Raw genomic sequence first — 144179 nt, 5'->3', positions numbered from 1 at the left:
ACTCAACCAGCTGAGGTTAGCTCAATTTGGACTGAATTGAGCTTAAATGAGCTAAATTGAAGGTTCGAGTATGTGAAAAGTGACTTTGAACTAGAACCAGACCATTCAAACTCTTGATGAACTCAGATTAGACTCCTGAGAATAGGATCTACTGGATTCAGGTGACTCGGGGATGGTATGGCTAAAATTCAAGCTAAAAATAAGCTTATTTCGTGAGAAATGAGCTAATTTTAGCTGAGATGGACTGACACTGCTCATCGTGAGCTCAGGGAAGCTAGAAATGACTGACATTCTAACTCTTCTGAACTTAGCATGAGCTTGGTTAAGTTTGATAGGCGAAGGGCTAAGGGTGACTCAGGGGTAAAATGATAATTTTATTATCAGCAATGGGGTAAACTGGTCTCTAGACTGGGATAAACCTATGGGTGAGACTCGACACTACCCTGCAAAGAATTTGGCACCTATGAAATGAGATGTCCGGAACAGTTTGAAAATTTTGAGGTGTTTACAAGCCCATATTAGTGTTGTGATATTAGTAGTTTTGTTGTTTTTCGATCATTTTCTTTGTTCATGAGCATGAAGGATAGATCATGTATGCATTATATTTTATGCATTTTTTATGAGTTATAAGCATGGAGACAGGTGAAATCTTTGTAGAGCTAGTACAATGCAACATCAGGTAAGATTTCACAGAGTAGATTAGGTGACTTTTACTTTCCTCCTATTTATGTTGTTCTCATGTGCATTCATATAGTTTCATGCAAGCATGGGGGAGTGCCACTAAGGACAGTGTTATTCAAGCATGGCGGAGGGTGTAGTTTGCACACCTAATTTTTTTTTGAGTTTGTACTTGCACATTGATCAAAACTCATAAAAAATGAGCTTTTAAGGAATGAGTTTGACCTTATATGAATGTTTTACGTAATCTAATATTGTTAAAGATTTTTTCAGCTCCACAATTTATGTGGATTTCATAGAAATGACGATAAATGCATGTTAGAGTTTATTTTGAATCATAAGTATGAATATGCATAGTTTTAGTTTTAAAAACTATGCAAATGAACAACATTGAAAATAAGAGCTCAAAAAGTGAAAAAGAGCATACATTTAGTTTTTTTATCTCTTTGTATCCCCTAGTAGTTGGGCTCAGACAGAAGTTGAAGTGTTTGATTTTCATGTCGAAAAGGATAACGAAGGAAGTCACTTTTTTTTCTAAGTTAATATTTGTGGCCTATTGTGTTCAAGCAAGTAGAGCCTGAGGGGTGTTTACACCTTTTGCCCTAAAGCCATTTGGTTTGGGAGCCATCGGCTCCAAATCCCGTTACATGAACTTTGTAGAGATCCTAATAAATGTTGACATTGTACATGACAAGAAGCAATCTATACGTAAAACTATAAAAATTGAAGGTCTAGTGACTCAAGCAATTAAGTCTAAGGGATACTTTGTATCTTGTGCCCTAAGGTCATCTGGCCTGGGAGTCACTTACCCAAAGCTTGTTACATGAGTCACGAAAACTAAAAATTTGATATAATGCTCAACAAAAAGAAAGAAAAAGTGTGAAATTTTGAAAATCTAAGAAAAGAAAGAGTATAAAAAAAAAGTTCATCACTTAAGAATAAGTATTGAGAAAATCTGTGCAGAAAATATATATGTGAAGATAAGTAAATAATGACATGCATATATTTGATTTGCAAGAGTAAAGTATAAATGATTATGGTTTTCTCAGAAAAGTACAAGAAACAATTTTACTCTGTGGTGGTATGTAAAAGACTCTAATTTTGTTTTGAAAGTATAATGTCATGAAATATTTGCGAAAACAAACTCTTTAGTTGCCTAATGCTTTTTAGAATTTAAATCTTTATGCATACATGACAGAGATGTTTGTGGGTAGTATCACTGCAAACCCTCACGAGACCTTACTCGTCCACTAGGGTAACCCAGGGGTTTAAAGGGTCCACTAGGGTAACCCAGGGGTTTAAAGGGCTTGTTGCATATGCTAAATGCAACCGAGATTCCTATGAAAGTGAGTTAGATTTTTGTTTTCTTTAGTTTATTTTTATTTTGTTAGGCCAATTTGCTTGAAGACTAGCAAATAATAAGCATGGAAAAATTTGATCATGCATAATTTTATAAGTAAATTCATACATTTTCATACATGATCATGTATGATAATTTATTAAAAATGCTTGTTTACCAAGGTTTTTACATTTTTATCAAAATTGGAATTTGAGCAAATTTAAGCCTTGTTGGAATAATTAGGAAAAAATAATTATGTTTTTAGAAATTACTTTTTAAAAGAGAGACCTTTTGAAAATATTGAAAAATTATTGGACTCTTTTTGAAATAATTTCTCAAAACCTAATTAGAAGACTATAAATAGTCTGGTTTGAGGAAGAGAAAATGTTTTTCCCTTTCTGTATCCTGCGCCCCTCTCTCTCTCCTCTCTAGCTCTCATTCTTCCTTTCTCCCCCTTGTTTGATCGACTAGTTGCCTACCTCTTTCTTCTTTCTCCTTATGCTTTTCACTCCTTCTAAACCTCATCGTCGTCGGTTCCTCACATCCCCTCTGTCGAAGAGAGAGTGGAGTTCGTTCAATTGCAAAGGTAAAGACCAAATTCTTCTTCGCCACATTTCTCCATAATTTAGTCTCATAGCATGCATTGTAATTATCTTTTCATCATTTCCATGACATATTGCATGATTTAATTTCAGCATATCATATCATTCATTGTTTCTTGTTTTTGAAAAAGAAAAAAAATAGAAAATAATAAAATAATTATTTTTCTTGGATTGCGTACAAGTATATAATCATAGGTTTACTCTATTTTTTTATTCACATTTATTGTTGTGCTTCTAGTTAATTAGTTTAATTTAGGAATTAGTTTAATTAGAAATAACTTAATAGAATCACTTTTATTAAATAACGTTTTTCATAGTCTGCATTTTTTCTTTATATTGTTTTGTTTTTTGGATTAATTAAAGTTGATATTTTCTAGTTGATATTAACAAATTAATTAATTGTTTATCTCTTAATTAGTTGTTTTAACATGTTAATTTAGTTTCATTGATTGATGCTTTGTAGTTTTCTTGACTGTAGAATAGATAGATTTCTTGTTCGATAAAGTAGAGTAGATAGTTAATCATTTTCTTTATTATTTATTTTTTCTTCTTTTAGAAAATTAGAATAGAATTATTTTTTGTGTTTAACAATTAGTCTACTTCATTTAAATTTCTAGAATTCATATTCCCAGCATTTAGATTTTAATTTAGTTATTATTTGTGGATTATCATTTTTTTTATAGAAATTACATTAGCCGATTTAGGTAGATTTAAATTTCGGCAATTAGTTAGTTTTACTTCCATGTTAAATCTGATTTTTTTGCATCAATTAAATTTAATTAAGTTTAGTTTATGTCAGCAAATTAATTATTTAAATTAAATTATTTGAATTATACTAGCCAATTTTCATTATTGTATTAAATTATCGATTTTGGTTAATTAGTTAATTTATTGATTGCATTGTTAATTAGTTGATTAAATTCTTTTTTAGAATTTGGTTAGTATAGCATTTAAGTTAAATTAATTTAGTTTATTTTATAGTTCACATTTTCTTTTATTAGTTAATTAGTTTAGTTTATTTCTTGTTATTTGCATTAGTTAATTCCATAACCTGTTTCTTGTTTCTTGTTTCTTGTTTCTTGTTTCTTGTTTCTTGTTTCTTGTTTCTTGTTATTTGCATTAGTTAATTCCATAACCTGTTTCTTGTCTCTTGTTAGTTAGTTAATTAGTTATGCTAATTTATCTTTTAGTTAGTTGATTCATGTTAGTTCTTAGTTAGTTATAGAATGAGTTATGTTATTTTGTCTTTTAATGTAGTATTATTCTATAGTTTATTTAATGTTTTTGTGATTTTTTGTAAAACTAACCCTTAATATTTTTGTAGTTTTTCATCGTATCTTTGTGTTTCATTTGTTTATTTTTACAGGAGAGTGGTTGATCGTATGATAGACCTTTAAAAGTGTCTCCAAAGAGCCCTTTGAGGTCCCCAAAAGGTCTTCTCAAAGGCCCCTTTGAGCCCCTCAGGGTCCCCTTTCATTTCAGTATATAGCCCTTATCACCTGAGGGAAAAATACAAGAGCTTAAAGATCACATAACAATAACTCTGAGGTTCACAGAGGGAAGCAGTGAAGACAAAAAGGGACTAGAAGTTCAAAGCACTGAAGACCTTTCCTTTTCTTTTTAGCTTAGGCTTTTATTTTATTTTATTGAATTAAATTTGGGTTTGTAATAAGGCACTTTATTTTTATTTGTTTAAGCCCTCCGCAGGGGGCTGCACTCTCATTTATTTAGTTAATTAATTTTCTTTTTAAGGCAATAAAGAATAGCTTAGTTATTTGTGGAATACAAAGTATTTTTCCCGTTCCCTAAGATCAACCTAAACTCAACCACTCATGCGAGCCGGTTTTTCTTTTTGAAATAATTATAATTGAGTTTTATTACTTTTATAAATCATTACAATAATTGTAATTAAGTCATTCTACTTTTATAATTGATGTTTATAATTGAATTTTTGTTTGTATGAATGTTATAACTTCAATGTATATTTCTAAATTTGAATATTTTTGTATTTGCATACCTGTAACTTTCGTAATTGAATACTTTTATAAATTTGAATGGATATATAATTTGAGTGAAGTTATAATGTTTGAATTTAAATCTCATTTCTAAATATATATGATTTGTGTGAATGTTTGAATTTAATGTATATATAATAGGTGAATTTTTGGTTCTATGAATTTATGACTGTATATGATTTGAATATATAACATGTGATTTTCTAAATGTTCTATATATAGTGACTTCTGAACGATATTCATACATCATAGCGTGCAAATTGGAGGACATTCACACACTGTGATGTGATGATAAGGATGTCTACACAGTGATGCAAATGTATTACATTATTTGTGAAATAGAGGACATTTTCACACTGTGATGTGAGGATATGGAGGTTTGCATGATGTTTATGCGAATATACTCCACTATTTGCAAATTGGAGGATATTTACACACAATGATGTGAATGTACTCCATTATTTATGAAATGGAGGACATTCACACATTATGATGCGAGGACAACGAGGGTTACATGATTTTTATAAGAATGTACTCCATTATTTGTGAACTTCAAGACATTCGCATGACGTTTATATGAATATATTCCATTATTTACAAACTTGAGAGAATTCACATCATGTATATGAAAATATACTCTATTATTTGCAGATGTCATTATTTTACTTAAGTTCTTACATGATACGCATGTGAACTGTAACATGTATTTATGAATTTTTTATGTTTGCGGAATACAACCTTATTACTATAGACAATTTATAAAATATCCAAAATTTACAGAACCTCTAACTTGAACTAAAATTAAATAATTAAAGTTTACAAAACATCCAAAATTTATAAAACATCAAAGATTTAAGGAACATTCAACCTGAACTAAAGTTAAACATTTCAAAATTTATAAAATATTGAACATTTAAAGAATATACACCTAAGCTTAAGTTAAACATCTGAAATTTTGTCAAATTTATATCCAATGTGTCAAATTACATCCCAAAAAAAAACAAATTATTTATTAATAAATCATTCAGTTTTATAATTCTATCAAATTCACAATAGTAATCCACAGTGACGACTCATAATTGTCCATGACTCAGCTTCCAAAACAAAGTTATTCGACACCTCATCATCCGATGTCTCTTCCTCTTCTTCTTTCTACTGCAATCTTTTTTTGTTTTTTTGCCACCTCCTCAACCTTCTTTTGGTCAACTTCCTCTTCTTATTTTTGTTTTCTCATGCATTTATAAAATTTGACCATATGCTCTGTTGCATTATCCTGAAGAAAAGTGATTAGCAAACAACTAACTATAGCTTAGATCCTAAAAACATAACAAAATAGGACATATAAACATGTACTTGTGTGAAATTAATTTTCATATTTTTGCCCAAGTATTGCATGTATAATAGGACAAATATAACACAATCAAACTTGTAATATTCATATACCAAGTCAAGAACACGTACATGTACGAATTGAGTTAACAAACACATGTTTTCTTGTAGAGGAATATCATCCACGGGACATGATACCTAATTAGTGTAAGCATCGTAGTCAAACCACTCTACAAAAAAATTAACCTGTAAACCAACATTAGACCTACTTAGATTGCATTAGAAAAAAATAAAGATATTATTGAGTAAGTAATGATATCATACTAGATGTTTGATGTTCTTATATGCATGAGTAGTGGAGCCCATGGATGAAACACACCAAAATTTTTATACTGAAAATCGTGTAAAAAATAATATTTTTTATAAATTATAGCGAAATTCCAAACAGGATAAAAGCTTTAGCGTATTACATATTGATTACATCATTTTCAAATATACTTCGAATTTAAATTGAACATCATAAAATAATTAAGTGTCCCTTACACTTTGAATTAAATAATAACAGTCCTTTAAAATTAAATGAATATCAGAATCTTGACAACTTGCAAATGCCCGCAATAAAAAACAAAGTCTAAAAATGGGAAAGGCATAGCTCAATCCCCATCACAACCTTCCACCATTGCATGGTCATCTATTCACTACCTGAAAACATTAAATAATAATAGGGACAAACAATTAAGTCCTCAATAGGGCAGAGCTATTCAATATACATAAATTAAAACATGCATGCAAAAGAATAATTTGATACTCACACTAAGGATATATAGGTATAACGCTTTATGAGATTTTTCAAACATTCATTTACATAACTCTTTCAATCAAAAGCAAACAGTTAACCATAAGTTTTAAAATATGCATAAGCAGTTAAAAATGCAAGTACTTACCATTGCGGAATTCGAATTGTATGCATGAGTGGATTTAACATCTTTAATTAAGTTTCTTTTTAAATGATGCATGCTATGCCTAACTAAATGCATATTTACTTTATGTTTTAGTTATTATCCTTGTGGGTACAAACACAGGCAGTAACCTAGACCAGGGTCATGGCACAACCAGTGCTTTCAAACAATTATGGCTTTGGACTAGCCGGGCACCATTCACCAATGTCGGGTGAGGGACGCCAAGAGCAAGAGAAGCTCTCAACACCACCATCCCGATGCATCAGACTTTACTCATGAGATTTTGTTCATCCACACTGCAGTCTAATGTGGAGGGTTTCCTTATCTTCGTGACTAGTGAGGAGCAACCTTCCGTGCACAAATATGGTATTCATGAAGCTAGAATAGTACCGCTTACCCTCTCCTTGTAAGCATTAGTGTTTAGTGTTACATGTTTAAACTCATTCAGTTCATTGATTCCATGCAACTCTCAATTGAATCATATTTATACAATTCGACCCCCTTCAGGGCTCATGGATGCACATGCTTCAAATGCAAGACAATACTTATATGTCATTACATTTCTTTTACTTTGCATTCATTTATGAGCATGCAGTGGTCATACAAAATTTAGCATATACATTCATTTACAACACAAGTTCATTTTACATAGTTCAAAAGTAAGTGGCAATAAAGCTCATTTCGTGCATAACTATTTTATTCAATTGTGCACAATCATTTTGTTCAACTGTGCACAATAATTTCATTTAATTTGTGCCCCATGTTGAGCGCTCAATCCCTTTATAGCAATTATTTTATAAGTAGATATGCAGCATAATACGGTTTGCAAAACATACTCTAAAGCCGTAGAAATATCACATATGTTTGCTAATTGGGCCTTTAGTCGGTTCAGAACCCATCGGACCTCAATTTTGTCTGACTATTTTCAAATATCATAGAAAAGCATACATTTATCAGACACAGCTAAAACTTTATAGTTTGCAGTTAATTCTGTTCACTTTCTGATGCCATAAACCGTTCATAAAAAATTCTCTGGATGAGGGAGATATGATCGATTTAGTGCATGCCTATACTTTCCTATTTTGACTGTCACAGTTCTGTGCTCAATCTCATAACAAAGCTCAAAATTTCATACATTCTGTAAAATTACGTTAGCTTTCCAACACAATAAATCGTTCATAAAAAGTCCTCTGGATGATAGAGATTCAAATGATTTATCGGTCGGTTCTCAGGCTAGAAATACGTAATAATGGGTAATATGCATTCGGGTGAGCAGAAATAGGCCACTCGAATTCATATTTCCATTTTTTTTCACATGAACTCATTAAATAAAATCTCAAAAATATTAGCATATAATTTTTACATAATCTATCATAGACAAAACTTATTTTCATAGTTGTTAGGCTAAAAAATTGATTCGTCTTCCCAAACCCTATTTTCTCATAAATAATTTTAGTATTTTCACAATTTCAAGCATAGAGATGTATATTTTTCCATGACAAAAATAATAAAACATGATAAACAGCATACCACATGCATAAGAATACTATATCACAAATTCTAACTAAGATTTACGCAAAAACTCAAATAATTTTTAACCTACATTAATTCAAATATGGTTTTGTTTCTGAAAAATTATAATACACGACATATATAAATTTATTCGTTTCTTTTTCAAGTAGATCCTTCTTTATAGGGGATAAACTTATTTTTAGCTAGAAAATTCAGATTAAATTTCTCCTCACTAATCCAAAATAGATTTTACAAAATTTTTTTCTTTTAAAACAACTTGATAATTTGAATCTAAGAAAAACTAATTTTTAATAAAAATGATTTTTGAGAGGGGTTTTCTTTCAAAAACACTCTCTATTTTAATTTTCACAAATCCAACACCAATCCCACGCATTGGGGGTTTGGTACAGGGTTTGTTATATTAGAAATCATAATAAACTTGTATCTACGAGTTTCAATTTACAAGTAGAGAATAGAGCCCCCTACTTTTTGTGTGAAAACACTCCTGTCGATCAGAAAAAGCAATCCTCCCAAGCGAACCAATTGTCTGCATCATATGGTGGCTGCGTCTAGATGATCAGTCTGCTCTACCAAAGTACATAGGTTCACCTCTTGGTTTGCACAAGACGAAAACCACAAGAAAGATAGAGAAAAAGGAAGAAGTGGAAAGAAGAAGCAAGAGGGAGAAGGAGAGAATAGAGAGAGCAAACTCAAAACAATGAGAAAGGGGCAAATAGCAGGGGTGTGAGCCCCTCCTCCCTTTTGATCACTCATATGGATTAGTTCAAGGGTTGGGCTAATTTGAGCCCTTGATATAATCTATATTTTCTTTCCTATATTTTAAATTTTCAAGTTTGCTTTTCTCTTCTATTATTTTTTTTATATCAAATAGACTTAGATCGATATGTATTATGTAATATATATATATATAATGTATAGTATATATTGTATACTAGATATAACATATATTAATTTGGGTTGGTCAAGCTTTCAACCTTTTATATTGCTTATGGTCAAGCTTGCTTGCTTGGCAAGCAAGTTTGATCTTGTCAAACCCTTTTTTTATTATTATTTTCTTTCTTTTCTTTTTCCACTTTTCCTTTCTCATACCCTCTTCTTCCTTCTAAATTTCTAGCCCCCATCCTTGAAATATCTATGATGGGACGTCCTCCCCACCCCCACCCCCCTTCGGAGGCTTTCCCTTAGGTTTTTAGTAAGTTTTGACTTGGCTTCACATGGTTAGATTTTTAGTAACTTTTAAGACCTCTGAATTTAAAGCTTTGACTTAGTTTTTTTTTTAATTCAACAAGGAGGTGTCCCATGGGATGGGATGGCTCACCTATGGACCTTTTCCATTTAATTCAATTTAGTTATATTAGATTTTTCTATTCCATTTTAATTCTTTTTCTAATTAACTTTATTTATTATTTTGGATTTCAATTCTTTCAAAACTATAATTTAATTTTAAATAAAATGACTCTAAATACAAACTAAATTATTTTCAACTGCATATGAAATCCTTTTAAACCATGTTTTGTCTAGCTTGTTTAAATTTTTTTCTAAGAATGCTATTTTCTCATAAATGTATTTAAAAAACAAGTTCCACTAGGATCGACAGGACCCATTGGCATTTTAAATATATTTTATTTTATTTTTTTCTCAGTCCTAATCTAAGACCTAGTCTATTGTATATTGTATAACACATATCATCATTATCAAATTAGCACATATAGAGATAATCACGAAAATTTCTCAAAAAATCACGGGCATTACATCCAAGTCCCCTTAAAAAAAATCATCCTCGAAATTTGTCTAGGGTTACATACCGAATAGGCTTGGATATTTCGCTTTCATATCTGCTTCCAGCTCCCATGTACATTCTTCGACTTTATGGTGTTGTCATTGTACCTTCAATAAAGAAATCATCTTATTTTGTAATACTTGTTCTAGATGGTCCAAAATATCTATTGGATGCTCCTCGATCGTGAGATCCTTCTGCAATTCTACCTCATCATACTGGAAAATATGTGTCGAGTCTGGCACATATTTCCTCAACATCAACACATGGAAAATATCATGGATGTTCGAGAACTGTAGCAGGAGTGCCAATCTGAAAGTTGTGCCTCTAATCTTCTCGAAGATGAGGAAAGGCCCTACATACCTTGAACTTAGCTTACCCTTCTTGCCAAACTGAAACATACTCTTGGTTGGCGATACCTTAACAAACACATGATCCCTGACTCTAAATGTGACTTCATGTTGCTTTGGATATGCATAACCTTTCTAACAGCTCTGAGTGATTCAAAGTCTCTTTTGTATCAACTGCACTTAATCAGTGTAGTGCTGCAAAACTATTAGTGGCTCAATAGCTCGATCACAAACCTCGCTCCAACATACAGAAGACCTACAGGGTCGCTGGGAATACCCCAAATTTTTCAAAATTTTGTAAAAATTCTTTTTTTTTGCCTCTGACCCTCATTTTTTGAATAAATTGAGTCAGTTCCAATCTAAATTCCAGTTATTTCTCAGATTCACTAGAATCATAATCTATTTTCTATATCTGACTCGATTTTGGATCCGGATCCAATGTCAAAACCTGGATCTAAAACCCGTTTTCTGAAGAAATTTCTAAATGATAACCCCGAATTCTCAGAAAACCCATCTTTTGTAAATATTTTTAAAGTTTTTCAAAAATAGTTTAAAATCCTTCATTTTCTCATAGTTTTGAAGTTTTATTTCAAAAACACAAAAAAATGTAGAAAATGCAAAGAAAAGAGCAAAAAAATCGAAATAGAAAAGAAAAAATACAAAAAATGGTTTAAACGCCCTTTTGTAAAAGTGTAAAAACCCTTTTAGAAAAACCTTTTGAAAACAATCATCGTTTTGAAAAAATTCTAAAAAAAATAGGACCTCTGTTGCAAAATGTGCAACGGCTTCTTCTTGAAAAACCATCGCAGGGGATCGAAGGGCAAATGACCCTTCAATCAGCTGCTCTCGCCTCACTCGTCGATCCCTAACCACCTCTCGAGCCTTCTCCCCCTTCTCGATCATTCTTCCCCCTCTATATAAACAGGCATCAAGAGAAGGGGGGGGATCCATTATTTGCCAAAGGACATCCAGAAGGCGCATCCATCGTCCCTCCCATCTCCATCCTTCTCTCTTGATTAGGAATTCCCCATGAAGGAGAAAAGAGAGTGCCCTCCTATAGAGCCCCTGCAGTGCTTCGAAGCTTCGAGCCATCCGAAAAGGATCGACCATTCCCTGTGGCTGAGAGGTAAGTGATCACCTTCTTCTTCCTTTGATCTCCTTGGAACATCTCATTCCCATTTCATCATATCCCTTTTTACTTTATTCCAGTTTTCTTTGCTTATTTTTCTTTAAGTCACAATGCGTTGGTGGTGGGGACGACCTGCATATAGCAGGATTGGCTCACCCCTTGCAAACAGCAAATGGAATTTCTTAATTCCAACATTTCTTCTAGTTTCTGTTTTATTTCTTTTATTGGTTCTGCGATTTATTTTTACTCACGCTCAATAATTCCTTATGGTTTATTTAAATATCAATCCAATTTCCTGTTTCTGTTGCTATTTATTTTTGTTGGCTTCTACAGTTTGATTTCTATCATCAAGGTGCGCTTTGATCGTTCTAAGAACTGTTGTTTTCTTGTTCTCTTTTTTTTTTAATCGAATTTTCTATAAACCACCATGGTCGTATCTTGTTGTTGGCAATCAGATGAGGCGAATCGGGGTACTGGATACCCATTTGCTAGTGAATCATATGATGCCCAGCATTGTCGATCTTTGGTTTTCATCGATCGATTCTGACTACCATTTCTTCGTTTAGTATCATCGTTTATGTTTCCCGTTATATTCATGTTTAGAGTATCATTCCTATTTTCGATTTCCGCATTTTGTCTTCTAAAGTTTCATCATCATATGCATTTGAGTCAGTTGTTCTGTTTTACCTACAGCCATGGCTGAAGATGGGGGTCTCAAAACCAGACCGATTGCAGAATCACGTAATGAAGTCATTACCCTGTATCCACACATATTTCTACATAGATTCAATATTGTTAGTGTGTTTTGCCTTGGCTCTCGTTATAGTAGGGGTCCATATTTTATAGTGATGAAAACTTATGTCTCTGCGATACGGGCCCTATGTTATGCTCAAACTGAATAATGTATATATTCTCTCATTGCCAAAATCATTATTACATTACGTTGTCTCATCATCTTATCTGCTAATTTCGTTTTGCTTCCATGGTTTATTGTTAATACCATTGTCTGCATGTTATTTCTAAGCCTTAAAATTAGAGTTTAAAATTTTACCTCCTGGGATTATACGAATGTCTCCTTTTCAGTTCCTTTTACTGCATTATATTTTACCTTTCGTTTATGTTCATTTGTGTTCATTGCGTCATTTGCATAGCCCTCTTCTGTATAGTTGCATTTTAGCTCATACTCACACCTGGTTCAGCATATTCTGTGGCCAAGAAACATCTGCAATACATCCAAGTGTTTGAGCATGCTTTTGCAAAATCATTGCCATCTTTACTCTTCAAAGCTGCATCTGAATTATGCCTCACATCCATGTCAGCAAATACGTTTCTGTGCATTGTGTTTCATTATCATTGTTCCATCTGTTCATTTGGCGTTGTTTTACTTTGTCAAAACTACCCTGTGTCATCACCCTCTCTTGCATGCTATCAAACCCACCTGCTTGTATAACCTCATCTCTCATTATCCTGAATCTCGGTGATGGAATGAACCAAGGAAGATGGTTCAATTAGAACATCATTATAACCTTTTGATGAATGACTACTTATATTGCTTCTTTTGTATTTTCTGGGGATCTAAATATGGTCTGAAGGTTGATATGTGACCAACATTATAGTTCTTTTCTACCCTAAAAGTTTCTTGTTGTTGCCAAAAAAAAAAATCATTCACACCGACAGTTGAAAAGTGACAGATATGAAGTCTCTCTCTGCGCTAGATAAGGTGTTTTCTGAGGACATCAGCAGCTTCACTATCATTATTAAATCATTTAGATTCTGATTAGGAATGACAATCCAAAAGGGGAATAGCAGAAGTGAACATCTGAGCCTAATCTGAAATCTGGATCAAATCTTCAAGTCAAATCTAGGTTATGGAGTGTGTTTGATTCCTGTTAAATATCTGAAAGTAACCTGCTGAATTGTTGAGGGAGGGGGGGGGTAATGAATTTCAGTGAAAAAATCTAAATTTTGGAATGCCTGTGAGATTACTTTCTCCATCTCTGGATGTTTGAAAGTTTCAATAATTGAAAATCTAATGAGCAGAGTGTCTAATGATGGTTGAATAATAAGACTCATTGTTTTGTTATTATTAAATGTTATTGCAAAGTTCAGCAGTTACTAAGTACGTATTGAAATTGGTCATCTGGATCGATGAATTGATATCTGGTAACTTTTCAAAGTTTTAACATGTGATTACATTCCAACATCAATCAGAGGCCAAAATCATTTCAATTATAGGAATTTTCAGTGATCGCTCTGTTTAAATCATTTTTGAATCTCAAAAATGTTTATTACTTTCCAGAAGTGAATCTGATAATTGGTGTTACCACTCTTTAGAAAGGTATATTTTACAGCCACTGTTGAATACTTTTTGTGCTAGGCATTGCAGCAACTGTCGTCTGGATTCTGCATCTAAGCTTGGTATGTGAGTTCCTTGAAACAAACCTTGTTATGTTTCTTTCACTGAATTTCATTTACTGTGGTTTGTTTTCGTCTTTTTGAAAACTGTTGAGAGTTTTACAGAATGACAGCTGAGTGTTATTGATCAATAGGGACCTTCATCACTAATAACTAATTCCCAGCAGATAGCTAACCTCCAGCTGGATGCCATTGATCAACTAAAATATTTTTCCATTTGATGCTCATGACTATAAATTGTGAAATTAACACAGTTTTACAGTGGAATTTTATTGCAATTCACTATTCATCTCCAAGAGCTGTGTGAGAGTCCATCGGATGTATGTCTAGAATTAGCAGGAATCGAGTCATAGCACTGAGATTCTGTTAGTAGTGTGAGTGTGTTAGCATTAGATGAACTAGCTTTGGTGTACGAGTTGATACACATTGTTGCGGGCATCAGGTAGTTTGTATAATGAGTTAGTCAATTTGTGAGTTAGCATAGGCGGTGTTAGTATATGGGTAGTTAGTGTGTGCATTGATGATCAGTGTATGGTAGCCTCTCAAACAGAAAGCATGAGTCATTAGATCTAAGTTAACAGTACATGGGTTAGCAGTATGTGAGTCGACGTTATATGAATAGGGTGGTATGTTAAACAGCAAAATAGTGGGTCAATAGTGTGAATCAATATGTATGCATCATATGGGTCAGCAGTCTGAATGTATATTAGCAGTAGTCAAGTGAGCCATATTTATGGTAGGGTAATGACAATATTAGATATGTTGGCAGTCTGTGTGATTAGTATACATTGTCTATTCGGATCAGAGTATCATACGGTTAGTAGTGTATGAGTGTATATAATTCATATTGTGTTGTCATAGTGTGTGAGGTAGTATACTATAGTTACTATTTTACATTTAATTTTTATATCCAAACCTTATAATTGAGCTTAATTGTTGGGTACATCTGAGCTTTTATTGCGTTCTTGCTTATTATCGAGTAATGATCCTCAATGCCCTGTACACACATGAGCACGGCAGCCCAAGGGCTGCTGTAGCTCACAACACTTCTTTTCCCACCTTATCACAGCCAACACACTCTCCTTCCCAATACACCAATAGCACTATCCCCTGTTGTGTCACCTTCACATCCCTGTTGTAACATACAGCATATCCATGGCATCTTCATAACCTCACAACACCCTCCAAGCCACTTTCATCATCAATGCATAACCCTGTACCATTTCCTACTCTATCTTCACAACATAACTGTTGTGAGTTACTACGCCTTCATAAGTACACCATGTGCTGTGACTCTTATCTTTTCACAGCAACTCAATGAGTTTCTGGGATTCCTTAGAGTACACAGCAGTTCAAAGAACTGTTGTGTTTTGTATTTTCACAGCAACTTCAAGAGTTGTTGTCATTTCAGGTTTCACAACAGGGCCAAGAACTACTGCAACTCTCGAGTTGCTGTAATTTCCTTGGTTGCACTGTAGTTGAAAGAATTGCAGCAACTTGTACCTTTTTTATAGCAACTCAATGAGTGGTTGTGATTTCCTTGTTTCTATAATAAATCTCGCATCAGTAGGCATAATAGCCTTCCCTCCTTCTTCACCTCACATAATCACCACACCTTCTTAGGAAGGATTCTCATTAGATCTTCATTGGCTTAAACATGTATATACCTTCAATAGCAATGAGTTTAGTGTGTTATATATACATTATCACACCCAATTTTCCATTAACTTAGGATGCTATCCACACATTCCAGATATGTATACCCTCACTCAGATCCTAGATATGTATATACGCATGTCAATTCTTTAGCATGATATATATCTTTTCTATATTGCCTGTGCTAACTTGAATTTTGCAGGGATTTTCCTTCATAATTTAGTAGTTGTAATTTCATTTTCAATCTCAGAAATGTAATAGCTAGATTATAATAAGACTTTACATTCCTTGCACTAGATTAGAATGAATGAGCATACATTTTTTATGTGTTTCATATCATTTTGCTCTTTTTTTTCAAAATTCATGAATGGGAACACGAATGGCACGTGCACTAGTCTAATAAAACGTGATTAAATCCTAAGTTAATGATTTGCATTTATGGCCATAGTCTAAATGTGAACAAAACTTAGGATTTTCATCTTTTATAGAATAACATTGGATCCACACTAGATCACTTTTCAAAAATCATCATATTTTCTAAATAATTTTTTTATTTATCAGAGTTTAACCTGAAATTAACTCAAAACATATATATCAATGGCCATAGTCAGGATATATTGAGAGTTAATTTCATTTCAAACTCTATAAAGGCACAAAAATGTATTTTATTCTTCATTTGAACTTAAATATGATTATTATAAAATACATTTTATGACCATAGTTAGAAATGTATTATATCTTCAATCTTATTTCAATTCATTTAAAGAATGAAATACGCTTTTCAAAAACCCAATTTCAAATCATTTTAATTCATTCATCATTTAGCATAGAATTACATCATATTTTCAAAATTCTTTTCATATTATTTCAAAATCCAAGTGATTTTGAGATACGTTTTCAAATATCTTCTTCATTTCTCAAATTAATCTCCAAATTTTATTCAAATTCATTCTATCTCATTTCAAAATTCAAGCTTCAATTTCAAAGTCCAATTTGACTTTGAAATTTTGAATTCATTTCTATATTCAAAATTCAAATTCCAATTCAAATCCAATTTCAATGTTCAATTCAACTTTGAAAATTCAAATTCATTTCCATTTTTAGGATTCGATTTTTCAATATCTCAGATCGTATTTCAAAGTTCAAATTAAATTTTGGAATTTCCAGATTCATCTTCTGGTTTTAAAATTCAAGTTTAAAATCAAATTTATTCTTTATTTTTTTCAAAATCTCCAAAGTTCTATCTAAAGATTGAGTCTTGATTCTCAATTCAATTCATTTATCCAAGATCAAGGTTTTAAGATTGATTCTGAATCTTAAAATTTGATTTTTCCTAAATTTAAATCCCACTTTCAAATTTAATCTGGATTTTTAAAATCCAGATCCATCTTCAAAATCCTATTTGGATTTTCAAAATCCTATTTGGATTTTCAAAATCCAATTCCATCTTGGATTCTAGATTTAGAACCCAATTCCACCTTGGATTCAGATTTTCAAAATCCAAGCTCATATTAGATTCTAGATTGCAAAATCCAATTTCATCTTGGATTCCAGATTTCGGATCCAATTCCATCTTGGATTCCAGATTTCAAAACCAAACTCCATCTAGGATTCCAGATTTCAAATCCAATTCCATTTAAGATTCCAGATTTCAAATCTGATTCCATCTTGGATTCAGATTTTCAAATCCAATCCCATTTTCCAATTTGATTTCCAAATTTCAAACTCAATTACACTTCTAGATCTCATATTGATTTTCAAATCCGGATTCCAATTCCAACTCTATTTTTGAAATTCACTTTTCCCAAGTCTAAATTTAACTTTCAAATTCAGTTCATGTTTCAGGTTCTGAATTTAAAACTCAAGATCAAAGATCTCTTTTTAAAATCGATTTTTTAATAATCAAATTCAAAATCAAAGTTCCTTTTAAAATCTTGTCCTTACTTCAAATTCTACTTCAGTTCCAATTTTCCCTTTCTCTTCATCCAAGATTTATTTTCCCAAACTATATTATTTCAAGACTTAGAAATTCAAGTCTTTTCTTCATATCCATTTCCAAGTTCTGAGTTAGATTCAAAATCTAACTTTTTCAAACCAATTTCAACTCTTTGAATCATTTCTTCAAGTATCTTCAAACGTATTTCAAAATCACTTGGAAAAATCAAAATTCTAAAAATCTTCTTTTCAAAAGCATACATTTTTGCATTTGCATTGCATAAGCATGATTCTTTGTGCATCTAGACTTAGAATAAATTCTTAGATAATATTTAGGAAAAGCAAAAGGCATAAAATTCGATCATTGGTTTGATTACCTATGGTAAAGGTGCCAGGAACAGTCGAACCTTGTACCGACGAGCGAATCACGTCTCTCTATTTTCCCACAAATTTTCAAAAATAGAGGCGAGTAATTTCAAAATATTTTCAAAATTAAGGTCAAGTGAGACCTTTGCAAAAGAGTTCCTCTCTCTTCTTTCTTTTCTTTTCTCTCTTATTTTTTATCTTTTATTCTCCTTCAAAAAGGGAATAGAGGTTAGAAGGGGAAAGATAAAGAAAAAAAGGAACAAGAAAAAAAAATTGCAATGATCATAGATTTGGCGACTGTGATGGGACCTTATCTTCGTCCGGTCGAATTTGTGTTGTTTGCTTTGCTTTGATATTGTCTAAGTTATTATTCTACAAATGTTAGTTTCATTTTCGTGCAAACCTTAGGAGCCTAGACTTTGTCCCAGCTGACATAATGTATATAGGATTTAAGTATGGTTTGGTAGGACCATATTGAGGAGAATTTCTTCATGCTCACTTAGACTTAGGTCTGAAATACAACTCTCCTCAATTCTAGGGATTGAATGCAAACAATGTATGCAAGTGTATGCTTCTCTTCATTTAAATTCTATCTCTTTTAGGACTTGCATTAGAGCCATCTGATTTATTGCATGTTGAACATGTTTTCAAAAACATTCATACCTATATCGTCCTGGCCTTCACGTTGCTGAGTTGTCTCACTGAACCGTAGTTTGGGAGAGAACCTCACAACTGGACCACTTATTTGAGTTAACTCCCCCCTACCACGTACTTAAGGGCCATAGTCCGATGTATATCGGTAGGTGCTCAAGGATATTGGCAAGTCATTACCTTAGAACCGAAGAAAAATTTCTATGCCACGTACTTCGAGCTTCGGCTCGAGTATATCAACGTACCTTGATTGGAATCAGATGATCTAAACCATAGAGTTAGGATTAAGGTCCTACAAGCCATTTTAAATATTGCATTTAGAGTAAGCTTTTAAGGAGTGCTGTGTGCGCATCCTTGTTTGTGCAGCCGTGATTATGTGATGTTTTCTTGTATTCTCCTATATATTAACTTTTTCAAAACCCTTGGTACATTATTCAAAATTTTCCTTTATTTTCACCACCCAAGTGTATATTTTCTCTATTTGTATTCTTTTTCTTCTTTTAGATCAATTTTTCTTCAAAAACCCTAGAAATCCTTTTTCTAAATTCCCTCGATCTTTCAAAAAAAAATACAAGTATGTATCTATTCTCTTTTCTTCAAGAGTCTATCCGTAAGTCTTGCATTCTATTTGATCTTCCTTATTCTTCTTTTGCCCCAGTATTATTCTGATGGTGTCCAATTCCCTCGATGTTGTCTTTCCCAGAGATCATGTCTTCTATCAGATAAGGGATGGATCCCCAGATCATCGGGCTATCCAGACTCATTCCTTCTTCCCTCAGTGGTATTATTCTTGGTTCACCACCTTCTCGCGTATGTTCCCAGACCACTTGGATGATTGCAGATTAGAGATGACATTGGCAGTAGGTAAGCGGACCATCAATGGAATTCTGATTCAGGCCATGGCAAAGCGGTGGAATCCACGTACCTGCACATTTTGGTTTCTATAGGGAGAGATGACTCTACTGATGGATGAATTCAATGACATTATTGGATTGCCAGAGCCAGCTGGTCAGCCAGATGATCTTGTCGAGCAGCAGTTCCTGATCAACATCAAAGTGGTAGATGTTTAAGAAGCTTTGACCAGAGCAACAGGGAGCAGATCTTGTCCTCTCACTGAGATCAATGGAAATTAATTCATTGACCTAGTTTGGACTCTATCGCAAGTATGGAGCTTACGAAGAAGTTGACACCTTGTCCCAAGCAGCGAAAGACAAAAATCAACATGCCATGGTTCTGTGCATAGTGGGATTAACATTCTTTCAGGACGGTCAGAATTCTGTTGATGTCAAAACTATCCAACTCTTTCGAAGATGGGGAAACAAGCAGACCCATAATCTTTCAGTTTCTATGTCTGCCCTAGCCTTTCTCTACCGAGGCTTGGCTTGCTTTGCACTTGGAGAGACCATCTTGGTAGAAGGATACACCTATGCCTTGCAGTCGTGGTTCTTGCGACATGTGTCATCAAAGGCCAGTTCATTCAGACTCAGCAGTAAGAAGCTGAAGTCCGCCCTTCAGTGTCGAGCCTTGATCGAGAGTCTGCATCAAGAAGAGATTGTTTGGGATTACTTCAACCAGCAGAAATCAGTTCCTCGCTACACTTATGCACATGACAAGCGTTATAAATTGTTGGGGCCCTTCTTTTGTGTCGATTATCAGCCCAAGAGGTGTCTCAGACAGTTTTCACAGCGGCAGGTTTGTGTCAACACTCATTTTCTGGTGGGTAACATGCTAGAATTCAAGGGAGATGATGTTGATCCCATCATCTACGCTTTATTTTAGAAAATGATGGCCAAGATGGTGTTCGAGCAAGCTGAGGCCACTTTGAAAAAGGCAGTTCCTAAGAACAAACTAAGGAAGAAGCCTGTGAAAAAACAGATCAGGATCGTTAGAAAGAAGGTCCAGACAGATATCACTTCTGAGGGTACTGAGTCAGTAAAGGAAGAAGAATCAGAGGAAGAACAGTTCGTGTTCAGTCAGAATCCTCCACGACAGTTTGTGAAGATAACTAAAGAACCTGAATCAATGAACAAGCCTAAGTATGAGATCCCAATTGAGGATCTGATGCGCGAGCAATTAAGAGAAGTGACTCGAGCAGTCAAAGACATTCAGGCCAAGAGTAAGGGCAAGCAGACCTATACTGGTGAGGATTTCTATGATGCCTAGATGGGGATGATAATCTGGAGAATCTTCCTCGCAAGTTCCTCAAGTTTGACGGAACAAGCAACCCCAAGGCTCACTTAGCCACATTCTATGTAGAATGCAGCCGCTTCAGGAGAGACAACAGGGCTTTGTTCATCTACTTCCCGCGCAGCTTGGAGGGAATAGCGGCAAGGTGGTATACAGACCACATCAATCCTATTGAACTACGAGAGTTCGATAAGGTAGTAAACCTATTCATCGAGCGCTTTATGTTGAATGTCCAGGCCTCGCCCACTCTCAATCATTTATACAATCTGAAGCAAAATGAGAATGAGAAAGCAGGAGAGTTCATTCACAGGTGGAGAAGCACCTCTAACAAAATAAAAATCCCCATTTCAGAGGAGCATGCACTACAGATAATCTTCAATAATTTCTCTCAGCCTCTGAGGAGTCTCATCTCTACTTCTCCCGCAAAATCATTTATCAAGTTGATTGAGTGAGCAGAATAGCTCAAGACGGGATTAGAAAATGGCCTTTACGAAGGTTATCCTCTTGTCTGAGGTAACTTGAAGCAAAAGAAAAAGGCACATTTTACCTATTCTACAGACATCTCAGGTAACAACAGTGGTATAAACAACAAAAAGGGCAGGAAAAACCGCAACAAGAGCTCAGGAAGCTCTAAAACTGAGAGAGCAAACTCTGCAGCCCAAAAGGAGAAGTTCATTAAGTCGCAGCCTATTCAGCTAGTGCCACAGCCCGAGGTGAAACCGCAGATGAAACCTAAGCATGATGGTTAGAGTTATGACAGAGAGTTCACAAATTTGGAGCAATCCCGTGAAGATATTTTGGAATATATGTTTTTCAAAGAGATGGCCAAACTCCCTAAAGTGGCTGATCCTCCAGTTATTATGGGCAAGTGGAAGGAGAAATTATGCAAATTTCATCGTACAGTAGGACATGATATGAAAAATTGTTTTGTCCTCAAAAACATAATCCAGGACTGTAATGACAAGAATTTGTTGATCGAGGATGACGAGGAAGAACAACCTGAAATCCTGTCAAAGCCTTTCCCAAAATATTCAGCTTCTGTCATTTCAGAGCAAGTATATTTTTCTTAGAGCAGTATTTGGTCGTGCTCCAGCCGAGACATTCGGGATCAGCATCAGGTCCTAGTGTTGCACCAAGCTCAGTCCTCCACCAAGAGGGTGGACATCATTTCAGTTCTTAGCAAAATGAAATCAGCTAATGAACTAGTAAAAGCAACAACACAGGTTGCCAGGCGGATTTTCGGGTTCCCAAAATACTTCATTAAGTCAGCTTCAAAGAAGGGTGAAGCATCTGAGTCAGTTCAGAGACCAATTACAGTTTTGTCAAACATTTCCATCCTGGAGTTAACACATGCTTCCCCAGAACATCAGTAGGTTCTAGATGACTTGCTAAGAAAAATCAAAGTCAAGCCTAGCACGACTCCACAGGACATGGCTCAGATTATTAATCAAGTCATGATGAATGCACCAATAACATTTTCAGATGAGGATTTGCCAAAGCCTCAAATATTTCATAACAATGCTCTTTACATAGTGGTGCAGACTATGGGGCATGATTGTCCCGCATGTGCTCATGGATGGAGGCAGCAACCTAAATATTTGCCCGAAAATGACAGCCAAGGCCCTAGGTCTGAAAGAAGAGGAATATGTCTCAGATCCGATTACAATCTACGGTTTTGACAACCACAGACAGACAGCCAAGGGGAAGATATTCCTTGAAATTTTCATCAATTATTCAGTGCATACTGTATTGTTCCATGTGGTCAATGTACCGCCCACATACAATCTTCTGTTAGGGCGCACATGGATTCACAATGCCAACGTTGTCCCCTCTATCCTTCATCAGTGTATCAAATGGTCGAAGGGAGGCATGATTATCACAGTTCTAGGAAAAGATCCGGAGGAGCGACTCCCGCAGCCCATGATTCCTCATCCTACTTTCACCGCCAACATCCCGAGCATCCGAGAAGTTGGTGAAATTAATTTGAGTGATAGTTTGGATATGCTGAAGCTGAAAGAAGTCCAGCCTACAGAGAATGTTACAGCGGTAGTTCAGTGGCAAGGACCTCACTTCTTTAAGTTGGGAGGATGCCTCAATTGCGCATCTCTCAAGGATCATCCTCTGTTCCTTTAGTTTTCAAAAACAAAAAAGGGATTTGATCTTCTGATGAAACATGGCTACCATCCCTTCACGAGCCTTGGGAAGAATGAGGATGGCATTCTAGAGCCTATCGTTCTCGTTCGACACATCACTGGTACAGGATTGGGTTTCACTGGGCAGGCCTCAGGCAAACGAACTACCTTCATCAAAGGGGCAGAATGAAGATAATGCCTTTGTTTTCTGTTTTCCTCTTTTTGCCTTTTCTAGTCATATTGTAGGGACAACATAGTCCCAGTTTTTCATCTTTTGTCAGAAACATCTGTAAATATCAAGTTGTTGTCTTCAGCTTTAGCCTATCAATGAAATTTTTTCTTTATATCTTGGTGTCTAATCATTCTTTTGCTTATATTTTGTCTATATCATTATTCTTTGCTTCTGTACAAAAGGCTATTCTGAATTTTCTCATTTTTCTCAAACAAACCACTCTTTGCATTTTTCAGGATCACCAAAATCATGGCTCCTCAAAAGGCTCGTTATCAATACCAAATTTTCTCAAAATAACTCCAAACCGGCCAGGATCTGCAAGATAAAGGCAGAGGCAGGGGTCAGTAAGGTAACTGGGTAGGTTGAAGAGTTAGCAGAGTTTGACTCAGCGATTTAAGAATTGTCAAAATTTGCCAGTATTCAGAAATAGAATGAACCATCGCCTTTGGTTCAGGATCCGACAGAGGATGTCAACATTGGTTCAGAAGATGATCCAAAAGTTCTCAAAATTGGTTCCATCTTAAGTTCAGACGAGAAGGAAAGGCTCATCCAATTTCTCAAGTGACATCAAGAAGTTTTTGCTTGGACTTATGAGAATATGCCAGGCTTGGATTCCAAACTGGTTAAGCATCGTCTTATTTTGAAGCCAGACTTCAAGTCAATCAAGTAGAAACTAAGGAAAATGGATCCTCGAGTGGCACCACAACTTAAAGAAGGACTTGAGGATTTGTTAAAGGCAGGATTTATTCGGACCATTGATTATCCAGACTGGTTGGCAAACATCATAGGAGTTCCCAAAAAGAATGGCAAAGTCCGGATCTGCATTGATTTCAGGGATCTAAACAAGGCCACTCCAAAGGATGATTAACCACTCCTCAACATCGATCTTTTGATCGATAGCACAGCGGGCCACGCCATGTTTTCCTTCATGGATGGATATTCAGGCTACAATCAGATCAAACTGGCTGCTCATGACCAGTCAAAAACTTCTTTTACCATGCCTTGGGGTACATTTTGCTACACAGTCATGCCGTTTGGGATCAAGAATGCTGAGGCAACCTATCAGAGAGCGATGACAGTTATTTTTCATGACCAGATGCATAAGAACATGGATGCTTATGTGGATGACATCTTGGTCAAATCAAAAGAAAGAGAGGATCATCTTGACCCTCTCGGCCAAGTTTTTGAAAGACTTATTCTCTACAAGCTGAGACTCAACCCGCAGAAGTGTGTCTTTGGATTAGAGTTAGGCAAACTGCTGGGCTTTATGATCAGCGAGAAAGGAATAGAGGTGGATCTAGCTAAAGCAAGCGTGATCATTGATATGACGCCTTCAATCAATCTCAGAGAGTTGAGAAGCCTTCAAGAGCGCATTCAGTCTATTCGGCGCTTCATCTCTAATTTGGCCATAAGATACGAGCCCTTCAATCATTTGTTGAGAAAAGAAGTAAAATTTGAATGGGGATCAGAATGTCAGCTTTCGTTTGATCGCATCAAACAGTATCTCCTCAATCCACCCATTCTGAAGCCATCAGAACTGGGAAAGTCACTTCTCTTGTATGTTTTCATCAATCAAAATGCTTGTGGCGGATTTCTTGCACAGTATGAGGAAGGCAGTCGGATAGAACATGCCATCTACTACGTAAGCAAGACTTTCATCGACTACGAGAAGAGATATTCTTAGATGGAAAAGACATGTTTGGCCTTGGTATGGATGTGTCAGAAGTTGAGACACTATCTGATGGCATCATAAATAAAAAATCTGTTGAGGCTCAATCCTCTCAAGTACATCCTTAAGCAGCCTTTCCTTACTGGACGGATTGCGAAATGGCAAGTCCCCCTGATGCAGTACAATTTAGAGTATGTATCTCAGAAGTTGATCAAGGGTCAGTCTATCGCAGATCAGTTGACAGATTTTTTGTTGACAGAAGAGATCAAGGCGGAAGACGATTTTCCCGATGATCGTATCTGTAACGTTCAAGAATCTCCAGTTTGGAGCCTATTCTTCGATGGAGCTAAGAATATGTCTGGTATAGGGATCGGGATCTTGTTGATCACTCCCGAAAAAGAGATGATCCCTTATTCGATCAAGCTCAACTTTCAATATACTCACAACATGGCAGAATATGAAGCTCTGATACAAGGCCTCAAGATTCTGAAAGACTTCAACGTCAAGAGAGTACATGCCTTCGATGATTCATTGTTTGTGGTCAGCCAAGTTAATGTTGAATGGCAAGTCAAAGATTCAAAATTAATCTCCTATTAGAAGATTGCCTTAGCTCTCATAGGCAACTTTGAAGAATTTCAGCTCAATCACGTCAGGAGGGAATACAATCATATAGCAGATGGTCTAGCTTGTTTGGGGTCCATTTTGTCATTCAGAGACAATGAATCCTATCGTTCCGTTGAAATTGACAAACTTGATCAACCTACCTTCATTTCAGTTGGACAAGTAAATCAAGCCACTCAGAAAGAGAAGCCATGGTACCAAGACATCAAAGATTTTATTGAAATCGGTGAATTTCCACCGAAGATGCCAAGAAAGGAGCAATGTGCGATCCAGTGCATGTCAGCCCGCTATTTTATTCTTGCCAATACTCTTTGTTACGACAATGAAGCCATACATGATACTTCAAGTACAAGGTTTTGATGATGAGCAAGTGGAATCAACTGCATTTCAGCTAAGGCTATGAAGAAATTGAAGAATTCGATGAAGAATCTTTGAAGACTAGTGTGCAAATGTTTAATTCATTAAAAGACTTATATTCTTGTAAGAGCTTTACTTAGAGTGCATATTTAGGTTGCATTTTACCTAAAAGTCTTTAGAAAAACTTTTCTAAAAAGAACCCTCTTGAAAATCATTTTATAAAACTCTTTTCTTAAGTTTTTGTGTTTATTAGTCGACCAATAGACTTACCAGTCGACTAATCCTTTCGCGCCATATTTTTTAAAAAGTCATTTTTTTCAAATTAGTCGACCGAAGGTTATATCAGTCGACTGGACAGAATGTCTGTTTTCTGAAAAATTAGCAGCAGTCGACTAATGGTTTTATCAGTCGACTGAACAGAACATGTGTTTTTTAAAAATTTAGCAGCAGTCGACTAATGCTTTTATCAGTCGACCGGACAGAATGTTTGTTTTTCAAAAGATTTTAGCAGTAGTCGACTGAAAGGTTTTTCAGTCTACTGATGATATTATCAGTCGACTAATTTTTCTCTAGTCGACTAAGTTTCAAAAGTTCAGATTTTCAAACTGCTCGATTAACAGATCAGTCGACCGACGATAACTGTCAGTCTACTCATAACTAACTATTAGTCGACTAACTGATGTTTCAGTTGACTAATTTTGTCGCTTTTCTTGAAACTTCAAAAAGGTGTGTCTTTTCATTTTTCAAACGTTTTGATCGTTCAAAATGGACGGTTTTGACACCCTTTCATACTCTCAACGTATGGAATCTTTCAACTATAAATATGAGTGCATTTTACACTCAAAACAACTTGAATTCAATCGATTTGAATCATTTACTTCTTGTTTTTCACTCTTATTCATTCAAGTATTTGTTTTCTCACTCACTTGATATTTTCACTTCAGTTTTTCACTCAAATCACTTTGAGAGATAGTGAATTCGTAAGTAGAGTATTTCAACAACCTCAAAAGCCAATTGCATCTCATTTTCATTCAAAAGGAAGGCTCATAGGTTGTATTGTAAGTTGTTACTTATTTTCTGTAAAAAGAAGGACTCCTTGGTTTAAAGGAGTTGTTTGCTTTCAGTAGGGTTGTTACTGAAAGTGAGACCGGTTTTGGTCTGTGTGATCTTGTAGTTAACAAGGTTGATAGTGGAAATCTCAAGCGGGTTTTGCTTGGGGACTGGATGTAGGTCAGGATAGACCGAACCAGGATAAAATCTTGTGTTTTTTGTGTGTTTGTTTTTCAAATTGCAAAATCCTTCAATATTTTGCAGATTATTTTTAAAAGCACTATTCACCCCCCGTCTAGTGCTCGTTGCCTCGATCCTAGTACACTTTCATTTGGTATCAGAGCAGGCTTGTTGTTATTCTGATTTGATCATCATCTAGCATGGCAACTACAACATCTCAGCACAAAGAAGGATGCTCCTTTGTTCGTCCTCCTCTCTTTGACGGAACAAACTATGGATACTAGAAAGTGAGAATGACAATATTCTTGCAATCCATGGATCTCGATATTTGGAGAGTTGTTTCAGATAAGTACCAAACTCCATCAACTGATTTCAGCCGATGGACTGATGAAGAAAAGAAAACCGCTTCACTGAATGCCAAGGCAATGAATGCATTATATTTTGTTGTTGACAAGGTAGAGTTCAATCGCATCTCTCAATGCTCTACAGCAAATGAAATCTGGTATACTCTTCTCATGACTCACGAAGGTACGTCAAAGGTAAAGGAATCTAAAATTGCTTCTTTAGTTCATAAATTTGAATTATTCAAAATGAAGCAAAATGAATCTATATCGGACATGGTAACTAGAATGACTGATATAACTAACACTTTGAAATCCCTTGGAAAAGAATATTCACAAGTGGATTTAGTCAAAAAGATCCTAAGGTGTTTAACTCTTGAATGGGAGAGAAAAACCACTGCTATTGAAGAAGCAAATGATCTTAATACTCTCACTCTTGAAGATTTGGTTGGTAACCTTATGGCATATGAAGTCCAACTTCAAGACAGACAAGAAGAAGAGACCAAGAAGAAATCTCTTGCTTTTAAGGCTACTTATGACTCAGAAAATTCAGAAGAAGATGAAGATGAAGATATTACCCTCATCACAAGGCAATTCAGAAGATTCATCAAAAAGGGAAGATTTCAAAGAAAGGTAAAGAAAGCAGATTCTTCCAATCACAATGAAGTCAAGTGCTTTAACTGCAAAAAGGCAGGACATATCAAGAAAGATTATCCTCTTCTCAAAATCAAGCCCAAGGAACAATTCAAGAAGAAAAAGGCATTTCAAGCATGTTGGGATGATAGTGACTCCTCTTTCGATGAAGAATCAAATGAAGAAGTCACCAACATGTGCTTTGTAGCACAAAAAGATTCGGTAAGTCAATTTGACTATGATGATTTGTTAGAAGCATTCAATGATTTATATGCTAAATTTAAGAGTCTAAGTTCTAAAAATAAAGAGTTAAAAACTGAAAATTTAACTCTTGACTCTCAAAATAAAGTGTTACTTCAAGAGATAGGAGATCTCAAGAAGGAAAACTCTTGCCAAGCATGTGACACAAAAGAAATTGGAGTTAGAACCAATCTCTTACAAAAAGAAATATCTAGTCTAAAAGAAAAATCAAATGATCTTCTTTCCATAGTGACCAAATTCACAAATGGTCAAGAGAATCTAGAAAAACTTCTTGGTTCTCAAAGATGCTCGGTTAATAAAACTGGATTGGGATATAGCTTCTTTGATACTCAAAATAAACCAAACTATGTGGTGAAAAATCAAAGACATTATTTTCAACCATTTGTTCATAGAACTAAACTTTCTAGTTCTAATAGAAATGCATCTAATCATGGAAACTATAATGCTTATAAGTCTAAACATGATTATTCTAGACATGATAAATTCTTTTATAGAAAAAATATTTATTATCAAAGGAAACCAAAATCCAAATGGATATGGGTTCCTAAGACTAACTCTCATGGACCCAAAAATAAAAAGGGATCAAATGCTCTGTTTTCTAATTTTGTTGTAGGTACACAACATAAGGAGCAAATGGATATTGGACAGAGGTTGTTCCAAACATATGACTGGAAGGCCGGAGTTATTTTTCACCCTCCAAAATAAGGATGGAGGAACCGTCACTTTTGGTGACAATAACAAGGGAAAAGTAATAGGTATTGGTAATATTGGTAATCCAAAATTTCCCTTGATAGAAAATATTCTTTTAGTAGATGGTTTAATGCATAATTTATTATCTATTAGTCAATTATGTGATAAAGGTTTTCATGTTTCTTTTGAAAATGATTTATGCTTAATTTCTGGTTTTCAATCTAAAAATATCATTTTTAAAGGTAAAAGAAGGAACAATGTGTATGAACTATATCTAGATGAATTACCCACTTTTAATGAAAAATGTCTTATTGTTTCAAATGATATTCAATGGTTATGGCACAAGAGACTTGGACATGTTAACTTTAAAATTATTTCAAAGTTATCCAAGAATGATCTTGTAAGAGGCCTACCTAGAATACCATATAAGAAAGATCACTTATGTGATGCTTGCCAAAGGGGTAAACAAATCAAGAGTTCTTTTAAAGCAAAAGATATAGTTTCAACAAAACGTCCTCTTGAACTTTTACATTTAGATCTATTTGGACCATCTAGAATTCAAAGTTTGAATGGTAGCAAGTATGCTTTTGTTATAGTAGATGATTATTCTCGGTTTACATGAGTGATTTTTCTAAAAAGCAAAAATGATGCTTTTTCGGAATTTTCTAAACTTTGTAAAAGAATTACAAATGAAAAATCTACATTTATAATTAAAATTCGTAGTGATCATGGTGGTGAATTTGAAAATGAATCTTTTCTAAAGTTTTGTGATTTACATGGTATATCTCACAACTTTGCTTTTCCTAGAGCGGCTCCACAAAATGGAGTTGTTGAAAGAAAGAATAGAACTTTGCAAGAATGTGCTAGAACCATGCTTCAAGATAAAAATTTATCAAAATACTTTTGGGCTGAAGCAATAAATACAGCATGTTCTGTTTTGAACCGTGTTCTTATTAGACCAATTTTACATAAAACATGTTTTGAATTATATTATGATCGTATACGAAAGATCTCATATTTCAAAAATTTTGGTAGTAAATGTTTCTTGTTAAATATCAAAGATAATCTTGATAAGTTTAATTCAAAATCAGATGAATCAATATTTCTTGGATATTCTTCTAGAAGTAAAGCTTATCGTATTTTCAATAAAAGAACATCTTGTATTGAAGAATCTTTACATGTTGCATTTGATGAGAATTGTGAGCAGGTTATACCTCTAAGCGAAGGAGAAGAAGTAATACTTCAAGAAGAACCCTTGATAGAGAGTACTTCTCAAGAAAATATTCTTCTTCAACCGGTTTGGAAAGAAGTTCTTAATCATCCACATGAACAAGTTATTGGTGAAATAAAGAGTGGTGTCCAAACTAGAAGGCAATTAGAAAAATATATTGCAAATGTTGCTTTCATATCTAAAATAGAACCAAAGAATATCAATGAGGCTTGTGATGATGAATTTTGGCTTTTGGCCATGTCTGAAGAACTTAACCAATTTACTAGGAATGATGTTTGGGATCTAGTTGATAGACCAAAGAATCATCCAGTAATTGGAACAAGATGGGTATTCCGAAATAAGCTGTACGAAAATGGTGAAGTCATTCGTAACAAAGCAAGGCTAGTAGCACAAGACTATAATCAAGAAGAAGGCATAAATTTTGATGAAACCTATGCACCAGTGGCTCGATTAGAGTCAATTCGAATGATGCTTGCTTTTGCTAGTTACATGAACTTCAAGTTATATCAAATTGATGTTAAGAGTGCATTCTTAAATGGACACATCAATGAAGAAGTTTATGTAGAGCAACCTCCAGGCTTTGAAAATGAGAAATATCTAGAAAAAAGTCTACAAATTGAAAAGAGCTTTGTATGGACTCAAACAAGCACCAAGAGCGTGGTATGAAAGACTACGAAATTTTCTAGAACAATCTGGTTTTTCCATTGGTCGGGTAGACTCCACTTTATTTATTAAAAATCTTAATTCAGATATTCTTATTATGCAAATTTATGTTGATGACATAATATTTGGTTCTACTAATGATTCTCTTTGTAAAGAATTTGCTAAAGCTATGCAGGAAGAGTTTGAAATGAGCTTGATGGGTGAATTAAACTACTTCCTTGGACTTCAAATAAAGCAAATTGAAGAAGGAATCTTCATCAATCAGGCTAAGTATACAAAAGAACTTCTCAAGAGATTTGGGATGGACTCATCGAAATCAAGAAGGAATCCTATGAGTACAACTACTTGTCTTGATAAAGATGAAATGGGTAAAAGTGTAGATACTAAGCTCTACAAAGGTATGATTGGATCTCTATTATACTTAACTGCTAGTCGATCTGATATTATGTTTAGTGTTTGTATGTGTGCAAGATTTCAAGCTAATCCAAAGGAATCTCATTTAACTGTTGTAAAACAAATTCTTCGTTATTTGAAAGATACATCAGATTTCGGTTTGTTTTACCCAAAATCATCTTCCTTTGATTTAGTTTCATATAGTGATGCAGATTTTGCAGGAAGTAAATCTGATCGCAAGAGTACTAGTGGAACTTGTCATTTCTTAGGAAATTCTTTAGTCTCTTGATTTAGTAAAAAGAAAAATTCAGTGTCACTCTCAACAACTGAAGCAGAATATATAGCGGCTAGTTTAGCATGTTCACAAGTACTATGGATGAAACATACCTTAAAATATTTTGGTTTGAATTACTCCACAACAACTATTTATTGTGATAACACTAGTGATATAAATCTTTCAAAAAATCCTGTTCAACACTCAAGAACTAAGCATATTGAAGTTAGACATTATTTTTTAAGAGATCATGTGTTAAAAGGAGATATTTCGTTAAACTTTATTTCCACTAAATAATAACATGCCAATATCTTCACTAAACCTCTTAAAAATGAAGATTTTATGAGAATTAGGAGAGAACTAGGTATTTGCTCATTTTTGGATTTATAAAAATGCTAATTTTTGAACAATATCTCAAAATCGCACTATATTAGTCGACCAATAAAAATTTAGTCGACTGATGCTTTAAAATTTTTAGAATGTATCGCACCATATTAGTCGACCGATATATTTCTAGTCGACTGATGTTTTTAGAATGAGTCGCACATTCTTAGTCGACCGATAAAGTTTTAGTCGACTAAAATTTTTTAAAAATTTTAAATAAAGGGACCCGGTACCCCTTGGATTTTTTTTAACACCCGTTTTTTTTTTTTAAATAGGCATCGTTTCATTTTCACACCTTTTCGTTTTTATTTTAAAGGAACGAAACCCTTAAAACGAAAACCATTTTTGGTCTCTTTCTTCTCTCTCTTCCGAAAAACCCTCGGAGTGTCGTTCGATCTTTGCCGAGATTTTCTTGCCATGACAGGGAGACGTCGGAATCTTTTGGCTGTGATCTTAAAACGCCAGAATCCTCTTGCAGTAATTGGCGCATCTTTAAAACGCGTCGGAACACTCTTGCCGTGACGGTGTATCTTCAGCCATTGCCGGAATCCCCTTGTGGCAGCCTTCACACTCGTCGTCAGCCACCGTATCTTCCTTCGTTTCTGAATGCCGGACAACATTTTTCCCTTGCCGGACGTCATTTGGAAGTCGACATTTTTTTGGTAAATCTGTTTTTAATCATGCCTCATACGAAGTCTGCATCTGCAAAAGGTTTAGGTTCTCCTCCTCCTACACCTTCTTCAAGACATGGTTTTTCACTCAGATTACTTCGAAATCCTCTCTTATATGATACTTTTGGATCAATTTCTGCACTACCTATTTTACCATGCCAAAATGTACTGTTTCACCTATTTTCTCGTTACAAAATAAGAGAATTATTTCCTAGAATTTCACATCTTTTTTATGCCTGTGCAAATACCCTTCACTATCCTTTTCTGATTCACTTGTTTTACACGAATTTACAAATTAATCATGAAACTGGAGTTCTTTCTTCTCTTGTTCGTGATGTTGAAATCGAGTTTGATTCTAAACTGCTTGGAGAAATTCTAGAAATTCCACCTTCAGACACTCTTTTCAACACTGTTGAACTAAATGATGAAAGAATTTTTGAACAAATTCTTCTTTCAGGTGCACCTCACTGACCTCCTTTCAAAAATACTAATCTTCAAACTCGTGCACGCATTGCTGGACGAATCCTTGCCCACAATGTTCTTCCTAAAACTGGTTCTTTTGATTACTATTCCACAGATCTATCTACGACTCTTTATGTTTTATTTAGAAATATTTCTGTAAATTGGGCCAATGTGTATTTTACAAATTTGTGGAAACAAAAACCATTTCTTCCTTATGGTTGTCTTCTAACTCGTATTTTCAGACATTTCAAAGTTCCATTAACTAATGAAAAATATATTGAGCAAAAGGAGTTCTTTGATCAAACAATTTTTAAAAGAATAAAAATTAAATATCTGCCTCCTTTAAACGTTGATCAAACTGAACCATCTGATCCTACTGAACCATCTATTTCTGAACCTTCACCTTTTGGGACACCTTTATCTCATGCAAAAAGAAAGAAATTTCCTACAAGTCAAGACAATGATGAAGTTATGCAGAGACTGGAAGCTTTGGAGCTGCATCAACACACTTTTCGTGAGGATGTGACTCAACAACTATCTTCGATTCAGAAAGAGATTACTTCAATCAAGGATTTGCTCAACTCACTTTTTTTATCTTTGTTGTCTAAACTTTCATACTTTATGGGTTGTAATATTTTAAACTTGTATCTCTATTTTGCTTATGCTATTTTTGCCCTTACTCTTTTTTATTCTGACAAAGGAGGAGAAAAAGATAAAAGATAGCATTAAATTGAAATTGCAAGAGAAATGCAAAATTAAGAGAAAAAGTAAGCTTTGAATGAATACATGTATGAAGTAATGATGAATGAAAATGCGAACCAATCAATATGTGATATATGTGCTTTGAAAGTACTAACTTTTAATGTTTTGCAGCATATTGATAGAGGGAGTAAAATCTCAATCTATGCATCTATATGTTTCATCTTTGATTAAGTTTGCAATCATCAAAAAAGGAGAGATTGTTACGACAATAAAGCCATACATGATACTTCAAGTACAAGGTTTTGATGATGAGCAAGTGGAATCAACTGCATTTCAGCTAAGGCTATGAAGAAATTGAAGAATTCGATGAAGAATCTTTGAAGACTAGTGTGCAAATGTTTAATTCATTAAAAGTCTTAGATTCTTGTAAGAGCCTTACTTAGAGTGCATATTTAGGTTGCATTTTACCTAAAAGTCTTTAGAAAAACTTTTCTAAAAAGAACCCTCTTGAAAATCTTTTTATAAAACTCTTTTCTTAAATTTTCGTGTTTATTAGTCGACCAATAGACTTATCAGTCGACTAATCCTTTCGCGCCATATTTTCTAAAAAGTCATTTTTGTCAAATTAGTCGACCGAAGGTTATATCAGTCGAATGAACAGAATGTCTGTTTTCTGAAAAATTAGCAGCAGTCGACTAATGGTTTTATCAGTCAACTGAACAGAACATGTGTTTTTTGAAAATTTAGCAGCAGTCGACTAATGCTTTTATCAGTTGATCGGACAGAATGTTTGTTTTTCAGAAGATTTTAGCAGTAGTCGACTGAAAGGTTTTTCAGTCTACTGATGATATTATCAGTCGACTAATTTTTCTCTAGTCGACTAAGTTTCAAAAGTTTAGATTTTCAAACGGCTCGATTAACAGATCAGTCGACCGACGATAACTGTCAGTCTACTAATAACTAACTATTAGTCGACTAACTGATGTTTCAGTGGACTAATTTTGTCGTTTTTCCTGAAACTTCAAAAAGGTGTGTCTTTTCATTTTTCAAACGTTTTGATCGTTCAAAATGGACGGTTTTGACACCCTTTCATACTCTCAACGTATGGAATCTTTCAACTATAAATATGAGTGCATTTTACACTCAAAACAACTTGAATTTAATCGATTTGAATCATTTACTTCTTGCTTTTCACTCCTATTCATTCAAGTATTTGTTTTCTCACTCACTTGATATTTTCACTTCAGTTTTTCACTCAAATCACTTTGAGAGATAGTGAATTCGTGAGTAGAGTATTTCAACATCCTCAAAAGCCAATTGTATCTCATTTTCATTCAAAAGGAAGGCTCATAGGTTGTATTGTAAGTTGTTACTTATTTTCTGTAAAAAGAAGGACTCCTTGGTTTAAAGGAGTTGTTTGCTTTCAGTAGGGTTGTTACTGAAAGTGGGACCGGTTTTGGTCTGTGTGATCTTGTAGTTAACAAGGTTGATAGTAGAAATCTTAAGAGGGTTTTGCTTGGGGACTGGATGTAGGTCGGGATAGACCGAACCAGGATAAAATCTTGTGTTCAATATTTCGCAAATTATTTTTAAAAGCACTATTCACCCCCCCCCCCCCCCTCTAGTGCTCGTTGCCTCGATCCTAGTACACTTTCACTCTCTACCGCCATGGGTTCAGTTCTGAGTACGCTAGATGCCTAGACAAGGATGAGGCCATGAAAGTTGTCCAAGAGGCACACGAGGGAATTTATGGTGGCCATGTCGACTACCAAACACTCGTCAAGCAGATCATCCGAGCAGGATATTACTAAAAAACCACGCAGCAAGACTGACATCGTTTCGTGAGGAAGTGTGTCAAATGTCAAATGCATGCACCTTTCATTCATGCACCAGCCACATATTTGCAGTTTGTGGTTTCTCCTTGGCCTTTTTCGATGTGGGCCTTCAATGTGGTGGGTCTGATTACTCCTTCTGCCTCTAATGGCCATAGATATTTTCTCACAGCTACAGAATACTTCACCAAATGGGTCGAGGTTGTAACTCTGCGAATGGTAGAAGACCGACATGTGGTTTCTTTTATTCATAAGAACCTCCTTTGCCATTTTGGCATACCACATAATATTGTGTCTGACAATGGAAGTCATTTCAAGAATGAGAGAATGAAGACCTTTTGTTTGAAGTTTAGGATTCATCATCACTTCTAGGCTCCTTATTATCCTCAAGAGAATGGTCAAGCAGAGGACACCAACAAGATTTTGATCCGCATTCTGGAAAGAACTGTGGAAACAGACCGTGATTGGCATAAAAAGATGCATGATGCACTTTGGGCGTAGCAAACCACCATTCAGACTCCGACCAATGCTACTCCTTCAGAACTTGTTTATGGGACCGAGGTAGTATTACCTCTACACGTTCAGAAGCCGGCATTCAAATTTGCATCGCTCATAGAACTCTCGCTGGATCAGTATCAGTAGCAGAGGTTGGTACAACTTGACTTGTTGGAGGAGAAAAGACTCAAGGTTGCAGAGCATGCTCAAGCTTATTGTCAAAGGATAGCTCGACATTACGCCAAGTCTGTTATCAAGAGGAGATTTCGAGTTAATGATTTGGTACTTAGATCGACAACTCATCTCAAACATCGCCCATGGGGCAAGTGGTCACCCAATTGGAAAGGCCCTTATGTGGTTAAGAAAGCGCTGCCTCGCAATTCGTATTGTCTGATCAACACAAATGGGGTAGAACTACCAGATCCTATCAATGCTCTGCACTTGAAGAAATTTTATACTTAAAGTGCTCATTCTAGCGTTTGTACTCTTCAAAGAGCCTTTTTCAATAAACAATGATCTTCTTCTCCATAATACTGGGGCATTTTTATTTTGTACATGTATTTGTCTTCTCTTCAACACATGCGGGCAGGATCAGACAAACTCTTTTTCCTCAATTTTATCGATTTTCATTAATCTTTTTGTCAATCTTTATTAGTTTTATCAATTTTTTCAATTTTTCATCAATTTTATCAATTTTTAGCAAATTTTATTAATTTTTCATCAATTTTATCAATTTTTGAATTTTATCAGTCCCCCTTCAGGTTAAGGGTTAAACCTGAACCTCATTCTCTGAGGTATGTCCCTTTCAGGTTAAGGGATAAACCTGAATTATTTCCCATAAATTCCTCAATTCTTATCAATCTTTATTCTATTCTTCTTCAGGATAAGGGATAATCTTGAAAACATCATAAATAATTCAAATCTTAGACCATCTTGGGTCAAGAATCTTGAATAAATCCCCCATCTTTGTCGTGATCATCGGAGTCAATTCGTAACTTTTGTCAATCCCTCCAGAATCTGACTTCTGGGTTGGAATTATTTCCTTCCTGTTTGAGTTCCGACTCAGGTTTTTGTTTGTCTTTTTCTTTTCTTTTTAAAAGATTTGGGTTCTGACTCGGGTCTCATTTTCTATTTTTTGGAGTTTCGAGTTCTGATTCGGACTTCCTTTTGGATCTAACACTCGCGTTGGACCGATCGTTCCTTTGAAAATCTGAATGTTAAGAATCGGGTTTTCCCTTTATTTCCTTTTTAAAAGTTTCAGGTTCTGACTTGGGTCTCATTTTTATATTATAGTTTTGGAGTTTCGAGTTTCGACTCAGACTTCCTTTCGAATCTAACGCTCGTGTTAGACCAATCGTTGCTTTGAAAATCCGAGTGATAAAACTCAGGTTTTCCCTTTATTTTTTTTTTAAAAGATCCGGGTTCCGACTCGGGTCTCATTTTTTATATTCTATTTTTGAAGTTTTGAGTTTCGACTCGGGCTTCCTTTTGGATCCAATACTTGTATTGGACCAATTATTACGTCGAAAACTCGAGTTCTCAATCTCAATTTTCCTTTTTATATTTTATTTTGAAGATCTGGGTTCTGACTCGGGTTTTCCCTTTTACCTTACATTTTCAAAGTTTCGAGTTTCGACCCGGGCTTCCTTTTGGATCCAATGCTCGTATTAGACCAATTGTTATGTCAAAAATTTGAGTTTTCAAACTCAAATTTCCCCTTTTATCTTTTATTTTAAAGATCTGAGTTTCGACTCTGGTTTTCTCTCTTTTATCTTCTATTTTTAAAGTTTTGAGTTTCAACTCTGGCTTTCCCTTTTGATCCAATGCTCGTATTGGACCAATTGTTATATCGAAAATTGGAGTTTTCAAACTCGAATTTCCCCTTTTATCTTTTATTTTGAAGATCCGGGTTCCGACTCGGGTTTTCCCTCTTTTATCTTTTATTTTTGAAGTTTCGAGTTCTGATTTGGGCTTCTCCTTTTGATCTGATGCTTGTGTTGGAACCAATCGTTTTTTCAAAAATTTGAGTTCTAAACTCGGGTTTTTCTTCTTTTATTTTGAAGTTCTGGGTTCCGACTCGGACTTCCTTTTTTATATAATGCTCGTATTGGACCAAGGTTTTCCTTTGAAAAATCGAGTTCTGGACTCGGGTTTTCACTCCCTCTCAGGTTAAGGGATAAACCTGAACCTCATCCTGTGAGGTCTTTCCCCTTCAGGATAAGGGATAATCTTAAAACCCCGACAATCATTCTCGCTTCAATTTCTAAATGTCTTTAGAATGTCGGTCTCATTTTCAACTCTTAGTTAAAAAAATTCAGTGCTCGTACTGGTGCATTTTTAAAATCCAGTGCTCGTACTGGTACATTTTCAAAAACTCAGTGCTCGTACTGACACATCTTTCAAAATCCAGTGATCGTACTGGTGCTTTTTCAAAAACCCAATGCTCGTACTGGTATACTTTCAAAATCCAGTGCTCGTATTAGTATATTTCAAAATCCAGTGCTCGTACTGGTGCATTTCAAAATCCAGTGCTCGTACTGGTGCATCTTCAAAAATCCAATACTCGTACTGGTGCATTTTCAAAATCTAGTGCTTGTGCTGGTACATCTAGTACTTGTGCTAGTGTCTGGCTGACTGATCAGTTAGCCCCCTAGGTTCAGTCTTTGCACTAACCATTCATCAACATTCAAAGCTCTATATCTCAATTTCAACCTTCGGGTTACCATTCTATCAAAAATCAATCATTTTCTCTTGCGAAGGACCCTCTTTTAGGGAGAGTTCAAGGGAGCTCGTTACTTTCGCATGCAACCATTTTTATTGTTCGCAGAAACCCTTTCTACAGGGAGAGTTTAAAGGGACTCATTTCTTTGCGAACTGTTTGCAAAACAACAACCCAGTTTTCATACAAAGGAACCCTTTTCTAGGGAGAGCTTCGACGAAAGCCTGTTTTCTTTTGTGGGCCCCAATTTTCTCATTTTGGCCACCCCCTTCACAAAGGACCCTCTTCTAGGGAGAGTGTGATGGACTCGTTCTTCTGTGATACTTTTTCAACCTCATTTTCAGCCGCCTTTCCATAAGAGAAGCATAGAGATAGGGAGTTTTGATAAAAACTTAATTTCTCTTCGAAAGATCTGTTTTGCAAACACCTCCTCTTTAGGGAAGAGAGGAGTATTTCATATTTCTCATTCAGGTAAGGGTCAAGCCTGAGTCTCTCTTTTTGGGGAAAAAGAGAGAAGAATTTTGTCATGGATATGTCAATTCGATGTCAAGCAATTCCTTTCATTAAAGATTTCTAGAACATTTTGCCAATTTGCTACCAAGAACAGTTGTTGATCTCAAAGCTTTTATGGCACAAAGAATTACCTTGAACTACATTCAGTATTGTTTCCAAAAGGACAAGACTTTTGCAAAGAAAGAAGAGAATTCAAGCTTTTTTTGTTGATCAACCAAGAGGATGAAGGAAAATCTTTGATATGACCAGTAAAGGAAAATTCAATGACGTTGAAAAGCCATAAGTGTATTGATATTGATCATAGCTATGGCACATTCTTAAAGATCATTCTTCTGGCAGCAAGGCAGTGGAAATATCCTGAGCGATAAAAAGAATTCACTCAATCCATATCTCCTCAGTCATTTAAGCTACAATCAAATATCTGTAAAAGGGATCTCTCAATTGTCATCAAGTTGAAGACGAATATGTGAGCTAGACCCTCGGGGCCAAAGAAGATTTGGATCATCTCCGAGATGAAGGAGTTTGTGATGGATCCTTCCAAGGAAAGTTCAGATCACCGTCAAGATGAAGGCGAATGAGATGAACCTCCCGACAAACCCTAAAAGATATTTGATTTCTGCTATCATCAAGAGATTTTTGACCAATGAGCCAATATCATCAGTATAATTCCTAAGAAAAAGAAGGATCGAAGCATCTCCAAGATGAAGGAGTTTGTGGCATACCCTTCTTACAAAAAAAAGTCAGGACATCTCCAAAATGAAGGATGATGTAATAAACTTCTCTCTAAAACCCAAGAAAGCTTAGTATCTCAAAAAGAGTGTCAAAAAGATCATCGTGAGTAAAACTCAGATATCAAACTGCCAAGAATCTTCTTTATTTATGTGAAATTCTTCTATCAACATCTTTTCATTCAATTGCTTTTATGAAACTAAAAATATTTCCTCTCTTTTCATATCAAGGAAATGGATAGCTTCCTTGAAGAAACTCAACAGCAACAAATTTGAATTTGATTCTTGATTCTACAGAATTAATCCAAATTGGAGTTAATACTCTAGGTAGAAAGAGGTGATGTTTTCACACATATGGGCACAGTTCAATCATTCTAAATCAACTATAATTTTTTGCATCTTATTAGCAATATTTTCTAGTTATCCCAACATGAAGCAAGAACTTGATGTTCATTTTGACATATCCTGGCGTTGTCCCTCATTAGGACTGGAAAGTCATTCCCTTCTATTTTGATCTAAGAGTTTAGGATCTCGGATTTGCACACTTCCCTGTGTTCCCCACTGTCCCTCCATAGACAGTTCTCGCTCAGGATAAGGGTTAAACCTGAACTTTCTGTAAGAGGTCATCTATTTTAAAAGCTATTTTAGTCTCAATAATGAAACGCCAAGATCAATCAATTTTCAAGCTTTAGGGACCCCCATTTTCATCCTTTTGCAAACCCCTCTTGGATTTGTTGTGCAAAATCCAGAGATCCCATCACAGTTTCCTCGCTCCTCGAGGATTCTGTATCCATTCAGGCTAAGGATTAAATACATTTCCTCGCTCCTCGAGGTACCACCCGCTCAGGTTAAGGGTTAAACCTGAACTTTCTGCGAAAGGTCATCTGTTTTAAAAGTTGATTTAGGCTCAGCAATGAGGCACCCAAGATCATCCATTTTCTAAGCTTTAGGGAACCCCCATTTTTGTCCTTTTGCAAACCCCTCTCGGATTTGTTTGTCCAAACTCTGAAGGTCCCATCATAGTTTCTTCATTCGAAGATTCTGTATGGTCGTCCCTCTCAGGATAAGGGTTAAGCCTGAATCTCGCTCCTCGAGGTATCATCCCTTTCAGGATAAGGGTTAAGTCAGAACCTCGCTCCTCGAGGTATCGTCCCTTTCAGGATAAGGGTTAAGCCTGATCCTCGCTCCTCGAGATATCGTTCCTTTCAGGTTAAGGGTTAAGCCTGAACCTCACTTTACGAGGTATCTTCCATTCAGGTTTGGGTTAAACCTGAGCCTCGTTTTGACGAGATTCCTCATTTCAATGAGGTAGTTCTCCTAGTCCCATCATGGTTTTCCCCATCGTAGAATTCATGCCCTTCATATCTATCCGAGAATGGATCATACTTGAGCTTCAAATCGCATGACATTTTTCTCAAAAATATCCCATCAAGGTCTTCGTGTATTCCTTTCCCATTCAAGTAAGGGTAGAACCTAAAATTCATCTTGATATATCATCGTCCCATCCAGGTTAAGGGATAAACCTCATTTATTCCAAAAAGCTTATCTTGTCTCACCCATGAGACATGATCAAAATTCTTATCTTCACCATTCTGAGATCTTCACTTAAAGTCTCATCACAATTTCCTCATTTTTTGTTATCCAGTTACATTATTTTTGAGGATTTCATCTCCCCAAAGCCATTCAGGATAAGGTATTAAGCCTGAGAATGATGGTTTCAAAATAAATTCTTTCATACCCTGTTCAGATCTTCTAACAGGGGCATTTTTCAAAATTTGAAGTGTTTTCATTGCCACTAAGCTCGGCTTTCAACCGGTTTAGTAGCAAAGAGGGGCATCTGTGAACACCTCAAATTTTTCAAAATTTTGTAAAAATTCCTTTTTTTGCCCCTGACCCCCATTTTCTGAATAAATTGAGTCAGTTCTAATCTAAATTCTAGTTATTTCTCGAATTCACTAGAATCATAATCCATTTTCTATATCTGACTCGATTTTGGATCTGGATCCAATGTCAAAACCCGGATCTAAAACCTGTTTTCTGAAGAAATTTCTAAATGATAACCCTGAATTCTCAAAAAACCCATCTTTTGTAAATATTTTTAAAGTTTTGCAAAAATAGTTTAAAATCCTTCATTTTCTCATAGTTTTGAAGTTTTTATTTTAAAAACACAAAAATGTAGAAAATGCAAAGAAAAGAGCAAAAAAATTGAAATAGAAAAGAAAAAATACAAAAAATTGTTCAAAAGCCCTTTTGTAAAAGTGTAAAAACCCTTTTAAAAAAACCTTTTGAAAACAATCATGGTTTTGAAAACATTCTAAAAAAATAGGACCCATGTTGCAAAATGTGCAACGGCTTCTTCTTGAAAAAACATCGCAGGGGATCGAAGGGTGAACGACCCTTCGATCAGTTGCTCTCACCTCACCCATTGATCCCTAACCACCTCTTGAGTCTTCTCCCTCTTCTCGATCATTCTTCCCCCTCTATATAAACGGGCATCAAGAGAAGGGGGGGGTCCATTATTCGCCAAAGGACATCCAGGAGGCGCATCCATCGTCCCTCGCATCTCCATTCTTCTCTCTCGATCAGCAATTCCCCAAGAAGGAGAAAAGAGAGTGCCCTCCTTCAGAGCCCCTGCAGTGCTTCAAAGCTTTAAGCCATCTCGAAAGGATCGACCATTCCATGCGGCTGACAGGTAAGTGATCACCTTCTTCTTCCTTCGATCTCCTTGGAACATCTCATTCCCAATTCATCATATCCCTTTTTACTTTATTCCAGTTTTCTTTGCTTATTTTTCTTTAAGTCGCAATGCGTTGGTAGTGGGGACGACCTACATATAGCAGGATTGGCTCACCCCTTTGCAAACAACAAATGGAATTTCTTAATTCCAACATTTCTTCTAGTTTCTGTTTTATTTCTTTTATTGGTTTTGTGATTTATTTTTACTCACGCTCAATAATTCCCTATAATTTATTTAAATCTCAATCCAATTTCTTGTTTTTGTTGCTATTTATTTTTGTTGGCATCCATAGTTTGATTTCTAGCATCAGGATGCGCTTTGATCGTTGTAAGAACTGTTGTTTTCTTGATCTCTTTTTTTTTCTTTTTTCTTTTTGGAATCGAATTTTCTATAAACCCCCATGGTCGTATCTTGCTGTTGGCATTCAGATGAGGCGAATCGGGGTACTGGATACCCTTCTGCCAGTGAATCATATGATGCCTAGCATTATTGATCTTTGGTTTTCATCGATCGATTCTGACAACGATTTCTTCGTTTAGTATCAACATTTATGTTTCCCGTTATATTCTTGTTTAGAGTATCATTCCTATTTTCGATTTCCGCATTTTGTCTTCTAAAGTTTCATCATCATATCCATCTCAGTTAGTTGTTGTTTTACCTACACCCATGGCTGAAGATGGGGGTCACAAAACTAGACCGATTGCAGAATCACGTAATGAAGTCATTACTCTGTATCCACGCATATTTCTACATAGATTCAATATTGTTAGTGTGCTTTGCCTTGGCTCTCGTTATAGTAGGGGTCCATATTTTATAGTGATGAAAACTCATGTCTCTGCGATACGGGGCCTATGTTATGATCAAACTGAGTAATGTATATATTCTCTCATTGCCAAAATCATTATTACATTACGTTGTCTCATCATCTTATCTACTGATTTTGTTTTGCCTCCATGGTTCATTGTTAATACCATTGTCTGCATGTTATTTCTAAGCCTTAAAATTAGAGTTTGAAATTTCATCTCCTAGAGTTATACGAATGTCTCCTTTTCAGTTTCTTTTACTGCATTATATTTTACGTTTCGTTTATGTTCATTTGCATTCATTGCATCATTTGCATAGCCCTCTTCTGTATAGTTGCATTTTAGCTCATACTCACACCCGGCTCAGCATATTCTGTGGCCAAGAAACATCTGCAATACATTCGAGTGTTTGCGCATGCTTTTGTAAAATCAATGCCATCTTTACTCTTCAAAGTTGCATATGAATTATGCCTCACATCCAGGTCAGCAAATACATTTTTGTGCACTGTGTTTCATTACCATTGTTTCATCTATTAATTTGGCGTTGTTTTACTTTGTCAAAACTACTCGGTGTCATCACCCTCTCTTGCATGCTATCAAACCCACCTGCTTGTATAACTTCATCTCTCATTATCCTGAATCTTGGTGATGGAATGAACCAAGGAAGATTGTTTGATTAGAACATCATTATAACTTTTTGATGATTGACTACTTATATTGCTTCTTTTGTATTTTCTGGTGATCTAAATATGGTTTGAAGGTTGATATGTGACCAACATTATAGTTCTTTTTTACCCTAAAAGTTTTTTGTTGTTGCCCAAAAAAAAATCATTCACACCCACAGTTGAAAAGCGATAGATATGAAGTTTCTCTCTCTGCGCTAGATAAGGTATTTTCTAAGGACATTAGCAGCTTCACTATCATTACTGAATCATTTAGATCCTGATTAGGAGTGACGATCCAAAAGGGGAATAGCAGAAGTGAACATCTAAGCCTAATCTGAAATCTGGATCAGATCTTCAAGTCAAATCCAGGTTTATGGCGTGTGTTTGATTCCTATTAAATATCTGAAAGTTACCTGCTGAATTGCTAAGGGAAGTGGGAGGCTAATGAATTTCAGTGACAAAATCTAAATTTTGAGATGCCTGTGAGCTTACTTTCTCCATCTCTGGATGTTTGAAAGTTTCAATAATTGAAAATCTAGTGAGCAGAGTGTCTAATGATGGCTGAATAATTCGACTCATTGTTTTGTTATTATTAAATGTTATTGCAAAGTTCAGCAGCTACTGAGTACTACTGGTATTGAAATTGGTCATCTGGATCGATGAATTGATATCCGGTAACTTTTCAAAGTTTTAACGTGTGATCACATTCCAACATCAATCAGAGGCCAGAATCATTTCAATTATAGGAATTTTCAGTGATCGCTCTGTTTAAATCATTTTTGAATCTCACCAATGTTTATTACTTTCCAGAAGCAAATATGATAATTGGTGTTACCACTCTCCAGAAAGGTATATTTCACAGCCACTCTCGAATACTTTCTGTGCTAGGCATTGCAGCAGCTGTCATCTGGATTCTGCATCTAAGCTTGGTATGTGAGTTCCTTGAAACAAACCTCGTTATGTTTCTTTCACTGAATTTCATTTACTGTGGTTTGTTTTCGTCTTTTTGAAAACTGTTGAGAGTTTTACAGAATGACAGTTGAGTGTTATTGATCAATAGGGACCTTCATCACTGATAACTAATTCCCAGCAGATAGCTAACCTCCAGTTGGATGCTATTGATCAACTAAAATATTATTCCATTTGATGCTCATGACTATAAATTGTGAAATTAACACAGTTTTACAGTGGAATTTTATTGTAATTCACTATTCATCTCCAAGAGCTGTGTGAGAGTCCATCGGATGTATGACTGGAATTAGCAGGAATCGAGTCATAGCACTAAGATTCTGTTAGCAGTGTGAGTGTGTTAGCAATGTGTTAGCATTAGATGAACTAGCTTTGGTATACGAGTTGATACACATTGCTCAGGCATCAGGTAGTCTGTATAATGAGTTAGTCAGTCTGTGAGTTAGCATAGGTTGTGTAAGTATATGGGTAGTTAGTGTGTGCATTGATGATTCACACTATTGACCCTCTTAAACAGAAAGCGTGAGTCATTAGATCTAAGTTGACAGTACATGGGTTAGCAGTATGTGAGTTGACGTTATATGAATAGGGTGGTCTGTTAAACAACAAAATAGTGGGTCAATAGTGTGAATCAATATGTATGCATCATATGGGTCAGCAACCTGAATGTATATAAGCAGTAGTGAGGTGAGCCATATTGTACGGTAGGGTAATGACAGTATTAGATACGCTGGCAGTCTGTGTGATTAGTATACATTGTCTATTCGGATCAGAGTATCATACGGTTAGCAGTGTATGAGTGTATATAATTCATATTGTATTGTCATAGTGTGTGAGTAGTATACTATAGTTACTACTTTACATTTATTTTTTATATCTTAACCTTATAATTGAGCTTAACTGTTGGGTACATCTGAGCTTTTATTGTGTTCTTGCTTATTGTCGAGTAATGATCCGCAATGACCTATCATTCTCATTAATTGTAGATTTTCACATTAAGTATTTAAATTTTTCTTAATATCTTTCTTAATACTTCTTGTCAAGCATCCATAGTAGCAGCCTCAGCATTTGGTAGCCTATATCAGCACCGGTTTTTTCATATGTTTAGCCCTTTTACACCCACTTAGAACCATTGTCCTACAGCATATTCCTTGTAAAATCTCTTCAATACCTCCCAGCATACCTGATATACCATCAATCATTTGTTCCCTATGTACATCCAGCTTAGTACCATCCTCGTGCTCCCTATACACACATGAGAACGGCAGCCCAGGGGCTGCTGTAGCTCACAACATTTTTTTTTCCCACCTTGCTACAGCCAGCACACTCTCCTTCCCAATACACCAATAGCACTATCCCCTGTTGTGTCACCTTCACATCCCTGTTGTAACTTACAGCATATCCATGGCATCTTCATAACCTCACTTTCATCATCAATGCATAACCCTGTACCATTTCCTACTCTGTCTTCACAACATAACTGTTGTGAGTTACTATGCCTTCATAAGTACACCATGTGTTGTGACTCTTATCTTTTCACAGCAACTCAATGAGTTGCTAGGATTCCTTGGAGTACACAGCAGTTCAAAGAACTAATGTGTTTTGTATTTTCATAGCAACTCTAAGAGTTGTGTCATTTCAGGTTGCACAACAGGGCAAAGAACTGTTGCAACTCTCGAGTTGCTGTAATTTCCTTGGTTGCACTGTAGTTGAAAGAACTGCAGCAACTTGTACCTTTTTCACAGCACTCGATGAGTTGCTATGATTTTCTTGTTTCTATAATAAATCTTGCATCAGTAGGCATAACAGCCTTCCCTCCTTCTTCACCTCATATAATCACCACACCTTCTTAGGAAGGATTTTCATTAGATCTTCATTGGCTTAAACATGTATATACCTTCAATAGCAATGAGTTTAGTGTGTTATATATGCATTTATCACATCCAATTTTCCATTAACTTAGGATGCTATCCACATATTCCATATATGTATACCCTCACTCAGCTCCTAGATATGTATATATGCATGTCAATTCTTTAGCATGATATATATCTTTTCTATATTGCTTGTGCTAACTTGAATTTTGCAAGGATTTTCCTTCATAATTTAGCAGTTGTAATTTCAATTTCAATTTCAATTTCAATCTCAGAAATGTAATAGCTAGATTATAATAAGACTTTACATTCTTTGCACTAGATTAGAATGTATGAGCATACATTTTTTATGTGTTTCATATCATTTTGCTCTTTTCTTTCAAAATCCACGAATGGGAACACAAATGGCACATGCACTAGTCTAATAAAAGGTGATTAAATCCTAAGTTAATGATTTGCATTTTTGGCAATAGTCAGAATGTAAACAAAACTTATGGTTTTCATCTTTTATGGAATAACATTGGATCCACACTAAATCTCTTTTCAAAAATCATCATATTTTCTAAATATTTTCTTCATTTATCAGAGTTTAACCTGAAATTAACTCAAAACATATATATCAATGGCCATAGTCAGGATATATTGAGAGTTAATTTCATTTCAAACTCTATAAAGGCACAAAAATGTATTTTATTCTTCATTTGAACTTAAATATGATTATTATATAATACATTTTATGACCATAGTCAGAAATGTATTATATCTTCAATCTTATTTCAATTCATTTAAAGAATGAAATATGTTTTTCAAAAACCCAATTTCAAATCCTTTTAATTCATTCATCATTTAGCATAGAATTACATCATATTTTCAAAATTCTTTTCATATTATTTCAAAATCCAAGTGATTTTGAGATACGTTTTCAAATATCTTCTTCATTTCTCAAATCAATCTCCATTTTTTATTCAAATTCATTCTATCTCATTTTAAAATTCAAGCTTCAATTTCAAAGTCCAATTTGACTTTGAAATTTTGAATTCACTTCTATATTCAAAATTCAAATTCCAATTCAAAACCAATTTCAATATTCAATTCAACTTTGAAAATTCAAATTCATTTCCTTTTTCAGGATTCAATTTTTCAATATCCCAGATCGTATTTCAAAGTTCAAATTAAATTTTGGAATTTCAAGATTCATCTCCTGGTTTTAAAATTCAAGTTTAAAATCAAATTTATTCTTTATTTTTTTTGAAATCTCCAAAGTTCTATCTAAAGATTGAGTCTTGATTCTCAATTCAATTCATTTATCCAAGATCAAGGTTTTGAGATTGGTTCTGAATCTCAAAATTTGATTTTTCCTAAATTTAAAGCTCACTTTCAAATTTAATCTGGATTTCCAAAATCCAGATTCATCTTCAAAGTCCCATTTGGATTTTCAAAATCCAATTTCATCTTGGATTCTAGATTTGGAACCCAATTCCACCTTGGATTCTGATTTTCAAAATCCATGCTCGTCATAGATTCTAGATTGCAAAATCCAATTCCATCATGGATTCCAGATTTCAGATCCAATTCCATCTAGGATTCTAGATTTCAAAACCAAACTCCATCTAGGATTCCAGATTTCAAATCCAATTACATTTAGGATTCCAAATTTTAAATCTGATTTCATCTTGGATTCATATTTTCAAATCCAATCCTATTTTCCAATTTGATTTCCAAATTTCAAACTCAATTACACTTCCAGATCTCATATTGATTTTCAAATCCGGATTCCAATTTCAACTCTATTTTCGAAATTCACTTTTCCCAAGTCTAAATTTAACTTTAAAATTCAGTTCTTGTTTTAGGTTCTGAATTTAAAACTCAAGATCAAAGATCTCTTTTTAAAATCGATTTTTTGAGAATCAAATTTAAATTCAAAGTTCATTTTAAAATCTCATCTTTACTTCAAATTCTACCTCAGTTCCAATTTTCTCTTTCTCTTCATCCAAGATTTATTTTCCCGAACTATATTATTTCAAGACTTAGAAATTCAAGTCTCTTCTTCAGATCCATTTCCAAGTTCTGAATTAGATTCAAAACCAAACTTTTTCAAACCAATTTCAACCCTTTGAATCATTTCTTCAAGTATCTTCAAACGTATTTCAAAATCACTTAAGAAAATCAAAGTTCTAAAAATCTTCTTTTCAAAAGCATACATCTTTGCATTTGCATTGCACAAGCATGATTCTTTGTGCATCTAGACTTGGAATAAATTCTTAGATAATATTTAGGCAAAGAAAAAGGCATAAAATTCGATCATTGGTTCGATTACCCCTGGTAAAGGCGTCAGGAACGGTCGAACCTCGTACCGACGAGCGAATCTTGTCTCTCCATTTTCCTGCAAATTTTCAAAAATAGAGGCAAGTAATTTCAAAATATTTTCAAAATTAAGGTCAAGTGAGACCTTTGCAAAAGAGTTCCCCTCTCTTCTTTCTTTTCTTTTCTCTCTTCTTTTTTATCTTTTATTCCACTTTAAAAAGGGAATAGAGGTTAAAAGGGGAAAGAGAAAGAAAAAAAGGAACAAGAAAAAAAAATTGCAATGATCACAGTCGTCCATATAAGGTTTCATATGGAGCCATACCGATGCTTGAATGATAAATTTTAATATAGGTGAACTCGGCTAGCTTCAAATGTTTACTCCAATCGCCCTTCCTTTCCAACACACAAGCGTGCAATATGTCCTCTAGCGTCTGAATCGTCCTCTCTGACTGTTCGTCCGTCTGGGGGTGAAAAGTCATATTAAACTTAAGCTTTCTCCCAAAAGATTTTTGAAGTCCCCAAAACTTGGACATAAATCTCAGATCTCTATCAGAAATAATCAAGATAGGTACTCCATGTAACCTGACGATCTCATCTACATACAAGTCTGCTAGATTCTCTAATGTTTAATTCACCCTGATTAGTAAGAAGTGTGCCAACTTCGTAAGGTGATCCACTATAACCCATATTGTCTCATACTGGTGTCGTGTCTTGGGTAGACCTATCACAAAGTCCATGGTAATGTCTTCCCTCTTTCATTGAGGTATCTTGATCGTCTGCAGTGTTCTGCCAGGTCTCTGATGTTCTATTTTGACTTGCTGACATACCAAGCATCTTAACACATATTCTGAGATATCTCTCTTCATACCATTTCACTAGTAGTTTCTCTGCATATCCTTATACAACTTGGTGCTACCTGGATATATAGTATACTTAGTTCTATGTGCCTTATCAAGTAGCTCCTTTTGTAGTTGTTAATCCTCTGACACTCATATCCTCTGATTGTACCAAATGCTACCATCTTCTTCTAAATGTAGGGTTGTTTCATCTTACTTGCACGCTACAACCATCTTTGTGAAGTTCGGGTCATCCTTTTGTTAAGCAATAATCCGATCCATGAGTTTGGTTCGCACAGCTAGGCTTGCGATCTGAATGTGACCTGAATCTGTGTCAAAAGGTTTTCAATTAATCAAGTTCTCAAGTAATCTCCACTCACTGTTGATCATGCTTGCAAGGCTTCCTGCTTTTCTACGCAATGCAACAATAACTACATTTGCTTTTTCTATGTGGTGGGATATGAAAAAGTCGTAATCCTTCAAGAACTCTAACCACAACCTCTGTCTCAAATTTAGATCTTTCTGGGAGAAAATATACTTGAGACTTTTATGATCGAAGAAAACCTCAAACTGCTCTCTATACAAGTAGTGTCGCCACACTTTAAGCACAAAAACTATCATTGTCAATTTCAGATCATGTGTGGGATAGTTTCATTCATGCACTCTCAGTTGGAGCGAAGCAGACGCTATGACCTTGTCGTATTGCATCAATATGCATCCAAGTCCTATACCTGATATGTCACTATAGACCACAAATCCTTCATGGCCTGAAGATAGAGTTAGCACTAGGGCTAAAGTAAGCCACGTCTTCAGCTCCTAAAAGATTTTTTCGCACGGTTGCGTCCATACAAACTTTATTCCCTTGCGAAGTAGCTTGGTCATCGGTGTTGCAATCTTAGAAAAGTCATGAATAAATCTTCTATAGTATCCTCAAGACCAAAAAAATTATGTATATCTGACACGCTCTTTGGTTATTTCTAGTCTAATACTGCTTCCACCTAAAATAATTCCAAAATCACAAGATTTAAACAGTTAGGCTTAAAATCTTAAGAAAAATATTTTTCAAGGCATAATCATTGAGGTAAATTTACCTTAGCAGGGTCTACTGACACCTCAATTTTTGAGATCACATGTCCCAAAACATCACCTGCTCTAACCATATTTTGCACTTAAAAAATTTTGCATACAACTGATGTTGTCTAAGTGTCTTGAGAACGATCCTTAAGTGCTCTTTGTGATCTTCCTCATTCTTTAAACATATATCATCGATGAAGACTACCATAAATAAATCCACATAAAAACAAAAAATCTTGTTCATTAGATCCATGAATGCTGCTGGAGCATTGATTAGCCTTAAGGGCATCACCAAAAACTCGTAGTGACCATACCACGTCCTGAATGTTGCCTTCTGCATATCTAACTCCTTGATCCTCAAATGGTGATAATCAGATCGAAGATCTATCTTTGAAAAAATCTTGGCATCCCAAAGTTGATCAAACAATCATTGATTCGTGGAAGAGGATATTTATTCTTGATCGTCACCTGGTTTAACATATGGTAATCAATGCACGAGCGCATTGACCCATCCTTCTTCTTGATGAACAACACTGGATTACCCCACGGTGAAACGTTCGGCCAAATGAATCCCTTGTCCATCAGCTCTTAAAGTTGCTTCTTTAATTCTTTCAGTTCAACAGAGGCCATACAATAAGGAGATCTAGAGATTGGGGCCATACCAGGCACCAAATTTATAACCTAATCAATCTTCCTTGCAGACGGTATGCCTGGCAAGTCATCAAAAATATATATATGTGAACTCGCAAACCACGTCCAGGTCCTTCATTGGGGTCGTGTTGGGTTCTACCAAAGAAACATTGGCCAAGAAGGCCTCACAACCCTTCTCCATACAATGCTAAGATCATTCTTTCTTTACTTTCTTTCTTGCTAGCCATGTGCTCAAGTACAGGTTGATTGAGATGATTAAACTTTATTCATCGTTCACGATAGATCATACAAGCATAGTTCTCATACATCCAATCCATGCCAAGAATTACATCAAACTCAACCATATCTAGTACGATCAGGTTGGCAAAGAGGTTCTAGCCTGAGATAATCACCTCCACGTCTGGTAAGTAAGTGGGAGCGATGGATTTACCGCTTGAGAGTGTGATGATTTTCAAAACATATCCCAAAGTAAGAGTAGTCATATCAATCATGTATAAGAAATTTAATTCGATATGAATGTCCATGTTTGCACAAACATTTTTTTTTCTTTTGATGTCCCTAATAGGCATCTAAGTTCTGAATTTACACAAATCATAAAAATATAAATATTTTAGGAATTACTTTCATATCAGTGCAAAAAAAATTAAAACTAACACACTCACCAGGCGATGTCGGTCAATTGAACGAGTTTGAGCCAAACTTTTCCTTCTTCTCTGATACCAAGTTGGAACACCCCAAAATTTATATCTCGAAAATAGCGTAATTTTTTTTTTTGAAATAGATTTATAAATTACAGTGAGAATCTAAACGAGATAAAAGCTTTGGCATATCAAATATCGATTACATCCTTTTCAAATACACTTCAAATTTAAAATTGAACATCCATAAATAATTAAATGTCCCTTATACTTTGAATTAAATAATAACATAGTCCTTCTAAATTAAATGAATATTCTTGAGCACTTACAAAGGCTTGCAATCTAAAACAAAGTTCAAAAATGGAAAAGGCCTGGCTTAGTCCCTGTCACAACCTCCTGCCATCGCATGGTCATTTATTCACTACATGAAAACTTTAAATAATAATAGGGTCAGACAATTAAGTCCTCAATACGACAGAGCTATTCAATACACATAAATTAAAACATGCATGCAAAAGAATAATCTGATACTCACACTAAGGATATATGTGTACAATGCTTTACGGGATTTTTCAAGCATTCATTTACATATCTCTTTGAATCAAAAGTAAACACTTAACCATAAGCTTTAAAATATGCATAAGCAGTTAAAAATGCATGTACTTACCATTGCAAAATTTGAAATTGTATGCATGAGTGGCCTTAACATCTTTAATTAAGTTTTATTTTTAAATGATGCATGTTATGCCTAACTAAATGCATATTCACTTTATGTTTCAATTCTTATCCTTGTGGGTACAAACATAGGTAGTAACCTAGATCAGGGTCATGGAGCAAGCAGTGTTTTCAGACAATTATGGCTTTGGCCTGGCTAGGCACCATTCACCAGTGTTCAGTGAGGGACGACAAGAGCGAGAGAAGCTCCCAACTCTACCATCCTGATGCATCAGACTTTACTCATGAGATTTTGTTCCTCCACACTACAGTCTAATGTGGAGGGTTCTCCTATCTTCACGGTTGGGGAGGAGCAACTTTCCATGCACAAATAAGGTATCCACAAAGCTAGAATAGTATTGCTTACCCTCTTCTTATAAGCATCAGTGTTTTAGTGTTACATGTTTAAACTCATTTAGTTCATTGTTTCTATGTAACACTTAATTGAATCATATTTACACAATTCGACCCCCTTTAGAGCTCATGGATGCACATGTTTCAAATGCAAGACAATACTTATGTGTTATTGCATTTCTTTAACTTTGCATTCATTTATGTACGTGCAGCAGTCATACAAAATTTAGCATCCATATTCATTTACAATAAAAGTTCATTTTGCACGGTTCAAAAGTAAGTGGCGATAAAGCCCATTTCGTGCATAATCATTTCGTTCAAATGTGCATAATTATTTTATTCAATTTGTGCCCCATGTTGAGCACTCAAATCCCTACATAACAATTTTTTTAACAGTATATATATATAGTATAATATGGTTTTCAAAACATACTCTAAAGTCGTAGAAATATTGCATATGTTTGCTAATCGAGCCTTTAGCCAATTCAGAACCAATTGGACCTCAATTTTGTCTGATTGTTACAACTGTCACAAAAAAGTGTACATTCATTAGACAGATCTAAAATTTTTACAGGATGTAGATAATTTTGTCCGCTTTCTAATGCCAGAAACCTTTCATAAAAATTCCTCTAGATGAGGGAGATGTGACTGGTTTAGTGCATGTCTATACTTTTTGGTTATGATTATCACGGTTCAGTGCTCATTCCAAGAACAGACCTCAAAATTTCATAGATTATGTAAAATTTTGTTAGCTTTCCAACGCAAAAAATTGTAACATAAAAAATTGTTCATAAAATTTCTTTGGATGAGGGAGATACGAATGATTTACCAGTCAGGTGTTAGGCTGAATATACGTAATAACGGGTAATATGCATTCGAGTGATCATAAATAGGCCACCCAAATTCATATTTTTATTTTTTTTTTCACATGAGCTCATTAAATAAATTTCAAAAATATTAGCATATAATTTTTATATAATCTATCATAGACAAATCTCATTTTCGCAGCTATTAGGCTAGAAAATTGATCCATCTTCTCGAACCCTATTTTCTCAAAAATAATTTTGGTATTTTCACAATTTCAAACATAGAGATGCATATTTTTCTATGATAAAAATAACAAAACATGATAAACAGTATAGCACATGCATAAGAACATTATATCACAAATTTTAACTAAGATTTACATAAGAAATCAATAGAATTTTACCCTACTTTAATTTAAATATGGTTTTTGTTTTTGAAAATTCATAATACACGACATAAAAATTTTTATTTGTTTCTTTTTCAAGTAGATCGTTCTTTCTAGGGGATAAACTGGTTTTTTGCTGGAAAAATCGAATTAAACCCCTTTTCACTAATCCGAAATAGATTTTACAAAAAACTTTTTGTTTTATAACTTGATAATTCAAATCCAAGAAAAATTGATTTTTAACAAAAATATTTTTTGAAAAGGGTTTTCTTCTAAAAATCTTCTCTATTTTAATTTCATCAAATCCAACATCAATCCCACACATGGGGGGTTTGGTACAAGGTTTGTTTTATTAGAAATCAAAGTGTTATTATGTAAAATTTTACTTTTGCAAGTCAAACTGACCTTTTGAAAAAGATTTGAAAATAACTCATCTCCATTTTAAAATGCAAGAAAAATCCGTAGAATGGGACTTGCATGTCGGTACGATGTTCAACCATTCCTGGCGCCATAACCAAGGGTAATTGAACCAAGGATCAACCATGTGCTTTGCTTTGCTTTGCTTTGCTCAACTGTCTAAATTGTTATTCGATTTCCTAAATGCATGAAGAAGCAGGCATGTGCTATGACTTTGAAAAATGCAGATTGAAAACATGATGTATGCTTCGAATATCCTGGAAAAATACTTGAAAAAGGAGATGATTGAAAAATCGTGAGCCACACTTGAAAAATATTTTTGAAGAAATGGAAACTCAAAAAACCATGAATTGAACTTAGAAAAATATTTGGAAAAGGGGAAAAACTTGAAAAATGATTTTTGATGAAAACCCGTGTAACTTTGAGAAAATTGATTTTTTTTTAATTTAAACTCTGAAATAACTCAAAAGGGATGGGCGTGTGGCCCTATGAACTCTTTCATAAAGTAATCTAAACCTAGATGATGCATGGATATAGTTTGTGAAAATATTTTCTGAAGAATTTCAGAAAAAATTATTTGTAAAAGGATTTTTTTGTCTTATAGAATTTAAAGAAGATAGATTTGCCACATATCCTTGACTATGACCACGAATATGTATTGAATATATAGTATTTGAATCTAAAAGGAAAATTACCTAGAAAAGCTTTTGAAAATATGCAATGTTTTTTTAAGATAGCCTAAGAGTGTAGGCCGTTTGTAACTTAAAAGAAGATAAATCTGAATTTCATTTGTATTCTGACTATAGCCACAAATACGAATTCCACTAAGTTTATTAACTTCCTAGAAGCAAGTGCATATGTCATTTGTGTTAACCATTGTGAATTTGAAATATGCATGAATCACCATCCATCATAGTTAATATTGGAATTAAACTATATGCAAATGCAACCCTAATTTATGCAGAAAAGGAAAATATTTTTATTATAATTACAATTTACATCAATAATTGAAATAAAATAAGGAAAAGAGAAATGAAAAATAAAGGAAAATCTAATATTGGGATTTCTTGCAAAATTAGCAAACAAGTTAGTAGAAAAATGTCGGTTTTTTTGGATTCATCCAACAATATCAAGAAATTGATGGATTTATCAGGATATAAGTCTTTTTTTGTGTTTCCCTGAAATAAAAATCATTAAATAACATAATGAATAGTGCCTAACTAAATGAATAATAAAAGTAAATATATTAGAAATTTGGAATTGGGGGAAATGACTAAAATACCCTTAAAATTTGATCTTATTTGCAAAACAAGGTTTTCAGAAAAAAAAATTGTAATACGCTTAGTCCGAAGACCAAATGGATTCAAAACAATGACAAATCGGGTGGAGAGCACCCTGATATGATTATGAAGGTGATCAAATTCAAAAATCATGAAAACAATGTATTAAAATAATAAAATATGTAAAAAAGATAAAATTTGCCAGCGTTTTGGTTAAATCAGAACTCCGCGGGCATCCTATTTTTATGAAATAACTAAATAACATATAAAATGAATTTCAAAAATAATAAAAATTGACATGGACACTTCTAATAACCCTAAAAATAATATGCAACTGAAAAACAAATTTTTATGATTATTTAAGCAATAAATATTAAATAAAAAAAGAGAAAGAATATGCTATTTTACCTACGATTCTGTACCTATTATGGTGTCAGACCAGAATGACATATCAAACAAAAATTAAAACTTATAAAATTTAACAGAGAGAAACTAGACAAATCAATGACAATAACCCTTTTTATAGATCAGGAATATGATCTCCAGTTAGAGAGATAGGATTCTGGCAAAACACACTTGATTCTGGCCTATGCATAACGATACAAGAAAGACAGGCCCTGGTTCTGGTTTCAAGAAAAAAAGAAAACGTCCATAAAAAATCATAATTTTTTTCAGAAATGAACTAGACATAATAACGAAAAAAATCCTTTTTACGGATCAGAAATACAATTTTTGGTGAGGGAGAAATCATTCCGGCAAGATGACTCAGGGTTTGAATCGTGCCTGACGATTCAAGAAACACTGACTCTGATTTCGGACTTCACAAAAATAGAAAACGATAGTGAAAATTTATAAAAATTACACCACAGAAAGTAGACACACAGACGGATTGGTCACTTTTTACGGATCATCGATACAATCTTCAGTTAAAGAGATATCATTCCGGCAAGATAAACCTGACTCTGAACTGTGCATGTCGATTCAAGAAACACAGGTTTTGATGTCGGATAAAAACAGAATAATAAATGGTCATAGAAAATTATAAAAATTTCACAGATTAAAGTAGACACTCTGATGAAGATGCTTATTTTTATGGATCTAAAATACAATATCTGGTGAGGTAGATATGATCTCAACAAGTAGCACATGTTTCTGCACAACGTTTTAACGGTGCAAAAAATAGGTCTCAGCTTAGATTTTTGAAAATAGAGTTACATAAATCAGAAAAATCCAATTTTTTTACTGGAAACCTTAAAAAGATGCATGATTCTACCATAAAAATTTCAGATTTAAATGATGAATATAAACTAGAAAAATAATAGTATTAATAGTGGTCAGAATTGAAGACTGTAAAACTAAAACCCTAAAACAAAAAGAAATCTAATTAAGCATACTAAAATTTATAAAACGTGTAACTAATGTCATGAATCATGATTAAACGTATGAAATAATGAAAATATGCATGAGCATGATGAAATAAAAATAAAAACATAGGGAAGCATGATCGAGAATTTGATTTAGCCATTAAAAGAGGGATTTGATCCATAGAGGGATCGAATCTCAATCTTTTTTTAGCGTTCATGAAATAAACAAAACATAAACATTATTCATGGATCAAAAACATATAAAGCATATTAAATACTCATTAGATCATCATCTTGGATCGTGAACATGGTTCTTGAATAGAAAAAGAAGGGAAAATATCCAAGCAAGAGGGGCGGCAAGGGTGGATTTAATGGAAAATCAAAGAAAACAAATAAAAATTAATAAAAAAACAAGAGGGGAAAGAAGCTCAGCTTGGGTCTTCAATGGAGGAGACTGTTGGAGGAGAAGGAGAGTTTAGGAGAGAGAGAGAGAGAGAGAGAGAGCAATGAGAGAACATGAGGGTCAACCCCCCTATGGGTCCCTTTTAATAGATTTTTTTGACTTTAGGTTTAGAGAGTTCTGATCTAGCCGGAACTCTCTTAATTAATTAAGAGATAAGCCAAAGGGGGGGGGGGGGGGGAGTTTCCTTAATTGATTTGACTTTTCAAACTTTAATTTAATTAAAACTCTAACTAACCTAAATTAACTTAAATACCTTCAAATATGGTGCCACCTAAGGTGAGCCCCATTTGGTTTTCAAAAATGATTTTGAAAATGGTGAAAATAAAGGGGTTAAAAACAAGATTTTCAAGAAACTTTAAGACACCTAGATCCACTAAATTTTTTGTATTTTTGAAATAAACAAAACATGAAAATAAAATAAAATTGAATAAAAATGAAAATTAGGTTTAGAACTTCCTGCAGGGTGGGCCCCACTTGAAGAAAATTGGTAAAAATGGTAAATTGATTTAGAAATCAAGTTTAAAGGCAATCCAAATCATTTTTCTAAAGAAAATGCTTTGAAATAAGGAATGTAAAGCCCTGGGGGTTGGCCAAATGGCAAAAAATGGTTTTAAAACCCAGGTTTTTGAAATTGATTTTGAAAGAAAGGTTTTAAAATCGAGTCTGGATTTGATATTTTGAAAACAAGAGTGTTGGATCTCGAAAATGATATGCAATGACATGAACTGGCATACAATGACATGATATGGCATGCAATGATATGAAATGACATGTGATGACATGCGAAATGCAAATCCTGGATGAGGGATTTGGAATCCCAGACCCCTGGCGGAGACAAAGAATTGAAAATTGTTGTCTAAGGATAGAAACTGGATATTGAATAGCATATTCGATACTGGATTTGATCTAAATATGAATTAGATCTCGGATATAACTAAAATTTTAGAGAAGGATTTGATCCAAGCCCAGACTGATACTTGTACCAGCTTGGAAAATGATAAAATTGATGTTTTGAATAAAAAATGACCTGAGAAATGATTTTGCCCCTGCAAGGCAAAGAGTGACACTAGAAAATGAGGTTTCAACTGGTTTAAACTGGATTGAACTGGTTTCTAGGGTTTCTAAACTTAGAGGAACTAAAAAGATGTTAACTCAACTAAGCTCCTAAACTGGATGGCCGAGAAATGATATCATTCTTTGGAAAATGGTGAGAAATGAACACTGGAGTGAAGTGCATTATGAAAATATACTAAGAGTGAGCTGAAATGAAGGTCAGTTATACTGAGGTGAACTAAATTTGGAGCTCAAATACTAGCTAGACTGACAAGACTTAGCTCAATTTCAGCTGAAATGAGCTTAAGTGCACTCCAACAGTATGGGAAATGGATTCGAACTGGAATTGGACTACTTGAGCTTCTGGTGAACTCAAGTTAGACACAAGGTAACAGGATTGACTGGAATTGACCGACTTGGAAGCAATTAACTGAAACCCGAGCTAAAATTAAGCTTATTTTTTAGGAAATGGATCGATTTTAGTTGAAATGGTCAGAAATGAACAGGATTCACTCATCGTGAGCTCAGGGGAGCTAGAAATGACAAACAATCTAACTGTTCTGAACTTAAAAAAGAACTTGGTTCACTCTGACTGACGGAGATCTAAGGTAACCTAGGGGTAAAATAGTAATTTTACTGAAAAAAAAGGGCAAAATGACACCTAAACTAGATTGGACTAGGGGTGGGCTGACCTAAGGGGATTGGCATCTATTGAAAGGGGGTGTTTGAAAATGAACGAGGGAAATTTGGGGTGTTTACAAAGAGAAAAACCACAAGAAAGATAGAGGAAAAGGAAGAAGATGAAAGAAAAAGCAAGAGGGAGAAGAAGGAGAGAATAGAGAGAGCAAACTCAAAACAATGAGAAAGAATTTTTGTTGTGTTGTAAACGTAAATGCAAGTATGTGAGTCTTTCTATGAATCTATATAATTGCTATATAAATTCATAGTATGTGATACATTCATGTTAGATTCATGAGTCTACATGCAAATGTAATAAACAAATAAATGTGTAAAACTAACACTTACATCACTCACATCCTCGTTCTCACAAACTTGTTTTCATGATCAATTGAAAATGAATATAAATACGTACATATCAACACTACTGATTGTATACACACATAACTTAATTCATTTTACATCTTACTGCAATTGAATCATTGCTTGAGGCTGGGGGTGGAGGTTTGTTCTTTTTCTGCTGTCATGTTTTTCTTTATGTATATACGTCACGAACTACCTAAGATATACATAAAAAAGCATATGACATTCAAGCAGTTTATTAAAAAACTTTAAATAAATAAATATCTCATCATAAAGATCAATACTATGGGCTAACAACAATATACTTATCTATTGTCCTTTTAAGAATGTGTCATCTACCATAATAATTGGATGACATCTTTTCAAAAAACTATCTATGCATGGACAAAATGATAAGAATAGGTACTTAAATTGATCTAAATGTACCCTAACGCTCTGGGATTAGCCTTTGTCAAATGATCCAAATAGTTGGGAAGCATCCTGAAGATGATTTTTTCATGATAAGAATTGGATGGCATTTTATGTGATTTTTTCATGATTATTAAATAAATAAGTATAATTTTACCTAAATATGATTTATAATTTTAAATTAGATTTAGATTGCATTTAAATAAGTGTAAGTTAGCAAGGTTAGTATTAAGTTTTAGTAGGCTTATGCCTCTGGGTACTCAGAGGTATTCATCGTGTCGGTGAGAGTATACTACGTTATTCATTATGCAAAGGGTATATTTGCCATAGTACCTGCTGGCCGGGAAACCAACCCAAGTCACGGCCTCCTAAGGACCGAGAGATAATCGGTGCATGGGTACATCCATATTGCAATCTCTATCGCTGCATCAACTAAAGTCCACCCTCTATCTGGTGACCTGGACCTCCCTGACTCTGAGTGAGGGAGGTCTGAGGATGCCTTGCTCCTCATTGTTTAAGTCGATATGATATGTAGTTTACATATACATGCGACAGTTGTCACTCGAGGTTGTACCATTTACCCTCTCTTAGGTGAACCAATTTATGAATGGGTGGTGTGGGCGTCTTTATCTTTATTATGGGTAATTTCAGTAGTTATGCTCTTGCGTCATACGAGGTGTTAAGGCTCAATAGCCCCATACTCCCCGCAAGGCAATATGTCATGACAAGGTCTATACCCAGCCCAAATCATGTGCTTCTCAAACAAGCACCTTGCCAGTGTATTCATGATTTAATGTGTCATCATTAGTACATATAGTGAGACTTTCTCTCACGACGTGGGGTCGCAGCCCACCCACGCTCTTATTAGAGCACTAATGCCTTTCGCAGTTAGTTCATTTCACACATAAGTCAAGAGATGTTCATCATGCCTTATTGCATCAATTCATAGCATAACACTTTACATGCAAATAGATGTACTATCATTTTATATAGGCATCATAGTTATTTAGAGACAATTCATAGAAAATATGAACATTGAAATCAGTGGTCTTTATGCAACATATGCTACTTATGCATGTACATGTCATATGTGTTTTTGTTTTCCTATTCTTTCATTTTTTAGGCAATATAGCACACTATCACACAAGTGTTATATATATGGCACTCGGCCTATGCATAGACATTCATGTAACGATATCAAGCATAAGTATGTTATTCTACATCAATGTGCATTTGTCACATTTGTGATCATATGTATATGATTTTCGTGAATGTTTGGCGAATCTTATAAGTATTTTCATCGCATCGTTACCTAGCTTTTGTCATAAGCTTTGTAGAGTTTTGGTCATGCCTCTTGCACATGCATAGACATGTGAATTCTTTCAACTTGCCTTGGCTAGAGTATAAGTATAGACATGTCTAGCCTTTCTAAGGCAACAATATTGTGTAGTCACAAGTGTTTGATGCTCTATTGATTTTCTCGTGCCTAATCGAGTATTGAATAAGAATTCTTCTTTTCTTTGGAGTTGTATCATTCTTTGAACACTTTATTTTGAAAGTGTGAGTATCGTATTGGTACAAATCTTATAAAACTCAAGCTTTCGCAATGAAACCCTTTGTATACTACCCTTGCTATTTTCTCAAAAACCAAATTTTGATTTCTTGCTCTCCTCCTTTTATTTTTATTTTTCATTTTGTTTTTCTTTATTCTCATTTTTCTTAAGAAGTAGCAGACGTGTTGCTGGTCTGTCTAGGCTGATCTGGGACAGACAGCTCTTCTTTTAACCATGGTTGGACCAAATTACTTGGTCCAGCAGGTTTCGGCTAACTCGGTGCAGACCAGCTGAACCTAGTTCGGTTGGCTGTGCCGACTTTTAGTGACCTAGGTCTGAACCAAATTTGGTTCAGACCTGTGTGGTTTGATTGGGGCAGACCTGGTCTCGACCATACTGCGTGTAGGCACATTTGAGTACTTTCAAAAATTGTCTCATCCTTTTGAAAATCCCCAATTGCAGTTTTATACTTTTCAAAGATAAGAGCCTTAAATCAGCTTATGAACAATATATTGAGTGTATCTTTCATCCCTTGAAACCCTTCATTTTTTATTTAACTTTTCATCAAGGAAATTAGGGATTCGAGTAGATATTTTCTAAGTAATCACTTCTCACTTTGGTTATCTATATTCATTCGAATTTCCAAATTCAATTTTCATTGAGAGAATCATTTCCAAATTCATTTTCCATTGAGTGAATCATTTCCAAATTCATTTTCCACTGATTGAATCATATTCATCCAAATTTTCCAAATTCATTTTCATTGAGTGAATCATAATCATCTGAATTTTCCAAATTCATTTTTTATTGAGTGAATCATGATCATCCAATTTTTTTTTCAAATTCATTTTCATTGAGTGAGTTATATTCTAATCACATGATTTTTTTAAGAGATTCATCAGTCTTAAAAAAAATATTTCCCTTTTTATAAAGTCTTTAAAAGGACTTTTTAAATTGTTAATCTTCAAGACTTAATTTCTCATATCACATACATCCAAAGATTTTGAAAAACCAAATGCTAATTTAATAAATCCTATCTCACTCACATGAATTACTCAAAGTATCAACTTCCCGTCTATAAATTCCATCATATTTATATGAATTTTCAATAATTCATTTTCCCCACATGAATTTCATCACTTTCATACGAATTTTGAGAATCAAAAATTCAATTTTCACATTCACATTAATTATTTTCAAGAAAGCATTTCTCATAATTGAATCTCATCATCTTCACATGAATTTTCATGAAATCAAGTTTTTAATTTTCATATTCACATGGATTTCCAAGAATCTTCTAAATTATAGAGTAGCATGATTTTCTTAAGTAGGCTTAGGTGGAATTAAAAATTTGTGAGATGCTTAAATTCTTAAGAATGAAAACTCCATGAAACTAACTAATTTTTATGGTTGATCATGGTTCTTAAAATGAGAAAACACCATTGAAATTGGTGTTTCTCCATTTCAGATGAACATTGCCAAAATTGTGTGATTCAAGAAAGGGAGATAAGGGGGAAAGAGATAATAATATGCACATTCCTTTGCCATATTTATATGTGTTATGGAAACACATGTTTATATAGTTTGAGAAGAGAGAGAATAAAAGAGAGATAAGGGTTTGAATAATTATCAAGATGCATAAATAATAAATCCACTTATCTTGACTTGTGAAATGCAACTAGGCTTTGAACTTCTTCTTCACTTGGATCTTTCAACTCACTAGAGGTGTAGAGAAGAGTTCCTAATTGGCACCCTTCACTACACTTAAGTGAAGAAAGAGAAAAATGCAAAACTCGTGAAAGATAAAAATAAGAGAGAGAAAGAGTTGGTAAACTCTTAGATGTCTCTCCTTCATAAATTGATGGATATTTATAAGGTTAAGGTAATGATTACATCCAATATGTGTGGCTTGGATCTATTACAAGGAATCAAGGGTTGAGATTTAATCATCTTAATTCTCAAAAAATTTCTTTCAAGCATTAGAATTTTTTTAATATGGAAACCTATTCCAAACTAGAGATTCTAGATTCTCTACTTTATTTGTTCTACCTATGATATTTTGGAGATTCACTTTGGGATTGGGTGTATCTCACTTGGATTCAAAAATCCAAATCCCATCATTATCAAAAATCACCCCCCTCCTTGTTGTACTTCCATTTTGTTTAAATCAAACTATCCTAACTACCTAGTTACCTTTTCTTTTTACTTTAATTATTTATTATTTTATTATTTCTTTGATATTCTATTTAGCAACCTCAATTGATGCTAATTCTATATTAGATCTTATTTTTCTCAAAATTCCATATTGAGTCTTTAATTTTACAAAATTCCATCTTTAGTCTTTATTTTTTTGAGATTCCATTTTGAGTCTTTAATTTTTTAAAATTTTGTTTTGAGTCTTCATTTTTCTGAAATTTCATTTTAAGTCTTTACTTTTTTAAAATTCCATTTTTAGTCTTTCTTTCTACTTTGGACCTTCTAGCTTGATCTAGTCCACTAAGTTAAAAACTTTACATAAATACTGTAATTTATTTTTCATTAAATGAAATTGTGGCTTAAGGCATAATTCAACTATTCTAAACTAATTAGATCTTGCTTTTTAAATCAAATTTAACAAATGAGTATTAATTCAACATTTTCGGTTAATTAATATAGAAACTCTATGTTCTAGAAATGTAAGAAACATATAGAATCAGCATTTTTATATTTAAAATTTCTTTATATTATATTAAAATACCTAAAAATTGTGGGTCTCACAGAAAGACATGTGTAGGAGTTGTGTGGGACATGTAGCAAGCTAAGAGCTAAGGAAGTTAGAAGTAGGAGTCATGTGGGACATGTGGCAACCTAAGAGCTAAGAAGGTTAGAAATAGAAAACCATGTGTGACATGTGGCAAGCTAAGATCTAAAGAGGTTAGTAATGAGGAACCAAGTAGGACATGTGGCAAGCTAAGAGCTAAGATTGTTAGCAGTGAAAAACCAAGTAGGACATGTGGCAAGTCATGAGCCAAGGAGGGAGCTAAGTAGGACAAGTTTCAAGCTTAGAGCTAGGGAGATAAGCAAGTGGGAGCTAGGCCAACTTGGCCAACCACTTAAGCAAGTCACCAACCAAATGGAGGGGGCACTAGAAGCTCCCCCTCCTAGTCAACATCCCCTCTCTCTCCTCCATTAGTCGACCTCTCTAGAGGGAGATGAGTGAGGCCCACACCCCCACTTGATTCTAAAGTGGTTAGAATAAAGAAGCTTTGAAAAGCTTCTTGATCTTATATAGCATGATCCTAGCCTTTCATTTCAATGCATCTTAACCCTCCACTTGTCAAAATGAGAGAAACCCTAATAACTATATTGGGTTAATCCTGAACCTCCATCTCTCCTCATCAAATCTCAACCCTCAACTTGTCAAAATCATAGCAAACATAATAACTAACTTGGGCTATATCTAGCACTTCATTTTCATCTCTCTCTCTCTCTCTCTCTCTCTCTCTCTCTCTCTCTCTAGTTTACAAAAGTAGAGGAAACCTCACCTTAGTTCACGATTTTGGTGGAGTTCCTCCCAAATTCACATTTTGGTGGAGCATTCCTTCACAAGATCACGACCTTGGTGGCTCTCTATTCATAAGTTCACGAATTTGAGAAGAGTTCATGTTTGAAGAGTTTACAATTTTGAAAGAAGGCGGAGGTGCTCTTAAAGAAGGAAGAACCCTCTCCCACATGAGTTTGGTGTTGAGTTCTCATTCATTCTCTCTCTCTTTAATCTCGGTTTGTAGAAGGTGTTTCCCCTCACTCACACGATTTTGTAGGAGTCGGATTCTAAATTCGATTATATTTCAGGAATTTCCCCTAGAATTTTTTTAGAATTCCACTTCTAAAAAGGTAGGGGTTTGATCCTTGTATGAACGTAGAAAATTCAAACATGATAATCTATTTAAATCATGTATAGTAATTAAGAATTTTTTAAATTTAGAGTTTAATTGCATGATGAAGTAACGTAGCATGCTTAATTGAATTTTAATTGCATGTTAGAATAGTAATTCATGCGAATTAGAATTAATTCTTGTGTTGGATTTCAGGATTTTTCCTAATTTACACTCTAATCCCATATTAAAGTGGTGTATCATACTTAATTAAATTTTAAATACATGTTAGATTATTAATTCATGCAATTTATATTCAATTCCTATGTTGGAATTGGGGGGTTTTCCTAGTCCACACTCTAACATCATATTAGAGTGTTGTATCATGCCTAATTGAATTTTAATTGCATGTTAAAATAGTAATTCATGCAAATTAGAGTAAATCTTTTTGTCAGAGATTTTCTCTAATTCACACTCTAATCCCATATTAGAGTGGTATATCATGCTTGATTGAATTTTAAATGCTAACGATTATTAATTCATGCAATTTATATTCAATTCTTATGATGAAATTGAGAGGTTTTTCCTAATTTGTACTCTAATCCTATATTAAAGTATTGTATCATGCCTAATTTAATTTTAATTGCATGTAGGAATATTAATCTATATGTTTTAGATGATGTTCATATTATAGATTTAGGGTTTTTCTAAAACCGGATGCTACATGCATGATTAGATGCTAATCCATGCAAATAGGAATCTTAATTACATGTAGGAATGTTAATCTCTATGTTTTAGATGATATTCATGTTATGGATTTGGGGGTTTTCTCAAATTCGAATCCTAAATACATGTTTGGATATGTTATGAATATTTAAATTCAATGGTGACATGCAAATTTGGAATATGTCTTATGCAAAAATCTAAAATTTTATATGCATATAAAAGGCATGTGTTACAAAATTTTGAATTTTTAAAAATGATTATGTGCATATGAAAATCAGATTTGTATGTGTAGTGTTATACATATGAACATTAAAAATCAGTTTTTACAATACAATAGTGCTATGTGTATAGACACTAAAATCAAATTTACATATGTGATTAGTATTATACACATGAACACTAAAAAACAGTTTTTATAATACATGATTAGTGTTATGTGTATAGGCACTAAAAATTATATTTGTATATGTGATTAATGTTATGCATGTGAGCACTAATGATTAATGCTATGTATATAGGCACTAAAATCATATTTGTATATGTGATTAGTGTTATGCATGCGAACACTAAAAATTAGTTTTTATGATACATGATTAGTGTTATGTGCATAGGCACTAAAATTTAGTTTTTTTATATATGATAAATGTTACGTGAATGGACACTATAAATCAGTTTTATGATATGTGATAAGTGCTATATGAATGGGCACTACAAAACAGTTTTATGATATGTAATGGTGCTATGTACATGAGCACTCAAAATCCAATTTATGGTAAGTAAATAGTGCTATGGGTAAGCGCATTTAAATTCGGATTCGGTGCATGTGTATGGGCACCAAAATCTTGTATGCAAATTCATTCTTATACCATGTGTATGTATATGGTAATCTAATTTGTTATCATGCTTGTAATGATTGAAAGGAAGCATGATGTTATATGTGGCCATGACGTTGAATAATGCTTATAATGTTAAGCATGATGTATATGCTATTATAACATGTTGAAATAAAGCATGATGTATATGCTATCATGTTATGTGTTAATAAAATATGTCATTGTTATATAAGGCATGTAAGGCATGCATAAACATGTTATTATGATATTACATGTTGTTCTGTAAGGTGTGTAAGTCATGCATTAACATAACAGTGCTCATATTTGAAATTATGGTACATAGAATCGTATGGTGACTAAATGCTTATAGACATGTGATATATGTTCGTATTGTAAAGCGTGCAAGACATGCATATACTTGTGATGGCTCTTGAATAAGCATTGGGTTGATGACCCCATGAGTGCAGAATGTGCAGTATGATATGATACATACATACACACATAACTTGTTGATTCGTTTTCACGGGCGAGATGCTCAAATGGGTTTAAAGGCAATAGAGCATTGGTGGATGAGTTATAGAACATATTAAACCATTTGTTTAAAGAGACCTAATAACTCATCCATTTACCTGGTCTACCTTGGAGAGGGTAAATGGTACAGCTATGAGTGATCATGATATATATAGATTTTAGCCGTATATTTGTCTTTGATTTTTTTTTAAAGAAAGGCGTCTCACTGGTCTTCAGTCCTCGAAAGGTAAAGACCTGAAGTACCAATGTATCCTAAGTGGTAGATTCTTGACCATTGCAATCGGTATTGGATGCATCCTAGCTTCTTGTTTTTCCATTGTGGGTTTTCTCTTAATTATGGACCGCCGCCTTGGGTGTGGGCAGTTAGACCCTCAGGCAATTAAAACATATAGCATGATATGGTGATTGAGGAATGAGTAAAGATGGTTATAAATGTATGTGCTTTAAAACATGATTATAGATGTTTACAAATGTATGTAGCATGTTCATTTAATGTTATGATTTAAATGCAAATTGTATGCTTTAATTCTTTGCAAACATGTAAGGTGATTATACACCTACCAGACTCGATGAGTCCAGCCCCATATTTAACAACATTGTAGATGGGTGTAGTTGCGATGATGAGATGCATGGATGAGGAGGCGGTTGAACCAATCCCTAATCAGAGCATAGATTAGATTCAGTTTTTTTATTTGACTTTAAAACCTTTAAACATTTGATGGATGTAAACTTTGTTTTAAATTGTTTGTTTGCTTAAAAGTTGAATGGTTTGGCATTTGGCATGTGGCATGTTACCTAAGCTAACTTTATGTTTCGAATTTTAAGTTTCTCAAATTGAAACCAGATTCTGAGTTGGAATATGGATCTATGTCCAAGGCACGAAGATCCATTCACATGCTTGTTTATATTACCTATGACTCGCCCAAGATTTGTAACCCTTTTTCAAAAGAAAGATCTTCCGCTATTTTCTACCAATTCATTTGGCTAAGATAGTTCCATACTTAAACTAGGTTCTACAGGGCTCCTCTTGACTAGAAGGAGCGCTTCCACACTGGCTAACTCTCTAGAACTTAGTTCGCTAGAACAATGTCTTTCATATTTGTCTTCGATGGTCTTTTCACGAATTCTGTTCTAAGGGACTATTAAATGCCTGTGCTTCTGCTGGCTGACTTCTTAGAGCTTAATTCAGTTAAAATGATGATTTAGATGAAAACTCATGATTATACTTAAGATCTTTCAAAAACTCACGACAGCGCTTAAGATTATTAAACCTTCGGCTGAAAGCAATTTTTTGATTGATTGAGCTTGTTGTTAGCCACTGGAAAGGTTCTCAATCATTAATTTTTTTGGTAAGCAAATCGTCATACAACTAATGTAAATTCGGCAAATTTCTCAAAATTTCTAAATAAATAAAAGAGAAATTTGTATGAATTATTCTAGTACTTAACATTGATTAAATATCATTTTCTGGTAAACTAATTAGCTAATATTGATCGATTAATTAGTAATTATTTAGCGATAATGTTTTGGCATTTATTTAAGTTATTTAATATTTAATTAGAGATTTATGAGGTATTGTACGAGGTATTTGCATGAGGTCCAAAATTGGTTATCCAAACTTCATGAGGTCCTCAAAATAATCGTGCGGATGTACTTTTTAATGAGGTCGTGAGATCAGAACATACCTATATGTCATGTGAACCTCAGGAGGTTCGCTCGTATGAAAGGTAAAAGGTCCTGAAAATTTCAAGTATTTGTGAATTTGGACATAAGGCGGATTTCAAAAACTGTTGAACATTTCGAAAAACATGTCATTTTTGCCATTCAGTACTGTCATTTTTCAGGTATGAAATTGATATGCCGTAAAAGAGAGAGAGAGAGTAAAACAATTCACTCAATTAAGAAATTCATTAAGAAAACATGATGTCCAGGAATGATGCTCGTATCTTCAAAATAACTTTCACTTTCAGTATTACATTGAACAAAAAAATAAAAGAACTCAATAGCTATATACTTTGCCATGAATGTTTGGTTTATCTATGACAGATACAGATACAGATACCTCCTTATCAGATATTCTGTAACAATGGCAGGAGAGAAGATCTGCCATCTCAATTACACCACCCACCACAATATCCCTTATCAAATTCAGAAACTATTTTCTCGCCCATCTTCACTCACAGGACGATGATGATAGGGTTAAGTTAGATAACCGCAATGCAAGAAAAAAATTATATTATATTATTTCATTGATCTGTGTAAAACTTGCTGATCTCGACAGTGGAGAATTGTGCAGCCAAAAAAATCTTTCCTACAGATTATGATTTCCTGTTACAAACACAAAAAGCAGTCATGCAAAACAACCAATTATAGCTTTGCAGAGTAACTCACTTTGCATAGAAACGAAAAGCAGATAACTCTATATAATGAAAACAACAAGTAATACGAGAAGAAAAAGAAACCATTTTGCAATTCATCGGCATAACTTTTTTTCATTTTCTAGTGATGTGTTGGAAAAGGCATTGAATCTAACCTAGAGATCAAAGAGATTTAGTAGCTCAAAACAGTCAGGTTAGTTGCCCAAGAACCATAGAATGGCTCTGTACTGGGAATAGGTTCTTCAGATACTGGTCCATATTGAGCCGAACCAAGGTTGCCAGAAGGGGAAATGGAAACAAGAAACGTCTTGGGAAATGGAAATGGGAAACAAGGTTTTCCTGGCGCATGTGAAACAGGAAACGGAAAACAATTTAGGAAACAAACAGGGAAACACATGGGAAACGTTTAAGAAAAAGTAATATAATAAATTAATGAAACAAAAAATAAAAAATATGTATCCCACGAAAGGGAAACACTTGGGAAATGCATGGGAAACATGAGGGGAAACGCATAATTTTTTGGTGTTCCCAGATGTTTCGGAAACACAGTTTTCGATCCAAAACGGTTTCCAGGGAAACACATTTCCCACTCTCTTATAGCATTTCTGGTAACCCTGAGCCAGACTTGAAGGGATCTTGTCAACTGCTTGAAAGGTACCCGATGAACTCAAAGAAGAAAGTAGGATATTTGAAGTTAAGCAAATATAAAAGTACGATGACGTTTCTTATTATTCACAGGTTTCCTATGGGGTCAATAATAGAACTCTAATATAGACCATTGACTATCGAAGCAATCAACTAGGTGCTCTTGAGATCCTGTTGAATATTGGTTCATCTGATCGGTTTGAGTCAACTAAGACACCTAGTCCCTTCGCAGCCCCATGAAGTCTCAGTAACTTGCAGACTTGTGGTGAAGTCCATAAGTTGAGGTAAATCATCCATGCAGGGAATTGCCTAAACCTTTACCAAGATCTAGTTGGGTTCAGAAGTCAGTTATTAGGTGGCATTTTGATCATGGCAGTAGCTTTATTTCCCATGCTTTAGCAAGTCATCGTTTACCATACAAAATTGGCAAACTTATAAAAAAAATTCCTAAATTAGGTAGATAAATTCAAGAGAAAAATTAAATTTCCATAAGTTAAGATATATATATATATATATATATATATATATATATATATATATATATATATATTTATATATATATATATATATTTATGTAAACCGAAATACCTATCAGGGGTATTTTGGTCATTTCATTGTAACAGGCGTCAGCCCATTAGGGGCTGACCACCTTTTATTTTCTTTATTTATTTATTTTTTTGTACTTTTCTCCTTTTTGAAATGAGGGGGCAGCTCCAACTAGCTGTTGTGACCATTGGGAGTAGCCCAACAGCTACTTTGGGCTGCTCCCTTAAGGGCTCTTGTATTATAAATAGGCATCAAGGCCTTTGTATTTCTTACTCTCTTGAAGAGGTTTTCCCAAGCAATAACAAATATATTTTGACCCTTGTGAGGGTGGTGTGGCTTATTCAATCAAGAGTTTTTCTTGATTGTGAGTGTTCTTGCAAATCCATAAGTGACGTCTCTTTGGATTTAATCCATTCCATTACGCATAAATCAGGTGGTATATAATTTCATGGAGCTACACGCTTTTTGGTTTTTTTGTTCTCTTTTTGCTGCTTTATCACTTTATCTTCTTTAATGATGGTGAGTTTTCATCTTTTACAAAATACAAGAATTTGGAGAATTACTGAGACTTGAAAGCATCAACATAATCTGTAACTGGGATCTTAATTCATGGTTAGAAACCTCCATTGGCTCAACCAACTTATATAGTAGGCAAGACGTGAGATCAATGTACACCACCCACTCTATGTGAAGTTGTAAACTCATGAGTTGCACAATCTAAATCTTCCAAATACTAGATCTAGTCCAATAGCAAGGAAGAAATTTCAGCTTTTTTGGAAGGTACAGATGCCAGGAATTTGCTATACATTACTCCTAAACCGTTAATAAGAATAAGACCAAGCAATAACCATTAAGCATTTTGATAATTGACACATTACTTGAATGCTTAAAACAGAAACCATACCTTACAAGAATCAGGTGGGAAGAAGTGGTTCTCTCTCATCACTTACAATGCGATGGGTAATCTGACAAAAAAAATCAGCATTGGCAAAGGGCTCTAAAATTGATCTTCCAATTACTTAAAGCATAACAATTTCATAAGGTACATACTTCTTCATTGGCACCAGCAGCAATATTTATAAAAGATGATTCCTTTGACCTGTAAATCAAATAACATAAACAACTTGGTAAATAAAACCATGTATATAATATGATGTATATGTCTTAACTTTGCAATAAATGATGAAATTAGCAATGTAGCTTTCAACTCCAAAAGGTAGGAGGACAAAACCAATTCCCTGAAAGAATTCCGAACTGACAGATTTATACTACTGAGACATGCTGGCACACAGCCATTCATCTGGTGGAAAGCTTGGCCACCCAAGGGAGCATTAAACTCGTTGGTGAAAATATGTGCTCTAAATTAGAAAGCAGCAAATTTAAAATAAGTGAAAACCCAGCCTGGTGCTTGTAATACTCTAAAACCAACTCAACAGCGACCATGCTCAAGGCTAGGCCTACAAAGATAAGTTGACTTCACATTCAGATTACCTTAACCTAATTTATGTATGCAGACTGCTTTGGCTAGTTTTTCACCATTTATATCTTGACGACCAAGTTACCAGGGATTATCTCCAGGTTCTTGTGCTGAGCCACAGCCATTGAAGTGTTGCTAATAATAGTTGGCTACAATTAAAACAGTTTGAGAATATCTACATATGCCGTGTACAATGCAGTGAAGCCCAATTTTGATGTTTGGAGGCTTGTTTTGCAAATCCACGTGTTTGGTATGGTTCATTTGCTAGGAACTGGCTGTTGGACCATGTTTTCTATTAAAAAATATGACTTTTTGAGTCTTGAAAAATATAAAAATTTTGAGGGCCATTAATTTTGAAGCCCTTCAAAAACCTACTTACATGTCATAATGGGATCATCCAAAAGCCGATTCTTATACTAAACAACCATGTAGGTCACATCTATAAGGTCAAATTAAAAAAAAAAGAAACAGTTTGTATCATAAGGGCATCTGTACCCGCACCCTTACGTGTGTGTATATAAAGTATATATTTAATTGTAATATCGCGTATTTTCGTACTTAGTCATTTTATGAGATTTTTGAAAATTTGGCTAAGTTTGGGAGAAAGATCGTTTGAGGCTCGATTTTTAGACTGATGTCTTTGAGTTTGGGCTTGGCACAGGTCCCATCGACAAGGTCGTAACGAGCCAATCGAAGCGTGAGAAAGAGTTTTAATTTTGACCTTTAAACTCAAGCGAAATTCAGGTTATTTCCTGACGAAATTCAGAATTTGATATTAGTATAATATGCCGTTGGATGTGTCTTAGAATTCTAAGCGCAACGATATTTTATTTTCCTGAATTCGAGTTCCGGTTGGCCCAAAAATCGCAAGTTTTCAAAAATTGAGCGGTTTGTCGAAATGGATCGGGTTGGATCCGATGCATATGATCCAAATTAATATGGGTTTGGATCTAATTCAAGACCCACTTTAATCTAGACCTGATCCAAATTCTGATCCAATTTTGTGTCTTTGGGTTTGGGCTTGGCACATGTCCCATCGACAAGGTCGTAACGAGCCAATCAAAGCGTGAGAAAGAGTTTTAATTTTGACCTTTAAACTCAAGCGAAATTCAGGTTATTTCCTGACGAAATTCAGAATTTGATATTAGTATAATATGTCGTTGGATGTGTCTTAGAATTCTGAGCGCAATGATATTTTATTTTCCTGAATTCGAGTTCCGGTTGGCCCGAAAATCGCAAGTTTTCAAAAATTGAGCGGTTTGTCGAAATGGATCGGGTTGGATCCGATGCATATGATCCAAATTAATATGGGTTTGGATCTAATTCAAGACCCACTTTAATCTAGACCTGATCCAAATTCTGATCCAATTTTGTTTTGGATATGGGTTTGGATTTTTGGATCTGGATCCAAATCCATGTCCAAAAACATCTTAGCTTTAAATTCAGTTTAAATCTTTAAAATAAAGTTGGTTAGGGTTAAAAAGACTCCTTTAGTAACTAAACTAACTTTGGAAATTCGAAATTTATTTAATTAATTATTAAATAATTATTAAATTAATAATTATTAAATTAATTCTATTAATTCCGAAATTTTGGTTTAGGGCTTAGTAGGACTTCTTAAAAGAGTCCTATTTACCTAAGAAGGCTTAAGAAGTATTAAGAGAGAGTTTTAAAAGAATTGAAAAGTTTTAGAAAAGTCAACATGGAGGAGTTGGAAGATTTTTGGAAAGTTGAGAAGGAAGTTTCAAAATTTTGGAAACTCTCCTTCTCAAGCCCATTTAGAGAGGGCTGGAGAAGGGGGGGGGGGTCACCTCCCTCTCTTTCTCTACTTAAGAAAAAAAAAAGAGAAGGGAAAGAAAGGAGAGAAAAGAAAGAAAGGGAAAGAGAGGAAGGAGGAGGAGGATCTTCTCCACCACCCACGTTTTTGCACCTCAACCCCAATTTTCCTTCGATTTTTGCAAAGGTATGGGTCTCCTCTTTTGGATATGAGTGAGAAATCGAATGCCGGTTTGATTTCTATGCAATATCTTGGATGGAAAAATGTTTATATGGCTGATTTCTCAAAAACACATTGAGGATGATTCATGGATCTTCCTCCATGGTTGTATTGTTGATTCTTTTCATCTTTTCAAAAATAAAATTTCTGTACATGCTTGTTATTTGTTAAAACAGAAATTTATTTCATAATAACTATAGCTTGTTACATGCTTGTTTTATGGTAGTTTTTATGTTTCATGAATATTTTATTGAAAAAGCATTTGGATGGTGGTTTATTGCTAGATTTAAATTCTGTATATGCATGCATATCACTTGAGAAATCTGAATATGCACATGATCTTAATTTGTGAATAAGTACATGCATCTAGGCTTGGAGTGTATGTTGGTATGTGCATGCAAAAAGCTAAGTTGCATAGTATGTTTTTATGCATAGGAAAGTATATAATTTATGTAAACCTGTACATGCACGTATGAACTTAATTTTTTCATGCTTAAAGTGTTGTCGCATGCATTTAACATTAAGGTTCTTGGTCCGGCAACCAGACCAGTCGAGCTCGGCTCGTCTGGCCTGGTTTGGCCAGACCCGACAGAGCCATGACAGACCTGCCAGGTTCAGCTGGGTCTGGCTGGCAGGTATTGACAGACCTGCCATAGATGTAGCAGCAGCAACAGTCCTACTGAAGAGGGTGCTTATTGGCGATGAAATTACTGAGAAGGAACAGAAGGCCCTTCAGAGAACTGTAACAGACTTGGCATCTGTGATACCGATTGGCATCCTTATGCTTCTACCTGTAAATATTATCAGAATCATACGATTCTTTCAGTTTTCCAGGCAATGGAAACTATTCTGACTACTTATTGCTAATACTACTGCTAGTTTTGTTTGCTTCACTGTATTTGTTTTTAATGAGAGGCATACTTCTGAATATTGTTTACTGGCCTTTTGTTTCTTGGTGTTTGTTTTCATCATCAAATTAATTGAGTATTTACTTTTTTCTGGACTATTGACAATGACGCCATCAACAAGTGATAGAGGATTCACTTTCTCTTCTAGACAATGATGCTTTATGATCTTCAATTCTGTTATTACTTGGTAGATGTTTCCTGAGCAGCAAGGCATTTTGCAACTACTTTTGTTGTTGCTACTTTTATCTTATGTGTTGCTGAAAGGATAAGGTGAAAGTTGTGTTTCCTGGATTCTTCTATGAGCCAGTTGTATCCATGTCTAATACCAGTGAACTTTGACAACAATCCAACACTCTTTGGATGCTAAATTTTAGTTTATGGATCCTCTAAATACGTGTTAAGAATACATATATGTTTCATATGTGACTGTATGCTCAATTTATGCATAAGTGAGGGTTGAATCAGCCATTGTCTTGCAGTTATGCTTGTAATTTTTCAGATTTACTACTCAGCCCTATGCATGTAAAGAATGATATATTTCACTTTCCTGTACTTGATATATTACGCTGAATCAAAGCAATATTACAAGACTGCAGCTTATGCATGTGCATAAGTTAAATTGTTGTGTTTGGGCACGTGCATCATCGCATGGTTGTTCACTTGTTTACTTTGAGAAAGCTCATGAATGATAGCATGCATTTGACCTGAATACATGCATTAAATGAAATCATGCATTGGACATGAATATGAGTGTTCAGTGAAAGCATGCTATTGACATGATTATGCATAATGAATGAAAGCATGCAGTTGACTTGAATATGTGTATTAAATGAGAACGTGCATTTGTCATCATCATATGAATTGAATAAAAATATGCTTATAAACATCTTTGTTCATGCGCATAGTTAAAATTTGCATATATGAATATGCATTTAGAAAGCATGTGATTTATTTCATCTATGGCATACTCTTATGGTTTTTGCATATGGTGCATCAATGGTCAAGGTGAATCATCGCAGGCATGGAGAGCCTCGAGCTTTGGTTTTGCTTCTCTTTTATTTATTTTTAAATGCATCACAAAAATCACATCAAGTCTGTTGCGTTGTATTTCACTGTTCTATGTTTTTCCACGAGCGGTGGTCCCGTGATTGTTCTCGCAGGAAAATGTGCGAGATTGTGCCTTTGTTTGCATACTGAATTGCAAATTTAAGAATGGTTTAATAATAAGCAAATAAAGATAAAAGAACAATGTAATATACGTTCTGAGATATTTCATCGTTAGAATGGGACTCTTAGAGTTTCGGTTTTGGGAGACCACGAGGATACAAAAACTCAGTGTGCGCTATTGTTACCCCTGAATCCGACATTGAGATTTTTTTTCCTAACCGCGGTTTTAGGGAGAGTATGTCACTTTGTTTGGGGGTGGTGTCTAGACACAACTGTTGTTTTGGTATACCAAGAAAAGTGACACTTGTGGATAGGTAGTCTCTGATGTCCCCGACATTAGATGGGTGGTCTAATGTTCTGAAGGTTGTTTCGGTCGAAGGCTAAGTTTGGAACCCAGTAATAAAATACAAATTGTGTGCTAAGCTACCCTGGGAACCCTACTTGACCTCAAGGATTTTACCCGTTTGGTGTATCCGCGGGCAACGGTAATTAAAAAAATGAACTTAAATTGTGTGCATTTAATAGAGACATGCATATGAAAAAAAATTCTAATAAGAGGTAATAATTTACTCATGCATTGCACTAAAGTCATGCATACTATGCATTAGATCATGCATCATTACTTGTTCTTTTAACTGTTAAATATTAGTTAATGCTTAATTTTGTCCCCTAATGCATATTAAATGGTTGTATTGCTAAATTTGTGATCTCTGTTATTTATTAAATGTTTCCTCATGCTTAACAATTGTTTTCTATTGCATGAATGGTTAATTGAATTATGAATTTGTTATAATTGCATACCTCTAAGTTATTGCATGAGTTTCTATCTTTATTCTTTATGCTCATTTGTTTCATTAGAGGTACTTGTACTCAGGATTTCGGTTCTAACACCCCTACTTTTGTGGTTTTTCGCAGCCGCAGGGAATCATTGAAGTGACTCGCTTCTGGGAGGGTCAGAAGTGTTACATAGTTGCTAGAGAGCGTCATAGATGGACAGTGTGGCTCTACTTTTATTTCATTTTGCACTCTGATTCTTTTCATGTAATTGTCTCGAGACTACTATTTCTTACTTAATTAATAAAATTTTGGTTTGTTATGGTGTAGATGATAAATGTAAGATTCTTTGTGGTTGGTTGGTTATCCAATGGGGAGTAGAACTGTAAAGGCCTCGGGTCTCTGAGAATGTTTCCGCAATGGTTTTAAAAAAAAATATGTATTTTCAAGGGGTATAAGTTGGGATCGTTACATTAATACAGACAATTGTAGGTACAATCTAGTTGAAATCTCATGATGCAAGTTGTTTTGACTCAATCTAACCTCGTAGATGTGTTCAGCATAAACGTATTAGTTGGAAATAGCCCTTGGATCATGTTTTTTTGACGAAAAACATGTTTTTTTGAGTCGCAAATCAATGCATTTACAACCATCGATTTTGCATTGCTGGAAAAACCTTTACATAAATCGGATTCTGGCAATTCAAAATCTGGTTCCCACTAAAAAAACATGTAGATCACATCCATCGTGTAATTTGGACCCAAAAAAAGGAGTTTGCTAAGTCGTTTGTACATACGATTGCAGCAAACTTATATATATATATATATATATATATATATATATATATAAGGTTGTCAGACTAGGAAACAGAAACGGGAAACGATATAAGAAGCGGAAGCCAGAAGCGAGGAATAAAAAAAGCAATATAAGAATTGAATGAGAATCGAAATGAAACACAAATAAAAACTAAAATAAAAGTGACTATTCTTAAATTTTATGATTTTTAGTGTAAGAATTAAATTTTTAACAAAATATAAAAATGATTGTCAATTTAGAGAAAACACATGGAAGTGAGTGAGAAGCGTGAGAAGAAACACATAAAAAACATGAAAAGTAAAGTGAGAACATATAAGAAGAATAGATGAAGCATGTGGAAAGCATATGAGAAGTGTGGAAGAATCGAGAATCTCATCAAGTTTTGGAAGCAAGGAGTATCACGCTTCCAAAGAGAGTTTCCGGGAAGCGGGCTTCCCATATATATATATATATATATATATATATATATATATATATATATATAGAGAGAGAGAGAGAGAGAGCATTGAAATTGAAGAACTATAGAATAATATATAACGCATAAACTAATTTTACATACACATGCACACATATATAGGTAATATATGTGAAGCACCCAGCACTAGCAAGCTGAAATATAATCATCAACATGGGTATACAGCCATTTTGAAGTACCCTTGTTACAAAGCATAAACAGAAAACCAACCTGTGGTTGTTCTGAATCTCCAGTACTTCTATCATCCCATTTTGTTCTTCTTTGACCTTAGAAAGTGGGGAAAAGAACTGCAAAAAGAGAAACTTTGGAACATGCAATATCGCACAAAAAGAATGATGAGATAAAGAAACAACTGAGCTACCTGATGCATTGATATGAAGACAATGGAGATTCCCAATATAAAGTTAATGGTCAGAGTGTGACCAAATAATGCGGCAGATGCTATGCCAGTAAAAATTGTGGCAACAGTTGATGAATATTTCTTCAGAATGGTATCTGCAAAAAGTTGGACTAGGTCACTGAGAACGTGTCAAACACAGACTTGCCCAGACATACCACACTTACTCAGGAGCCAAAAAAGGAAATTTTCATGTTGACTCAAATAGGAAAAGGATGAATTATGAGTACACAAAATATCATTGAAATAATATGTGAAGCAATAAAGAGGTAATAGAAAATTAAAAAACCATGACCTGCATATTTGAAAAAGAACGAGGACAAAATGCCTTGTGCTGCATTATTAAAGATTAAGAACATAGTAGCTCTTGAGTGGCCTTGCAGAATATTGAAGTTGTTTGGCCCTATAAATATCATTTAGCAAACAAAAGCATTAGTGTTATGCATTAATATGCATGAAGATAAAAGGACGAAATTTGCATTTGTAAACAATTATCTTGCATGTAGCAGAAAGGAGTGGACACACCATGGATAATAGGGTGTAAAGAACTATAGGTTAATTTAAGTGTATATATGGAAGTTAAATCAAAACATGCTACACAAACCAAGTGTGTCAAAAAGATGTGTTTGCACAAACGCATGACACACGTAGGTGAGCGTGCATGCATGCACACATATGAAAGAATCTAAATAAAACGATCATCCTAAATCTTATTTTATATATTCTTCTTTTAGTGTTATTTTGAACAAACAATGACAACAGTAACAAAATTCTGTTAAAATTGTATATATATATATATATATATATATTTTTTATGTGTATATATATGTATATTTATATGTGTACATACGAATGTATGTATATGTATTATATACATATGTGTGTGTGTGTATATATATATATATATATATATATTTTTTTATGTAAATATTTTTCTTTGTTTTATTATTTTTCTCTTTTTATTATAGTTTCATCTTAACTAGATTTAAACTAGTCAATATATTGTTGACTAGTTTTATTGCCGTTGGGCTAGCTCCAGCCACTCTATTTGAGTCCTGTTAAAATTGTATATATATATATATATATATATATATATATATATATATATTATGTGTATATATATGTATATTTATATGTGTACATACGAATGTATGTATATGTATTATATACATATGTGTGTGTGTGTGTGTATATATATATATATATATATATATATATATTTTATGTAAATATTTTTCTTTCTTTTATTATTTTTCTCTTTTTATTATAGTTTCATCTTAACTAGATTTAAACTAGTCAACATATTGTTGACTAGTTTTATTGCCGTTGGGCTAGCTCCAGCCACTCTATTTGAGTCCTCCTTTGTGTTTTCTCTTGTATATAAATAGGGGAGATCCCCCTCTCTATGTAACTATGCTTCTTGCATATTATCATTAATAAAATATTATTTTGTTTATGTTCTTGTGACCGCTTGCATGGGCGTTTGTGAGTGTACCCCTTTTGTGGGTTTGTGAGTGAATCCCATAGTGAGTTCCTTGTTGATGATTATTCACTTTTGTAGCAAGTTGGTGGACTTTGTTGGTGACATTTAAAGACTTTTATATCTTTACATGGTATCAGAGCTTGGTTGAACTAAGTTCTTTGTTGATGTTTGTGGGATCTTGGTCGTGCATTTGAAGGTTCTATTTCCAGTGTTTGTGTGATCCATTAGTGGTGATCTTATTTCAAGACTTTGGTGGAGTGTTTGTGTTCTTGTGCTAATCTTCTTGCTATCTATCTCTCTTCTCATCTTTTTCTCTTTTATCTTTCTCTCTCTCGTGCCCTTGTAAAAATGGATGACAAAGAAGGTGTCACCATTATGCCCATGAAACTAAATGATACAAACTATGTAATATGGTCGCTACTATGAAGCACCAAATTTGGGGAAAGGGATTGTAGGGACTAGTTGATGGATCTTATTCGAAGCCTAAACTAGTTCTCATTAAGGTAGAGAACGAGAAAGAAGTTTCATTTACAGAGAGCGAGAAAGATAAAGCCTTAGTTATTTATGAGAAAAAGTAGAAGGAATGGAGGATGGAACATGTCAAGATCATATCTTGGCTCATAAATATTGCGGATATCAAAAAATACTCAAGTCTTGCTAAGTTTGAGCATGCAAACAAAGCATGGGAATATCTCAAAAATATGTATTACCTTAAGGATATTGCACATGTATGCAATTTGCAAGATAAATTTCAAACTACGGCCTGAGGAGATAAAATTATTAGAGAGTATTACAACGAATTGTTTGAACTTTGGAAAGTATTGGCTCTTTTAAAACCAAGAAGGCATTGTGCTGAAGATATAGAACTCCGACAAAAACAAATGGATTCAAAGCATTTCTATCAATTCGTGAATGGTTTAAGGCCTGAGTTTGAATCTACCAAATCGGCCCCTTTGCATAAAGAAAAAGTTCTCTTTGTTGTTGATTCAATAGAGGAACCAAGTATGAAAGAAAATAGGTTGAAAAAGCATTCTCTCAAAAATGAAGAAGATTTTGTTGTTGTTGTATCAGGCTCGGAACCTACACTCGTGCATATAGACCACCTCATTTTGGAAGACAAGGATATGAGTATAAAAATAAGCTTATTTGCCACTTTTGTCATGAACCGGGACACGTAAAACTTGTGTCATAAACTAAGAGGAAGTGAGGAAAAAAAAGGTGGTGGCAGTTGAATCACCTCAAGAGACAAAGGACGATAACATTCATCAAGAATCATCCAAAGACTCATCTATTGGAACTATGTCCTTGTCTCAATTAGTGGAAGCTCTCTAACCTCTACTTAGAGGTTCATCTTTTACAATTGGAGTTGCAGTTTCATCTTCTTCCATTCCTGATAAGACTCCTTGGCTCCTCGATTTTGGTGCATCTTTTCACATGACCCCAAATCATAATATCTTATATGAATGTCATACTAACTCAAAAGAGTCAAATGTTTTCACTGATGATGGTAGTCGCTTGAAATTAAAGGAATAGGAAACTTTGAGAAAAATATTTCAAACACACAATTTTTTTATTGTAAAAATTAGGTACATTCCCAAATTAAATTTAAATATTCTATCTGTTTCACAAATTTCAGACCATAATAGTAATGTCTCCTCTTCAAATGAATGTTGAATGCAGAATCACTAATCAATTGGGCAAGGCCACAGAGGAGGCCTTTACTATATGGATATTTTGGAGATACCTAAAGATACTTTTTGTTATAATGTCCAAAAATTAGATATAAATTTGCGGCATAGAAGATTAGGACATCCAAATGTATCTAAAATTCAATATTTTTCAAGTTTGAAAAAAAATTATAATATTGAAAATTTTACTTGTGAAGATTATATCCTTGGAAAGATGAAGAGGTTACCATTTAGTGGAAAAAAATTATTTATTTTAGACCACTTGACCTAGTGCATTCGAATGTTGTCAAAAGGTGGATATGCATATTATGTGATATTTATGGATGATTTTATTAGATATATGTATACTTCCTCAAACATAAATCTGAAGATTTAAGAGGAGAGTTTTTATCTAATGAATTTAAAAACTATCTAAATTTACGTGGCATTACACATCAAAGATCTTGCCCTCACATACCACAACAAAATGGACTAGCTGAAAGGAAACATGAGCACATTGTGGCAACTTCAAGAACTTTACTTTTTGCTAGCAATGCCCCTAAGGTTTTTTGGGTTAAAGATGTTTTAACTACTGTGTATCTTATAAATAGAATGTTATCCTCATCTTTACAAAACATCTCCCCTACCGAGAAACTTTTTAAACTTGCTCCTGATTATCTCATATTAAGAGTTTTTGGATGCAAGTGCTTTGTTTTGATTAATGAAAATGATAATTTTCACCTAGAGCCATCCCTTGTGTTTTTTTTTTGTTATGCTAACAACCAAAAAGGGTATAGATGCTATGATGCAAAGACTGAAAAACTATATATTTCAAGAAATGCCACCTTTTTAGAAAAGAAAAACTTCTTTGATAATGAAAATTTGAAGTAAGCGAGTTCTTTTTTGCTTGATTTTATCTCCAAGCATGATATTAATGATTGTGAGTGTGAGTATGGACTTGAGAACAATATTGAATCAAGAGACATGGTGTCTATTGATGAAAATTCTCATGATGATCAAACCTATGTGCAATACTCTAAGCGTAACAATCAAAAACCTCCAATATGCACTTGAAAAAATTTCTAAACTTGAAAATGAAAATGAATTGCAAAATAGGAAAACTTCTAGAATATCAAAACCTCCAACGAAGTTTGTATCCTATGATTCATTCTCTTCAAAATAACGAGCATGCATAGCTTTGATTCACTCTTATATAGTATATTATACTCAAGCCAAAGAAAATTTTGAATGGGTTAGAGCCATGGAAATATGATTAGATGCTTTAGAAAAAGCTCAAACTTGGACCCTTCAAAATCTTTCATTATGGAAGAAACCCATAAGATCTAGGTGGGTATACAAAGTAAAGACTAAGAGTAATGGGACCCTTGAAAGATACAAGACTAGATTAGTTGTCAAAGAATACTCACAGAAATATGACAGATTACGAAGAAACTTTTGCTCTTGTTGCTCGCATGACCACTGTTAGAACCCTCATTGCAGTTTCTTTTCTTAAAAATTGGTCAATATATCAAATGGATATGACAAATGTGTTTCTTAATGAAAAACTTTGGAAAGAAGTGTACAATCATAACTCTAATAAATCTATCATGAACCGGGACACGTAAAACTTGTGTCATAAACTAAGAGGAAGTGAGGAAAAAAAAGATGGTGGCAATCGAATCACCTCAAGAGACAAAGGACGATAACATTCATCAAGAATCATCCAAAGACTCATCTATAGGAACTATGTCCTTGTCTCAATTAGTGGAAGCTCTCTAACCTCTACTTAGAGGTTCATCTTTTACAATTGGAGTTGCAGTTTCATCTTCTTCCATTCCTGATAAGACTCCTTGGCTCCTCAATTTTGGTGACATTGTTTTGTTTGTTAAGGAATATGATATTAGTACAGTTATCTTGCTCCTCTACGTTGAGGATATGATTATCATTGGAGAGGACAAACAGGGAGTGAAAAATTTTAAAAGCTCTTAAAACTAATTTTGAAATGACTGATTTGAGTTTTTTAAGATAGTTTTTAGGTATAGAAGTTGTCTATTCTCCTAGAGGGTATTTATTATGTCAATCTAAATTTGCTTCTAATATTATTTTCAGGTCTGATATTACAAATGATAAAAAGGTAAATACTCCTGAAGTTACAAATGTCAAGATCAAAATTGATGATGGAGAGTCACTTGATGATCCAACATCTTATCAACAGCTCATTGGAGCGCTTTCTTATTTGACAATCACTAGACCTGATATTGCACATGTTGTACACACAGTTAGTCAGTTTCAGCATTATCCCACATCTGTGCACATGGGAGTTGTTTTGCGTAATTGTTAGATGCCTTAAAAATTTTGTTTATAGAGGCTTGTTTATATCTTCTTCGTCTGTATTAAATTTGATTACTTATTCTGATGCAAATTGGGGAAGAGATCCCAACAATAGACACTCAACTATGGGTTTTTGTGTTTTCTTAGGTGAATCCTTGATCTAGTGGCAGTTCAAGCAACAACAGAATGTCTCACTTTCCTCCACGGAAGCGAAGTACAGATTCATGGCTACTACTACGATGGCGATAGTGTAGCTTAGAATATTGTTGACTGATATAGGAATCCAAATTCAAGGAGCTTCAAAGATGTGTCGTGACAACAAATCTAAATTGCCAACAACCATACAATTCATGAAAGAGCAAAGCACATCGAAATGGATTGTCATTATGCACGAGAGGAACATCTTCAAGGAATTATTGATCTGCCTTATGAGTAATCGTAGTACCAATTAGCAGATTTCTTCACTCAGCCTCTCTTTGCTCCTAGATTTCACTTTCTTCTTAGCAAACTTTTAGTAATTGCAACGTAAGTTTGAGGGAGAATGTTAAAATTGTATATATATCTATATATATGGTGTATACATAATTATATGTGTATTTATAATGTGTATATATGAATGTATGTATATGTATTATATACAATATATACATGTGTGTATATATATATATATACATGTATATTTTATGTAAATATTTTTCTTTGTTTTATTATTTTTCTCTCTTTATTCTAGTTCCATTTAAACTAGATTTGAACTAGTCAACATATTGTTGACTAGTTTTATAGCTGTTGGAGCTAGTCCAACGGCTATAAATAGTCATTGGACTAGCTACAACTACTCTATTTGAGTCCTTTGTGTTCTCTCTTGTATATAAATAGGGGAGATCCCCCTCTCTATGTATCTATTCTTCTTGCATATTATCATCAATAAAATACTATTTTGTTTATGTTTTTGTGACCCCTTGTGAGCAGAGGCATAGCTAGGGGGGGCAGGACTGAGCTGTAGCCCAGTCCTGCCTCCCGAAACCGTTAATTTTTTTTTTTTAAAAGCCCAGTCCTAGCCCAGCCCTGATTCCATATGAAATAGATTTTTATCCATTTTTTAGCCCAGCCCTGACTGCAGCAAATAGTTTGATTTGTCCATATGAAATAGATTTTTATTGATAACTGTAGCCATTTTTTTATTTAAAAAAAAATCGAGGGCGCTGCCCCCGAACCCCCGACTATCACACAATTTTTTTTTCTACACCCTTGTTTCCCCCCCCCCCCCCCCCTCGCATGAATCCTAGCTACGCCCCTGCTTGTGAGGGTGTTTGTGAGTGTACCCCTTTTGTGGGTTTGTGAGTGAATCCCATAGTGAGTTCCTTGTTGATGATTATTCACTTTTGTAGCAAGTTGGTGACATTTGAAGACTTCCATATCATTACAATTTCTTCTTTTTTCAAAGTTGCCAAAACTTTCTAAGATTCTCATGAAGAATAAGAAAACTTTCTAAGACGCTGCCTTGCATTGATAGTTCATGTTTATACTTGTTATTTGCAGTAGTACAGCTAAGAATGCTCTCTTCATCACTAATTTATAGATGGCTTTTGTTGTTCCATCTCCTTCAAGCATAGCTCCAGCATGCTAAGCTAATTCTAGAAAGCAGTAATCATCCAAACCAAACCTGAATCTGTGTACTCGGATTTGATAAAGTGAGGAGCATCCAATTAGCAATTAGATTTGAATTCATGTTGAACAGTTGAAGCTTCACACTTGAATTTAAAACCAATAGACTCTTGATTATGTTGGTTTTTATGATGTAGAATAGAATTGTAGATTGTTAATTTGATTTATTGCATGCATGATGATGAATTGATTTGATGATAATTGTGATAATTGTTTTTTATTTCATTAGTGCTACTGTTGTTAACTGTTAAAACTTAAAAATTATATATATATATTTTTTTATATTTTTGCCGCACCCCCGCACCCAAGTTTTTTGAAAGTGCCGCACCCCCACACCCGCACCCATGTGACATAGCCTGGAAGTCACCTAGGGTCTCAGTAGATATTAGAAAAGGTGAAGGAATACACTAGATCGCAACAGTCAAAGTAGATAAAGAAGATACTACCTACGTACAAAGATGCTTTTTTACAAAACAAAAAAGGCACATCTATCAAAATGTTGAACACAAACAAACCAGATCCGATAGAACACAAAAATAGAACATTAAGCCACAGAGTTTGAAATCTCACCTTTAAAGATAGCTATTCCAAGAATAGCAAGGAAATTGAATATTGCACCATATCCATATAGAAATAAATTCTGTTTAACAGCAATGAGAAGTTAGCTGTGCAGAATAGTAGCTTTAGGATTTCATAATCACCAATGACACAAGACAATTAAAATTCTTCATGAAGAAGTGTTTATAGTAAGCCTTAGGCTGAAGAATGAAGGATTTTCCATATCAAACTAAAATGCAGAACTTGATGCATTTCAACTATGATAAGACCTATAATTCAAGAACAGTCAAGTTCAAAGTTAACAATTAATGACAATAAGGAAAATTACAAATATGAACTCTAATTCCGAAACAAGTACTACAAATCAATTGTAGACCAGATCAAAGAATATCCAATCAATCATTTTATTTAGAAAGAAACAATGATAGAAGCACATATAGTGTGTGTTTGACTGTGACTCATTCCAGGCAGAGCCTCTCTCCACAGAAACAAAGTCTGACCACACCCCCTCTCCCTTCAGACTTCATTTCTGCTTAAAAGAGAGGGCTCCTATTGAAAGACGAGGCATTTTCCTTGAAGAAGGAGATTCCCATGTTTCAATGGGAGTCTGTGGGCCCACATAAAAAATCTTGTTTCTGCACGAAGCAAATAGGTCCATAAAGATAAGATGCATTAAACAAGCATCGTAAGATTAACCTGACACATGGATTCACTAAACTTTAATTCCTAGTCATTACAGAGCAAAAAATTTCAATTATTCCTTCGATATAAGATGGGAAGAACATTTCTGCCTTTGCTATATAGAGTTAAAAATGATGCTACACAAATAAAAAATGGTAAGAAATGTAGTGATTATCACCATCTATACAGGGAAAAAGATTATCAAAATCTATAGAAGCTTGGACAAAGATATTTATTTTACGAAAAGAACAATATTACTTTTTATTAGTTCCAAAACAAAATTAAAAAATAAAGGGTGTCCCTGAAAAGGAGAAAAAAGCAATCAAATAAAAAGTTTTCTTATTGAAAAAGTTTCAAGAAAAGCACTATTATTTTTTCCCAGGGAGAATCCATATTGTCATGATATTTTAATAATGCCAATATTCCCAAAATACAAGGAAAGTAGGAAACTTCAGCATTCCAATGCTTTGTGAAAGTATAGTGAATTTTCAGATCAGTGATGCCTGTGATCTTTATTTGGTTTGATTTTATCAATCCATTAGGAGTTTGAGCAAAGGAATGGCAGCTACTAAGAACAAGATTCCAGTCAAGCATACTTGGTTTCTTTTTTTCCTCTGAAAGAAAGAAAGAAATTTTATCCAGATAAACGATGACAAGTAATCAGTAGCACAAGAGTACAAAGAATCCAGACAACTGACTTAAGTCAGAACAGACCCAACTCTAAATGATCCATATTATATTAACCACCTTTTTCTAATGTTCCATGAATAAGAGAATAATCAAAATAGCTGAATTTATGCAAATCCAAGTATTGAATCCCCAGCATAATCTTCAGTCCACAAATTCAGCACTTGTTTTACTCCCCCCTCTAGATGAGCCTTTTTCCCTGAAACTGAAGCTATACTACAACTCAACTATGATAAGACCTATATGCTTGCAATCAACCTTTCAAACCTAAAGCACTAATCCTTTAAGATAAATATGAATTTATTCACAAATGAAGCAGCTTAACACTAACTAAACCATTACATATAGATACCAACCAAAAAAAACCAATAGAGATGCCATCTCAGAAAAGACAAGGCAAACTACTCCAGAAATATGTAAAAGTTTTCCAGAACTACCAAAGTTAGTCTCCATTAATGAAGCAAGACAATCATTCTCTACAATGACAAAATGATGACATTTAACCATCCAAATGACATAAACCCAGTTTATTTCAAACAATTTGGTTTTCAGAAGTCAGAACATGTGAATACCTGAAGGTAGATACTAGTGTCAAATTGGCTCTTCAATGCATATTCATTGTAAACAGAGGCCAAAGATGGAACAGTAACCTACAGAATATGCAGTAAAGTGATCAATGCAAAAAAAAAATTGCCAACACATATAAAACCAAATATATGATACTGCTAAATAGTAGAATACAGTTAACACTTGGGAAAAAATGCCATTGTTACCCAAAATTTTTAAAAAAAAAAAGACAATAAGAGTGCCTGAAGTATATTTAAATGAAAATAAAGTTAACAGTTGAAAGTGGACAAAGCAAACATGATTAAAGATAGAACAAAGTAGTATTAGGCCATGCCAGATTGCCTGCAATTCATTCAAGTTCATACTCGTTTGAATAGGAAACTAAACAGAGACAATGATTCCCATGTAACGTTTATAGTGATTACTTGGTTCTTTGACAAGAGAATGAGCAGACTCATGCTTAACAATCATTCACTACGTGAAACGGCTAATGGCAATATTCCTGTTTACAAGAATCAATGCAACAAAAAACTCCATGAAATGGTAGATGACAAAAAAACAGCAGCTATCACTTACAAAAATGGAAGTATACAAGTATGCACCAGTAGCAACTGATAAACCCATTGCCGTGGTACCCTCTGGAAGTGACCGGAGCTGGTTGACAGAAATTCCAATGAGCAAAAGAGCTAGAGCCTCCCACTGCTTAAGATAAAACCACCATCATGATCAGAGGAAGAATACAACATCCGTGAATGCAACAAAAAGTAATCATTCAACAATAGCTCTTTCAAGAACATCAAGACCACTTGAGCAACTTATGATGTGAAGATACAATTTTCCAGAAAAACAAGACAGGCAACTCCAACCTTTTATAAGAGACATTTAACCATATTGTCAGAAGCAATGAGCATACCTAGTTTCATGGATAACATGTATATCCTTAACTTTTTGATAAAAATAATTTGTAAAGAAAAGCTGAAATGTTGAATACACTTTCCACATACAAACACAAAGAAAATGACCAGATGAGAACTCAATAAATCTAATTGCAATGATTGGTAAGAGTCCATCAAATGCATACAGCAGCAGCATTAATGAATATTAAATGCACACTTCCAATCAAATACTTGAAATATATTAAGACAGTTTCAAGGTAAAAACATAAGTCTACGGAATATGCACATAGCATTAGATTGTTAGCATGCCTCAATAATGTCAACCAAATCTTCATCTACACAAGAGCTCAAATATCCATCATATCCAGGGTTATCCATCATACCAAAAAAACAAAAAAAAATGAAATTCATATTTGAGGTCTTTAAGAAACTGAACATCAATGATTGAAGGATTATATCCAGCAGAAAATCCAACTGTGTCTGCTCATAAAAGATGCAGGTGTTTGATAGGCATTACCAGTCACAAAAGGGCATGCACCTAGCTATGAATTTGACAAGCAGTGCCTAGGCTGGTCATGCCTGGACACAATGTGGTGTTCAACACTGCCAAGATTCCTAGGCTAGCACCTGTGCATGCATTAAACCACATAGGGACTTTATAATATCTGAAAAATGTGAAAGTTCTAAAAGCAAACCTGTATTATAGAGAATCTCCGCTTCATTATCAATTTTAGAAGGACAGCAATGACCAGAACCTGCATAAAGTTGAAAAAACATTAGCAGGCAGTTTGCAGTCATCAAAATGGGATATAGAGTATCCAAAGAACCATGATGGAAGTGAGCATGAACTGGTCATATTTGGTTCAAATGTAAGTATAACCAAATCTGACCTAATTAGATCGACCATTAGCGCGTCCAGAATAGTTAACATGGATGAGACTCCTCACCAGGTCTGGACCTCAATAGCTGCCCTTATCTAAATTTAGATCTAAAATAACCTAATCAAATTAGATCTTAACTAAACTTGGATATTTCAATTTTTCATAGAATTCAAGTTTAAAACCTAATCATATTGTACCATGGATCTAAGTAGATCTGGAAAGGGCATAAAAAATTCAATCAAACAGACTGAATCTTTAGTTGGATATCCACCACAAACCCATACAATCAGCATCACTAAAGAGCACCATTATGTATCAAAGGTATCATCTTAATAATCATATACTTATTTCATATTCTTTTGAGTAGGTTCTTAAATTTCACAATCTCTATGAGATTGTTTTGGCAAGGCCTGAAAAGCACTAAATGGATCCTTACATTCCAGATAAATAATGCAGGGTTTCATTTCCATCAATTTCTAACCTCATGGATAGATGTATCCAATGTCTATGCTCTTTCATATTATTTCAAATTCCAACGTTCTTACAAAAGAATGATTTCAGTGCTAGGCAATTAAAAGCATCATACAGGAAAACTACTTCTGGAATACCAAAACTGAAGCAGCATGACAAGTCTCAAGCTTGTGGGACTCCGCAGACGCATGATCAAATTGCAAGGGCCGATCATATATAACATGCCCTCGAGCTAGGTGACAGCCTGAATGAGGTGCATGAGATTTTTAATAAACCGTAGAGAGAAAGTAGTGAACCTAAGTCACAGGAACTCGGCAAAACAGGTGCCGCACCCGCGTCGACGGGACGCGGGTGCGCGTGCGGGTGCGGCATCGGGTGCGGTCAATGCACCCAGAGTCATTTTTGTCAACTGTTTTGGCGTTAAAAAAAATATTCTCCTCTCCCCCTGAGCTCGAGCTCTCTCCTATCGACGCCCCAGCTCCACCTCCCAGGCTCCTCCTCTCCTTTCGCAGTTATGTACCCTCTCTCACTCTCTTCTTGGGTCGGCAGGGGAGGGGCCGAGCACCCCCTTCCCTTCTCGCTCTCTTGTTGGGTCGACAGGGAAGGGACCAAGCCCCCCCCCCCCCCCTCTCGGTCTCTTGTTGGGTCGGCAGGGGAGGGGCTGAGCCCCCCATGCTCCCTCTGTTTTCGGCACAGGAGGGGTCGAGCCCCCCCCCTCTGGCTCTCTTTTTGGGTCGGCAGGGGAGGGGCCGAGCCCCTCCCCCCTCTGGCTCTCTTTTTGGGTCGTCAGGGGAGGGGTCGAGCCCCTCCCCACTCTGGCTCTCTTTTTGGGTCGGCAGGGGAGGGGGCTGAGCCCCCCCCCCCCCCCCTGCTCCCTCTTTTTTCGGCAGGGGAGGGGCCGAGCCCCCCCTCTCGCTCTCTTGTTGGGTCGACAGGGGAGGGGTTGAGCACCCCCTGCTCCCTCTGTTTTCGATATGGAAGGGGTTGATCCACTCCCTATTTTTGGCAGGGGAGGGGCCGAGCCCCCCACCCTACTCCCTTTGATTTCAGGGGAGGGGCCGAGCCCCCCCCCCCCCCGCTCCCTCTGTTTTCGGCAGGGGAGGGGCCGAGCCCCCCTCGCTCTCGCTCTCTTGTTGGGTTGGCAGGGGAGGGGTTGAGCCCCCCCTTCTCCCTGTGTTTTCGATAGGGGGAGGGGGTCGAGTATAATTGATTTGAAAATTTTAATGTATTTTTTGTATGTTTTCAGGATAAAAATGATGGATAAAGGGAAAGAACTTGCGTCATCCTCATCCCAACATGTGAGTTCTGCTGCTAGTTTTGCTGATAGTTGTAGTGTGATTAATGATGTGGGGCCACTATGAGTACATGTAAATAAACTTGCAAAAACTGGAGAAGGAGGTGGTGGAAACAAGAGATTTCGATGCAAGCTCTGCGAAAGAGATTTTGTTGGGTCTTACACAAGAGTGAAGGCTCATTTGTTGAAGATACCAGGACATGGCATTTCAGCTTGCAGAAAAGTTGATGAGGCAATGCGAAGACAATACAAGAAAATACAAGAAGAATATGAGAAGAGAAAGGCAATGGCCGATTCTTCTGCAGTCAGTGTGTCATTTGCAAGCCACCAAGAAGACGCTGAAAAAAAAAAAGAAAAGTCAATGTAGGAGGTAGAGGAACGATACAAGCAACATTCAATACATATGGAAGACAAGAATTGGATAGAAAAGTTGAGAGGTATTTTTATTTTGGTTCACTCCCATTTAATGCGGCTAGAAATCCTTATTGGAAGGATTTAGTAACATCCTTGGCAAATTGTAATTTGAGTGGTTATGTGCCTCCAAGTTCAGAAAAAATACAAATCACACTTCTTGCAGAAGAGAGGGCAAATGTGGAGAGGTTGCTAGAGATTAAAAAATATTCATGGGAGCAAAATGGAGTTTCTATTGTATCTGATGGATGGACAGATATTCAAAGGCGGTCATTAATCAATTTCATTGTTTGTTCGCTTAGTGGCCCAATATTCTTGAAAGCAGTTGATGCATCTGGGGAATATAAAAATGCAGAGTATTTGAAGGGATTGTTTATAGAAGTGATAAAAGAAGTAGGTGATCATAAAGTGGTACAAATCATTACAGACAACGCTCCAGTTTGTAAAAGTGCAACGTTGAGTTTGGAGAGTGAGTACCCTCATATTTTTTGGACTCCCTGTATAGCACACAGCTTAAATCTAGCCCTAAAGAGCATCTGTAACCCCAAAGAAAAAGAAAATTCACAAGCATATGTTTTATGTTCATGGATTGAAGATTTAGAAAGAAATGTCAAAAGCATTAGGAATTTTGTTGTTAACCATCATCGTGCTAATGCTATATTTAATAGGCATTCTGATTTGAAATTGTTAAAGGTCGCTAAAACACGTTTTGCGTCCATCATTGTGATGATGAAGAGGATTAAAAGAGTGAAAAATGCTTTGATTAACATGGTGACTGATGAAAATTGGACATTCTATCGTGCTGATGATGATATCAAGGCTCAAGAAATTAAAAAATTCATTCTTGATGATGAGTTTTGGGAGAGTGGTATACTTCTTTCAATTTACGCAACCTATTTGGGAAATGTTAAGAGAAGTTGATAAGGATGAGCATATGCTTCACAGAGTTTATGAAATGTGGGATAATATGATTGAAAAAATACAAGCTATAGTTTTCAAGCATGAAGAAAAAAATCCTACATTGGATGATTCAGATTTTTTTAATCATATTCATTCAATTTTAGTCAAAAGATGAGATAAGAGCAACACTCATTTGCATTGTATGGCACATTCTCTTAATCCAAAATATTATGCAAATAAGTAGCGGGCTGGTGGTATTGGTTGTGTCCCTCCAAATTTAGACCTAGAGCTATCAAGACATAAAAATATGTGTATGACAAGACTTTTTCCAGAAGCATATCTTCTACATCAAGTCACACAAGAGTTTGGAAAATTTTCATCTTCGAGATTATATGGACCGGCATTATTCGCAAGAGAAAAAGATAATATAGATCCTATCACATGGTGGTCAACATTTGGATCAGAAACACCTCTTCTCCAACGTCTTGCATTAAGATTGTTATCGCAGCCTGCTAGTTCATCTTGTTGTGAAAGAAATTCGAGCACATATTCTCAAATCCACAACATGAAGAGAAACAAACTCACCAGCAAAGAGGATTTAGTATATGTTCATTCAAATCTTCGATTACTTTCGTGAAGCAATGATGAATACAGGTACTAATTTGCTCTCTTAGTTATTTGATTATTTCTTAGTTTTCATTTAAATATACTTGTATTGTATTTATCATTTTCAAATTGGGTTTATAACGCAGACAAGGAACATCCAAATTTTGGGATGTAAACCCAAAAGAGTGTGACTTCGAGGGAGAACATGTTTTCAACATAACAAACATGGATTTAGCTGAGCCCAGTATTCCTTATAATGATGCATTTGATGATGAAGAAGAAAATTATTAGCATTCATTACTTCATCAGGATATACTTTGGTATGTAATTTAGTTCTTTTATACTTTACTTATTTGATTGATATTTAGGTCGATTTATGTAATTGCTTTACTTATTTGATTGATAATTTGATATTTAGGTTGATATACTGCATGCATGATGAATCATATTATGACAATGTTAACAGTTAAATGTTAAACTGTTAAAACTTCAAAATTATATATATATATATATATAAATTTGTTTTTTACATTTTTGCCCCTGCCGCACCTGGGTTTTTTGGAAATGCCGCATCCCCGCACCCGCATCCATGTGACATAGTAGTGAACTGATTACAATAATAATGATTGATGATCTATAAAACAGGAAACTGCTTACAAGAACAATCCTACCTAGAGGCATGTCCCAACTAAACTGACACATTTTGCAAGCAATTGAAAAGAAACGTTTAAAGAATGAAACATAAAAATGCACATGATCTGGGGATAAAATAACCTTTCTAGGCTTCTAACATACAAAATAATAACAGGCAGCTTTAGCTTTAGCAACAAACTTACCCCATTCAGTATTTAAGGCCAAACTGGTACTCCATTGAGAGGATAAACATTTCAAATTTTCAGCAATATTTTTGTCCACAAAAAGTTTAACTATAGTAAATGACAACAAACAACACCCAACAAGAGGCTGGCTGGCAAATCAAGGGGAAAAAGTATACACATAAACAGGATTTATAGACTGCCTGTCTTAAAAGGATCATTTAAAAAATGAAACGTGACGTGATCTGGGGATCAAATAACCTTTCTAAACTTCCCATATCCAAATTACCAAATACAGTAAGCAGATTTAGCAAGAAACTTATCTCATGCATTAGTTAGAGCCGAACTGACAGAATATTACATTGAAAGGATAAAGTACAAAACAATTCAAAATTTTCAGCAATATTTTTTTGCCACAAAATTTCAACAATATTAAGTCACAACAAACAGTAGTCAACAAGATGCCAGCAAATCAAGTGAAAAGCAAAAATGTTCATCAGGATTTATATATGGCCTGTCCTTGTAAGAATTTTATATAATTTTATTACAAAACACAACATGCTTTGAATATCCTTTCTTTTCTGCACTTTTTAAAATATCTCTACCAACTAGACTCAGAGAAGTGAAAACCAAAATCCCAAGAATTCTGGACCAACTGGACATTCAAGAGAGTATGTACAGTGGAATTCTGGACAGAACCAAATGAATTAAAAATTAGGTGGTTTCAACAACAGGAGAGAATCTGCCTTGCTTCTTGGGTCACAGGTCATGGGTTGTGATTTACACTGTACTCTAGGATAGGATCCATGTGTTTTTGTTGTATAGCGTGAGTGCATGCATCAAAATTTATTGTGTATGTGCATGATTCCACTCGCATGATCCTCTAGAGAAGAATCAATATGCTACAAACCCATGATATAGGATATTAAGCCACAAGTCATAGACCGTAGAGGAATGTGGTAACTGTGAGCTTGAATACCATCTCCCACACCATTGACAAAGTAAAAGATATTGTTTCAAATGCCCTGAAGTGTAGAATACAAAGTATATAAAGCTGCATTTTCGTAACATGATGGTGCCCTTCATTCAAGTCAAAGATGATGTTCCATGGTATATAAAAAGAAATGAATCATATACATACATGAAAGCATTCACTAGCAAAAGATCAGATGTGATTTTAGAACAAATGGAGACATACCTTCAGGTTACTGAGCATCTTTACTGTTGCAGGGTTAAAATACAACTGCAAGGAAAGGGCAACGTACTTATTAGCTAAACAGCAATAATGATGGCCATACAACATAACGATAACTACTCATCAGGTGAAAGTTTCACAAAAATTTCTGCACTATCGATATTTTTTTTTTGCTAAAACCATGAATAAAAATGGCTGGATAAGAGGATGCTGAAAATTGTAAATGTGCTCATAGGGAATGCTTAACCTGCATTATGAACTTCAGATAGTTATTGATGGCATAGAGAAAGGCTGGCACAGCAAGAAGAACATTGCTACGAGCAGCCTGAAGAGGAGTAGACAAGTTAGCAGTAAGAAAAAGCACCATACTTTTGCAAACAAATCTCAAAAGAAATAAGATTTTTACAAGAAAAAAGAAGTAAATAAATAAACAAATATTTTCTACATGCATAACCTATATAAAGAAAAATATGCCATGTGATAAATAACCATAGTTGAAATAAGGAATAAAAACAAAGAAAATTCTACACTCCGTCACAAAACAAGCAGGTATTTAACTAACTGTAACACATAAATGATCTGCTAAGACACAACTGTAATGAAATATGCAGAAGAATCCAAGAATGCTAAAGCATTCACTATGTCCCACACGGACAAATGCAACAAGCATAAGAGAGGAAATCCACTAAGGGATATACGAAAGGCCTTATAAAAAAGCTACACACATGAAAAATAATATCACTATTATTGAAGAGGAGCTCTCAAGAGCAATACCACATACAAGGGGGGTTCCCCCTATTTATAAGAAAAGGAGACCAAAGGGGCTCCCAATAGAGTCGTTGGGAGCCCCCAACGGTCACAATTGTGACCATTGGAGGCCCCAACGATTCCATTGTGGGGCCCCTTTTCGGTATCCAAAAAAGCATTTAAAAAATAAAAAACAAAAAATTAAAAAAACAGTGAAATAAAAGAAACAAAACAAGTACCCCTATTGGGTACTTGTGAAAAGACCATAATACCCCTATCGGGTATTATGGTGAATATACATCTATATTTATATATATATATAGATGTATTATTACATATGTTTTAACACCCCCCCTCAAACTTTACGGGGGAATGACCGAAAGTTTGCCAAGAAGGAACAAGCGAGGAGCAAGCAGGGCTTTGGTGAAGAAATCTGCAAGTTGATATTCTGAAGTAACATATGGCAGTGTAACTGTCCCACGAAGATATTCATCACGTACATAATGACAGTCCATTTCAATATGTTTAGTCCTCTCATGGAAAGTGTGGTTGCTGGCAAAGTAGATGGCACTTTTGTTGTCGCAACAAAGCTTCGAAGCACCGGTAATTTCGACTCTCATATCTTGAAGAAGACTTCGAAGCCACACCAGCTCCATTGTAGTAGTTGTCATAGCCCTGTATTCTGCTTCAGTAGAAGACAATGAGACTTTCTGCTGTTTCTTGCACCTCCAAGAAATTAGCGAATCTCCTAAGAAAACACAAAAGCCAGTAGTTGAGATTCGATCATTTGGGTTTCCTCCCCAGTCAGCATCAGTATAAGCTAGTAAATCTAAAGAAGAGATTGAGGATAGGAATAGCCCTTTAGTCAAAGTATTTTTAATATATCGAATGATCCGGAGCACAGCACTCATATGCACAGATGTAGGAGCATGCTGAAATTGGCTTGCAGAGTGCACAGCATGAGCAATATCTGGCCTGGTGATAGTCAGATAGGTGAGGGAGCCTATGAGTTGCCTGTAGGGCGTAGGATCATCCAGCAGAACTCCATCCTCCAGTCGTAGTTTAGCATTGATAACCTCGGGAGTCTCCACCTTTTTATCATCTGAAATCCCAGATTTGGAACATATGTTTGCAGCAAGCTTCATCTGTGACAATATATACCCTCGAGGAGAGTATGCAACTTCTATACCAAGAAAGTACCTGAGAAAACCCAGATCAGACATATCAAAATTATGTTTTAACATATTTTTAACTTTAAGAATACCACTTTCATCATTGCCAGTGATGATCATATCATCAACATAAAGCAGAAGGATGATGATACTATTACTTGCACGTTTAACAAAAAGAGCAGTGTCAGTATAACATGAGCGAAATCCCAATTGTAACATGATAGCACTAAATCTATCATACCAAGCCTTAGGGGCTTGTTTAAGACCATATAAAGCTTTTAATAACCGAAGGGTTTGACCTTGGTTAACACTGATTCCCGGCGGAGGGTCCATGCATACTTCTTCATTCAACTGACCATTAAGAAAGGCATTTTTAACATCTAATTGGAATATAGGCCATTTCTTAGATGATGCTACCGCAATTAAAGTTTTAACGCTTGTCATGCGAGCCACGGGGGCAAAAGTCTCCTCATAATCGATGCTATACTCTTGTGAGTATCCCTTAGCAACTAATCTAGCTTTATAACGTTCTAGGGAACCATCACTTTTTGTTTTGACTTTGTAGACCCATCGGCATCCTATAGCTTTCTTATTTGGAGGAAGGTGAACTATTTCCCAAGTTTTAGCTTTATTTAAAGCATCTAGTTCAACTTTCATTGCTTCAACCCAATGAGGTATACTTTTTGCTTGATTATAATGGGAAGGTTCATAGTAAGAATGCAAGGCTATTAGACAAGCTCTATAGTTAGGTGAGAGAGTTTCATATGAGACAAACCTATTAGGTGGAATTGATTCTCTAGAAGAACGCCTAAGAGAGGTCTCTTCTAGGGGTTCATTAAGCCGCAAGAATTTTTCTAAAGCACTAATAGGTTGGGCTTCCTCACACCGAGTGTATACTTGGAGATTGTCACCATTAGTTGGTGATACATCATTATCATGAGAATCATGAGTATTTTCTAAAACTTCCGGATGACTCAAAGAGTCATCATTTGAATCTTCTAAAAGATCATTAATAAACATATAATCAATTTCATTTGGTTTTTCCAATATTTCAAATCCATTTTCATCTTCTAAAAAGGTCACATCTTTGGAGACAAATAATTTATTGTTTTTATGGTCAAAGCATCTATAGCCCTTTTGATTTTCACCATATCCTAAAAATACACATTATATTGCTTTAGGTGACAATTTATCTCTTTTATGTAAAAGAACAAAGCATTTACACCCAAAAATTCAAAGATGATTGTAGTCGGGTGTCATATTAAAAAGTTTTTCATAAGGAGAGATATTGTTCAATTTTGAAGATGGCATCCTATTGATTAAATAGGTGGAGGTTAACACGGCTTCGGCCCAAAAACTTTTAGGAATATTTTTAGAAATGAGTAAGGATCTAGTGGTTTCCAAAATATGCCTATGTTTTCTTTCCGCTAGACCGTTTTGTTGAGGAGTTCTTGGGCAAGATTTTTTATGACAAATGCCATGTTGTTTTAGATATGATTGAAAATCATTTGATAAGTACTCTCCACCCGAATCGGATCTAAGAATGGATATTTGACTTTGAAATTGATTTTGAACTTTTGCATGGAATTCTTTAAAGAAGTTAAAAACTTCCGATTTAAAGTTAAGAAAATAAATCCATACATATCTAGTATAATCATCAATAAAAGTAACATAATACGAATAACCACCTTTAGATAGAACCGGAGATGGCCCCCAAACATCGGAATGCACCAATTCAAAAGGTCTTGTTGTCACAAAGGTTCTAATAGGAAAAGGAGTAGACTTCATTTTGCCAAAAATGCAATCTTTGCAATTGATATCTTTTTCTTTACAAAACTTGTGTCCAAAAGGAAAAAGATACATTTTAGAGTAACTTAGATGTCCAAGCCTTTTATGCCAAGTTTCAATATTTTTGTCTTAGACATAAGTACAAAATGAGGTATTTGGAAGCATTAAGTTATCCATAAAATAAAGGTCTCCCTTCATATGGCCTTGCCCAATCCGCTTCCCGGACCGGAGATCCTGCACAAAGCACCCTTGGGATGAGAAAGATATTTCACATCCATGGTCGGCTATTTGAGAAACGAAAAAAAGGTTAAGATTTAATTTTGGAACTATTCTAACTTTTGAAACAAGGAAATTTTGAACATTTTTAGAATCAAGAGTTCCAACACCATTTATTTTGAGAAAAGTTCCATCGGCCGTAGAGACACAAGACATTTTTGAATTGGTGTGCACATTGGTTAATGCATTTTCATGAGGGGTCATGTGAAAAGAAGCTCTGGAATCTAAAATCCAAGAGTACGTACTGGGAGATGATGATGAGGCAATGGCGGCACCGGAGGTAGAAGAAGTAGCCTTTAGAATTTGTTGAAGAGCCAAGGAAATTTGTCCAAGAGTATCTTTGAGATCCCCGTTCTTGCCGTCATCTTCTTTGGTGGATGATTCTTCAACGGAAGCCACCTTTGGCTTGAATGCTCCATTTAGCTTTGGGCAAACGGGTTTAATATGCCCCGGCTCATAACAATGATGACATATAATCATTTTTCTTCCACCACTCTCTTGCTTACCAAAATGAGGTGGTTTGTATGTTTTGACATGATTGTCGGGCTTAGATACGGCAAGAACTTCATTAATGTTTTTACCCATATTATGCCTAGTCTCTTCTTGAGTAATCTCGGCAATAGCCTCTTCTAAGGGAGGAAATGTAGATCTATGGAGAAGTGAGGATCTAACTTGTTCAAATTCGGGACGAAGCCCAAATAAAAATTGAAACAATCTATCTTGTTCCATTTGTTTTTGTCTTAGTACCACATCCTCCATAGACACCCATTTAGGCTCTAAAAGAGCCAATTCATCCCACAAAGAATTGAGAGCACTATAATAGTCTTGTATGCTCATGTCACCTTGTTTTGTGGTTCTCACTTTTTCTTGCAAAAAATAAGCTCTTGCTAGATCCTTTTGGGTAAACATACTCTTCATAAAAAACCAAGCTTCATTTGCCCGGCGGAATTTTGCAATATTTGCACATACTTAAGTTCAACATTATTCATAAACCATGCTAGGATTTTTGCATGGTTACTCTCCCAATCTTCCATTTGATGATGATAATCTTCAATAGCCTTGAGACGAGCATCGCCTTCAAGTGCTTTCTCTTGATCTTCTTCCATCTTTGTGGGCTTAAGTTGGGGTTTCGGAATGGTCCCCATTACATAACCCCAAAGCTTCTTGCCTTTGAGATTATTCTCCATTGCGGATGCCCACATCATGTAATTTTTCCCATTGAGCTTGAATGATAGATCGATCTTGACTTCCATTGCTACAAAATGGAGGTGTGAGAAAAAAAAGTAGAGAGATACACGATTTTACCTTAGAAGATCGTATGGCTTTGATACCATGTAATGAAATATGCGGAAGAATCCAAGAATGCTAAAGCATTCACTATGTCCCACACGGACAAATGCAACAAGCATAAGAGAGGAAATCCACTAAGGGATATACGAAAGGCCTTATAAAAAGGCTACACACATGAAAAATAATATCACTATTATTGAAGAGGAGCTCTCAAGAGCAATACCACATACAAGGGGGGTTCCCCCTATTTATAAGAAAAGGAGACCAAAGGGGCTCCCAATAGAGTCGTTGGGAGCCCCCAACGGTCACAATTGTGACCGTTGGAGGCCCCAACAATTCCATTGTGGGGCCCCTTTTCGGTATCCAAAAAAGCATTTAAAAAATAAAAAATTAAAAAAACAGTGAAATAAAAGAAACAAAACAAGTACCCCTATTGGGTACTTGTGAAAAGACCATAATACCCCTATCGGGTATTATGGTGAATATACATCTATATTTATATATATATAGATGTATTATTACATATGTTTTAACAACAACCACCTGCCATACCAATGTTCTATGAATGGCGCTATATCTGGTCGGAGAGAAATCAAAGGATTTTCAACATAAGGGATCGCTTATGCAAATAATACAAAACAGAATTCAAGTTTCTGTCCATCCATATGCAAGAGAAGCTTGGAAATGAGCAGATTTGGGTTGGATGGGCCTACTCAGACTAGGCCACGGTATTCATCATCATTGTGAGATACTAATAAATTCCTTAGATTTTCCTCAAAAAAATTTGAAACGGTATTTGCCAACAATGAAACTTAAATATAGGATAAAATAATTAATTTTTAAGTCAAAAAATTCAAATTCCCACAGCGCTGGGTAGGAGACCAATTCAATGTCACAACCCATCACACATGCATTTGAGAAGGAAAATCCCTATACTGACAAAATAAAATGGCAACAGAAGAATTATTGAATTAGGTGAATTGGCTTTGGAACAGAATAAAGCAATAGAAATTATCTTCAAGATTCCTTCTAATTATACATAAAATTTATATCCAGTTTAAGCTCACAAAGTCATTTCAACCACAATATGCACATATGCAACTTCAATGTGAGTTTGAGAAACTTAACTGCATCCACATAATATGTTCACATGAATCTATAGCAAAAACATAAAATATATTATAAAAAATAATCATCATAGAACTAGCACTATTTATTAACTGACAGTAAGACCACAGTGCTTCAAACAACATATATCATTGCAATACATCAAGAGGATTTCTACATAAAAATCTAACTGAAATGTCAGTTAACTTGGAACATCTAACTATTTTTCTGACTTTGAGTATCCATACTATAGACATTAATCATCAATCAAAGGTAAAATATAGCAATCAACACAAACAAAGACAGAGATCAAGTGCAGAATTCATTTGACAAATGGTATATGCAAGAAAAGAATATGAATAATGACAAAGATTATAAATAATAATAATAATAATGTTCTTCCATGACATTGAACAAAATACACACTACAGGAACATAAGAGTACTAACTTGCACAAAGGTTGAGATGGAAAGAAGAGGCCTCTCCCCCACTTTCTGGTGCCTAGCCTGCAAAGGCAACAAGATTTCAGTGGTGTATATCTTACAAAATGATATCTACCAATTTAAAAAAATCTATCATTTGCTCAGATTAACCCAGAAAAAGAAAAACAGAAAGAAAAGAAAAATAACAAGTCAATCTAGTCATTGCATAAACACAAGTCTTTTCTTCAGTTTCCTCACCCATGCTAAGGGCCCACGTGTTGCAAGGGAAAAGGGTGGGACACCCCCTCCCACAAGGGCACACTTCTAAAAAGTAAGGCAGCAAGGATGGTAATGAGAAAATGCTTTCACAGGGGGGTGTATGAACAAATTTAGACATGAAAAGGGGAGGGGCCTCATGGTGGACAAGAAATCCCTATTTATACGAAAATGTATGTTTTCCTTGTAACAAATAGGCGCTAAATGTTGGAATACTTTTGCATACAAAGAAGATCACAGTAAACAGCAGAGCAATTAGATAGAAACAATGGATTTCTTGTAAGAAATTAGTTGTTTGCTCAGAGGATGGCTGATATGTACACTAATTTCTCCAGATTGTCTGTTACTGAGAGTGCATATTGCCTTGAAATGTCACTCTCGAGCTAATAAGCAGTTAAAGTGAAGCAAGAACTGGGTAGCAGCATTATATGTCCAGGCCCCTCGAGTTCATAAGGCCTTTTAACTTGCTGAAACAGTTCTTATTCACTTCTTAGCACATTAAAGAATATGTGTTTGATGCTGCATAATACACATAGAAGCAACCACCTAACTTCTGAACCAGTTCGCTTTTTGGCGACAAGATTTGGTGTCAAAAGCTTCAACCACTTCCATGCACAATCACCGACTTGTCAGAAGTCTAAACCAAATTATCTGGGTCCAGCTCCATGCATGTGGAAGTTGAAATTGCAGGTTTCGATTTCTGCTCAACTTCTCATCTGAATTTCTATTTCAAGAAACCATTCAGTGCCACCTATGCAGTTGCTTTCTGTTTCCAGCTTTATTCCTCAACCATTTTCTGTTCAATAGACAAAGTAGTGTATAGGATTGACCATGAACATTGAACAGCTAGTGATGAATCTTCTGGCATGGTCACCGAGGAATGAATTTACAAACATGGGCACCAGAATAATAGCGACGATGCAAACACTCGAGAGACTTGAAAGTAATTTGATTTTCTCAAGAACAGAAGACCGATGCTTTTTTAAGGTTAAAAGTTAAAACTTGTGAAATTTAAAAAATCATTTAAAATGAATTTCTCAGCATCACTATAAACTGAAACTGGCAATAAACTGAACTCATCATGATCTCTAACTTTTTTTCAAAGGATTCCAACTTAATGTAACTTTAACACAATAAAAACAATTTCTTGCCAAAAATGGAGATCATGAAAAGATCACACTAGCTGGCTAAGCACTAAAATGCTCTATTCTTGGCTGACCAAGTAAATTAGTACCATTTTATTCATTACATCAAAAAAAACAGAAATTTCTAATATATAGAACAAAACTTCTATAACACCATCAGAAATATTTCTCTATCGTACATCATCCACAAATATTTTAACAAGGAGATCCAAGAATCAGCACCACCACAGACAAAAGGCAGGGTTGAGATCTCAACTTCAGAGATGAAAAATATGCATAGTTGACAAGAGTGTTTGATAATTGGTATATTATTGTAAAGGAGAAACAGGACTCGTGAAGCCTGCAGCTTGCTGCTGATGTGATGATGATGTACTATGACATTGGTTTAGCAAAAAGGAAAACTTAATAAAAAAGGTGCATCCATTTGTTTCCATGATGATGAATTAAAAGATTTTTAACTATAACTAAACAGGGAAAAAAGCAACCACCTATAGTGACGTACTTCAGAGACTGAAAATTTTAAGGTTTGCAGCATATTGTGCAATAAAGCAAGCCAGTTCATACCAATATAAAACATTAAATGTTGAAAGTACGAATAGAACAAATGAAGTAGAAGATGAAGGAAAATCATAGAGGCAAAAACTCAAGAACTTCATTAGCTCAAAACAATATAACAGAATACAACATATAGGTCGACCCCCCCCCCATTCTAACTTCCTATTCTAAAATGGACAATAATGACTTACACCCTTTGACTTTACAACAGCATTACACGCAAGTGGACAATACTGCCCTCATAAATAATGACAAACTACATATATTGAGGGCAGAACCAAATACACATGATACCCTATATTACATCACTCAACACTGTGATTTATATATATATATATGTGTGTGTGTGTGTGTGTGTGTGTGTGTGTGTAGGGTAGAATGTATTTAAGGTGTTTTTGTAATTTTTCTTATCTTTTCTTTTTGTAATTTATTATTCTTTTTCCTTTTAGCTAGGATCGACAAGCCGTTAGGACTAGTCTAATGGCTAGCCTTTGGCCCTTTTTGTATTTATAGAGGAATTCACCCGATTTGTTTCTCATGCATTTTATTATGCATATTTCAGATTAATAAAATTAATATTTTTAATATTGTTAGTGGCTTATTTGTTGCGTGTGTTGGCTTGTGAAGTTTGTCTTTTTGTGGGTTTGTGATCTTTGTATTCTTGAATCTATCTCATTACATAATACTCCCCCTTAAACTTGAAATGATACAAGAGGAATCATCCCAAATTTGAAAAAGAATGACTTAAAATGCAAAGAAATGAGACTCTTAGTGAATACCTCTACAATTTGATCTTTAAAGTTCAATGCTCCAAAGAAACGATCACATCTTCATATGTTCTCCTTATAAAGTGACAATCTATCTCAATGTGCATTGTCCTTTTGTAAAAATCTGGATTCTTTGTAATTTGGATGGCACTCAGGGCATGTTGCAACATCTGTGGTTTTGTAACTTTCACAGGTTTCTTGTGATTTTGAATCACATTTTAGAACTTTCATAGGGGCATTGCAAACATGTAAAAAGGCAACTTGTGAATGTGAATCCATTTGTAAATGTTGAAGCCTCAAAACTTATGAAAGTTTTACACGTCTAACCTTGCGAATAACTTTCACAAGCATTAGATGCTCAATTGTGAATGTGATAAAGCAATGACATGATATGACATGACATAACATATTATCACAATAGATTTTCACACGTTAAATTCACAACTTAAAAGCAAACATGAGAAAGTCAATGCTGAGAATGTGAATCACAAAATTCACTCTCAAGAACAACTTTTATAGCTAAATAACTTGTGATCAAAACAAACATGCCCTCATATTGTCACAATACAAGGAGGTTTTTCCACCAACATGAACCCCTAGCTCTCTTAAAAGCCACCTTATCCAAATAACCTCAGTTGTAACATAAGTTATAGCACTATATTTTATATCAGTTGTGGATAATGCAAGTCTTTGCTAATTTTTGTTCTTCCAGAAACCAAAGAGCTCCCAAGAAAAACAGAAAACCTTGTAGTAGAAAGACAATATCGAATGAATCTTCCAAAATATGCAGCTCTAAGATCTTGGAGGAAGAAACATCCCAAAATGCATAGTGTTTCTCATATATTGAATACTCCTTACTACAACAAGGTGAATAAATGTGAGAGAGCACATGAACTAACTAACAACATGCACAACATAATTGATATCCGGTCCGGATATAGTCAAATATATCAAACTCCCAACCAGCTGTGTAAGACTCATGCTTTTTGGAAAAAAAACAAAGAAAAAGTTTTGGATCCAACCCGGATCCACACAGCCCTCCCCCATATTCTATTTAAACCCCCCATAGGGAGGGGGGGTCTTTTTATAACGCAACCCCTGAACACCCAAAACCCCTCTCTCAGTCCTTTCCCTTGAGACCTGAAGCCCAACCCGCCGCCGATATCCTTGCTCGCCTGAAAACCATGATGCTTGCAGGACCCTCACCGGACTCCCTCTCTCTCACTATTTTCCCTCGCCTGAACCACCCTCTTGTCTCCCTCTCTTTGCTCGACCCCCGATTCCCGACGCACCCCTCTCGTCTCTCTCTCCTGTTCACACCGGGATCCCCTTCGCCGACCCTCGGAGCAGTTGCTCCCCACCCCTCAGGTATGTTCTTTCCCTCCCCCCCCCCCCCCCGTTTCTTCTTCTTTCTTCTTTTGTTTTTGCCAGACAGGAGGCAAAACCACTGCCTCCTGTCGCTCTGCCTCTCTGTCTTTCCCTCTTCTTCCTCTGCTTTCTCAGAGGACAGTAGCAACCACTGGCAGCTGTTGTGTCCGTTGGATGCCGACCCAGTGAGGCGGCTGAAGCCGCCACCCACTTCTCCCCTTCTCTGATTCTGACAGACCGCCCGCCTGCCCACCCCCCTCCCCTCCTTGTTGTCGTCCCCCTCTCCGTCTCCTTTTTCTGCAAGATGAGAGGGGGGCCAACCGGCTTCTCTCGGTTGCCACCCCTCTTCCTCTTCTTCTTTTTAGCCCACTACCGATGGCAGTTGGGGCAGAAAGTGCTACCAGCCATTGCCGCCAGCAGTGGACCGGCCCCTATCGCGCCACCAGCATTAGGTAGGGTTCTTCTTCTGTCATAGTAAGACCACGACAACGTCGATTGCGTCGTCGTCGCCCTCAAACGCCCCAGCAACAGCAGCTTAGGCAGCAGCTGCTGCCTTTGGGATGACTCAGCCGAGCCTAGCTTGGCCTTCTTTTGCACAGGGACTGGACCAAGCTCGGTTTGATCGTTGTGCCCTCGCCCCTCTGGATTTTTCCTGCAGCAGCAGCATCCAGCTGATGTTGCCTCTCCCCCAATTCAGAACCGAGTCATAACTTAGTTAAATCCCACCGAGCCCGGCTCGGTCGAAGGCCTCGGGATCGGCCTTGTTTTTAAGACTGAGCTGACTCAGTGTGATAATCGAGTTGGCTCGACCATCAACCCCCCCCCCCCCCTTTGTCCCCTATTTGTTCCAAGACCAACTCAGTTTGGCCGAGCCGGCTTGGTCATGGATCTCGTTCCACGTGAACCGAGTCAAAACTCGATTTCCTTGAAACCGATCTTGACTTGACTCATTTGTACCGAGCTCGAGTCTTTTTCCAAAACATACACATCTTGGGTAACTCCGAGCCAAGCCGTACATCGGGTTGCGAACGAATCTGAGCCAACTCAGACATTTCGTTAGTTGAGTCGCACGAGTTAGCCGCTTTAAGCCCGACTTGGTTCAATCGTCTCGAGCAGGGTTCGTGTTCAACCCTGACGATGCGATAATCACCTCTTTTCGCCAGAAAATGGTTTTATAACATCGTTCTTTTTCGCAACACGATAAAATACCCTTTTAGAGCACCACATCAACACAACAAATGAGACACGTTTACTGAGGCACGTGCCCTTGAAAACCTATGCTCGGAATCGTCAGCGAGTTTAACCATCTCCGAGGTAGAAAAAAGTTGCATAGGAGGACAAATGACAGAATACTTCTAACTTATACATATATATATATACTTTTAACTCAAGAACGCAGTTTTGTGTATACTTTGACGCCGCGATGTTATGTGCACAGGCTATTGCTTAAGCAATTTATTTAGCTGATGTACGGTTTCGTACATCGTACACTGCTTACGCAATTTATTTAGCCGATGTAAGGTTTCGTACATTGTGCATCACTTACGCAGATTATTTAGCTCGATGTGTGGTTTCGCACATCGAGTCTTGCTTTATGTCAATTACTTTGCCAACGCCTTGTAATGTACACAGACTTATGCTTTGATATATATGTATTATATATGTACATATATATAACTTTGTAAAGTAGGCAGTTTTGCATACTCCTGCTTACTTTGTATTATGCTTGCATTTAAAGAGCAGATTTGCGCATTCTCGCCAAATCTTTATTTTTAAAAAGGGATTTCACATGTGAGATTTTAAAGCTCGTATTATTCGTTGTTTCGAAAAGCAAAACAAGTATTTTAGCATTTACGTATTCGCAACCGAGTCTTTTCCTCAAACCTGCATAACGAAAAGGCTTCGACTACGTAGCCCTAAGTGGTATGTACGTTCGGTCCTTCGTTTTGGTATCCAAAATGACTCAGATATTCTCGACCTAAAGCACGAAACTTGAAAAAATTTCAAATGATGTTGGGGTTTTTTTCTAAAAAACTGATATTCCTCTCATCGTAGTGGTACTATCAGACATGCACAACATGTTAGTACTACGATGATTGGATGAGAGGTTTATGGTAACCTCGTAGCGTGCAAATGCACAACGATAAAAAAGGAAAATCACATAAACGTGATGATCACCTTCACAGGCAAGATGCTCGAGTTGGTTTAAAAGACCAGAGCATGTAGAATGAGTCGTCAGTTAAAATAGAACCTGGCATACTCATTCATCTCTTTGGTTTCGTCAAGGGAGAGGATGGGATGGTACAAAAACTTTGATGAACAAGTTGTTAACAATTATGCCCCTCGAATAGCAATTGAACTCGGTGTCCCCGGTCATTGGAGTTAGAGGATGGGGCTACCAAAAATTATCCTAGACGGTAGATCTCATGGACTTTTGTAGAACTTGGATGCATCCCTTGTCACGAATGCCTCTGAAGAATTTTATCTCGATCACTGGTCATCTCCTTAGGAACGGTCTCAGCTAGTTGTCCGGGGTATCAAAAATACATAGCATAACAAACCCCCTAGCAGTCTCAGTTGTTTCTAGGTTTCTCATATGCATACCTTCAAGATAGTTAATATCGAAACAAGATTATCATGCTCATTTTGCTTATACTAAATTGCATATCACGAAAGGAACAACATAGATGTTAGATTTGTTCTGAATTTTAATATCTATGCACCTACCAGATTTTTATAAGTCTGACCCGTTTCATGGGTACAAGTGATGATTAGGTCGGTACGACAAGCGATGGCACGATGACGTAATGATATCAAGATCCTACTTTTTCCCTGGAGTTCCGCTCCTGAGGACGTTTTGTAATTTGGTATAAGGGTTTATTTGAAATTCCACTTTTCGTGTAAACTTTAATTATTAAAAACCTTGTTTTAAATCTATATGGTTTCAATGATTGTACGGAGGCACAAATCCATTGTGTAAAGGAAAGTTCGCCTGTAATGCGCCTAAGATCCGTTGACTTGTTATTTTAAATATTATTTTTCTGTTGAACTGCCATTTTAAACTCTGAAAAAGGATTGATTGCAAAGCATTCAAAATTTTCCTAAAAAGATTACAAGTTCAGGATTTTGGGGGGTTACAAGCTGCCTATATACAATAAGATTGTCTAGTTTCTCTCTACATGTAGCCCTCAACTTCACATTTGCCTGCATAGGATAACGAACTTTCTTAGAATCGTCTGCTAGCCTTGCCTTTACAACAAGATCAATTGCATACTTATATTGTGACCAGTGTTGTGAAAAGCGTTGAGGCGTAGTGAGGCGCTCCACCAAAAACCGTGGCGAGGCGTAAAGCATAAGCCTCAAAAAAAATTGAAAACTTTAAAAAAATTATAAAAAAATATCTAAAAATACAAATAAATAAAGAAATGCTTTATTGATGAAATAACAACCAATAAGAAATAGAAAATCTCAAATAAGTACTAAAAAATATGAGATTAACATATAAAAGTAACTAAAAACTTATTATATAACTGGAAAATATACGAGATTAACCAAAAAAAGTTAAAATATACTAAGAAACTGATTACATAACTGAAATAACTGAAAAATATATGAGATTAACCTACAAAAGTTAAAATATATGAGATTATTCTAAAAAATATGAGATTAAACATATAAAAGTAACTAAAAAATGATTACATAACTGGAAAATATATGAGATTAACCAACAAAAGATAAATAGACTAAGAAACCGATTACATAACTAGAAAATATATGAGATTAACTAACAAAAGTTAAAATATATGAGATTATTCTAAAAAATATGAGATTAACATCTAACAGTAACTAAAAAACTGATTACATAACTGAAAAATATATGAGATTAACCAAAAAAAGTTAAAATATACTAAGAAACTGAGTACATAACTGAAATAACTGGAAAATATATAAGATTAACGTACAAAAGTTAAAATATATGAGATTAATCTAAAAAATGTGAGATTAACATAATAAAAGTAATTAAAAATTGATCACATAATTGGAAAATATATGAGATTAACCAACAAAAGTTAAAATATACTAAGAAACTGATTACATAACTGAAATAACTGAAAAATATATGAGATTAACCTACAAAAGTTAAAATATAAGAGATTATTCTAAAAAATATGAGATTAACATATAAAAGTAACTAAAAACTGATTACATAACTGAAAAATATATGAGATTAACCAACAAAAGTTAAAATATATTAAGAAACTAATTACATGACTGAAATAACTAAAAAATATACGAGATTAACCAACAAAAGTTAAAATATAGTCATATACTAAGAAGCTTATTACATAACTGAAAAATATATGAGATTAACCTACAAAAACTTTGTTGATTATGTCTCAGAAATCTTTTTATAAAAAAAAAAAAATTTGCGCCTTGAAGCATAGAGGGTCGCGCCTCAAGGCATGTTTTTGATAACACTAATTGTGACAAATAAAGTCTCCTTTTTTAGGATGCAATTTTCAAACCAAGGAAATATTTCAAATTTTCTAAATCTTTCATCTCGAAGATATAAGCCAACCTCTTCTTGGTATCCTCCATTTTTTTGCAAATCTCTTGTAATAATCATATCATCAACATATAGGAGCAATATACACCTGCCATGAAAAGAGAAAGACACAAACAAGACTTGATCATGATAGTTTTGCTCAAATCTAAGAGATCTAATCAGAACTAAACTTTTCAAACCAAACCCGTGAGCCCATATAGGACTCTCCTCAATCTAGATAATCTACCTTGTGAATCTGAATATCCCTAAGGCAACTCCATATACACCTCCTCATCCAAGTCTTCATTCAAGAAGGCATTCTTTACATCCAACTTCCACAAATTCCATCGTGTCACTCAAGATTACTGGAAGTGCCTATGGGAGTGGGGAAGCGTGCTTCCCTAAAATGCACTTTGTAAGCACAAAACGGAATGCTTCTGAAAAGTGTGGGGAAGCAAAAGTTTTAAATGGGAAGCAAGCTTCTAGTTTTAGCCCTTAAAATATAACTTTTACCAAAAAAATAAAAGAAATACCCTTCTTTAAAGGGTATAATGGTCATTGTTCCATTATAAAAGGGAAAGTCGAGTAGGGTGTGACTTTCCCAAACCTCTCCTTCTCTCGTTCTCGACCTTCGGCGACCTCCATCAACTTTCGGCAACTTACAGCGACCATGGGTGTCTTCAGGTAGTCTCTCTCTCTCTCTCTCTCTCTCTCTCTCTCTCTCTCTCTCTCTCTCTCTCTCTCTCTTCGTCTCACTCTCCCTCTCCATCTCTGACTCTCCTCTCCCTCTCTCTGTCTCTCACTCTCTCTCGCTTTGACTCTCCACTCCCCTCAAACCATCACGCTCTATGTATGTCTCACTCTCTCTCCCTCTCTCTATCTCTCACTCTCTCTCTCTCTCTCGCTGATGGTTTAAGGCTTTAAGCATGATTTTTTTATTTATCTTCCCATATTTATTCCTATTGTGAAATACATATAGAAAATCTTCAAATGTTCCTTTTTGGCCCTTTAAAAAATGTCAAATGGCAGGCTGAGCTTTTTTCTTGGTTTACCAAAATGTATATTGTGAATGCTACCACCTGAACTTTATGCTTATGGAAGGTCCCATGAACAATGATATATCTTATTAGTTCACTAGAGAATTTGAACAAAAAGCACAACTCCATGTTGGATGAACTGAAGTTCAGTCATGGATTGGGTTGCGGTTTGCATTTTTATATGTTAAATGCATGATACTTGAGGGTCTGATAAAGTTTGTTTTAGAGCTTCTTTTCAATTAATAAATATTGATTATGATATAAATACAAGAAAGAAATCTTCTGAAAGATTGATCATGCCATTGTTGTAAGAATTTGTTTATGTGACTAACATTCCATGAATACAATGTGAACTGGGAATCGAACCATCAATGCAAATATGTTAAGGCCGATGATCCAACCAGAAATATTTTAATTAAGAAAATTGCTTAGAAGTTAGAACTCTTTATAGTTGCAATTTGCAAATGTGATTAGTTATAGATTTGTAGTTGCTTCTTCACACAAACGCATAGATATTAGTTTATACTTTATAGATTTGTGGTTTGCTTTGTGTGCTTTGTGTGCTTTGTGTGCTTTGTGTGTTTTGTGTGCTTTGTGTGTATGGTCATTGTTTGCTTTTAATTTGTCCAAATGAACCGTTCACCGTCATTTGGATTTCATCACTAGTTATCTTATATAGTTTGTTACTTTGCTTGTGTTGGTTTTTCTTTTGTGTGGAATTGCCATGGTCCATGTGCACACAAAGGTATTTACCATCTTGTTGTGCTCATGTTATATAGTTTCACTTCCACATGCATCTTAATTCTTGACAAACTTTAGAATGATGCATGTACTTTTGTGATGCAGGTATCTTTGCTTGTTCTTTGCTTCACTAATGACTTTCACAAACGACAAGCCCAACAGTTATGGTGACGAGGACGATTCTCTACGCGATTTGGAGCATGAATCTACTAGTGGTGTTGGGAATGACAGAAATGATAAGAAGCTTGATTGTCCATATGAGTTTGAGGAGGCGGATGAAGATTATTTTGATGAGGAAAATGAAGAAGAATATGACATAGATGGGTACTATGAAGATGACCCAGAACCACATAGCATGCATAAAACAAGAGTATCATGGTGTCATATATAGATACAAAAGAAGAATGGGCAAGGTAAGCAAGGTGGAACTCACGTGTTTATGTGATGCAAAACTATTTATCATAGGTCATATACTTGAGTTTTTGCACATTTCATGGGAGATCCAAAGGAAAAGAGTTAGAGTTTCTTTTTGTCCTGCGATTGCAAAAAGTGAAGAGTTGGCAAAAAAATTAAGAAGCAAGCTCGACGAGTGGAAGCTTCATCAAGTACATTTCAGTTGAAAAGATCAAGAACAGATAAACTGAAGCATATGACTCTTCCTACGTCTTCTTTTGCCTCTAGTGGAAGCACTATTGATATTTGTGAAAGAGACGATATAGATCATAAAGTTATTAGGCTTTTATGTGCAAATAGCTTAGCTTTCAATGTATTTTGATCACCATATTATAAATAAATGATATCGGCAGTTAGTAAAGTGCCTGGATATAAGCTCCCATCGTATGAAAAAGCCCGAACAACGTTGCTTGACAATGAGTATGTTTACAAAGAGTTAAGTGAATTTCGAGAAAAGTTTGAGTTTGAAGTTTTCATTGTCTCAGATGGTTGGACAAATGTAAAGAACAAGCACCTGATAAATATATTTGCATCAAATTGTTTTGGGTCGATGTTCTTATATGCGAGTAACTTTTATGATGGACAATAATCGGCTACAAATATTGTCGAGTTTTTTAAGACTTGATTTAAAATAGTGGGGTCTTCAAATGTGATGCAAGTGATTACAACAGCAAATTGCAAGTTAGTTTGTGAAGAATTGAAGCAAACATACAAGTATATTTTTTGGTCACCTTGTGTTGTGCACACCCTCAATTTGATCTTCAAAGATCTAGCATGTGATTTTCATTGGTTAGGAGAGATATTCGCAGAGTTTTTGAAGTATACCACAAATCATTCGAAAACATTAGCAATCTTTAGAAGCAATGAAAAATTAAAACTAATAAAGATTGCAAAGACGAGGTTTACTTCACATTACATTACTCTGAAGCGCTTGCTTGATGCGAGGGAGAGCTTGAGGCTTACTGTCCTATCAGATAGATGGAGTGAGTAAAAGCAATCATGCACTGATGAGACTATGAAAATGAAGGCTATTACGATAAAAAATATTGTTCTTGATGAAGAATATTGGGATTCTCTTCATTTAGCATTATTGATCACAAAACTCATTTATAAGATGATCAAATTTTATGAACAAGAAGGCCTAATAATTGGTAAAGTGTATGAAGACATGCACACTATGTTGGGGGATATCAAAGACAATCTAAAAAGACAACTAGATTTGTATGAATAGATTCATAAAATTGTCTCAAATAGATGAGATAAAATTAATGTGCCCTTCCATAGTCTAGCCCACATGCTTACTCCAAAATATTATGAGCTATCTAAAGATCCCAACACCAAGAGGGGACAAACGAATTTCTCCTGGTAAAGATTTTATTTTATCTATTTGATAAAGTTTAAACTTTAATGATTTAATTAGTTTATTCTTTCATTTGCATTTTCTTGTTATAGCTTAACAATCTTTTTTCTTTCTGCAGAAAAAAAAACAATGATATCTTAGATGGTGCAATGCTCGTGTTTGATATCATATCTAGAGGAAATGAAAAGTTTCTTCACTTTACAGGTCATAACCTGTGGTTTTTGCATCGAGAAGTGGAAGATTTAGTCAGAATGTAGCAAGAATGGATGCATTGAATTCTACAATGTTAGTAATTAATTGGTGGCATTTTTATGGTGGTGATACGACCGAGTTGAGAGCATTAACTATTAATGTTTTATCTCAACCTATCAACACACCTTCTGCTAAAAGAGTGTGGAGCACCTATAGTTACATTCATAATGCTAAAAAAAATAGGCTCAATGAAGATCGTGTTGATATCTTGGTGTATATCCATTCAAATATTCGCTTGATTGACAGGTATAATTAAAGTTTTTTTGTACTTTTGTTTTAATATTTTATAAAATCTTTATGTATCATTGACTATTTATTACCATTCATATTATTATTCTTGTCACAAAAAGGTGCAACAATCGCTACAAAGAAGGACCTAGTCGAAAATGGATATCAATTTGGAACTTCCTATTGTAGAAGAAAATAAGTTGAAATTAGAGGACATGCACAGGAGAGACTTGGATGATAGTGCACAACAATCAAGCACTATTTTCAAAACCAAAGATACACAATCAAGATCTCCATTGCCTCCGATAATCACATGTAGGAATGAGGTTTAAGAGGATTCAAATCGATCAAATAGAGCTAGGGGTAGGACTAGTAATATACAAGAGCGACTGTCAATTCCCTACGGCTGGATTGATTGTTTCTTTAGAAGAAGACCTAGGCAAAGTATGCATTATGTATCTTATGTTTTTTTATTTTTTCACTTTCTTCTATATATATTGTTTATAATTTAAATTAAGATTTTTGAACATTTTAAGTTTTAACATGTACGTTACAGGAAATGAAGGAAGTGGAAGGAGTGGAGGGCGTGAAGGACGCGGAGAGGCACAAGGAAGTTCCTCCAAATCTATTGTTGACTTGAAGGGGCAGAGAAAGATAACATATTATTGATTATTGACTATGAAATGAACTCTTGAATCTTGATTATGTAGTTGGAGTGTTGGACTTTGGAAACTCATATGTTGCTTTGACCGTTTGGTGGTGACTTTTTTGTCATGGAGTTGTAATATTTTGTTGGTTTGATTTTGGTGATTTAAAGTTTGAATGTTGAAGTGAAGTAGTGAATTATGTTAATTTTAAAGTTTAAAGTTTATACTTTAAACTTTGAAATGCTTGAAATTAAATTATGTTTTTTAGTGCTTAAAGCCTTAAATGCATAATTTGTTTTGTGCATTCAAAAATTTAACCATATCTTCATGTAATCTTTTAGTTTATTGATTTTCCTATCTTGCAACAACCTCAAATAACAAGTCATTTGATTCATTTCTTGAAAAAGGTACGCTTCTTAATCAAATTTATTAGTTTTCTTGATGTATTATTTATTAAATATTTGCATCAAGATGCATTTGTTAAATGGTTGCAACAAGAATATGAATTATGAATTTTTCTTGATATAGTATTTATTAAATGTTTGCAAAAGGATGTATTTGTTAAATGGTTGCGACAAGAATATGAATTATGAATTTTTCTTAATGTATTATTTATTAATGCATTTGTTAAATGGTTGCACTTGCATATATGATTCAGTTTTGAGATTAATAGATCAACTTTAATGCTATCTACTCATGTTTTATTTTGTCAATGATAACATAAATCTTATATTTTGGTAAATTAGGAAAAATATAATTACATTTTTTATTCCCTTTCAATTCCTATTTGCTTCCCTCGAATCCTAGGTCGCTTCCTTTTTCGTTCCCTCTTCGAATCTTGATTCGCTTCCGGTTTGATTCCTATGTCGCTTTTGGTAAGCTTCCCTTCTCGCTTTCAAGATGATTATCGGTTCGCTTCTAAGTCATCCCACGCTTCCCGCTTCCTAAAATTTTAGAAGTGCCTCGCTTCTTGCTTCCTCGACTGGCAACTCTGGTCTCACTGCAGCAACTGCTAAAAAAATAATTATGGTGATCATATGAGTCACAGGTGCAAATGTGTTAGCAAAATCAATCCCAAATCGTTGGCTATAGCGCTTTGCTAACAACCTTGCCTTGTACCTCTCAATGAACTATTTGATTTGGTCTTTATTTTATAGACTCACTTACACCCAACCGCATTATTTCTTGGTGGAGGCTTTATAAGATCTCATACATGAATTCTCTCTAGTGCATTTAACTCTTTTAGTGTAGGTTGTTGCTACTCTTTAAAAGTTGTTTCTGTATAAGAATTAGGCTCAACATAGGAATGGATGAAGGCCAAAAAATGCACGATGCTTAGGAGAAAAGAACTCAAGATACAAAGCAAGAAGGAGAAATATATACTTAGAGCTTCAACGTACCTAAGGAGGAAAAGGCAAAGATGGAGATAAAGAAAAGGAAGACTCCAAACTTGTATACTCAAGATCAACAGAATAAGAAAGAGGATCAGCATCAACTTCTAAATTTCTTGTCTCCTCTACCTTTATTTGATCCAAGAATGGTAACTCAATAACATTCTAATGTCTTCTAGAGTAGATTTTTCCAAACCTATTATCTCTAGTCTAAACTTGCTACCCATGAATCTGAACATGCTTATTAACTCCCCCTTTCTCAAGAAATGGTACTAGCAAAAAGAAAATTAATCGCATTCATCTTTATCTTTAATCTGACTGGAGTAAGGTGTGTCATTAAAAATAGCATTCCTAAATATCCATCTCTCTCTCTCTCTCTCTCTCTCTCTCTCTCTCTCTCTCTCTCTCTCTCTCTCTCTCTCTCTCTCTCTCTCTCTCTCTCTCTCTCTTGCACAGAAGAGCCAAAGATGTGCACATGATACACTATATGACATCACTCAATGAGTACCACTTTCTACTTTCTATGAAATACAAGTACACTGCTAACCTTCATTTTTGTGTAAAATTCATGATAAGTTTTCTTCACATAACTATGATAACCCCAAAAGATATAACAAAAAGGATATCAAAATAAACCTGAAATAAGAGCATAATAATAGCAAAAAGAACTTTTGCAGCTTCTGTCAAGAAGTTCACGCTTATAGGACTGAACTTGAAACTCCCATCTACCTTGGACATAAAGACCAAAATAGGCTGCAAGAAACAGATAAAGTGTGGTGTCAAATTCTATAAGATACTTCAGGGCAGAATTTAGAATGACAGAAATAGTTGCAGCATGCAACCAAAAGACTAATCTAGAAAACAAATAGAAACCAATATCTGGTTTCCACTACATAAGTCAATGCATCAAAATATTGACCAACTTAAAGTTGCAAGATAAACATCACCTGTAGACCAACCAAGACGCAATCACCTACAACCAAGAAAACATTGAGGGCTCGAAATTTTGAAGACAATTTACTTTTATGTCGATCATATGCCTTTGAAATAGCCTTAGTAGTAGGGGATAAGCCCAGTTTGGAATGACAGACACTACACTCCACAATCCCGTTCTTCATCATGATGTCTTGCCCCATCCCAAACTCAGAACCAGTTTGTGATAAGCAGTGATATATAAGCGTTCTCCACTAGAAATATAAACAATTATGGTCATGACCCTGAATCTGCAAAGTACAGAGTTAAAAACAATGGTAAAGAAATAATTATCAAGAATAAATAACTAAAACATAGATGCCTTTAAACGGGAAAAAGAAAAGAAATGTCCACAAAGATGCACTCTATGGCACAACTATAATTAAATTTGCATGTTTTCTTTCATGGAGGCATGAACAAACAAGAAAATCTTAGTACAAGAAATGTTACAGAAGGGGAAGAAAGAACTGCCACACAAGTCAAGCAAAGCTACATAAAACTGATATTAAAAAGCCATTATATGGAATGGTAGATATCTTAGACTTCCCTTGTCTCCAACCCAGTAATCCATTCACAAAGTTAAAAGAACACCTGCCGCCTATAAGATGCTTAGAACACTCCTAAAGAAAGGTGCATATGCATACTGAAAGAGATTAAGCTCACAACTCATAAGTGTCCCCTTCATAGTTTTTTCTCTCCAGAATCTCCACCAAGATACAGCAAGCCATCCACCCCACAATTCAAGTGCAAACCATCACCCTGCTAAAACCAACCTAGATGCTTGCTGGTTATCAGAAATTACCAATTGGTAGAAGTCATAAATAGAGAAAGAACAATTAGTTAACAGTGTACTGGGGTCCCCTTTCAGAACCGCATGTGCAAGTTTCCCTGCATGTGGAATCACAAGAATGCTCCTTTTACTCCAAGACCAATTTTTGAAGGAAATATATATATATATATATAAGAAGCAATGTTGCAGACCCTTTTAGCCATATCCATGTGACAGACAACACAGGCAAACATTTCTCATCCAAATATGCACGACTTGATGATTCTAAGGACAATCAACAAAAGACAAAATGTGGGGAATAAAAAAAACCATCCAAAGGCAGCCAACCTATGGGAAAATTTACACCGCAAATCTTACTTTCCAAATGTGGAATTACATGTAGGCCAGAAGGAAGCCTAAGGGTGTAAAATGTAATGCAATGATTAAATCCTTCTCTTTATTTTCATTTTGCATCACAGGGATGAAAATAGCTTCTAAAGGACATTTTATATCCCTTAGAAAGTAACAACAAATGTTTCATATGCCATCCATCTTCTTGGCATTGAAGAGACACCCCAGACCTAACACACAAGCACTTTTTCAGTTGACTAAATCTTCCAAGACAATGAATTGTTCTCCCAGGTCACTCAAGTAATACAGCCAAGAGCACAAGAATATGGAACTTGTTGTCTTTCTTTTCTAAACTCGTGCATTTTCTGTTATTCTTGATTCTCCACATATGCCATTTTGCATTCTCTAGACTTTCTCAATATGTTTATATATGCTCCATCAATTTCAAATAAATGACTTCTCATTCAAGAATTAGTTATTGCCATATAACAATTTCATTTTGGAGATTTTACATCTCTTAATTCTTTAATAAATATTTCTTCTTATTAATGTTATTCTCTTTTCTATTTTCTTTTGGAAAATGAAGAAAAGATGGTATTTACCAGTTCGTTAAAAACTTCTTCTATAGTTTAGTCTCTTCTACTTGCTGTTTCCACATAATCTTTTGCTTTCTAAAAACTTGATGGGTGATTTACAAAGTGATTTTGTTCTACAACTGAAACAAAAAAATGAAGGATGGCAGCTCAAAGCAGCCTTCAGCAGACAACCAACACAACATTTCCATTAAAGAATCTGATGTTTAGCCAAAAATGCAGAATCCAGAACACAATAATCAGTAAAACTTGCAATATTCAGAAGGAAATAAAGGATATCAATGAAGAAATAAATGACGGAATTATTTCAGCTTCTGAACCACCACAAAATGTGCAAGAAAATGATGGAAAGTAAGAAAAAAATCAAGAATAAAAAGAATATCTGCCGATATAGTAGCCAAAAATGGGACCTTACTCTTGAAACTAATAAAGATTAATATACAGAATAATTTGAATGACAAAGTTCAAATGAATAAAATAAAAATAATTTTCAATGAAAGGGCAGAATTAGCAGTCATTCCCAATCAAACCAGTTAAAAAAACGAAAAAAGATTACATAATAGCCGGCCAAAGCCAAGAACGAAAAGCGCGCCGCATATGAACATGGAAAAAAAACAGGGAACGAGATGATTTTAATATAGAAAACACCAAATCAATACACACAGTTCAATCAAGCAATAGCCAATAAGGCATGATATATTGAACGTAAGAGACGAAACAGAAAATACGAAATCAATATGGATTCTTCATGGAGTAACCAAACGAAGAACACACCTTCATTTCTGCCATCAGAATTTATCCAGAGAGCAAGAAAACCAAACAAACTGCTTCAATTCCCCCAGGATCTCTCAGATCACCGAAAAATTCATCGAATTCCACTCCGTCCGCAGCTCGACCGGTTCGACAAACCTCCAGATCTAAAAGTAACAGCCCTGGTGCAACAGTCACCCGCCAGATCGCTAAATTTCCAGATCCAAACCAGAAGAAAGCGCGGCTAGCGCACGGCGACGGAGATCTACGAGGTCGGATCAAAGAATTCTCCGAGATTGATCCAAGCTCGACAATTCTTCTACGGATCCAGAGTTCCTCTGATCTGTATGCCACGAAAATCAAGCACTTTCTTCATCTTTTCCTTTTTCTTCTTCTTATTCTTCTCCCTGAGAGGGGAGAGGAGAGAGTGTGGGAGGAAAGAAAGACGGAGAGAGTACGAACGATGCGAAGAATATGCAGAGGGGAGGAAGAGAGCGAGCGAGAGGGTGTCTATTTATAGTGTGACGCCTCTTCTTCTCTCTGCGCGGACTCTTCTTTGCTTCAATTTCACACCATTTCCATGCGCTCCTTTTTAATTTCCGCCCATCTCCTTTCTCCCTTCCTTTTTTTCGCGATTTTGGGCGATTTTTTTATTGCCGACCAAACACATACCGTGGAGAGAGAGACCTGTTGCTCCACGCGGTCCACGCCTGCCCAATAATAAGGAAACTGGTCGGGTCATGCTTGACAGGCATTGGATCCGAACTCTTAAGAATGAGTCCGGAATCAATTGCTGATCCGATCATCTGGTAAGAGTGGATTGTAAAAGTCAACAAAGTTAAGGCACGTCATAATGTCGAAGCCCTTTGGGATAGGGTCGTCAACATTGTCACTAAATGTTGTCAATATCGTATCAAGTGAATCGGCCAAATTGGATTTGAAGCTCGAACCAGCCAACTTTCTACCAGAAAATAATGTCACTAAAACATTTAAATAATATTTTAAAATATTTTTTAACCATTTTTTGACATTTGTAAAAAATAAGCTGAATCAACCTTGAATCCTATCGATTTCTGACTGATACGATACGCAACTCCTGATTCAGGTCAATTCTCACCGATATTAACAACATTGATCAGGGTGTACCCTAACCTGCCCAAATAACAAATTTTCGGGTTTGGATTTTAGTTTTATCGGGTCACAAGAAAAAAATCTCAAACTCAGGTCGGATGTCTGGCGAAAAGCTGGGTTGGGTGGGATGCACAGCAAAAATCAGTCAAACCCAGACTGCATATTGTTCAGGCCGGTTCAGATTGACGCGAATATTTTTCAGGCTGGCACTTTTTATGCACACATCTCGAAATTCAAATTCAGGTTGGATCCGGTATCCCATACAAACCTGACCCATTGACAGGATCTACACAGGGTCCTTTGCTTCAAGATTAAAGGTTGTTGAAGCTCGCGGTGAGCAGAAGACATCAAGAGTTTTGACTAACCAGATGCGGGACAATAGGGGTGAGCTACGGGCGACCCGATGTGAACCCAACCCGGCCCTGCCATGGGCCGGGTTTGGGTTAAGGTTTTAGGCCCGGGCCTGTTAGCTATTGAGCAGAAACCCGAGCCGTTACATACAGACCAAAAGAATTTTTGGTGTATAGCTGATAATTAATTGCATAGTAACTTAATAATTATTATTATTTACCTAATTAATTACATTAATTTTTTGAAAATTATAAAACTAATTAATTGAGTATATGAGAACTTGTTAATTATTTATTATTTACCTAATTAGTTGCACTAATTAGTTGGGTTTGGGTTGGGCTCAGGCGGGCCTGCCCGGCCCGCTTCACAATGGCCAATGGGTAGGATCTTGGGTTGTTCTTCAAACCCGAGACAGTTAAGAACTGGGCCACCTCTGGGCCAGGCCGAGCTCTAAACCGGCCCAGGCAGGCCCGATGCCCACCCCTACCTGCCAATGTGCAGCGTGAAAAAAAAAAGTTCCTGATCCCTTTATGGTGTCAAAGACTTGTACTCGATCTATTGAAATGGGTAAAATACATTCATTTTCATGTAGAAAGGTAAATTGGGTTTGGTTGTACCCGATTCTAACTTGAAAATGTCTTGGTTATACCTAATGTTGACCGGGGCCTGACTGAATCCAATCGTTTTTGTTTTGAATCTGACCCCGGTTTGAATATATAATGACTGGATCTCATGATCTGGTTCGCATGCAGGTCTTTATTTGAATCCATACACAAATGCCCCTACACGAGAGAATCGTAGTTCATCCTTTTCGTGTATGTTAACACATCAAACCCAGATCCAAACATGTGCACCCACCTTTTTGGACCCTGCACCAGGTCTGAGTCAGAGTTCTTATCAAGTTTTGGATGATCATATATCTAAGATGGTGGTAATGGATCGGGTTCATTTGAGCCATGATATGTATTTGGCAACGCTTTCATATGTATGTGCCAAAAAATAAACTAAAAATGACCATACAGTATGCCAAAATGACGTGTTTTCCTAAATGCCTTATTAATTTAGAAATACGTCTGATGTGCAAATTTGTAAATTTTCAGCTATAAAAGGACCTTATTACCTTTTGCCTCTTGATGTGTGAACTTCCTTCCAAATATTTAAATATGTACATTTTTTCTCAAATATGCAAATTTTTCTCAAATATGTGAATTTCCTCACAAATATTAAAACATGTGAATTTATTCTCAAATATACAAATTTTCTCCTGAATATGTGAATTTTTTCATAAATTCTTTAGCAACACTTTTTGTAAATATCAGGCATGAGGCACTTTTCCTAACATATCTTGCCATTTGTAAATATAGTACGACATTCACAACCATGAGTTGCAAAGGTCTCCAAAATGTGTGAACTTTTTCGAATAAAATTGCATAAGGGCCATAGGTAGGAGGACGTTCGCAAATGTGTGAGGACATTTGTGTGCGAAGTTCAGGATATTCGCAAATGTATGAGTATTTAGTTAAAAAAGGTATGCACATTTTATGGACCTTCGTAACTCATGGTTGTCAATGTCCCTAAAATCTGTGTGCCATAAGTGACACAGGCAAGAGGACATTCACAAATGTGTGAGAGGAAAATCGCATATTTAAGATAAAATCCATATAGTTGGAAGGAAGTTCGCATATATGGAGGAAATGTGCTTCTGCAACGTGCAAAAAGGTCCCTTTACAGTTAAAAATTTGAGAATTTAGATATCGAACAGATTTCAAAAACTACAGGCCATTCCAAAAAATGCAGCATTTTTTTCATATAATACGGTCATTTTTGAAAATAAAACTTTTTGATTATTGGGTTTGGATTCAGACTTACCTGAATAATTAAATCATGTGAGTTTTGGACTTTTGAGTTTGAACCAATGTTTTATGTCAAATTCAGGTTTAGATCTGGATTAGGTCTGACTGATGCACTTTTGCATACAAGGTTATTGTTTTCAACTGAGCACCTCAAAGGTTTTACCAACTAAAGGTCAGACAATATGTTGTTGGTGCAAGAAGATCAAATATTCACCTATTTTTGACACATCATGATTTTAGTATGTTTTAAATTTGTCATGTTCTAACAAACTTTAACGCTTGAGATTCAAACCTGAGACCCCTTGGTTACGATGGTGCAACCTAACAATCTAGCTATTTCAATTTAACTCAAGAATTTCTCAATATATTCAAGGAACATAAATTAGCAAAAGTTTTTTTTTAGAAGAAGAAAAATTAATTTATTAATTAGCTTTCTCAATTTCAAAGATATCAAGCCAATAAGGCATCGGTCATCAACTAATTAAAGAGATTGATATATTCAGAATAAATAAGCTATAGCCAATTCGGATTCAAAGAACCATTTTTTTATATTTACACAAAGAAATCGTCCCTAGTATTAGAGACCTAGCTACATTGGCATTGCCTATCATACTTACGGTTGTTGTCCTGGTAGCATAAAACTTCATGGGCTTTACCCCTTGCTCCAAGAGTGTCGCGACACTTTGGCTTGTTCAAGGGGTGACTCTCATGAGATTTGAACCTTAACCACTGTCTAGCGGCTTATGTCCTGTCCCACTACACCAAACCCCTTTGAGGCATGAACCCCACTCTAGCTTATTTTTACATGTTTCTCTAAATATTTTTTTATATTTGTTAAACTTTAAATATTTTTATTTTTGTTGAGATTTTCTAAGAAAACCTAAGAAAAATATAGTTTGAATGTAATACCAACAATTTTTTTGATAATTATTAAATCGATAAAGATAAATTTTATGTCTCAATTGTATTTGAATTTGTACTTAGAATTTAATTTAAGGTAATTCAATATGAATTTAGATATGTGATTAAAATTGGATCCATTGTGGATTTGAATTAGAATCTAATGTAAAATTGGATTTGGGTTTGAATTTGGAGTTTATTATAAGTTTGGACCATACAGGACATTTGAAATAAAAAACAAGTTTTCATAACAAAAGATGCCCCAGTATAGCCTAAGAGAAAAATGTTAGATGAAAGAATAATCGACTATTATTGAAGAAAGTTCTTTGAAGAATACAAAAGATAGAACATACGTTCTAAGTATAGAATTTCTTCATATGCAGGGCATTGATGGGATCCGGCAATTCTACCCCATCTGCATTAATAAGACGATATGAGTTACGTGGTAATGCTTCCTTGACCACGTAGGGACCTTCCCAATTCGGTGACCATTTGTCACACGAGTGGTACTTGAGAAGAGCTGTTGATCTAAGGACTAGATCGTTAACTTGAAATCTTCTTTCGATAACTGACTTGACATATTGTCTTGGTATCCTCTGAAGATAAGATTGAGCATGCTCTGCTGCCTTTAGTCTTCTCTCGTCGAGTAGATCGAGTTGTGCCAACCTCTGTTGCTGATACTGGTCAAGTAGTAACTCTAGAAATGATGCGAACTTGAGAGCGGGCTTTTGAACATGGAGTAGTAGTACCACCTCAGTTCCATAAAAAAGCTCTGATGGAGTGGCATTGGTTGGGGTTCGAATGGTGGTTCGATACGCCTAAAGCGCATCATGGATTTTCTCGTGCCAATTACGACCCGTGTCAATAGTTCTTTCTAAGATGCGAATCAGGATTTTATTGGTGGCCTCCGCCTGACTATTCCCTTGAGGATAATATGGAGCTGAAAAATGGTGATGGATTCTGAATGTTGAACAAAAGGTCTTCATTCTTTCATTCTTGAAGTGACTGCCGTTATCTGAAACAATATCGTGTGGTATGCCAAAACAACAAAGGATATTCTTATGGATGAATGAGACCACATGTTGGCCTTCCACTGTACGTAGAGTAACAACTTCAACCCATTTGGTGAAATATTTTGTTGCGGCAAGAAAATACTTGTGGCCATTGGAAGCAAAAAGAGTAATTGGGCCTACAACATCAAATGCCCATATGAAAAATGGCCATGAAGATACGATTGATTGCAAATATGTGGCTGGCACATGAATAAAAGATGACTGCATCTGACATTGGACACACTTCTTCACAAAACGATAGCAGTCTTGGTGCATGGTTTTTCAATAGTACCCTGCTCGAATAATCTACTTGATGAGGGTTTGGTAACCGACATGGCCACTACAAATGCCTTTGCGTGCTTCTCGAACGACTTCCTTGGCTTCATCTTCGTCCAAGCATCTGAAGTACTTGACATTAAACCCACGGCGATAAAAGACATTGGCAAGAATAAAATATTGAGTAGACATGCGCTGAATCGCTCACTACTCTCTCTTTGACAAATCTGGTGGAAGCTCACCAGTTTCGATGAAATTCTTGATATCTTGATACCAAGGCTTCTTCTTTTGCTCCGCCTGGTTGATTTGCATAACTGGAACAAAGGTAGGTTGATCAAGTCTGTCAATTTTAAAAGAATGACATGACTCATTGTCTTTGAAAGACATAATGGAGCCTAGGTTGGCTAAGCTGTCAGCTATTTGATTAAAATCCCTCTTGATATGATAAAGTTGAAATTCATCGAAACTATCAATGAGAGCTAAAGATTTTTTTTTATAAGAGAGTAATTTCTGATCTTTCATCTGTCATTTGGCTTTGATCTGACTGATGACGAGTAATGAATCGCCAAAGGCGTGCACTATCTTAACGTTGAAGTCTTGCAGAATTTTCAGACCATGTATTAAAGTTTCATACTCGGTCATGTTATGAGTACATTGAAAATCAAGTTTGAGAGGAAAATGGATCTTCTTCTTCTTAGACGTGATTAATAATATCCCGATCTCTATGTTATCCATATTCTTGGAACCATCGAAAAATAAACTCCAAACTGGAGATTGCTGGACATTATGGATGTGCTCATCAGGAAAATCATCCTCGACTTTCACATCTTTCGCCAAAGAAAAATCTGCTAACTAGTCGGCGATGGCCTGACCTTTGATTGACTTCTGTGAGACATACTCTCAGTCATATTGCATCAACAAAACTTGTCACTTGGCAATCCGTCCACTGAGAAACGGTTGTTCAAGAATATACTTGAAAGGATTAAGCTTTGATAAAATCTTGACTTCTGAGGCTAACAAGTAATGCTTCAAATTCTGACACATCCAGACCAGAGCAAGGCATGTCTTCTCTATTTGAGAATATTTCTTCTCAAAATCGATGAAGGTCTTGCTCACGTAATAGATAACATGATCTATCCGACTGCCTTCTTCATATTGCGCCAAGAATCTGTCACAAGTTGTTTGATTAACTGAGACATATAATAAAAGGGGTTTTTCTAATTCTGACAGCTTCAGTACAGGTGGATTGAGAAAATATTTATTGATACGCTCGAACGACTGTTGACACTCTAGTCCTCATTCGAACTTCACTCATTTTCTGAGTAGATGATTGAAAGGTCCACACCTCATGGACAAATTGGATATGAATCGTCGAATAAACTGAATGCATTCCTGAAGACTACACAACTCTTTGAGATTGGTCGGAGGTGGCATATCAATGATGGCTTTTGCTTTAGCGGGATCCACTTCTATCCCCTTTTTGCTAACCATAAAGCCAAGTAGCTTGCCAGACTCTACTCTGAAAACACATTTTTCAGGATTGAGTCTCAACTTGAATAGAATGAGTCTCTTAAAGACTTGACCAAGAGCTTCAATATGGTCCGCTTCTTCCTTGGATTTGACCAGATGTCATCGATATATGCATCCATGATTTTATGCATCTGGTCATGGAAAATGACAGTCATTGCACGCTGATAGGTTGCCTCAGCATTCTTGAGTCAAAATGGCACAATTGTGTAACAAAAGGTGCCCCAAGGTATGATAAAGGATGTCTTAGACTGGTCACGAGCAGCCAACTTGATCTGATTATATCTAGAATATCCATCCATGAAAGAAAACATGACATGACCTGTCGTGCTGTCGATCAGGAGATCAATGTTGGGAAGTGAATAATCATCTTTTGGAGTAGCCTTATTGAGATCTCAAAAGTCATTATAAATTTGAACTTTGCCATCCTTTTTAGGAACCACGATGATATTTGCTAGCCAATCTGGATAATCAATGGTTCGAATGAATCCAGCTTTGAGTAAGTCTTCAAGTCCTTCCTTGACTTGTTGCTCAATTCGAGGATCCATTTTTCTCAACTTCTGCTTGACCGGCTTAACATTTGGCTTCAGAATAAGGCGAAGCTCAACCAATTTGGGATCCAAACCTGGCATATCTTCATAAGTCTATGCAAACACTTCCTGGTGTTTCTTAAGAAAATCGATGAGCCTTTCCTTTTTATCTGTGCTCAAACTTGTGTCAATCTTGAGAATCTTCAAACTGTCCTCTGAACCAATATTAATATCTTTGATCGGATCCTGAACTAGGGACGATGGCTCATCTTGCTTCTAAATCGATGTGAACTCTGATAATTCTTGGAGAGATGAGTCAAACTCTATAGACACTTTTGACTGCTTCGTAATCTTATTGTTCTCTGCTCTTGCTTTGAATCGATGGATCCTTGCGGGCTTTAGAACAATTGAAGGAATATTCAGATTGATGATGAGCTTATTTATCGATTTGGAAGACATTCTGAAAATCTTGGAAAAGAATAATATTCAGGGAAGTCGACTATCATAAAATAGATTGCAAACATAAAGGAAAATAATGATGAATTACAGAAACAAATTGCAAAGAGAGAAAAGAAGGATGGCATCCAGATAGATGGGAAAAATTGATAACTTTATTGAAGATCTAAATAAAATGATGACAATGAAGAAAAGGAAATGAAATGGGACATCGTCTCTACAGAATGAAGAAAACAAAGGAAGAAAATAAAAGAAGATGACGACAAATGCTCTCAGTGCGTCTCCTTAATGAAGATGGTGTCCTTATGAGATCTTTTGTCTATGAATCCCAACCCTGCTCTACGCGGATGATGGACATGAATTATTGGCTCTAGCCGATCGTCTTCATTCTTGCCCAAGCCTTTGAAAGGCTGATAGTCGTGTTTCAACAAAAGATCAAATCCTCTTTTAGCTTTTACAAACTGTGGGAATAATGGATGATCTCTGAAAGTGATGTAATCAAGACGACCTCCGATTTTGAAGAAATGTGGTCCTTGCCATCAGACCATTGTTGCAGTATGTTCAGTTGATCATGCCTCTTCTAGTTTCAGCATTTCCAAGCTTTCGCAAGAATAACTTCATCGCTTTCCCTGATGTTGGGGATGTCTGCTGTGGTCGGTTGAGAGATCATTGGCTGTGACAGCCTCTCTTCTGGATCTTCCCCCAAGATCGTAGTGATCATGCCACCCTTGGACCACTTAATGCACTGATGGAGGGTGGACAGTACTGCATTTGTATTGTGAATCCATGTTCGTCCCAAAAGAAGATTGTATATTGGGGGCACATTAACGACATGGAAGAGGACCATATGGACAAAATAGTTAATGAAAATCTCCAGGAAGATCTTTTCTTTTGCAGTCTGTCCATGGTTATCAAATCCATAAATGATGATAGGGTCAGGGAGGTATTCTTCTTCCTTCAATCCCAAAGCCTTAGCAGTCATTTTCGGACAAATATTGAGGCTATTGCCTCCATCAACGAGCATGTGGGGTACGGTCATTCCCATGGTCTGTACTACTATGTATAAGGCATTATTGTGAAATGCATGAGGCTTCGATAGGTCCTTATCTGAAAAAGTAATAAGGGCATTGGTCATGGCCTGGTTGACGATCTGAGTCATGTCTTCAGGAGTTATGCCTGACTTTACCTTGATTTTACTTAACAAATCATCCAAAACTTGCTGATGCTTGGGAGAGGCATGCGCCAACTAAAAAATTGACACATTCGAGAGGGCAGTAATCGGCCTCTAGGCTAGATTGGCGTTTTCATCTGAGGCATTGCTCTTTTCTTGAGCAGTCTTTATGAAGCACTTAGGAAACCCTGGAATTCTTCTGGCAACTTCGGCAAATGCCTTGGCAGGCTCAGTTGATACATTTAATTTGCTGAAAGATGAAATGAGGTTCATCTTCTGGGCACTGGACTGGGCTTGATGCAACACTAAGACCTGATGCTAAACATGGATATCGTCACTGGAACATGACTAAATGTGATCCTGTGGCTGGAATGGCTGATCTGATATTACCGCTGCTGAATGTTGGAGAAATGGTTGATTCAAAATAGTCACTTTTTCATCGTCGCCACCTTCTACCAGAAGGTTTTTGTTAATGTAATCCGGGATTATATTTTTGAGATGGAAGCAGTTCTCAGTGTCGTGTCCCACTACCCCGTGAAACTTACAAAATCGATCTTTCATCTTTCCCATGATGATGGGTGAATCAATTATCTTCGGGAGCTTAATCATTTCACTGGTGAGCATATATTCGAGCAGAGTCTTGAGTGATTGATCCAGGGGGTGAACTTACGGTTATAGCTCTACCCTTCATGCTTTGGCCTCTCTTGTGACCTCAATTCTTGCTCGATAGCTTGTTGAGGTGGTTTATTATTATGTGGGAGCGACTTGCCCTTCTGTTCATTCTTGCCAGAATTGAAGCTTGCATAACTGAATGACTTTTTGCCACCCTTACGATGATTCTTGCTATCATTTGACTCACTAGAGTAAGTGAAATGAGCTTTTTTCTTCTGATTCTGCTGACTGCTATTTTTGGTGAGGGTGATGCCCTTGTAAACTCCATTTTTCATGCCTAGTTCGAGCCATTCGGCTCGCTCTGTTAGCTTAATAAAGTTTTTGCCGGTGAAGCAGATATAAGACTTCTCTGAGGCTGTGAGAAGTTATTCAAAATAATTTGGAGCGCGTGCTCCTTCGAGATTGGATTTCTCACCTTATTGCAGGTACCCCTCCACCTGCGAATGAACTCTCTGACTTTCTTGCTATCCTTCTGCTTCAGGTTGCAGAGGTGATTTAGGGTTGGAAGTGCCTCAGTGTTAAATATGAATTGTTCAATAAATAAATTAACCATCTTGTCAAATTCTTTCAACTCGATGGGTTTAATATGCTCTGAATACCACTTGACAGTGGTACCCTTCAAACTGCGAGAGAAGCAAAGCAATAAAGCTCAATTATCTATCTTAAACTTGGCACATTAAGCGAAAAACATGGCGAGGTGGGCTTTAGAATCGCCAGAACCATCAAACTTGATAATTTTCTTGGGGAGATTCTCGAGACTATCATACCCTTCTAAACCATCATAGAAGTCCTCACTCGTGAAGACCTTCTTGCCCTTATCACGGGCCTGCAAATCTTTCACCATCTTGGCCATCTCCTTCAGCAGTGCCTGAACTAGGTCATCCACTGACTGCTCTTTGGATTTGTTGGCCGACTTTTGAAATATCTTCTAGGTCTGAATGACAACTTCCTACTCTTTATTGGTGTCCCCCACTGACTCTGCCTCATCAGAGGTATCTTTGTGCTGAACTCGCTTCTTTGAAAATTTTAGATGTTTTCTTACAGTGTGGCCCTTGACCTTATTCTTAGGGGGAACCTTACCTGAACTGGCTTCTGTCTACTCAGTCATCATCTTCTTCATCATTTTTTGGAACAATGAGTACATATGAGGATCAATGTCATCGTTGGCTTGTCGACTCTGGTCCCCAATAGATCGCAGAGAGGTCATTTCTTGTTCAGATGCAGATGAATAGTTGATATGCTGGACGGGTGCGGTTTTCTTGTCGGACCTTGTCTGAACCATATGGAATCACAAATGCTCTCTACAAAATAAGATGGATGATTAGACTCTGAAGAACAATTTGGGATAAAATAAATAAAGGAAAAATATTTGATGAGGATCTGGTCGACAATTTAAAGGATATCTCATTACCAGAGATTAGGTCATCGCTGAAATCACAACAATTATGTTGCTATTCTTATAAAGGAAATAAACAACTAAAATATGCCTTATTACCTAGGCTAGGTCGTCAAACCATAATAAAAACATTAATTATTAAAAAATAATGATTTTATTAATAATAAACTTGACAAAGAAGGGGCACACAAATGATCTGCCTCCACTCACGATAATCAGAAGACACTCGAGGACCAGGAAAAATAGTGAGGACAACAAAAGTATCCCAGCTATATTTAGTAAAGTGGTATGTTCTGGACCACTGGGTAGACTTTAGATCGAATTCTGGCATAATGCCTGATAATAGCCGAGTGTTAATTCATTTCTACCTCTGCAAGAATTGTTTGACACATCACTCTGGCTGATAGTAGATGGAGAAAATGGTCCAAGTAACTTGAGTAGCTTGCCATGCGCATAGGTGTATTGAGGGAGTGACTCTCGATGATTGAAGTAATCCCACACGATTTCTTCTTTATGGAGGTTCTCGATCAGAAATCTGTACCGAGAAGTAGGTAGTGGCTCTTTGTTGTTATATCTGAATGAGCTGGCTCAAGTTGGCACATGCCGGAAGAATCAAGACTGTAATGCATAGATGCACCCTTCTACTAAGATCGAATCTTTGACCATGAAATGGGTCAATCCACGATATAAGAAGGCAAGTGCGTCCATGACAATCGAGAGGCGGTTGGTCTGCCGACTTTCCCATCTTCGCAAAAGTTGCACTATTCTGATGTCGACGTAGTTCTATCCATCTTGGAAGAAGACTAGTCCTACTGTGCACAAGACCATTGCATGTTGAATCCTTTCTCGCGGTGCTCGGAATAAGGAGTCAACTTCTTCAAATGTTTCATACTGTTGATATAGCTCAAACAAGTCGATACACTAACTCTCATACACTTCTATCAGTGGCCAGGATTTGCGTCCAGTCATCTAAGCTAAAGCATCTCGTGGGTCAAGTCCCTTGACATTGATAAAAAAATATTGTTCTAATAGATCCTCTGGCTGACCAGCTGGCTCAGGTAGACCCATAATTTTTGAAAATTTATCCAGTAGTAGAGTCATCTCTCCTCACAAAAAACAAAAGGTGTAGGTGCACGAATTTCACCGCTTTGCCAGTGCTTGAATCAAATTGCCATTGATGATCTGCTTGCCCACTGATGAATCCAACTCTAATCCACAGTCACTCAGATGGTCCAGAAATATACAAGAATTTTTTTTTAGACAGGAATAGTACCACCAGGGAAGAAAAGGTCTGGTGTTCAGAGTTTGATGATCAGGGAGACCTTGTCGCACCTCATAAGATATATGACACTCAGGAAAAACCAAATCAAGTTGACTGGATGCCATCAGGATAGACTGAAAAATAAAAAGGAGATCAAGACGAGACTTGAAGAATATACACAATTTTTTAAAAAAATGCAGGCAAGATCAAAACAAGGCTAAAAACTCAAGATTTATAGGAAAGGAAGGAGAAAGAAATCGCCTGGAGTTTTGAGGGAAATAGAGGATTTTTGAAGAATCATCCAGAATTTTATGAAATCCTTGTAAAAATAAAAGGGAATAGAAAATAAGGGATTTGAAAAATGAAAGTGCACTAGGATCGAGGCAACGAGCAGTAGAGGGGGGGTGAATAGTGCTTTTAAAATTTTCTGCGGAATATAGAATGATTTTGCAAATCTCAAAGCAAACACACAAAGAACACAAGATTTTATCCTGGTTCGGTCTAACCCGACCTACATCCAGTCCCCAAGCAAAACCCGCTTGAGATTATCCACTATCAACCTTGTAAACTATAAGATCACACAGACCATAACTGGTCCCACTTTCAGTAACAACCCTACTGAAAGCAAACAACTCCTTTAAACAAAGGAGTCCTTCTTTTTACAAAAAAGAAATAACAACTTACAATACAACCTATGAGCCTTCCTTTTGAATGCAAATGAGATGCAATTGGCTTTTGAGGTTGTTGAAACACTCTACTCACGAATTCACTATCTCTCAAAGTGATTTGAGTGAAAAACTGAAGTGAAAATATCACGTGAGTGAGAAAACAAATACTTGAATGAATAGGAGTAAAAAACAAGAAGTAATTCAATATAATTCTATTGAATTTGATGTTTTTGAGTGTAGAATGCACTCATATTTATAGCTGAAAGTTTTCATACGTTGAGAGTATGAAAGGGTGTCAAAACTGTCCATTTCGAACGATCAAAACATTTGAAAAATGAAAAGACACGCCTTTTTGAAGTTTCAGGAAAACGGCAAAATTAGTCGACTGAAACATCAGTTAGTCGACTAATAGTTAGTTATTAGTAGACTGACCGTTATCGTCGGTCGACTGATCTGTTAATCGAGCCGTTTGAAAATCTAAACTTTTGAAACTTAGTCGACTTGAGAAAAGTTAGTCGACTGATAATATCATCAGTAGACTGAAAAATCTTTTAGTCGACTGCTGCTAAAATCTTCTGAAAAACAAACATTCTGTTCGGTCGACTGATAAAAAGCATTAGTCGACTGCTGCTAAATTTTTCAGAAAACACATGTTCTGCTCAGTCGACTGATAAAACCATTAGTCGACTGCTGCTAATTTTCCAGAAAACAGACATTCTGTCCAGTCGACTGATAAAACCTTCGGTCGACTAATTTCACAAAAATGACTTTTTAGAAAATATGGCGCGAAAGGATTAGTCGACTGGTAAGTCTATTGGTCGACTAATAAACATGAAAAATTTAAGAAAAGAGTTTTCTAAAAAGATTTTCATGAGGGTTCTTTTTAGAAAAGTTTTTCTAAAGACTTTTAAGGTGAAATGCAACCTAAATATGCACTCTAAGTAAGGCTCTTACAAGAATCTAAGACTTTTAATGAATTAAATATTTGCACACTAGTCTTCAAAGATTCTTCACTGAATTCTTCAATTTCTTCATAGCCTTAGCTGAAATGCAGTTGATTCCACTTGCTCATCATCAAAACCTTGTACTTGAAGTATCATGTATGGCTTCATTGTCGTAACAATCTCCCCCTTTTTGATGATGACAAACTTAATCATAGATGAAGCATTTAGATGCATAGATGGAGATTTTACTCCCCCTATCAATATGATGCAAAACATTAAAAGTTAGCACATTTAAAGCACATATATCACATATTGATTGGTTTGCATTTCCGTTCATCATTTCTTCATGCATTTAGAAATACATTCATTCAAAGCTTTCTTTTTCTCTTAATTTTGCATTTCTCATGCAAGATCTCTTGCAATGTAATTGCTATCATCTTTTTCTCCCCCTTTGTCAGAATCAAAAAGAGTAAGGGCAGAAATAGCATAAGCAAAATAGAGATACAAGTTTAAAATATTACAACCCATAAAGTATGAAAGTTCAGACAACAAACGAGGCATGGTTAAAAAAATAGAGTTACCAAAAACAATGACGGCTTCCAAATGATTTTCGGCAGAGGTAGAACGCTGTCCGACGATGTGAAACAGAACCAGAGGAGGATACAATGGCTGACGGCGAGTGAGAAGTCGGCCACAAGGGGATTCCGGCAATGCACTGTCACATAAGAGGGTTCCGGCGTGTTTTGAAGATGCGCCAGTTACTGCAGGAGGATTCCGGCATTTCAAGATCACGGCCAGAAGATTCTGGCGTCTCCTTGTTACGGTAAGAAAATCCCAACGAAAATGGGATCGAACGACACTCCGAGGGTTTTTCGGAAGAGAGAGAGGAAAGAGAAAGAGGGTTTTCGGTTTAAGGGTTTCATTTTAAAAAAAAAAAAAACGAAAAGGTACAAAGTGAAACGATGCCCAAAAAACGGTTTTTAAAACAAATCCAAGGGGTGTCGGGTCCCTTCATTTAAAATTTTAAAAAAAAAAAATTTAGTCGACTAAAACTTTATCGGTCGACTAAAAAGTGTGACTTATTCTAAAAATATCATCAGTTGACTAGAAATATATCGGTCGACTAATATGGTGCGATACATTTTAAAACACCAGTCGACTAGAATTTTATCGGTCGACTAATATAGTGCGATTTTGAGATTTTGTTAAAAGATCAGCATTTTTTATGAATCCAAAAATGAGCAAATACCTAGTTCTCTCCTAATTCTCATAAAATCTTCATTTTTAAGAGGTTTAGTGAAGATATCGGCATGTTGTTCTTTAGTGGAAATAAAATTTAACGAAATATCTCCTTTTAACACATGATCTCTTAAAAAATGATGTCTAACTTCAATATGCTTAGTTCTTGAGTGCTGAATAGGATTTTTTGAAAGATTTATAGCACTAGTGTTATCACAATAAATAGTTGTTGTGGAGTAATTCAAACCAAAATCTTTTAAGGTCTGTTTCATCCAAAGTACTTGTGAACATGCTAAACTAGCCGCTATATATTCTGCTTTAGTTGTTGAGAGTGATACTGAATTTTGTTTTTTACTAAACCAAGAGACTAAGGTATTTCCTAAGAAATGACAAGTTCCACTAGTACTCTTGCAATCAGATTTACTTCCTGCAAAATCTGCATCACTATATGAAACTAAATCAAAGGAAGATGATTTTGGGTAAAACAAACCGAAATCTGAAGTATCTTTCAAATAACGAAGAATTTGTTTTACTGCAGTTAAATGAGATTCCTTTGGATTAGCTTGAAATCTTGCACACATACAAACACTAAACATAATATCAGGTCGACTAGCAGTTAAGTATAATAGAGATCCGATCATACCTCTGTAGAGCTTAGTATCTACACTTTTACCATTTTCATCTTTATCAAGAGAGGTAGTTGTACTCATAGGATTCCTTCTTGATTTCGATGAGTCAATCCCAAATCTCTTGAGAAGTTCTTTTGTATACTTAGCCTGATTGATGAAGATTCCTTATTCAGTTTGCTTTATTTGAAGTCCAAGGAAGTAGTTTAATTCGCCCATCAAGCTCATTTCAAACTCTTCCTGCATAGCTTTAGCAAATTCTTTACAAAGAGAATCATTAGTAGAACCAAATATTATGTCATCAACATAAATTTGCACAATAAGAATATCTGAATTAAGATTTTTAATAAATAAAGTGGAGTCTACCCGACCAATGGAAAAACCAGATTGTTCTAGAAAATTTCGTAGTCTTTCATACCATGCTCTTGGTGCTTGTTTGAGTCCATACAAAGCTCTTTTCAATTTGTAGACTTTTTCTGGATATTTCTCATTTTCAAAGCCTGGAGGTTGCTCTACATAAACTTCTTCATTGATGTGTCCATTTAAGAATGCACTCTTAACATCAATTTGATATAACTTGAAGTTCATGTAACTAGCAAATGCAAGCATCATTCGAATTGACTCTAATCGAGTCACTGGTGCATAGGTTTCATCAAAATCTATGTCTTCTTCTTGATTATAGCATTGTGCCACTAGCCTTGCTTTGTTACGAATGACTTCACCATTTTCATCCAGCTTATTTCGGAAGACCCATCTTGTTCCAATTACCGGATGATCCTTTGGTCTATCAACTAGATCCCAAACATCATTCCTAGTAAATTGGTTAAGTTCTTCAGACATGGCCAAAAGCCAAAATTCATCAACACAAGCCTCATTGATATTCTTTGGTTCTAATTTAGATATGAAAGCAACATTTGCAATATATTTTTCTAATTGCCTTCTGGTTTGGACACCACTCTTTATTTCACCAATAACTTGTTCATGTGGATGATTAGGAACTTCTTTTCAAACCGGTTGAAGAGGAATATTTTGTTGAGAAGTATTCTCTATCAAGGGTTCTTCTTGAAGTATTACTTCTTCTTCTTCGCTTAGAGGTATAACCTGCTCACAATTCTCATCAAATGCAACATGTAAAGATTCTTCAATACAAGATGTTCTTTTATTGAAAATACGATATGCTTTACTTCTAAAAGAATATTCAAGAAATATTGATTCATCTGATTTTGAATCAAACTTATCAAGATTATCTTGGTATTTAACAAGAAACATTTACTACCAAAAATTTTGAAATATGAGATCTTTGGTATACGATCATAATACAATTCAAAACATGTTTTATGTAAAATTGGTCGAATAAGAACACGGTTTAGAACATAACATGCTGTATTAATTGCTTCAGCCCAAAAGTATTTTGGTAAATTTTTATCTTGAAGCATGGTTCTAGCACATTCTTGCAAAGTTCTATTCTTTCTTTCAACAACTCCATTTTGTGGAGCCGCTCTAGGAAAAGCAAAGTTGTGAGATATACCATGTAAATCACAAAACTTTAGAAAAGATTCATTTTCAAATTCACCACCATGATCACTATGAATTTTAATAATGGATGTAGATTTTTCATTTATAATTCTTCTACAAAGTTTAGAAAATTCTGAAAAACCATCATTTTTGCTTTTTAGAAAAATCACCCATGTAAACCGAGAATAATCATCTACTATAACAAAAGCATACTTGCTACCATTCAAACTTTGAATTCTAGATGGTCCAAATAGATCTAAATGTAAAAGTTCAAGAGGACGTTTTGTTGAAACTATATCTTTAGATTTAAAAGAACTCTTGATTTGTTTACCTCTTTGACAAGCATCACATAAGTGATCCTTTTATATGGTATTCTAGGTAGGCCTCTTACAAGATCATTCTTGGATAATTTTGAAATAATTTTAAAGTTAACATGTCCAAGTCTCTTGTGCCATAACCATTGAATTTTATTTGAAACAATAAGACATTTTTCATTAAAAAAGGGTAATTCATCTAGATATAGTTCATACACATTGTTTCTTCTTTTACCTTTAAAAATGATCTTTTTAGATTGAAAATAAGAAATTAAGCATAAATCATTTTCAAAAGAAACATGAAAACATTTCACATAATTGACTGATAGATATTAAATTATGCATTAAACCATCTACTAAAAGAACATTTTCTATCAAGGGAAATTTTGGATTACCAATACCTATCACTTTTCCCTTGTTATTGTCACCAAAGGTGACGGTTCCTCCATCCTTATTTTGGAGGGTGGAAAATAACTCCGGCCTTCCAGTCATATGTTTGGAAAAGCCGCTGTCCAATATTCATTTGCTCCTTATGTTGTGTACCTACAACAAAATCAGAAAACAGAGCATTTGACCCCTTTCTATTTTCGGGTCCATGAGAGTTAGTCTTAGGAACCCATATCCATTTGGATTTTGGTTTCCTTTGATAATAAATATTCTTTCTATAAAAGACTTTAGAATAAACATGTCTAGAATAATCATATCTAGATGCATTTCTATTAGAACTAAAAAGTTTAGTTTTATGAACAAAAGGTTGAGAATAATGTCTTTGATTTTTCACCACATAGTTTGGTCTATTTTGAGTATCAAAGAAGCTATATCCCAATCCGGTTTTATTAACCGAGCATCTTTGAGAACCAAGAAGTTTTTCTAGATTCTCTTGACCATTTGTGAATTTGGTCACTATAGAAAGAAGATCATTTGACTTTTCTTTAAGACTAGATATTTTTTTTTGTAAGAGATTGGTTCTAACTCTATTTTTTTTTATCTCAAGTGCTTGGCAAGAATTTTCCTTCTTGAGATCTTCTATTTCTTGAAGTAACACTTTATTTTGAGAGTCAAGAGTTAAATTTTCAGTTTTTAACTCTTTATTTTTAGAACTAAGACTCTTAAATTCAGCATATAAATCATTAAATGCTTCAAATAACTCATCATAGTCAAATTGACTTACCAAATCTTCTTGTGCTACAAAACACATGTTGGCGACTTCTTCATTTGATTCTTCATCGGAAGAGAAGTCACTATCATCCCAACATGCTTGAAATGCCTTTTTCTTCTTGAATTGGTCCTTGGGCTTGATTTTGAGAAGAGGACAATCTTTCTTGATGTGTCCTGCCTTTTTGCAGTTAAAGCACTTTACTTCATTGGGAATGGAAGAATCTGCTTTCTTTACCTTTCTTTGAAATCTTTCCTTTTTATGAATCTTCTGAATTGCCTTGTGATGAGGGCAATATCTTCATCTTCTTCTGAGTCAGAAGTAGCCTTAAAAGCAAGAGATTTCTTCTTAGGCTCTTCTTCTTGTCTGTCTTGAAGTTGGACCTCATATGCCATTAGGTTACCAACTAAGTCTTCAAGAGTGAGAGTATTGAGATCATTTGCTTCTTCAATAGCAGTGGTTTTTCTCTCCCATTCAGGAGTTAAACACCTTAGAATCTTTCTGACTAAATTCACTTGTGAATATTCTTTTCCAAGGGATTTCAAAGTGTTAGTTATATCGGTCATTCTAGTTACCATGTCCGATATAGATTCATTTTGCTTCATTTTGAACAATTCAAATTTATGAACTAAAGAAGCAATTTTAGATTCCTTTACCTTTGACGTACCTTCGTGAGTTACTAGAAGAGTATGCCAAATTTCATTTGCTGTAGAGCATTGAGAGATGCGATTGAATTCTACCTTGTCAACGCCACAATATAATGCATTCATGGCTTTGGCATTCAGTGAAGCAGTCTTCTTTTCATCATCGATCCATCGGCTGAAATCAGTTGATGGAGTTTGGTACTTTTCTGAAACAACTCTCCAGATATTGAGATCCATGGATTGCAAGAATATTGTCATTCTTACTTTCCAGTATCCATAGTTTGTTCTGTCGAAGAGAGGAGGACGAACAGAGGAGCTTCCTTCTTTGTGCTGAGATGTTGTAGTTGCCATGCTAGATGATGGTCAAATCAAAGTAATAGCAAACCTGTGCTCTGATACCAAATGAAAGTGCACTAGGATCGAGGCAACGAGCACTAGAGGGGGGTGAATAGTGCTTTTAAAATTTTCTGCGGAATATAGAATGATTTTGCAAATCTCAAAGCAAACACACAAAGAACACAAGATTTTATCCTGGTTTGGTCTAACCCGACCTACATCCAGTCCCCAAGCAAAAACCGCTTGAGATTATCCACTATCAACCTTGTAAACTACAAGATCACACAGACCATAACTGGTCCCACTTTCAGTAACAACCCTACTGAAAGCAAACAACTCCTTTAAACAAAGGAGTCCTTCTTTTTACAAAAAAGAAATAACAACTTACAATACAACCTATGAGCCTTCCTTTTGAATGCAAATGAGATGCAATTGGCTTTTGAGGTTGTTGAAACACTCTACTCACGAATTCACTATCTCTCAAAGTGATTTGAGTGAAAAACTGAAGTGAAAATATCACGTGAGTGAGAAAACAAATACTTGAATGAATAGGAGTGAAAAGCAAGAAGTAATTCAATATAATTCTATTGAATTTGATGTTTTTGAGTGTAGAATGCACTCATATTTATAGCTGAAAGTTTTCATACGTTGAGAGTATGAAAGGGTGTCAAAACTGTCCATTTCGAACGATCAAAACGTTTGAAAAATAAAAAGACACGCCTTTTTGAAGTTTCAGGAAAACGGCAAAATTAGTCGACTGAAACATGAGTTAGTCGACTAATAGTTAGTTATTAGTAGACTGATCGTTATCGTCGGTCGACTGATCTGTTAATCAAGCCGTTTAAAAATCTGAACTTTTGAAACTTAGTCGACTTGAGAAAAGTTAGTCGACTGATAATATCATCAGTAGACTGAAAAATCTTTTAGTCGACTGCTGCTAAAATCTTCTGAAAAACAAACATTCTGTTCGGTCGACTGATAAAAAACATTAGTCGACTGCTGCTAAATTTTTCAGAAAACACATGTTCTGCTCAGTCGACTGATAAAACCATTAGTCGACTGCTGCTTATTTTCCAGAAAACAGACATTCTGTCCAGTCGACTGATAAAACCTTCGGTCGACTAATTTGACAAAAATGACTTTTAGAAAATATGACGCGAAAGGATTAGTCGATTGGTAAGTCTATTGGTCGACTAATAAACATGAAAATTTAAGAGAAGAGTTTTCTAAAAAGATTTTCATGAGGGTTCTTTTTAAAAAAGTTTTTCTAAAGACTTTTAATGTGAAATGCAACCTAAATATGCACTCTAAGTAAGGCTCTTAGAAGAATCTAAGACTTTTAATGAATTAAATATTTGCACACTAGTCTTCAAAGATTCTTCACTGAATTCTTCAATTTCTTCATAGCCTTAGCTGAAATGCAGTTGATTCCACTTGCTCATCATCAAAACCTTGTACTTGAAGTATCATGTATGGCTTCATTGTCGTAACAATATGCCCCAGAATTTTCTGAAAAATTATGAAAAATGTAAGAAAATAACTAAAATGCATTCAATCACATCCTACACAATCAAGTATGCACATACAACTTTTCCTAAAAGGCTGACTCTAAATACACCAGTTTTGAAATAGTTGTAGGATCCTAACCCTAACTCTAAAGCTCAGATCATCTATGTCCAATCATGCTATGCCGATATACTAGAGCCAAGGCATGATGTACGTGGCATAAAAAGAATTTCTTCGATTCTAGGCTCATATTTTTCAACATCCTTGAGCACTCACCGATATACTTTGGACTATGGCCCTAGGTATGTGGCAGGGGGGATCAACCCAAATAGGTGGCCCAGTTGTGAGACTTTGTCCCAAACTATGGTTCTGGAATAAAAGCCCAACAACGTGGTGACCAGGTAAAAGTAGGTGAGGTTGTTTTTGAAATATGATCAACATGCAAGAAAACAGAAGGCTCTAATGATCTAAAGAAGT

At 35.3% G+C, this 144179-nt stretch overlaps 1 protein-coding gene across 2 annotated transcripts; it reads right to left on the bottom strand.

Annotated features, from left to right (window-relative positions):
- Nucleotides 1-70377: 70377 nt before the first annotated feature.
- LOC149811874 (CMP-sialic acid transporter 2-like) lies at nt 70378-122803 on the bottom strand. Of its 2 annotated transcripts, XM_089993223.1 has the most exons (16): nt 122203-122803; nt 119691-119966; nt 119380-119496; nt 104005-104061; nt 97423-97500; nt 97179-97223; nt 91298-91357; nt 90283-90405; nt 89712-89789; nt 87784-87853; nt 80363-80470; nt 80032-80165; nt 79881-79957; nt 73108-73156; nt 72962-73022; nt 70378-70816 (listed from the first exon to the last, which is right to left on the bottom strand). In XM_089993223.1, exons 2-15 carry the CDS (start codon nt 119877-119879, stop codon nt 72972-72974), a joined length of 1236 nt encoding a protein of 411 aa, XP_089849349.1. In that variant the 5' UTR covers nt 119880-119966; nt 122203-122803; the 3' UTR covers nt 70378-70816; nt 72962-72971. The 2 variants fall into 2 exon arrangements, 1 of the variants encoding a protein (XP_089849349.1); XR_016428530.1 differs by lacking the exon at nt 79881-79957 and having other exon boundaries at nt 70739-70816.
- Nucleotides 122804-144179: the final 21376 nt, after the last annotated feature.

This window comes from Nuphar pumila, chromosome 17 (assembly GCF_984573655.1).
Source record: "Nuphar pumila chromosome 17, dmNupPumi1.hap1.1, whole genome shotgun sequence".
Lineage (NCBI taxonomy): Eukaryota > Viridiplantae > Streptophyta > Magnoliopsida > Nymphaeales > Nymphaeaceae > Nuphar > Nuphar pumila.
Note: the sequence above shows the minus strand (reverse complement) of the source record. Positions and strands in the feature narration are given on the sequence as shown.

Coding starts and splice junctions, on each gene's coding strand:
- LOC149811874 (XM_089993223.1), bottom strand. CDS start 119,879: ATGGGGCAAGACATCATGATGAAGAACGGGATTGTGGAGTGTAGTGTC. Junction 89,790..90,282: donor ACTTGTATACTTCCATTTTT/GTAAGTGATAGC, acceptor CATATTCTGTAG/GTTACTGTTCCATCTTTGGC. Junction 73,157..79,880: donor GAGATTCAGAACAACCACAG/GTTGGTTTTCTG, acceptor TTTGATTTACAG/GTCAAAGGAATCATCTTTTA.